Source organism: Lepisma saccharinum, unplaced genomic scaffold (genome assembly GCF_977018435.1).
Source record: "Lepisma saccharinum unplaced genomic scaffold, izLepSacc3.1 HAP1_SCAFFOLD_435, whole genome shotgun sequence".
Classification (NCBI taxonomy): Eukaryota; Metazoa; Arthropoda; class Insecta; order Zygentoma; family Lepismatidae; genus Lepisma; species Lepisma saccharinum.
Genome location: NW_028143134.1, coordinates 60,816 through 204,994, shown reverse-complemented (window position 1 = coordinate 204,994; position 144,179 = coordinate 60,816). Strand labels below are relative to the sequence as shown.

At 38.0% G+C, this 144,179-nt stretch overlaps 4 protein-coding genes and 1 long non-coding RNA gene across 9 annotated transcripts in view; 3 read left to right on the top strand and 2 right to left on the bottom strand.

Annotated features, from left to right (window-relative positions):
• The window catches only part of LOC145982811 (uncharacterized), a 4,881-nt gene extending 4,180 nt beyond the window's left edge, over positions 1 to 701 (top strand). Inside the window, exon 1 of the mRNA XM_083116180.1 lies at positions 1 to 701. This exon is cut by the window's left edge and continues 4,180 nt beyond it. Coding sequence (XP_082972306.1) covers positions 1 to 701 — 701 coding nt within the window.
• Positions 702 to 833: 132 nt separating this feature from the next.
• Positions 834 to 1,337, top strand: LOC145982810 (uncharacterized). The gene has a single exon (XM_083116179.1). The coding sequence runs from the start codon at positions 834 to 836 to the stop codon at positions 1,335 to 1,337; it is 504 nt and encodes a 167-aa protein (XP_082972305.1).
• Positions 1,338 to 57,962: 56,625 nt separating this feature from the next.
• On the top strand, positions 57,963 to 58,796 carry LOC145982809 (uncharacterized). Its single transcript, XM_083116178.1, has one exon. The coding sequence runs from the start codon at positions 57,963 to 57,965 to the stop codon at positions 58,794 to 58,796; it is 834 nt and encodes a 277-aa protein (XP_082972304.1).
• A 9,912-nt stretch (positions 58,797 to 68,708) lies between these two features.
• On the bottom strand, positions 68,709 to 89,174 carry LOC145982812 (uncharacterized). Its single transcript, XR_014441150.1, has 3 exons — positions 89,114 to 89,174; positions 71,417 to 71,545; positions 68,709 to 69,795 (listed from the first exon to the last, which is right to left on the bottom strand). It is a non-coding gene; the product is annotated as an uncharacterized LOC145982812 (long non-coding RNA).
• A 7,247-nt stretch (positions 89,175 to 96,421) lies between these two features.
• Positions 96,422 to 124,164, bottom strand: LOC145982807 (uncharacterized). 5 transcript variants are annotated; one of them, XR_014441149.1, is made up of 6 exons: positions 124,075 to 124,164; positions 122,625 to 122,795; positions 117,230 to 117,286; positions 114,107 to 114,237; positions 105,709 to 105,838; positions 96,422 to 100,489 (listed from the first exon to the last, which is right to left on the bottom strand). XR_014441149.1 is itself a non-coding variant. In XM_083116174.1 (5 exons), exon 5 carries the CDS (start codon positions 105,379 to 105,381, stop codon positions 100,840 to 100,842), a length of 4,542 nt encoding a protein of 1,513 aa, XP_082972300.1. In that variant the 5' UTR covers positions 105,382 to 105,838; positions 114,107 to 114,237; positions 117,230 to 117,286; positions 122,625 to 122,859; positions 124,075 to 124,164; the 3' UTR covers positions 96,422 to 100,839. The 5 variants fall into 5 exon arrangements, 4 of the variants coding, with proteins under 4 accessions (XP_082972300.1, XP_082972299.1, XP_082972301.1 ...); XM_083116174.1 differs by having other exon boundaries at positions 96,422 to 105,838; positions 122,625 to 122,859; XM_083116173.1 differs by having other exon boundaries at positions 96,422 to 105,838.
• Between the last annotated feature and the right edge of the window lie 20,015 nt (positions 124,165 to 144,179).

Below are 144,179 nucleotides of genomic sequence, written 5' to 3'. Positions count from 1 at the left end.
TAACGCAAGCCTTATTCTACGCGAAGGAAATAGAAGACTTGACTCACGAGAGAGAAGTTTCTCCGAACAGTGGAATAAAAGATCTGTATCCATTTCTCGACGCCGATTCCATTATTCGCGTGGGCGGACGTTTACAAAACAGCGATCTAGCTTTTGAGGCTAAACATCAGATAATCTTGCCTCCTAAGGCCCATCTTACACGGCTGTTAATTGAATACGAACATCGCAGATTACTTCATGCTGGAACACAGTCACTACTTTCCTCTATCAGACAAAAATATTGGATCGTCCGGGGAAGACAAATAGTTAAGCACATCCTACACTATTGTATTAAATGCCATAGACTTAAATCAGAAGCTAGTAAACAACTGATGGGACATCTACCGGAGCACAGAATCCGAGCAGCTTATCCATTCATGTACAGTGGCGTAGACTATGCGGGACCGATAAGGATAAAGACTGGAGCGCCAAGGAGCAAAGCGACGAGAAAATGTTTCATTGCACTTTTTGTGTGTTTCTCAACGAAGGCTGTACACGTTGAAATTGTTACCGATTTAACAACCGAAGCATTTTTAGCTGCATTGAAAAGATTTATATCCCGAAGAGGAAAATGCGCAGCCATTTACAGTGACAACGCCAGTACCTTTCGAGGTGCACACAGAGAACTTCAGGAACTACGCAATATGTTTGAATCTACATAGTTTCAAGATGTAATTCAAGACTACGCTGCAAATGAGCACTTTGAATGGAAATTCATACCGCCAAGAGCGCCAAATTTCGGTGGACTCTGGGAAGCGGCGATTAAATCGCTAAAACATCATCTACGAAGAGTGATGGGAAGCACCATACTAACCTACGAAGAGTTAAGTACCTTACTTTGCCAGATTGAAGCAATATTAAATTCAAGACCACTTTGCATTTTACCCGACGAATCAGATTACCAGATATTAACTCCAGGGCATTTTCTCATTGGCAGACCCATAACAACCTTCCCAGAACCTGACCTTACCCTCATACCTGACAATAGACTCAGCAGATACCAGCTGATACAGAAGATGAGAAGATCCATTTGGAAGCAGTGGAATAAAGAATACCTACATTCTCTTCAACAACGTCAGAAGTGGACATCCTCCACGAAGAACTTATCTCCAGGGACAGTTGTACTACTGAAGGAGGACGACGTACCCCCACTACAGTGGAAACTAGCTAAGGTGGAAGCGGTGCATCCTGGGAACGATGGACTAGTGCGTGTAGTGACAGTGAAAACGAAACACGGAGTGTTTAGAAGAAGCGTTGGTAAAATTGTGCTCCTCCCCATAGGTAAAGACGGAGATTAGTTGAATTATGTTAATTCAATCGGGGGGAGTATGTTCGGGAATGAAAGCATTCTGCTGCGAGCAGTGTGCGGCGCATGCGCGCGCAGCGAGGAGACTAGGGACTTGCTCATGTGAGCTCGGCCGTGCAACATACTACGCGTGCGTCGCCTATTATCTACGATATTAGACAGTTGTAATTACGGTTCTACATACCAATATGTATTCTTTAGTATTATAAATATTCTAAAATCTAAATCGATGTACCGTTTTATTCATCTGGTAGAACTACGCCTAAGGTAAAACAGTTAACTTAAATTACCAGAGTCTCAACGTATCAGAAGTCGGTCATCTCCGCAACACTATGCCTGAAAGTATTTTTGTATATGACGACACAGAACTATCTTATGTTGTGACTTCTTTGGGTCTGACTGTAATATATATATATATATATATATATATATATATATATATATATATATATATATATACATGTAATTGGTGATAAAATAAAGCAGTAAAGTATTAAGTAAATATATTTTATCCCCCTACTTACAAATCATGAAAGGAGCCAAATTCGAAATTAAGTTGAACGGACGTTCAAAATGTTTAAAAATAGCACTATTTCCATCAAGTATTTTTTACCATTGACCCTCAGAAATATCTCAAACTGACAATGAACGTTCATTGAACTTATTTATGATCGACAGCTAAAAAGTCATTCATTTGCGTGACTGGTTGATAATCCACCACTAGATAGAATTTACACAATATTTACCTAAAAACTTTGAGTAAAGTCACCTTCCCCCTAAAAAAATCCCTTGGTAATGGACTTTCGTGTTCTCACAAAAAAAAAGTTATAATTTGGCACAATTTTTCTTTTGCAGGCAAACCTTTTGTAAAGGTGTACTTGAGTCTGTGCAACCAGCCCTTCCCATTTGTGAACAATATACTGGAGAAATCCCCCGTTCTTCACTGTTGTCATTGCACTACAACCCCATCGTGATTTAGTATTAGGATATAGCGTAGTGAAGAACTATTTACAAGCATCGCCCATACCATTGATTCTCCCCCAAAACCTTTCCCTGAATTCTTTTTTTCTTTTCCTAGCTCTCAGCATGCGGTTTTCTTGGAAGACCGGCCGATTGTGAAAGAAAAAAGGGCCGTGGAGGGGGGGCGGGGTTGAGCGCGAGCGGTACAGAGGGGGAAACGGCTAGCGCGACCAGCTTAGAAACGTCAAAGTTAAAATTTACATACATTGCTCTGTACGTCGACGAACTACAGACATTCTAAAGAAAATTATGTAAGATCAGTTTCATTTCTTTGCTGTAGAAGAACAGTTGAAGCTTTCTTGCGCTTTAAAATGTTGATTTAAGTTATTACATACAATTGGCGAGCAAGTGAATTTTACGAAATTGAGATAAGGAAAACTACGTAATAAATAATATATTTAAAAAAAGGCTGCGCGACATAACTAACTTCATATTTGATCTTTAACTCAGTAAAATTTAAATGCCACACACTTGACTGTTCGAGCACAGAACGTCGACGAAAGAACCTATTTTTTAGATATCGTCACCAGCGGTGATACGGGCTCTTAACACCCCTGGTACAAGGCCACTGCAGCTCGCAACATAGAAATGGTGATAACCAATCGTCATCAGGCCAAGGGGGAACCACATCGACCCCACCCGCGCGGTTGGCGGCCATCTTGATGCCCGCCATCTTGAATTCTATTTCAGAATTTTAAATGGGAAGGGGGTGATATGATATATCAGATGAGGCTAGAATTCCACGAGAAATTTAATGGTGAAGTTATTTTCGACGTATCTTTAATCAGTAAAAAGGTATGATTGAATTCTTGTAGCAATTCGCTCTTTTTCGAGGTGTTAGAAAAATGCCTTAAAATTTGTTTAGCCCATCGGTAATGCATCGAGATCAAAGTGATGTCTAGGGAAAGAAGTTCGCATGCCATTGCACACGATTTTAATCGGATACATCCACGAGGAGCTGCTCACTATAGATGGTTGTCGCGAACAATTTACAGTGTGACGCTTGCATTGAATTAAAAGTCGTTCACAGTGGCAAGGCTAATATTTATGTTCATATGGAAGTTCATAAACAGAATATGCGACCCTTGTCATCTGAAACTAACTTTGGACTGAAACTGCTTCACAAAAATCCCATAGTGTTCTGTTGTTCCTCCTTATTGAAAAAAAATCTGTAAAAAGTACCTTCTTACATAAGCAAGGATGAAGAAAACCTGTTTATTTAACAAATCCAAGTAGCCCTAAGCATTTAAAGTTCCGTTGATGGAAAATTGACTAACTAATCGTGTTCCACACAGCACGCCACACCATTAACTTACCAGCACTAACCATTCAGCTTTGATCTGTCGAAAATGAGTTATCAGATAAAAAGCATCGAATATTCTGTTTATGAATTTCGTTATGAACATAAACATTAGCCTTGTCACTGTGAACGAGTTTTCATTTAATGGAAGCGTCACACTGTAATTGTTCACGACAACCAGTCATAATTGTAACGCCCCCTTGTCGTGTCGTGTTCGATTACCTGCACACACACACACAACGTCGCAGTTGCAGTTATTTCAGAATAGTACTTGACTGCAACGTACCGGGTTCGACGTTGTGACGGGGAACATTATTCAGTTTTGCCCATGATGTTAGCTCTTTTCTAGCCGGAGATATGATGTTCTTATACACTCAGGGTTCGGGTATATATATATAATGAAAGTTAGCGTCGACGTAAACAATTTATTGAACTGGGGTGAAATTAGATATCCGCACAAAACAGTCACAATATCTCCTGATAAGATTTCACTGCACTTTTGTCGTTCTTGAAGTCCAGGTTCGAACCTCCTCTGCAGATGTCTTGGAGAGGGAGGACAGGGACCATTCAATTTTTCTCCAGTGGGGAATAAAGACCTTATTTTTCTTTTATGGCATTGGGTCGCCTCTGTGCTGACTTAGGGACAATAGGGCATTAATTAAACGACTCAAGGAACATTTAAATCTGCTATCCTAGTAAAGAGTAATATCAACAAAACAACGGAAATTTACTATAAGCTTACAAAGGATAATGCTTAGTTAATCTTTATTTACTTTAATTAATTACTTGAATAATGCTAAGCTGTAGGCAGTAATAAAACACTGCTCGTTTTTCCCTTAATGAAAAATTAACTAACGATGAACATCACCCTTCGTATTTTCTACCTGGTAGGCCAAGAAATATTGCTATTGCTCGTATAATCTACCACAGTAGGCCAAAAGATGACGTCATTTCTGCATCGGCTGTTGTGAAATGTATAATCTACTAGTAGGCCAAAGAATACGGATACCCTTCGTATAATCTACTAGTGGGCCGTCTCCCAACAGTAAATATGTCCACGAGCTAAACCGTAACCCAATACAATGCGTATAATCTACCTGTAGGCCGCACAAGGAGTACGTTTCTGTTCTGCAGGCAGGCCACACTGTAGGAGGTTGAGCTTGAAACAATGCGTATATTCTACTCGGTAGGCCGAGAAATATTGCTACCTCTCGTATAATCTACCAGAGTAGGCCACACTGTGAGAAGCCCTCTTGTATCCCTAAGCACCCGTGTGCTTGCAATGCTGGGCTATTTGCGGGAGCAGAGCTCGACCATGAGTCGTTGAAGAGTCCACACAGAACTGAACTGACGGGGCAGGGTCGCTGCTTATATACAATTCCGAGCGCAGCGCCAGCGCCTCTAGTGGATTCTCGTGAACTACGAGAGCGCTGCTTAACATGAGGTGCCATCTATACAGATTAATAATGAACTATTATAAACAATAACGCTCCCTAGTGAGGTATGGTAGAACTACGTTCTCTACCAAGCATAGCAGTGAAACCCTATGCAGAAGTGATAACACAATAGATAAGATTATACAATGCTATTCAACAATGACAATAAAAAGAACAAATGCGTAACTTGTGGCGATCTCGCAGGATCGTTGCAATTGCCCCTCTCTTGGGGAAAAATTTTGAGAGTTCGACTAAATTTTAAATTTACAAGAGAATCTTGAAAAATTTTTCATACTAAAAAAATTTGACAACCGTCTAACTAAATAACACATTGATAATATTGCTTTACTATAACACTAATTCTGGCACTATGGTTCCATATTAATCACAACAGCATACTGAGTTTTTCATAACTCTTAACAGTCGTTTATAGTTAATCAACCAATATTCTTTAAATATTCACTGTCCACTAAGTAATTTTGGCAGATACTAATCACAAGTTCCACTATATATAACAAGTTATGACAAGATCCATTATATATTATAAGTTCACTAAATATGAAATGTTCCGCTAAATAGGATACGTTAAGAGAAATACCACTATAAGAAAAGTTCTAAATATGAAAAAAAATTCCACTAAATGCGAAAAGTTCTACTCTTTCTTCATTTTCTTTTTAAAACTCCCAGTTTCCTCATCCGTGATAGTAGGGGAAATTTTGATGGAATTCGGACACCTTCCTTCCTCAGGATGTCCCGGAGCTCGAACAGCGTCACCTGCCTTCTACCAACCAGGTTCACCACGCATTCCTCGAAAGATTCCTGCTTCGCTTTTGAAGTGGAGTGAGCCGCCGATTCCAGCTGAACAGGGGCTGGACCGCTAAGATCTGCAACAGGCACATTGGAAGCAGAGGATGCAGGCGGTTGGGTGGACTCTTCCATTGGACTCCAGGCCATTATTGAATCGTCCAGGGCCTTAACCTCCGCAGTCAGATGTCTCTTCTCTCTCTCCAAAAGGCGCACCTTCTCTCGCCAGAATTTGACCTCTTCAGACTCGAAGGAGGTCCCACGAAGGCTGACACTGTGGTCCTTCAGGGCTGGAGAGTCGACACTGGATCGTCTAGAGCGCACACGCCGTTTCTGAGTAAATATTACTCTAGAAGTCTTCATTTCGCTATTCTGAAAGGAGTTCTTCAACTCTGGGTTGTGGTTAGGAGGGGGAATCAGCTGTAGTTTCCTCCTCGGAGGCGCCGGTCCTAAAGGCACAGGATAAGCCCTTGCTTGCATCTCCTTTCTTGCTAACTGGCGACGTAGCATTTCAACATCAGCGTGCTGTGCTGTCATGCTGCAGAATGATATTAAAGTCTTAAATCCCAACAATAAGAATATCGGTTATCAGCAACTCTGATAATTTACTTCATGGCTTATCTCTTTTCTCCATTGTTACATCAGTACTATTAGGAAAGTTGCGCTTATTCTGTTTCATTCTTTCTTTCTTTTAAACAAACATCCGAGAATCCCAGTGTAGCTTTAGTTTCCATTCTTATTTCTGAAAAGCTCTAGAAGCCTTATCAAGAAGCAGCAAAAATGTCTAGATATATGCACTGCTTAGTTAAAATAGGCACTCCTATAAATGCGTTCAGCTATTATTAAGACAATATTATTCCAGCTCTCTGAGACATGTTTCTCATTACAGTTGGACTTGGGTTGAGGGCATGGGCGCAATAACTAAAAATAAGCACAATAAAGTTCCCTGCGAGTCTTCTCTCTTCCGTGGGAGTCTTTCTTCTCGACCACTATTTAGCTATGACTCTGGAAACTACCTTTAATCTGGGCCTCTTTCTAGCTCCATTCCTTCCATTAATTAATAACTTCAAGTAGGCACCCTTAACACATGCTTCAATTCAACCTTTCATATATCATTTATCTTCTTCTTCTTCAACTGTATATGTCTACATTTCTTCATTTTACTGGAGTCATACCTCCTTTCATTATGCTGAACAGCTGGTGTTCTTCCCACTTTTTAGTATATAAGAAGTGCTTCATTTACTTAAATATTTAGCTCCACAATTGTATGAGTCCTCCAGACACAATCAGGAGTACCACCACTAGACTGGAATGAGAAAATTTACTTTGTTTGTTTGTCTTTTAATAACTTTTTTTTTTCGGCCCTTGTAGACTTCAAAAGAAAGCATAGCATCTCTACATATCCTAATAACCGAAGAATGCCAGTCATGTCTCTTCCATCTGCTTCGGTGGAATAGATGCTTCATCCTTTTCCTCTGTAGCGCCTTCTTCTTCTTCTTCTTTTTCTCCTTCTTCAAGAGATGGCTAGAGTAGAAGAGCCTCTTTATCCTCCTTTTCTTCTTTCGTTTCCAATATTCTTCGTTACAAGGAAACATCTCGGGTAGGTGGAAAGTCACACTTGGTTGCAAGGGCATTACAGGGTGCATTTCTGGCTGCATCTCTGGTTGCATCTTCGTTACATGCTGCGTTTCTGGCTGCATTTTTGGTTGCATCTTCCATTCTTCATCGAGAGGCAACGGCTCGAGAGTATCATGGAGTGGTTCTGAAGCAACAACTATGCTGGAACTGGAAATTAATGTTTCCTGTTCTGGAGGAAACTGAAGAGAACATTCCTTATCATTTAACTCTTCTACTTCTTCAACTCTGGATTCCCCCATTAAAGCATTAGTCAACTTTGCTAATTCTTCCTTCTCCTGTTTTCTCTCTTCTTTATATTGCAGCAATAGATCATTGTATTCTTTGTTGTAGCTCTCCAGCTTCTGTAGACTTTCTTCATATTCCCTTGTTTTACTTTCTACACTTTCCCTTCTCCGAAGGATAAATTTATCGCTGTACTCTTTTTCTATTGCTTCTCTAACATCTGTTTCTGCACGGAGGATGGCTTCTTGTTTAATTTTTATTATATCTTCTCTACTCTTCATTCGTCTTTTAACAGATTCTAACATGTACTCACGATGGATTTCTCCGTATCGAATTCTTGTTTTCAGCCAGGATATTTCATCCTTCAGTTTTCTTTTCTTTCTCCTTTCTTCATCTTCAAGTCTCTCTTTCTCTCGGCGTATTTCTTCTTCAAGTCTCTCCTTCTTTCTGTCTGCCCTATCTTTCGTCAGCCATTCCAATAACCAATGGTCTGATGGAGGATTGGTCAGCGGACTTGGTTCTTGTATTGCGGTCTCCGATACCTGGGGCAGCGAAGCAGATTCACACGTCTCGCATTTAACTCCTACGGCAGGGAAGCTGGCCACATCCTTTCCATCACAGCTCCTGTGAATTTGGCGCTGGCACTGGCAACACTGGAAATATGCTGCCTCTTCTCCCAGTTCTTCACAGCAACCAAATCCAGACTCTGAACCCAAGGTCTTCCTCCCTCTACTTCTCAGGTTCATACCAGTAAATTCCTGATCCATGTTTAATACAGTCCACACTTTCACTTTCACTGGACAGTCCTTTTAATGCACGGTTCGGTTGGCTTCACTTAATTGCACAGTTCTGTCGGGCCATAAACAGTAAGTTTCACCAATAACTGATCGGGCACAGACTCACTCTTTTGGCCATCAAGCTTCTCGGGCAATGACACTAAGTTTCACCATTCTGTGAACATCAGGTACGGACACCAAGTTCCACATGTTCTAAGTCTTTCATACACAACGAGCGCCAACAATCTTCGAGCCCCACGTTATGGACGCCAAATAACTGTAAGGCCCCACGTTGTCGTGTCGTGTTCGATTACCTGCACACACACACACAACGTCGCAGTTGCAGTTATTTCAGAATAGTACTTGACTGCAACGTACCGGGTTCGACGTTGTGACGGGGAACATTATTCAGTTTTGCCCATGATGTTAGCTCTTTTCTAGCCGGAGATATGATGTTCTTATACACTCAGGGTTCGGGTATATATATATAATGAAAGTTAGCGTCGACGTAAACAGTTTATTGAACTGGGGTGAAATTAGATATCCGCACAAAACAGTCACAATATCTCCTGATAAGATTTCACTGCACTTTTGTCGTTCTTGAAGTCCAGGTTCGAACCTCCTCTGCAGATGTCTTGGAGAGGGAGGACAGGGACCATTCAATTTTTCTCCAGTGGGGAATAAAGACCTTATTTTTCTTTTATGGCATTGGGTCGCCTCTGTGCTGACTTAGGGACAATAGGGCATTAATTAAACGACTCAAGGAACATTTAAATCTGCTATCCTAGTAAAGAGTAATATCAACAAAACAACGGAAATTTACTATAAGCTTACAAAGGATAATGCTTAGTTAATCTTTATTTACTTTAATTAATTACTTGAATAATGCTAAGCTGTAGGCAGTAATAAAACACTGCTCGTTTTTCCCTTAATGAAAAATTAACTAACGATGAACATCACCCTTCGTATTTTCTACCTGGTAGGCCAAGAAATATTGCTATTGCTCGTATAATCTACCACAGTAGGCCAAAAGATGACGTCATTTCTGCATCGGCTGTTGTGAAATGTATAATCTACTAGTAGGCCAAAGAATACGGATACCCTTCGTATAATCTACTAGTGGGCCGTCTCCCAACAGTAAATATGTCCACGAGCTAAACCGTAACCCAATACAATGCGTATAATCTACCTGTAGGCCGCACAAGGAGTACGTTTCTGTTCTGCAGGCAGGCCACACTGTAGGAGGTTGAGCTTGAAACAATGCGTATATTCTACTCGGTAGGCCGAGAAATATTGCTACCTCTCGTATAATCTACCAGAGTAGGCCACACTGTGAGAAGCCCTCTTGTATCCCTAAGCACCCGTGTGCTTGCAATGCTGGGCTATTTGCGGGAGCAGAGCTCGACCATGAGTCGTTGAAGAGTCCACACAGAACTGAACTGACGGGGCAGGGTCGCTGCTTATATACAATTCCGAGCGCAGCGCCAGCGCCTCTAGTGGATTCTCGTGAACTACGAGAGCGCTGCTTAACATGAGGTGCCATCTATACAGATTAATAATGAACTATTATAAACAATAACGCTCCCTAGTGAGGTATGGTAGAACTACGTTCTCTACCAAGCATAGCAGTGAAACCCTATGCAGAAGCGATAACACAATAGATAAGATTATACAATGCTATTCAACAATGACAATAAAAAGAACAAATGCGTAACTTGTGGCGATCTCGCAGGATCGTTGCATAATGCACAGCTTTTCATGGATGCATCCGATTAGAATGGCATGCGAACTTCTCTCCCTGGATGTCACTTTGATCTTGATGCATTACCGATGCGCTAAACAATTTTTAGGGCATTTTTCTAACACCTCGAAAAGGAGCAAATTGGAACAATATTTCAGTCATAACTTTCTACTGGTTAAAGATACATAAAAAAAACCTTCACCATTGTATTTCTCGTGAAATTCTAGCCTCATTTGATATATCATATCTCCCCCTTCCCATTTAAAATTCTGAAGTTGAATTCAAGATGGAGGACATCAAGATGGCCGCCGACCATGCGTGTGGCGTCAGTGTGGTTCCACTTTGGCCTGACAACGATTGGTCATCACCATTTCCATGTTGCACGCGGCAGTGGCCTTGTACCGAGGGTGTTAAGTGACTTTTTGAGCCACCCTGTATATATATACGCAGTGTTCGGAAACTTACTTTTTAAAAGGTAATTGAGTTACAGATACAGTTACTGGATTAAAAAGTAACAGAGCTACAGTTAGAGTTACTCATTTTAGAAAGTAACTCAGTTACAGTTATATGTTACTTTCGCAGTTACTTTCTGCTGGAAATTTTCTTGAAAGCAAATTACACAAATCGACCATGAATTGTAATAAAATAATTTGTGAAGACTTACATGTGTTTTACGTACGTGACAATACTACAAGTATACATATATTTATATTGATTATCGTTGTATTTTAGGAATTTGCATTGCGGGCAATTCTAGAAACTGCATAGAAATAACATGATTTTATACCATTTAACATACTGGTTTATCTCACTCTACCTTGTGTGTGTGTGTGTGTGTGTGTGTGTCTTTGTGTCCGCATAAGGAATGCAGGGGTTACTTGTACAATATTACTGGGTCGAACCATATTTTCATTTTAAGAGTCACTTAACTTCAAGAGAAGCTTATTACCAAACATTTTTTTAACAGATGGGTCATCATTTTTTAAGTGGACTAAAATTGCTTCGAAAAATTGCTGACTTAAATTTGTGTCCTGACAAAAAAAAAGTTCAAGGCCACTTTGGAATCAAAACAGATGCAGTGACTAGGACTACAGGTTAAAGTGAGATCTGTTTGAGATTTATCTATAAAAGTAACCACGTTTATTCTTTCTTTATATATTTTATATTGCATATAGCTTCAATTGTTTATTTGTGTATTTCAAATACCTTAAGTAACCTGCACTCCCATTGGCTAATTTATTCTGAGCGCGGTGTCTAGTTGCCGCCATTTTAGCGCGGTAGTTACTTCCAACCAGTGTGCGTAGAGAAGCCACTCGGGACGCGAAATTTCTCTTTCCACATATCCCAGGACCCGCACCGGAAGTGATAATGAAATCCAGATTCCGGGGCCTCAAAAAATCAGAGTAGCCAACCCAGAAAAATAAATAGATTTAGAAAGAAGCTACGGACGTATGCGAATATGCCGTTTTCTTTAAACAAATATGAGAGTTGTTAGTTAGCAACATTGCGACTGAAAGGCACAAGCACAGATTAGGGCGGATTAGGGGCACAAGCAAACGTATATACAAACTTCGTGGCAGAGATGTCGCATTTGCTTCTGGAAATTTTTCTCTGCGACATTTGTGCAAAAACTTACAAATAAATATAAAGAGCCATTGAATGCACATGCCAAATGAGCTCATAAATGTACAACAAATTAAGGTAATATTAAATGTCAGTGGATTGCTGCAGCTTGAAATGACACCAGTATAAAGTGCTTGGAAATTTGGAGGAAGTTATTCACGTAAGAAAAATTTGGTGAATTCGATTCTTTGGAAGGGAAGTTATTTCATGAAACTCATGATCTTGTTGCCGAAAGTCTGGGCTTCGAACCCTAGCCAAGGCAAGGACAGTTCTATTTCATCTCTCGTTGCAATATCCTCTACAGCAAGGAAAAAATACGTATATAAAAAGGAAGAACATCAGTCAAAATTTAAATGTCCAGTTTGAGTTTTTGTGTAAAGTCCACATTTAGTATCTTTTCTTTTATTATAGATGCGGTGTGCCCATCGCGACAATAAAGTGGATAAGGTAATGAGTGAAAAATCTCTGTAACATTATAGTATAAGGGAAACTAATTTCTTCAAATTTACAGGAGAAAGTACTTGCGGAAATCGGTAACATTATAGTATAAGGGAAACGAATTTCTTCAAATTTACAGGAGAAAGTACTTAAATGTGTGTGTTGTTAGGGTAAGACTGCAGAATATGGGCTGCTTAGGAGGAATGCGGTTCATAATTTTTTGGTAATGTTTTGTAGTTAGTAATCGGGAAAAGTAAGTTTGAAGGTGCGGAATAAAAATTTTCGGTAAATGTCTGTTATATCGGAGACACAATAAAATCGGATATTTTGTGTTTCGGATGGTTCGTACTTACCAATTATGTATTGCGGAACATAGTTGAAGGTGCCATTAAGTTTTTTACACAAAAATAACATTGATTTTTCACATTACGAGTAATTTTTTTGGTTCCTTTCTTCCGGTGCGGAACATACAATATGCCACGCACAGCTGTGGATCATTGCGCGTCGTACTTGTGTTTTTTCGATTTGGAGTGGGTATGCGGTGTTTCAACCTTCTTAACCGAAAAATGCCTACTTTTGTGTTCATTATGTCATCCAAACCATTGACGGATAGCCCCACAAACCCACAAACCATTGCCGGATACCCCAAAAATCATTCATGATAGCCCCACGATCCATTGACGGATAGTCCCAAAAACCATTCACGATAGCCCCACGGACCATTTCCGGCAAGGTTAGGTTAGGTAAGCATAGTTAAAAAAATTATCATAAAAAAAAGGCAGCTTTGGAAACACTGGCGAGACCGCGTGACTTTCGACACTCGCCCCATCTGCAGGTACGTAATGGAAACAACAGCATAATGTTATCGCCTAGCACAAAATGCAAGTTTATTATATCAAAAGTGCTTGTTTCTTGTTGTGCAGCATTCTACGGTGAGAAAATACCTCCACGAACTTTCCAAATGGTACAGAAACTCATTTCCGTAAGTAGTTTCTTCTGTAAAAATGAAGAAATGTGTCTCCAATATAAGACATTTACCAAATTTTCTTTGAAAGAAACGAGAAATTCGTATCCAGGTTGGGCGCTCTTGGTAGGAAAAAGTGACATGGTGGCGCACATTTTTGCACAAATCTAGTGAAAGCAAAAAGTGCCTACATTGTTAGGTAGTTAGGTTTAGTTCTCTTAGCCCAAAGAATAATTTTTCATTGTATTTATGCTAATGGAACCTAACCTAACCTTGCAGGCATTTCTCTTCTGACGTTGGAACACAAGGTAGCAAAACTCTTGTGCGGAGAGGAAGACCCCGAAACAAATGACAGCAACTGTGTGTAAACAATATGGACGCGAACAAATGGAGAAATGCATTGCTTTTAGTAGCAGGAAAAACTTTTTTTATGCGCAATAAAATAATAGTAATCGGAAAAGTACCACCGAAAAATGGATGTAGAAGGTACATACTTTCAAGGGATATAAATTTTGTTAGTCTATTTAGAGGTAAAAAGCAGCCCATGTACTGCAGTGAGACCGTTCTATTTCATCTCATCGTTGCAATATCCTCTACAGCAAGGAAAAAAAATATAAAAAATATGAAAATCAGTCAAAATTTAGATGTATTTAAAATTAACAAAATTTAACAGTATTAAATGTGTGTGTTGTAAAACTAGTTTTTCTATGTATCTTCTAAAACATTTCTTGAGGTGTTAATTGACTGCTACTGACATCATCCTCTACTACACACTTGACTACTAAAATAATTTTGATGATACAGATATATACATCATACAAAATGAATGTACAATATTCAATCATAGTGCCTACCATGTATTCCAGCCCTTCCTTCCCAAAACCTGTGAGCTGTTGACCTTTGACGCAGATGTGGAAGGCATGTGGATTATGACATCAAGGTCAAATTCACAGATTTCTGTCTAAATGGGAGGCTGCAACAGAGGCAGTGAAGGCACAGATAAAGTAGCTCCCCCATGAAACTAAAATCTTGACATGGAGAAAGTGATGCCCATAACTAGATACAGAGTGGCCAAAAGTGGGGAAACATGTCATCAAAAATTTTGTAATGTTTTCATCTTTTGGGAATTATGTATAGAATAAATTTCACCATATGACAAGATTCACAAAACTTCAAACTATACATTTCAAATCTTCCAAAATCAATATCAATTTTTTTATGATATAAAATTACATCTACAGTACAAAAATGTCTTAAGGTGACCATAACTGTTGCCGGAACGAGTTTACAATACCGGACCACTCTCGAATTACTATGAAATGTCGCCTACTCACTAATTGTGAACTCCTAAACACGAATCTGCATGTAATAATTGGCGGTCAAGCATGGAAATCGAGGAAAAAACTAAATAAACTATGTTTTCTTAACGTAACGTAACCCTACCATAAGAACAATACCTCCACGGAAGATGCCATTTTCCCAACATGAAGAAATCAACAGGCAAGACAAGGTATAGTTCTCGTAGCTAACCTAACCTCATAGGCATTCCTCGTCTTACGTCAGCAAGATTGTTGTGCATAAAGGAACACCATTAATGAATTGCGAAAGAAAGATGGTTCCGAATTGCTGTGTTGGGACAATTACCGTGGTAAATCGCAAGGTTATTTTACAATTTCTAGACGTAAATGTACAAAATTAACAAGTGACTGCCAAATATGAACTACAGTTACGTCATGAGGACACCGAAATTAGTAAGTAGGCGAAATTTTATAGAAATTGGAGAGTGGTCCTGTATTGTAAACTCATGCCCCGGTGCCTCCACCCTAATCACTTTCTTATAAATGAACACACAACATTTCAAATGACCATGCTTATTATTAATTAATATTGTTTCATGCATACATGTGTGTATGTGATCAGGGGTGTATCCAGGGGGCTGGAACTCCATCCCCCTTCAAATTTGGAAAATACTATGGTTGATTCATAATACTTCCCGATGAGACACGATGTAGCAGTTATAGAAGAATTCTTTCTGTGTGCATGGTTTGTGGATTCTGAGAATATCATCCACTAAAAGTTTACAAGTTCCACACTGGGTGGTGATATGTCAGCTGAAAATCTGACATCAGTTCTTTTTGAACAATGTCACAAACTTGGTCTTGACATGAAAAAAATCACAGGTCAAGGTTGTGATGTGAGTGGCAGATGTGTTCAATCGTGAATAAATCAACAATACCCAAAAGGCATGTGTGCACACCGTGCCAGTCATACTGTAAATGTAGCCCTATCTTCAGCCATGTCGAACTCCACCATGAGAAACTGTTTTGGTACAGTAAGTAAAGTTGTTTTTTTCCGTCAGAATAATACATGCAGTGGTGAATTCCTAAAAACAATATATTGCATTACTACCAGGCAGTAAGAAACACTATTTAAATACGGAGAAACTAATACTCATTTTATCTGCGAAACTGTTTTTTCTTCTTCGTTCTATTAAACACTATTTGTTAGTGTGTGAAACATGATTTTAAGCAAAACATGATTCACTTTGTATGTAGTAAATTTTATTATTATTAATAATAGATACGCTGTCGTCATTAAATACTTGATGTGGGGGGCATGCCATTGGGAATGGACACCCCTGGCTGGACCCCCCCTAAGATTCTATTTCTGGATATGCCCCTGTATCTGATTATAGACATTCGCGTACACTTGAAAAATTACAAAGCCTTCAATAACAGAAGGCAAATATCCACAAGTAGAGATGAAGCAAACACTGTCTGGTACTGTGGGGAATAGTTGTTGTACAATGATAAATTAATCAGATTGGGTGTACTGTGATTAAGTCCATTAAGATGGGACCATAGCACCATTGCAGGCCACATTTGATTGGTGAAATCATCAAGCTACAAGTGTCTCCCATCACTTGTTAGTTTCGTGTCACTTCAAAATGACGAAATGGTGTGAATTCTCCCTAAGATCTCTCAAAAATGTGGATTATTCTTCAGAACAAACTCAAGGGAACCTATGTTATCATTTTAACACAATAACTTTATGTGGATACACTGTCTGAGAAACGAATAAGTCTTGAAGGATGCAAATCTCTTTCACAATGTATTAGTTTTATTGCGACATGAATTTAAACCATGTGTATGGACCCAGTAAGTTAAAATGCATATTAGTAAAAACAATTAAAACAAATATTCGTGATGAAGCCATGTTCGAACTTCGATTTGATGGTAAACAGTATTACAGAATAATACAAGGTTTCCAAATTTTTGTTTTCAGGCCTCTTTGGATCTGAACCACTGCGTAATGTATCTGCATTGCAAATTGAATGTGGGATCCTTTAACATGTTGACTGTCAAGCACCTGAGCTAATGATATTGCTTGGGGCCAAACTACTTCCAGATATTTGCTTATATGATCAAAAGGCTTGTATCTAACATCGACAATACCCACTAAGAGTTTGAGTTTAAGCCCACTTTATTCACAGTAAGGCTAATCGCGACTGAATCTACTGTTTAATGTGAAATTTGAACCAGTATGTACCTCCACTGTGTATCAAACCTGGGACCCCTTGATTACAAGATGGTTACCACTACACCATCAGGGAGGCCCTGCTAATATGATAAATATGCATGTAGTGAAGGCCAGAAAAAAATGTTGGCAACGAAGCCTGCAGGCGTAACTAGCAGTTTGATGTAATATTTGCATTAAAATAGCACCTGAGGTTGAAAATTTTATCTGGGGCAGGGTGTCTAGAGAAACAGGCCAACAGGGAAAGCGGGACATCAAGGAAAATACCTTCCTTCCTTTTCCTCCTCCTTTCTTTCAGGGATATTTTTTTTTGTTAGTATCAGTTAGGAATGTCAAGCAAGTCAAGCAATTAACAGGTAGGGGAAGAAAGTCAAGAAAAAGTCACAAAATTATGCTTGTTGCTATTTTTTTTACAGTATAGTGAATGTACATTGTACTGGGATTTGATAAATTGTATTGAGTTGTGGTAAAGATTTGTTCACTCTGTTTCTCAGGAATTACATTCTTGTATGCGTGAAGTTTGGTAAAACTATTAAAGTAATGTTGCCATTCCCCATCCAGGATGAAGTCTGAAGCATTACGTTTTACATGTATTAATAATTAAAGCAAGTCTAAATCTCTTTTTAAAGTAGAGCTTCAATTTTCATCTTAACTGGCTTTGCGGTAGGGGTTTTTCATTGAATAAAAATATATATTTTCTTTACTACACCTAATTAGAGGACAATTAAATAAATGTTAAGAAAAAAAGGGGGGTAAAGAAAATGTAAAGTCATGAAAAAGTCAAGAATTTTGGATGTTATTGTGGTAAACATCCTGTGGGTCATGCTCTTATGGTTTGACATGGTGACAATGGGACTGTTGAAGGATGCTTTGGGAAAATTTTGCTAGCTGGGGGATACCATGTTTACTACTGAAGTTAATAATGATTGGCACTGTGCCTAACAAGAAAATATATACATTGTTTTCCAAACCTAGTGGATTCACAAACAATGGAGGAAGCTCAAAACAAAGAAATCAAGGACACAAACTGAATAATCAATCACATCATTTGTTCATTCCACAAAACTTCTGGTCAAGCAATAGAGGCTCGGTCGAGAATGATGGTGTCGATACTAGTAATAAAATAAATTCTTCCAATCAGCTAGTTTACTTCTGCATAGCAAATAGAAACCTGTCTAAATAAAAACTAGACATCACCCATCAGTACTCATCCCATTCCTGCTGCAGCCTCCGACGAGGTATGGTTCAGTTTGTTTTGGATTAGTGTTCTGTTTTTACTGTCAGATTATGAACTCACTACACTCATCCTTTTGCCAAATACAGCATTTAAAGAAATCAATATATATTTTATTTGCTTTTACTAATGAAAAGTTTGAGATAGACACTGTCTCCCATCTCTATTGACACTCCACTACTGCAAGTATTTATTATCTGATGTGATGGTTCTTCTATTACCATGAGATTTTAAGGCACTGATTACATTTCTTACAACTACAAGCATGTACAATTCTTGTAGAATTTTTGAAATGGAAACAGGAACTGAATAGAACCAACCATTTCAACAGATCAGGACAAAAAACATTTCAGAATGGATGCATAAAACAGTGGTATGTTCGTCAACTAGCAATCGAACGTGTAAACTGTCCAGCAAGAATTGAAGCCACAGTAAATGAAGAAACTGGGCACATAACTGTATTTTATTATCATACTCATGTTGTTCATGCACAGCAACCACAAACCCTTCGTAAGCATGGATATTTCTACAAAATTTTAGTGTTCCCCCTTCCTTATATGAGAAATAGGAATGATGGTTGTGCATAAATAAGTCTAAGGATTGGGTTTAGAAAGTTGAGAAGATATTGTGACAGAAGTCTACTTACAGTGCATGAGTCATCTAAAGAAAGATGGTAGTTGTCGTCCTCAGAAGAATGTCTTGACACAAAATTTTAGATTGAGTATACCAACAAAATACTCATACCAGGTGTTGTTAAACAGCTTCTTTGCACAGAATTTTAGTATAATACCTTTGAAACATTAAAATAGAAACAAATATTTTGCCTCCTGTAACGTTCTTTAATGAGATTGGACTATTTTTTTTTGCAGGGTCAATCTGAAGAGTGAGAGTGTGTGTGTGTGTGTCACACACACACACACATATGTGTATATATATTGTAGTGTGACATCGGGTTAATTATGGGATCGAGTCACGCCGGGACGTAGCTCAATTAAATAAACATAAGATTTCAATTTGGGTCACGCTTGACCACCTCTACCCTGAATGGTGTGGACTAAGGATGTTGGGAGCCTTAGTCGGTTGAATGATCCTCACCACTTGCGTGATGATTTGGCCCTCTGCTATTGGCGTCAGCGACAGTTGGGCAGAGATGGGTGCACTGGAGACTGCTGGCCTAGATGTTGACAGCGATAGGAGGCGGCAGGAGTTTTGGTGGCTTATCGCTGGACCGCTACTTCTCCGGACTTGGGCTGGCTCTCTGTAGTCCAGACTGCTGCAATCGTACCGCACGCTTGTTGCGACCTCGTGATGATGTGATCTTGTCAATCAGCGTCGATGGTGTCTATTTACCATCTCCAGGTTTATTTTTATACTTCAGAATTCCTTTGAGATGGGGTGGACTTTGCACCTCAAGATATTCACCTGGGGTATCCCTTGATGCTGGTGGAAAGTTATAGTGAAGGTGCAATCACTGTTGGTAAGGGCCGTTGTCTTGCTGACTGTGCAGAGCCGAGTGGAAATTTCTTATTACTAGACTCTGCATCCGGTAGAAATTGGGGTGAATGAGCATTCAACCAATGAGCTTCAGAGCTATGCTTTAACAAATGGAGATTTCAATTTTTATGCTCCCAATTCCTTCATATCTCTCTCTCTCTCTCTCACACACACACACAGAGAGAGAGAGATATGTATACACGTATGTATAAATGAAACAAGATGAACTCCAAATAAAAAAGATGTGATATTATACCCAATTCATAACATGAAGAACTATTCCAAAGAGAAAACATTATTGGCATGTGTTACTTTCTTCTCATTACACATTGAGTGTTTGGGAAGGTGTTGAAAACAGAATGTTATAAGTAGTGGGGTTTGTGGTATAACAAGGACCACTTACAAGTGTAGAAAAGGAGAGGCTATTTGATTGAACAATCCGATTTGCCCATACTTAAAACAATGGCAAAAGAGGCTTATACCCCAATTCTTCAGGTGTGATATGCTCTGATTTTTTAAGAATTCTGGATTCTAGTGTAGAAAAGGTGAAGCCTCTCAGACAGATTTGCCTATACTTATAAAAGGCACTTCTGTGAGATTTTTGTCCATAAATTTGTTAAAAATATGCTCCTCTTTTTATTGTTTTGCCCACACCTAAAACTAAGCCACCCACACCCACACCCACCCACATACACCCACACATATTTACTTCCGGTCCACTTCCGGTCCACTTCCGGACTACTTCCGGTCTACTTCCGGTCCACTTCCGGTCCACTTCCGGTCTACTTCCGGTCCACTTCCGGTCCACTTCCGGTTTGCCTACTTCCGGTCCACTTGTGGCCAAGTTGTGGCCTATTTCTGGTCTTATTGTTTCAGATATTTTCAATGCGGTCCGTGCTTAGGCTATATAAAGAGATTTTGTATTGCATATCAGCCAGTATTGTGAGAGCTGTTGAAGAGAAAGGGTGTGTTGTTGCAGTGCTGCTCATATTTTTTAAACACAAAAATATTGCAGATTTGTATAAATTGAATTACAAATTTATTTGATTTAATATACAGAATTTTTGACAACCTGTCATAGGTTTATTAAGCATAGAATTTTGATTTGAACCCCAAGAAATTTTATATAAATACCAAAGCCAAAAATATTAATACACATACACACATACACACACTAAATATACAAAACACACTGCTGAACCCAACTGATATTTATTATTAAGTATAGAATTTTGATTTGAACCCCAGGAAATATATATAATAAACCAACAACAAAAATACCGAATCAAAAATATTGCAATCAGTGCAATAAGAATATAACCAGCCCCAATTGGGTTAAGCACCAAAAGAATTGTAATCCAGATAAAAGCAGAATTCTCACAAAAATTTGCCCCAAATGCCATAGAGAATATAGCATGCAATACTTCACATATAAACATACAGATACTTCTTCTGCACAGTCATCAACATTTCCAAACAAAATTGAATGGAAATATTTGTGTGATTGCCCTGTATAGTTTGGATTGCAAGGCTAAGTTTTGCAATTTTCTAGACCAGGAACTTGACCCTGTGCACCAGAAACAGGCCATAAGATGTTTATCTACAAATTATGCATATAATACATTTTACAATTTGAATAACAGAAGATGATGAAAAATATAATATTGTTCCCCTATTACCCAGGCTGTGCTCAAATATTCAATATGAATATCTGATGATGTGCATGCATTTCCAGGATGACAACAAAACAATTACAGATGTGAGCAGGTGCGGGCAGCCCACTGTGCCAAATATTGAATCTGCAAAAATTTGTTGCACTGATGTGAAGAGCCTATTGAAAATTAAACTTGTTAGAATTGACAATGTTCGTATCACCGATAAGAATAATTATTATAAGATTACAGATATGTTTTCAGGTTTATTTTTTTGTTTAGATTATGAAGTTGTTAGAGCATATAATCACAGAATATGTGGCAGATATTATTACAGTGATGGCCCATATGTTGCTGAGTACATATACAGGGACAAGACTGAAGTGTTTGTAACAGCAGAGCTTGAAAAATACAGAAACATAAAATCAATAAAACATCTCATACATCCAAATTGTTGCAGGTTGTCATATTCTTATAGAGGTTTGTTCTGAGTACAATTATATCTTATCAATTATGAACAGCTCTGCTGCATGTTGTGATGGTGAATATCTAGTCCCTAAACCTAACAGAGCTGTGCAGTGATGTTGTTATTGGGAACAGGATTCAAATCCTACACAGATTTATGGATAGGAGTGAAGAATTAATTTTTGCCATGAAATTATATCTAGATACTCAATATCCCTGTGCAATAATGCTGTTATTGGGAACAGGATTCAAATCCTACACAGATACAGATTCTTGCTGAGCTTAATAGGTGATTGTCATGGAAGATACTCAATATTTCTGCTGTTATTAGGTACAAAATTCAATTATACAGACACAGATATAATATCTAGATAAATAATAATGCATACAGAACTGTGGTTTTTATAAATCTATACTTAATATCCCTATACCTGACAGCTGTGCGGTGATGCTGTTATTGGGAACAAGATTCAAATCCCACACAGAAACAGATTTTTGCTGGGCTTAGAACTATTATGGATAGGTGATTGCCATGAAATAATATCCCTATACCTGACAGAGCTGTGCAGTGATGCTGTTATTGGGAACAATTTTAACAGAGCTGTGGTTTCCATAAATCTATACTCAATATCCCTATACCTGACAGAGCTGTGCAGTGATGCTGTTATTGGAACAGGATTCAAATATACAGATTCTTGCTAAACTTAGAACTATGCCATGAACAAAACTGTGCGGTGATATAATTATTGGGAACAAGCTTCAAATCCCCGCACAAATACAGATTCTTGCTGAGCTTAGAGTGAAGATACCAGTGATATAATTATTGGGAACAGGATTCAAATTTTGGAACTATTATGGATAGGTGATTACCATGAAGATACTCAATATTTTTGTTATTAGGTACAAGATTCAATTATACAATTACAAAAATATTCATTAACAGAGCTGTGCGGTGATGTTGTTATTGGGAACAGGATTCAAATCCTACACAGATACAGAGCCTTGGAATTATTATGGATAGGTGATTGCCATGAAGATAGATACTCAATATCTCTTTACATGACAGAGCTGTGCAATAATGTTATTATTGGGAATTGGAACTTAGGTACAAGATTCAATTACACAGATACAGACACGGAAATAATATCTAGATAATAATTTTTAACAGAGCTGTAGTTTCCATAAATTTATACTCAATATCCTATACCGTGCAGTGATGCTGTTATTGGGAACAAGCTTCAAATCTCACACAGATATAGAGCTTTGGAATTATTATAGATAAGTGATTGCCATGAAGATAGATATTCAATATCCTATTAGCCACAAACACAGTATCAATAAATTTATAATATTTTTATATTTAACAGAACTGTGCTGTGATGCTGTTATTGGGAACAGGATTCAAATCATAGATAGGTGATTGCCATGAGGATAGATATTAGACACAGACACAGAAATAATATTTATCAATAAATTTATAATATCCCTATACCTGACAAAACTATGCAGTGATGCTATTATTGGGAACAAGCTTCAAATCATGGATAGGTGATTGTTATGAGGATAGATATTAGACACAGACACAGAAATAATATTTTCCATAAATCTATACTCAATATTCTTATACCTGACAGAGCTGTGCGGTGATGTTGTTATTGGGAACAGGATTCAAATCATGGATAGGTGATTGTCATGAAGATAGATATTAGATACAGATACAGAAATAATATTTTCCATAAATCTATACTCAATATCCCTATACCTGACAGAGCTGTGCGGTGATGTTGTTATTGGGAACAGGATTCAAATCATGGATAGGTGATTGTCATGAGGATAGATATTAGATACAGACACAGAAATAATATTTTCCATCAATCTATACTCAATATTCTTATACCTGACAGAACTGTGTGGTTAATATTATTAGGAACAAGTTTTAAATCTTACACAGATATAGAGCGGAATTATTATGGATAGGTGATTGCCATGAGGATAGATACTCAATATCTCTGCTGTTATTGGACACAAACACAGAGAATGAAATAATATTTAATAACATAAATCTATACTCAATATCCCTATACCTAACAGAGCTGTGTAGTGATGCTGTTATTGGGAACAGGATTCAAATCATGGATAGGTGATTGCCATGAGGATAGATATTAGATATAGATATAGAAATAATATTTATCCATAAATCTATACTCGATATCCCTATATTTAATAGAGCTGTGAAGTGATGCTGTTATTGGGAATATTATTCAAATCATGGATAGGTGATTGCCCTATACTAACAAAACTGTGCGGTGATATAATTATTGGGAACAGGATTCAAATCTTACACAGATACAGAGCGGAATTATTATGGATAGGTGATTGTCATGAAGATAGATATTAGACACAAACACAAACAGATACAGAGCCTTGCTGAGCTTGGAATTATTATAGATAGGTAATTGTCATTAAAGAACACAGAGAATGAAATAATATCTAGTAAATAAATTTTTGTAAATCTATACTCAATATCCTTTTGACAGAGCTGTGCGGTCATAATGTTATTGGGAAACAGGATTCAAATCATGGATAAGTGATTGCCATGAAGAGGTAAATAATATTTATCCATAAATCTATACTCAATATCCCTATACCTGACAGAGCTGTGCGGTGAAGCTGTTATTGAGAGGATTCAAATCCTACACAGATACAAATCCTTGCTGAGCTTAGAATTATTATAGATAGGTGTGTTATTGAGAACAGCATTCAAATCCTACACGGATACAAATCCTTGCTGTGCTTAGAATTATTATGGATAAGTGATTTGTCATGAAGATAGATATCAGATACAAATTTTATAAATCTATACTTAATATCCCTATACCTGACAGAGCTGTGTGGTGATGCTGTTATTGGGAAGAAGCTTTAATACTGAGCTTAGAATTATTATAGATAGGTGATTGCCATGAAGATAGATATTAGACACAAATTTTATAAATCTATACTCAATATCCCTATACCTGACAGAGCTGTGCGGTGATGCTGATATTGGGAACAAGTTTTAATACTGAGCTTGGAATTATTATAGATAGGCATGAAGATAGATATTAGATACAGATACAGAAAATAAAATAATATTTAGTATTAATGCTATACTTAATATCCCTATCTCTAACAATTACAAATCCCACACAGATACAGAGTCTTGCTGAGCTTGGAATTATTATGGACAGGTGATTACTATGGAAATAACATCTAATAGAGTTTTTGCTGATATTTCTACAGCATGGAAACTGTTATGAATCCCTAACAGAGCTGTGTTGTGTAGGTACAAATCTCACACATAGATATAGAGCCTTGTTGATATTGTTATTGTCATAATCCCTATCTCTAACAGAGCTGTGTTGTGTAGGCTGCCTTGAAAATATTATTTACCCTTGCTGATATGTTATTGATAAGATGTGAATAATACATACCCTAATAGGTACAGTTTTGCTGGAACGTATGTTGAAACGTTTATAAAGGAACAATGCTCTGTCAAAAGGATATTGAGTATAAATTTTTGTAAATTTATTTACAAAAAGGATATTGAGTATAAATTTTTGTAAATAAATTTACAAATAAATTTACAAAAATTTATACTCAATATCCTTTTTGTAAATAAATTTACAAAAATTTATACTCAATATCCTTTTGACAGAGCATTGTTCCTTTATAAACGTTTCAACATACGTTCCAGCAAAACTGTACCTATTAGGGTATGTATTATTCACATCTTATCCATAACATATCAGCAAGGGTAAATAATATTTTCAAGGCAGCCTACACAACACAGCTCTGTTAGAGATAGGGATTATGACAATAACAATATCAACAAGGCTCTATATCTATGTGTGAGATTTGTACCTACACAACACAGCTCTGTTAGGGATTCATAACAGTTCCATGCTGTAGAAATATCAGCAAAACTCTATTAGATGTTATTTCCATAGTAATCACCTGTCCATAATAATTCCAAGCTCAGCAAGACTCTGTATCTGTGTGGGATTTGTAATTGTTAGAGATAGGGATATTAAGTATAGCATTAATACTAAATATTATTTTATTTTCTGTATCTGTATCTAATATCTATCTTCATGCCTATCTATAATAATTCCAAGCTCAGTATTAAAACTTGTTCCCAATATCAGCATCACCGCACAGCTCTGTCAGGTATAGGGATATTGAGTATAGATTTATAAAATTTGTGTCTAATATCTATCTTCATGGCAATCACCTATCTATAATAATTCTAAGCTCAGTATTAAAGCTTCTTCCCAATAACAGCATCACCACACAGCTCTGTCAGGTATAGGGATATTAAGTATAGATTTATAAAATTTGTATCTGATATCTATCTTCATGACAATCACTTATCCATAATAATTCTAAGCACAGCAAGGATTTGTATCCGTGTAGGATTTGAATGCTGTTCTCAATAACACACCTATCTATAATAATTCTAAGCTCAGCAAGGATTTGTATCTGTGTAGGATTTGAATCCTCTCAATAACAGCTTCACCGCACAGCTCTGTCAGGTATAGGGATATTGAGTATAGATTTATGGATAAATATTATTTACCTCTTCATGGCAATCACTTATCCATGATTTGAATCCTGTTCCCAATAACATTATGACCGCACAGCTCTGTCAAAAGGATATTGAGTATAGATTTACAAAAATTTATTTACTAGATATTATTTCATTCTCTGTGTTCTTTATGACAATTACCTATCTATAATAATTCCAAGCTCAGCAAGGCTCTGTATCTGTTTGTGTTTGTGTCTAATATCTATCTTCATGACAATCACCTATCCATAATAATTCCGCTCTGTATCTGTGTAAGATTTGAATCCTGTTCCCAATAATTATATCACCGCACAGTTTTGTTAGGTATAGGGCAATCACCTATCCATGATTTGAATAATATTCCCAATAACAGCATCACTTCACAGCTCTATTAAATATAGGGATATCGAGTATAGATTTATGGATAAATATTATTTCTATATCTATATCTAATATCTATCCTCATGGCAATCACCTATCCATGATTTGAATCCTGTTCCCAATAACAGCATCACTACACAGCTCTGTTAGGTATAGGGATATTGAGTATAGATTTATGTTATTAAATATTATTTCATTCTCTGTGTTTGTGTCCAATAACAGCAGAGATATTGAGTATCTATCCTCATGGCAATCACCTATCCATAATAATTCCGCTCTATATCTGTGTAAGATTTAAAACTTGTTCCTAATAATATTAACCACACAGTTCTGTCAGGTATAAGAATATTGAGTATAGATTGATGGAAAATATTATTTCTGTGTCTGTATCTAATATCTATCCTCATGACAATCACCTATCCATGATTTGAATCCTGTTCCCAATAACAACATCACCGCACAGCTCTGTCAGGTATAGGGATATTGAGTATAGATTTATGGAAAATATTATTTCTGTATCTGTATCTAATATCTATCTTCATGACAATCACCTATCCATGATTTGAATCCTGTTCCCAATAACAACATCACCGCACAGCTCTGTCAGGTATAAGAATATTGAGTATAGATTTATGGAAAATATTATTTCTGTGTCTGTGTCTAATATCTATCCTCATAACAATCACCTATCCATGATTTGAAGCTTGTTCCCAATAATAGCATCACTGCATAGTTTTGTCAGGTATAGGGATATTATAAATTTATTGATAAATATTATTTCTGTGTCTGTGTCTAATATCTATCCTCATGGCAATCACCTATCTATGATTTGAATCCTGTTCCCAATAACAGCATCACAGCACAGTTCTGTTAAATATAAAAATATTATAAATTTATTGATACTGTGTTTGTGGCTAATAGGATATTGAATATCTATCTTCATGGCAATCACTTATCTATAATAATTCCAAAGCTCTATATCTGTGTGAGATTTGAAGCTTGTTCCCAATAACAGCATCACTGCACGGTATAGGATATTGAGTATAAATTTATGGAAACTACAGCTCTGTTAAAAATTATTATCTAGATATTATTTCCGTGTCTGTATCTGTGTAATTGAATCTTGTACCTAAGTTCCAATTCCCAATAATAACATTATTGCACAGCTCTGTCATGTAAAGAGATATTGAGTATCTATCTTCATGGCAATCACCTATCCATAATAATTCCAAGGCTCTGTATCTGTGTAGGATTTGAATCCTGTTCCCAATAACAACATCACCGCACAGCTCTGTTAATGAATATTTTTGTAATTGTATAATTGAATCTTGTACCTAATAACAAAAATATTGAGTATCTTCATGGTAATCACCTATCCATAATAGTTCCAAAATTTGAATCCTGTTCCCAATAATTATATCACTGGTATCTTCACTCTAAGCTCAGCAAGAATCTGTATTTGTGCGGGGATTTGAAGCTTGTTCCCAATAATTATATCACCGCACAGTTTTGTTCATGGCATAGTTCTAAGTTTAGCAAGAATCTGTATATTTGAATCCTGTTCCAATAACAGCATCACTGCACAGCTCTGTCAGGTATAGGGATATTGAGTATAGATTTATGGAAACCACAGCTCTGTTAAAATTGTTCCCAATAACAGCATCACTGCACAGCTCTGTCAGGTATAGGGATATTATTTCATGGCAATCACCTATCCATAATAGTTCTAAGCCCAGCAAAAATCTGTTTCTGTGTGGGATTTGAATCTTGTTCCCAATAACAGCATCACCGCACAGCTGTCAGGTATAGGGATATTAAGTATAGATTTATAAAAACCACAGTTCTGTATGCATTATTATTTATCTAGATATTATATCTGTGTCTGTATAATTGAATTTTGTACCTAATAACAGCAGAAATATTGAGTATCTTCCATGACAATCACCTATTAAGCTCAGCAAGAATCTGTATCTGTGTAGGATTTGAATCCTGTTCCCAATAACAGCATTATTGCACAGGGATATTGAGTATCTAGATATAATTTCATGGCAAAAATTAATTCTTCACTCCTATCCATAAATCTGTGTAGGATTTGAATCCTGTTCCCAATAACAACATCACTGCACAGCTCTGTTAGGTTTAGGGACTAGATATTCACCATCACAACATGCAGCAGAGCTGTTCATAATTGATAAGATATAATTGTACTCAGAACAAACCTCTATAAGAATATGACAACCTGCAACAATTTGGATGTATGAGATGTTTTATTGATTTTATGTTTCTGTATTTTTCAAGCTCTGCTGTTACAAACACTTCAGTCTTGTCCCTGTATATGTACTCAGCAACATATGGGCCATCACTGTAATAATATCTGCCACATATTCTGTGATTATATGCTCTAACAACTTCATAATCTAAACAAAAAAATAAACCTGAAAACATATCTGTAATCTTATAATAATTATTCTTATCGGTGATACGAACATTGTCAATTCTAACAAGTTTAATTTTCAATAGGCTCTTCACATCAGTGCAACAAATTTTTGCAGATTCAATATTTGGCACAGTGGGCTGCCCGCACCTGCTCACATCTGTAATTGTTTTGTTGTCATCCTGGAAATGCATGCACATCATCAGATATTCATATTGAATATTTGAGCACAGCCTGGGTAATAGGGGAACAATATTATATTTTTCATCATCTTCTGTTATTCAAATTGTAAAATGTATTATATGCATAATTTGTAGATAAACATCTTATGGCCTGTTTCTGGTGCACAGGGTCAAGTTCCTGGTCTAGAAAATTGCAAAACTTAGCCTTGCAATCCAAACTATACAGGGCAATCACACAAATATTTCCATTCAATTTTGTTTGGAAATGTTGATGACTGTGCAGAAGAAGTATCTGTATGTTTATATGTGAAGTATTGCATGCTATATTCTCTATGGCATTTGGGGCAAATTTTTGTGAGAATTCTGCTTTTATCTGGATTACAATTCTTTTGGTGCTTAACCCAATTGGGGCTGGTTATATTCTTATTGCACTGATTGCAATATTTTTGATTCGGTATTTTTGTTGTTGGTTTATTATATATATTTCCTGGGGTTCAAATCAAAATTCTATACTTAATAATAAATATCAGTTGGGTTCAGCAGTGTGTTTTGTATATTTAGTGTGTGTATGTGTGTATGTGTATTAATATTTTTGGCTTTGGTATTTATATAAAATTTCTTGGGGTTCAAATCAAAATTCTATGCTTAATAAACCTATGACAGGTTGTCAAAAATTCTGTATATTAAATCAAATAAATTTGTAATTCAATTTATACAAATCTGCAATATTTTTGTGTTTAAAAAATATGAGCAGCACTGCAACAACACACCCTTTCTCTTCAACAGCTCTCACAATACTGGCTGATATGCAATACAAAATCTCTTTATATAGCCTAAGCACGGACCGCATTGAAAATATCTGAAACAATAAGACCAGAAATAGGCCACAACTTGGCCACAAGTGGACCGGAAGTAGGCAAACCGGAAGTGGACCCGAAGTGGACCGGAAGTGGACCGGAAGTAGACCGGAAGTGGACCTGAAGTGGACCGGAAGTAAATATGTGTGGGTGTATGTGGGTGGGTGTGGGTGTGGGTGGCTTAGTTTTAGGTGTGGGCAAAACAATAAAAAGAGGAGCATATTTTTAACAAATTTATGGACAAAAATCTCACAGAAGTGCCTTTTATAAGTATAGGCAAATCTGTCTGAGAGGCTTCACCTTTTCTACACTAGAATCCAGAATTCTTAAAAAATCAGAGCATATCACACCTGAAGAATTGGGGTATAAGCCTCTTTTGCCATTGTTTTAAGTATGGGCAAATCGGATTGTTCAATCAAATAGCCTCTCCTTTTCTACACTTGTAAGTGGTCCTTGTTATACCACAAACCCCACTACGGTGGCGCTTAATTGAACCTAATGACATGGAGAAAAATCTGACATGATAGGAAGAAATTTGTCATATCCTCCATCAGCTTTCAAAATACTTCCAGAATTGCCTATTGGTTTGTAAACAACCGGAATTTCCCATGTTTAAATTTAGTTTATTGCATTCTGTAATAAGTGTAATGGAATGGTGAATGTGAGAATTTTAATTGTGAAATTTTGAAAAATCCTGACATGATGGGGAAAAAATGGATGTCATTTCTGTGATCTGCACTCAAAATACTATTATTCTTTCAGAATCGCCTACTGATTTGAAATCATCCAAATTTTTCCCCCAAAATGGAGGGCTGTGATATTATATCATTGCAACAGTTTAAAATAAGAAAGTCTAGTTACTGAGTTATGACAACTCATCACATCACATTAAATAACTCCTAAATTGTTCACATGTAGCATTATAGCACTTTAAAATGTCTTGTGACATTTTATGTGAACTTCTTTCTAGACCCACAGGATGCAAAAAAGAAGTGTTTGAAAGTTTGCAAGCCTTTTTAAAGTGTTGCAGTTACACAGAAAAATTGGTGGATTATTATGAGCGTCCCTACTTCAATTTGATGTAATCAAGATTCTTGTTGTTTGGGTTAACCCAGAGAGGGCGGAAAATGGCATAGAAATATATACAAACACGGAAAAATAATAATGCTAATTTGACCAGCTCTGTTTATGCCCCTGCTGCCCATTCTTTTCTGTCATGTGCAACAAAAACAAGCCGCTGCAGTGTAGGTATCAGTCAGCAGTCCCACAAAAGACTTAGACAGAAAGGTAGGAATCCACAACCCTCCCTCCACACAGTGACATTCATTCCTTTCCCAAGAACTCTGGAATCGGCCCAGCATGATGATAATGGTGGTTTTGAAAATGTCCACGTTCTTACCCAAGAGTTTGCAAGCAAGAATTTGCAATGGATGATTTGTTTAATTTTTCCACATAGCATTGACCACTAGGCAGTTACATGCCTTCGATGTCACATTTGGGTGCAGCACATCAGTTCTGCCTTGGTTCTTGTCATCTGCTTTCCAGAAGGGTACACCATTTCTCGAAAATCTACGTGCAACTTCCTGTGTTGGACCCCCAAGTCACAAAGGTGAATGAACCTTTGAAAAGGACATATTTTGACTGAAGAGTTGTTTCTCTTGGCTGCTCGTCTAGTCACTCAAGATCATTGGCAACCGTGGAGAAAATTCAAAAGATACTTATCGATACCAACATGGCTCCCTCCTACTGTTTTTATGAATTCTTGTTCAGATTTCTGGCCTCCCCGATGACATTGTCACCTTGTAATCAAGGGGTTCCAGGTTCGATACCCAGTGGAGGCACATAGTGGTTCGGATCCCACTTTAAACTGCAGGTCCAGTCCCAATTAGCCTTAATATGCATAAAGTGGACATAAAACACCAACTCAATCAAATTGTTCAGATTTCTGAACAGCAATCGCAACAATTTTTTTCACAAGAATAGAGTGGTTTAAGGAGTAAAAAAACTCTGGAGATACATTTATTTGAATTTGAACTTAAAATTTTGGGTGCGTTAGCACCTAGGCTATTTTGCACCTGTCACGTTATACGGGGTCCAGCCCTTACCATAACTAAAATAGCATAATTGCAATGTTGTTTTACTAAACTATTAAAATATTCTGACTTGTTAGAAGCTAAGATATGAGAAAATACCATGTAATTCAAGTGGTGACATTTTATGATAAATACTACTCCCTCTGTCCCATAATTATAGTCCGGTATGCCAAAATGGTAGTACAGGAATGACAGCCGAATAGGCAGATGGAAAGCACAATTTGTACTGATCCTTGAGTAGTAAAGTTGTATGACTCATTCCATTGTTTCATGTTCTTCTTCTGCCTACACCAATGTCACAGTTTGAATATCGGGCAATTATTATGAGACAACAAACAAAGTTGTACCGGACAATAATTATGGGACAGAGGGAGTAATATTTTTTTTGTGACTTGCAAACTGTAAGTTATAGCAAATACTGCCATGTCGAACAAAGTAAGTAAAGAACATTTGACTGCCATAACTAGGATTGTCCAAGGATAAACATTTGTGATGAGAACATGTGTAAAATTCAAGATTTTCACCATGTTCCCAAATTTTGCAAGTTTCCCATCCCGAAACTGGTCCAGAAATGGCAAATTTTATCAGTTCCGTATGATAGGATTTCCCTCCCCAATCATGTTTTGGGAAACTTACAAAATTTGTGAACTGCAGGAGCTGGAGTCATTGGCTGTGAGTATGCGACTATTTTCGCAACAATTCACACACATGTCTATTTGATTAACGATAAAGAGAAAATTCTCCCCCATCTTGACAAAGAGATCTCACGGTGAAAATCTTGAATTCTACACACTATCCCCTCCCTCTTAAGTGATTGTTTTTGCACTTCTGGAATAAAAAAAAACATTAATTTCAAAAAATTTAGACACTTTTAGCAGAAAAAATACCAAGAAATAACCATTTCCCAACACAATCCTTTGGAATTTCTCGTGATCTCGAAAAGTCGAAAACATTTCCCCAAGTTGGCAATTCACATGCTGTCATTTTGAATTACTTTTCTTTTATACAGTAACCTTTGATGCACAAAAACATTGATCATTGGTGCCACGATGGAGAACAGATTTAGTGCTCTCTGCTTGATATCAATGCATCATGAAAAATTTCAAAATGATAAAGAATTGTTCATCATCAAAGTGATAGATATTTATGGAAAGGAAGCAAGGCGAATCCAAATTCTATTTAAATAGTGGACTCAAGTCAGAAATTGTCAACAGCGCCAAGGTATTTTCACTCAATTTCAATTTTATAATTTGTAAAATAATAATAACAAGAAAAGGTAACAACTTCTGTAACTGAGGGTCAAGATATGAATCTTACATTGAGTCTCCCTGAGAAAAAATCCTGCGGGCACCTTTGTACCACATTACAATTGTTAAGTTTGGATTTAACTCCATCCCTTATCACAAACCTCTATTTTACTTCTTTTGTATTGACCTGTGTTATCTCCCATGGCTCAATACTGTTGTCTTCATTACATTTAGCCATCATCATTCACCATAACATGTTTTTCCTTGTTCTTTGTTGTCTGACAAAAAATGTTTGCAAAGAACCACTATTGAATTTTCTGGGTGCCTTTGGATAATTCTATTGCTGTGTTGTTCCTAAATAGTATTCATTATTTTTTTAGTTGACCTCTGTGGTAGCGGGTGACCACAGTGTGCTAAGATGGTGGGTGTCCCATGTTTCGAATCCCAGGCTGGACATGGGTGTTCTTTATGACTGTCTCTTCACCATATCATCACTCATTCTCATCATCATAAATAGACAAAAGTGACAGAAAAGAGATACTAAACAAAAATACATTTGTTTTTTTGTTTAAACATTTATTTTTTTGTTTAAGTGATCTTGCAGGATGGCAACTATAGGGCCATGGTAATATTCAAGTACACTGGTGTGCAAAACCTAAGGACGAAAGTAAGTTTCGCATGTTGTGTCAGTTACAAGTGGCATAGATCTGTGAAACTTGAACCATACATACAAAGTAATGTTACAGTATGATACAGGAAAGAACAGAGAAAAACATGTGATGAACAGAACAGAAAATGACATTTTTACGCATAGACCGGAAATTACACGGAAGGCACTGCGACTCATGATGGCCCCGTGACATTACAGAAGTAATGAAATGGTCCTTAGAAGGGTGTGTGATCACCACGGACAGCGATGCATGCTCTGCAACGTGATCCCATGGTGCTCACAAGTTTGGTAATGAGTTCTTGTGGTATAGTAGTCCATGCCTCCACCAGCGCTGTTGTCAACTGTTGGATGGTTGTTGGTGCATATGTACGTGCTGCAAGACGTCTCCCCATTGCATCCCACACGTGTTTGATGGGATTCAAGTCGGGGGAACGGGCAGGCCAGTCCATACGCTGAATATCCTCTCGTTCCAAGAGCTCCGCCACTTGCGCTGTTCTATGCGGTCGCTCATTATCATCCATAAAGATGAATTCGGGGCCGACTGCACCTCTCAAAAGACGCATGTGGGGAAGGAGAACAGTGTCACAATAACGTTGACCGGTGACTGTACCGCGTTCAAAAATTTGGAGGTCGGTACGCGCATGCAACATTATGCCTCCCCACACAAGAACACCTGCACCACCAAAACGATCATGCTCGACAATGTTCTTAGGTTCATTGCGTATTCCCACCTCTCGCCAGACAAGTGTACGTCCAGAATCACTACTCAAACTGAATCTGCTCTCGTCTGAGAAGAGAACGCGACCCCACTCCTCCTCAGTCCAGTCCTGATGTTCTTGGCACCACCGCAAATGGTGCCGCCGATGCGCGGGTGTCAACGGAACACAACGTAATGGCCGTCGGGCAAAGAGACCACAACCGTGCAGTCGACGTGTCACTGTGGATCGTGAGATTGGACGAATCGCGGTCCTGTTAAATGTGTTTGCAATTCCACCCGCTGTTTGACGTTGGTCCCTGCGTGCCTGTTGCACAATGTAGCGGTCGTCCGCTGCTGTAGTTGACCGTGGTCGACCACCACCTCTTCTTTGCACAGCAGTGCCTGTGGTTCGGAACGCTCTCCATGCACGTGAAACAATGCTGTGGGCAATCCCAAACTCCTGGGCCACACTCGTCACACTTCGTCCTTCTTCCAGTTTCCCGATGATTCTTCCCCGTGTGAACGCATCCAAATGTTGTCTCCGGGCTATGTTGTTGTGAGTAACACCACCACAATGCACCTTAACAGCCCTCTGACTGACACACACTGTCTCGTCCCATTCATTCAACTGTTTCGTGTTGTTGGAGCTGACCCATTCGGCGCAATGGTCACGCTGGCGTCATGCCATGCAACTTCTTGGTCCCTGTGCATGTGTAGTCAACCTCTGGCAACATGCTGCCGGGCTTTCATTCATTTGCACCGACTACGAAATATTTGATGTTATTTTATCTATCTCGTCCTTAGGTTTTGCACACCAGTGTATAATTCCCAGTTTTAAAGGTGAATTTTCCAAAAATTCAAGGGTACATGCAGATAGATGTTCTCTCTCTTTCAATCCTAGATATTAGTACCGTCTCTCTCCACCCACACACAGATATAGTAACAATATAAAGGGTCTGAGTCATTCCAATGGATCCAAAAATTCTAATTCAATTAAATGGTGTACATACTTAAAAAAATATTTAATTTATGGTGCAGAGTTTACATTTGCCATTTAACATACTAAGACTCGAAATGCATCTACAAACATAAATCACAAATGTTACGGCATATACTAATCTATGAAAAATTGTTAATTGTATAAAAATTTCAAACTCAATTTAACATCAACTTCGAGATATTTTATCTTGCAATAATCTTCCATCTGTCGGATAGATTGTTCTGCAAAGGATACTAACAAAGTAAACGGATTGAGAGAATTCTGTTCTATTTTCCACGCAGCTTTCTTTTCCTTCTTTGATAAAAATAAAGCTGATCTGTGAAAAACGTGTCTCAGTGAATTTATAGACATGTATAAATTCAATGGAATTTTGATTCACAAAAGTTGCTATTTTCACGTGCACAGAGAAAAATCCATGCAGAATTAGAATTGGAAATGGTCGGGAAAAAATGGCTTTCTGTGGCTTTTTTCACAAAAGTGTGTCAAATCAATGAAAATACAGGAGTTTGCAGTATTTTTCCTGTTTCATTGTTTTCGTTTAGCTCCCTACTGTAAAGTGGACACTCATTTCAAAATATAAAATACAATTTACAATATGAAATTCGTAGCTAGACATAAACATTGTTGAAACGGTTCCTACCGAGTGTTATCTTCATATTTTGGTTGGCTTATTAAATAAATCTATGTAGTATAAACATATTCACATAATTAGAGTAGTTTTGTATGTTTTTTTTAATATAACCTAATAGTATGATCAGTAAGATACTATTTACGATGTTTGAATTTGTTATACGAACACGTACATGAAGCAAAAAAGAAAATACTGCTCTACCTTTAGAAAGTCTAGTATCAATTCTCTTTACATTAAATTTTGTGTTCAGTAAAATATGTATATTTGTATTCTGGCTTTCCAGTACATCATGCATAATTTGGATAAATGGCTGCTAACCCTGGTCACAGAGAAACTAGTGGTGTATTTTCGCTGCTTGTTGCAAAATTCTCAACATTTGTGAGACCTCAGCCCAGTAAATTTATTTCTTACAAGTCGATGCCCTGATCCCAATAATTTCACTGATAAATACATTTCTGATCTTTAAAGTTTATATGGAAATTAATATGCACCCTTAATTAATATTTATATATCAACTCTGGCATAATCATGGTTCAATTATGTATAGACTTGCTGTCAAATATAAAATTAGATTTAAATTTGTTGTCAATCCCTGGGTGCAATGGATTTTTGCGGCCCAGCAGTTGAAAAACACTGGCACTGAAAACTGAAGCAGAAGCAAATAAGACTGGTCACAAATGTCAAGCAAAAAAATCCTATTTTAGAACTCTGGACTGGACCTACAGATTGAAATGAGATCCGAAGCACTCTGACCACTGAGATTCAATCTTCTTGTTACAAGGCAACATTAATAATTTATTCCACTCCAGAGGCCCATTCGCGATTATAAAAGGAAACTTCTATCAAAAAGCCTGCCTTTTTACAACAATAGTACTAGCAATTTGTTCTCTCTGATTTACAGGCTAAATTAAATCTTAATGTCTGATGAAGAAGCTAACAATCTTGTTAAGTTTAGAGAATATTCAGACCAAAGCAACACATGACAGTGGGGGGCCATGAAAACTGACATGGGCCTCTTCAGTCTGTAAGCAAGCATCCACCATGCATGCACAAGCAAGACCGAGGTGAAATGATGTGCGCCATTGAAGGAGCTTTCAGACTGAAGTCACAGGTGACGAGCGACACAGTCTCATTCAGTATAAAGCAAAACATTTACCATGCATACCATTGAGAAAACAGTGTAGTCCGAGCAACATGCAAGTGACATGTTTAGGTCGTTGTCACACTTTGTTTTAAAAGGTTGAATGGTTTACTGAGAGTCTGCTTTCAAGTGACTGACACATGTCACTTGTTGCTTCAGTCTGAAAGTTCCCTGAGAAAATAGTACAGGCCAAGTAACAAGTGACACTTGCTTCGGGGTCATTGGATGTCAATTCATCCAGGTCATGTCACCCACCATCCCCGATTTTGACTAAATTCAGTATACTTATACAATTTTTAATGCTGATTACAAAAACGACAATATTTTTTAGATTGGTCTAGGGGTTCAGAAGTTAACGCACTTTCTAAAATCTCCGTGTACGCCACTTTCAGATCCACTTTGAATGACACGCATTAGGTTATACATGATAGTATCTTTCCTCAGGTTTGCCGTAGAAACTTCAAGTTTCTTTTCTTTTGTTAAAAATGGTGTAAGCTTTCATTAAAATAAGGTTTCAGATGAATGTATTAATAACCATGTATTTTTATGTATAGTTCCATGTAATTTTCAGAAGAATAAATTACTTACTTCAATAGCGAATTTCGTGCAATACCCCCCCCCCCCTTTCAATTTCCCACCAATTTTATATGTGGGTAGCTGGGAGTGTGTGCTAATGCCTGATGGAAAAATTGGGATGAGTGGTTCAGAGACAGGGTGATAAAAAAACCTGAGGGAAAATACCATCATTTATAACCTATTTTGTGTTATTCAAGGTGGAGCCGCAAGTGGCGTACACAGAGATTTTAAAGAGCATGCCAAGTTACAGGCTTGGTCACATGACAAGTGGAGTTGTTGTTCATTTGTTTGAAATTGCAGAGGTAGAGAGCCAGCAAGTTGTTTGTTGCAGTTCTTCAAATGTGTGGAAATGTATGTATACGAACATTTGCTATGTGATTTCTGTGGTGAAACACAAGTGTTTATTTGGCACTGCAGTCGAAGTGCAGTTTGCAAGATTTACACTTCCAGTCAACACATTCAAGACCACACTGCAAGATCATTCTCGAAGTATACTCGCTTCAAGTATGGTCTTGCATCTTTTGGACACGGCCTGATACTCTCTTTGAATATTCCATAATTCATGTATTAATGTTAAATTTCAAGGGTACATATTAATTAATGTATAAAGTTGAAAAAAATAGGATGATATTTGCGAGAAAAATTGTTGGGATCGGAGCATCAACTTTGAAAATACAAATTTACTGGGCTGTGGGCTTACAAATGTAGAGAACCACTGTTGTTCAGAGCATCCATTTTCTTGTTCACCTTCGATGCTTCTTCATTTACAAATGATTTTCATATGAGACCATGGCACATGGCAATGAAGGAGATTTCGAATCAACATTTTTAAAACTTTGTTTACATCACCTATCCCAATACATGTTTATAAACCTTTACTGTACACTAATGCCATGCAATATCAAGTTAGTATTATGTCACTCATTAAGGAGAAGTCTGATTAGATAGTGTGTCTAACTTGGCTTGGATATCACCCTTTTTGTGCTACATTTTCCAGTGATTCTTCCATTTCTAGTAGATTCAGCCACATGTGATAGATATTGAAATAATCTAATGTGTGCCTATTCAATCGACATCAGTGTTACTATTAATACCATGATCCTGGGTGGATTACAGTTGTAACTTTATGCACACAAAATATGCCTGTTATGGCATGCAAGACCTTTTAACACATATTTTGATTTTGTATTTGCTAAACAAGCTGTGATTGATCAATAGTTCCAAAGTTATTGAACCTTGCAGTTAGCTACAATACTTATTGGTCAAATATGGGTCACAATTTTTGTTGTGCACCACCTTCTTCCACAGGCTATAGCTTTAGAACTATTTCTCAGAGAAACCTAATATTTGTACAGAACCTTTCCATACATAACTGGACCATCATCCAAATCCAAGACTTTCTAAAATTGGTCTGACAAGGAATGACCCATATAATTTCTTTACTGATATTTAAAAGTAGTTGCGGTAGCTCAGTCATTAAGGCGTCTGATTATCATGTGAGAGACCCGGGTTTGATCACCGGCGGGGGAGAACCAGGAATTTTTCCACCTGTTCAAGCAGATCCGATGCCCACCCAGCGTCGTATAAAGTGGGTACCTAGAGAAAACTCGGGGGAGGGGGGGGGGTAAAGGCAGCCATGGGCATGGTGCTGATCACATCACCCCCACCTTCGGCTGTGATCAAGATATTGTGGGGACCTAACCTCACACCCCCTATACGCCATCATGGCTTGGTGCATAACACAGGGGAGCACTTTACTTTACTGATATTTAAAAACTGTTTAAGCTATGTATATGATGCATCATATCTGGTTGAAAATATATGTAACTTTTTGAATTTGGTATTGCCTAGCCTTTTTATATAAAGTTTACTATAAGTTGTCTTACTTCTGTGTACATGGACATCTCCAGGATCTTTTCAAGGGGGGTGGGCAGGAATATTTTTACCCCTCAAAAAACACTATTTCAGTCTGAAATTATCATGTTTCTTCAATGAATTTATAATAAATAACATGAATTACGGTGACTGAAATGAAATTATGTGTGAAATATGTAGTTTTTAGGTGGACAGTCATTTTCCTTGGCTCCTTTCAGATGTTCGTATCTGTGTATGTAAATTACAGTGGCACATTCTCCAATTACCACGTTTACAGCTAGTAAACCAACTTTTTTCATATTGTATTTCATTTAAAGTATGGTTTATTGTTCATTATATATTCTGCAAGCTACGAAAACAAGCTTCTAAACCAGAATTTAAGTAAATTATTTAAAAAAAACTTAAAAACTGGTCTCCATCACACCCTTCTGATGACCAGGTTTCCTCCCAGATTGTAGGTAAGGGAGACGAAAAGAAAGTAGGATGAGCGGTTATTTAAAAACATGAGGCTTCAGGGTGCTTGGCAGAGGCAGTGTTGTTATGTGAAGGGAAATTTATCTTGGTACAGGGAAACCTATGTCCAATTGTAGGTAAAGAGGGAATTTTATGAAAAATTAAAAAAAGCAGAAAATTTAAAGTTGTTGGATTTCCATTTTCTTTTATTTACTAGCATGCCTTCATTAGTGTTTTTCTTCTATTACATAGAAGAAAGGAGCCAAATATGGCATACCATTTACATTTTGGTTCATACGTCAGTCACATTTATTTTCAAGTGTGTGCAATGTACATAAATAGTTATAGTATTGAATGTTGTGTAATTATTGATAATAGTAGTCACATCGGACAACACAATTAGTCATGATATACGAAAAATACAAACACTGCACAATTTCAGACATTGCAAGTAGGGTTACTAATATGGCATACCTGTAACTTCTGTGAACAAAAGTTTTAGAACCTGATAAACATAAGCACACTGCGTTACATAATATTAGAAAACAGTACGGTCTATGTCATTGTTTTGAAGTTGTGATAGTCTCTGCCATAGACCTAATAGAACTCATTCCTGATCTATTGACCAAAGTCACACACATAGCAATCTTTCTCTGATCCAGCACACTCCACGTGGGCACACAAACGACACAACATACACTGTTCACCATGAACATCGTTTGAAAATTTCCCATCACAGAACATACAAATGGCATGAGAGTCATGTGGTCCGTAATCGCCATTACTGCTTAAATTAGAGCTAGATGAATCATCCCTAATGCTCATAACGTCATCTTCTTCCTCGGAATCTGTTGATTGCTGATCGACGTACTTCATTTTCTTTTTCTTGTTTTTTGATACCGCAAGAAGAGTCTGCACAGATTTCTCTACTTCCGTAGGACTAATCATTTGCGCCAATTGAAGTTTCTTGTTTGTTGACTTAGCAGGTACCTTATTTAGTGAAATTTCCAATGTGTTTTTGTATGGGAAAGATGCAAGAACAGCTGAGGAACCAGCCTTCCTTCCACGACTTCCAGCACTTTTCACAATTTTGAGAATTGGAGAGATGTTCCATGGTGTTACCCTCGAAGTTGAAGGTCCTGCCTCAGCCGTTGCTTTCTGGGATGAAGCGTTGATGTCTGTAGTCAAATCGTCAGTAGAAGCCTCCATCTCGGCATTTATGAATTCTTCATCGGCAAAAATGTTGGGGTTGAGAGGATAAATCCCCGTCACCTTAAATCCATTCACAGCAATTGCCCCTGTTTGAACTTTTAAGTACGCATTCCCAAATAGTTCTGCAATATCAAAGTTCTTTAGGGGGCGTGAATTGATTCTCATCCAGAGGCGGATTTCTTCACTGTATCTTGCTTTCAGTGGATTCGTAAAACTCCTATCTAAAGGTTGAAGTTTATGCGACGCATGTGGAGGAAGGCATAGAATGGAAACATGATTCTCTTTCGCCAATAGAAACACCTCAAGATTTCTAGAATGGCTGTAATGGCCATCTAATATTAACAGTACAGGAGATTGCGCAGAGGGCTTCGTGTATTGGAGGAAATGCCTGAACCAATCCGTGAAAATATGAGCCTGAATCCACCCAGATGGGTGACATACAGCAATGGTTCCTGAGGGTGCACCTCTCAATAGTTGAGAATTCACGTTTTTCCTAGGGAAGATCATCATGGGTGGTACATAAATGCCACTGGCACTGATACATGTGACTACCGTCACAAGTGCTCCCCTTTCAGCTGAACTAAGCGATGCCACTTGCCGTTTACCTTTACGGGCCAACACCTGGGAAACTCTCGACTGCACTATGCTTAACCCAGTTTCATCAACGTTAAATGTTCTGTTTGGTCCATAGTTTTTCTTTTCCATCTCTTCTTCTAACATGTTGAAAAATTTGTTCACATTTTCTCTATTGAATCCCAGGTTTCGGTGATATGATGTTGCTGTAAGTTTTCGGAAAGACAATATTGCTTTGTGCCTCTTTAGAAATAGTCTCAACCAACCTTTCCCTGCAGAGTGCTTCAAAAATGGGTGTTTCAGTTCATTTTGTACAACCAGCTAGTATGCCATCTGCCGCACATCTCTTCTCGTGAGACCGAAAAATTGTTTCTCCATGTTCAACAGGTAGCTAACTAACTCTTCTTCAAGTCTTGCGCCTAGCACTACTTTTCTACCAAGCTTCTGCGTAACAGCATCTGTAATCGGTAAATCAGAGTGTGGGTAATGTTGTGTGTGGTACACTGTACAGCTAGGACGCTTTCAGGAAGCCCATTACTTTATTCCTGCAATCAGCAATTGCTCGACTCATGTTGCCATGGTCCCACTGCTTCCTTTTTGGCGACATGTCTGAAAGAAGAATACAGACCCTATAGAACCTCCACTAGCATGTTTAGGTAGCTGTTATCGTTCCATTATAGAGGTTAACGTTGGTTTTCTTTCATATTCCTTCGTAGGCAGTGTGTGGCGGTTCCCTATTAATGTGGCTGCCTGCATCAATTAGGTCCATGGGTCGTTTTCTAGTTTCACTGAAGCATTTTTCTACCTAAGACTGCGCAATACTCTCTCTCCTTCTCTTGCGATTGAACAACGGGCAACAACGGTTCTTTCATATGCCGACGTTAACCTTTACAGTGGGACGAGTACAACTTGCTTTGTATCTGGTATGGTCTGTTACAGGAAATTATTTACTTATTTCATTTTTAAAAAAAACACGTAGTTGATATTTATTACCTAGACTAATTGATACATTTATTTATTATTATTTTATACTTATTGCCACTTTTCTTAGTGTTTGTAATGAAAATAATTAATGTATTCCTACAAATGAACATTGAATAGTAGAATACAAATATGGCATGGTGTGGGTACAAATATGGCATACTACTATGCCATATTTGTAGCCTCGCCAACTTTGATTTCCTGATCGAAATTTTACCGAACCCTGGCAGCACACATACGTAAAAAACAACTATGCTCATTTGTGCTTCAAATAATAGCCTTTTAAGTGCACACACGGTTATTGCCACTTTGTTGCAACCAAATAAACTGCCGATGGAAATACAACTTACTACCTTAAAACTTCTGAAATCTTTGAAAAACAAACAAGGTTCTCCTGTCTCACAATGGAAAGACCTTCCAAGGTTTTGTTCCAGAAAACACCAACAGAGGGTAGTAGTTACCAGCAGAGATAATGCACCATGCCAAATTAGTACCCCTATGCCATATATCTCTCCTTTCCTCCATATTACATCTATTACATAGGCCTATATCTGGTACACCAGATCAAATTTTCAGAAACCTGTGCGTTACTGTATAAAAAGCAGCGTACCAGTTAGATACAGTGAAAACACATTTAACTCATTTATTTCTGAATTATTTACATTTGTACTTACCTTATATGCATAGCAGAACATTTTTCAACTTGGGATTATGTGTTTTTCACTGAAAAAAGTGTAATTTTTCACATTACAAGTATTTATTGGTCGTTGCTAATTCGCTTTCGTGACACATAATATGGCGGGCAAATCTTGACTCACATTGTCTATCGTCAGCTGATATTCAGTGTTTCCAAACTTATGAACCGAAAAATGCCGCACAAACTATTCACAAAAGGTTTTTAAGCGAAAATTGATCCACAAACCATTCATGGAAGGTTAGGTTAGGTTCAGTTAGGTTAGGCAAACATAGAAAATTAAATTGGGGGAAAAAACCACTCACACGTCATCTTGTAAAACTACCGTGTGGTTGCTACACTAACACTTATTAACCGAAAAATGATGGTTTTTAGGCTAACATTGATCCACAAACCATTCACAGAAGGTTAGGTTAGGTTCAGTTAGGTTAGGCAAAAATAGAAAATTAAATTGGAAAAAAAAAAACTCGTTCATATGTCATCTTGTAAAACGACTGCGTGGTTGCTACACTGACAGGGAGTTACATATTCGAATGCACGGAACAATTGATTCACGTAGTCGACGGTAATGGTGGCACGAGCTATCGTGCAACGGAGATACATTAATGTCGAAAATGACATTATTTACCGGCCGAATAAGTTGCACGAATCGAAAGAACACTATTCCCAGCTTCCAAAAGTACACAGAAACTCAATTCCGTAAGTACTTTCCCATCATTTCTCCTGTAAATTTGAAGAATTCTGTTTTCACTATATCTAACTGTTACCAAAAGCAGAATTGGTAAATATGTGATATCGCCCGGACGGATTTCTTCAAATTTACAGGAGAAAGTACTTACTGAAATGAATTTCTTTAGCATTCTGGACGTTCTTGGAGGTATTTTTTTTTACGGAAAGTAAAAACTTCGTAGTTTAATGCTGCCGAACAAGAATTAATCACTTTTTACGTAAGAAATTGGCATTGCCTGCCACATTATGCCGTTGTTTCCATTGTGTGCGTGCAGATGGCGAGAGCGTTGAAAGTCACGCGATCTCTGCAGTGTTTCCAAACGTGCCTTCTTTTTACGAAAATTTCTATTTTTATCTATGTTCGACGCACGTTCTTTTTTCGATGAATTTAGGGGTGAAATGAGTGCTAATGGAACCTAACCTAACAGGCCTAACCTAACCTTGTGTGAATGGTTTGTGGGGCTATCCGTGGATGGTTTTTGGGGCTAATGTCAATGGTTTGTGGGGCTACCCATGGATGGATTTTGGGGCTACCCGTGGATGGTTTTTGGGGCTAACGTGCATGGTTTGTGGAGGTAAACATGAAAAAAAATTGAAATAGTACGTAATTTTCCATCATGAAGGTTTGAAACACTGCTTGCGCACTGAAAATCGACAAAACACAAGCTGGTGCGTCATGACCCGTGATGATCCATTACAAGTGCACGCCATATTGTCTATTACAGAAGCGGAAAAAGTAAGACAAATAATCAATCGTAATATGAAAAGTTGACAGTATTTTATGGAAAAAGGCATAACTTCACTTTAAAGAATGTTCCGCAAGGCAAAATAGGTAAGTACCAGTGGTAAAATTAAGGAAAAAAATGAGTGAAAGGTGTCCGGGCGTTATCTCATATTTACCGCAGAATTTATACTAGCATTAACAAGAACTCATTTCCTGAAGTATATATTTTGGTCCTTTTCATCATGGACATAATGGCATTTTAACTTTGTGTTCTGTAATTTATCATCAAATTCTAAACAGGGTCATTCCATGTGAAAATGCTAAAAGAACTAAACCTGACCCACCTAACTACGAAAGTATGAGTGCAAAATGTGCAATTTTTTCAACACCTTTAAATTGCAGTATTTTGGCAATCATGGCACCTGCAGAAGGGTATTGAACAAAATCTTCAAACATTTTGAAACACGAATGACTGGTGTCAAGCACATGGGGCCGTTTACCCATCATACCCCTCCAGAATTACATTGAAATTTATATTAATCGACAGATTTTGATGTTTTGCATAATATAAAATTAGTTGCAGCGTGTGGAAAACACAAATAACTGAGATATTCGATCATAAAGCATGACCAGCAAAAGCACAAACCTGCCATTTTGGAGTGCTTCCACCGCTTATTATTAAAACCCTTTGCATGCACACTCAAATAGCAAAAGAACAAGTCGATAATAAGTATTGGTACCAAATCTAACCTAACTATGTAAAATTATATTTGCTGTTGTAGAATGTCGTTTTGGGTGCTAGATTCAATTGCACGAAGCTTTGAGGCTCTTATTGGTACATTATAGCACATTTTCGCGAGCTAAAATCAACTGAAAACGTTCACAAACAACAAAATATTCATATACCATGCAAAACCTTTCACATTCTATAGAGGGTGTACACAGGGTCAAGGGTGCCAAACTCCACAGTATGTGTTAACAGACGTAAATCGAAATCGAACCATGTAAAAATTACGTACGTAGCATGATGAAATCGCAATAAAACAATAGGAACTTGGGGCCGAAAATCACTATAAATTGGGTATTTCTGAAAAAATGTGGGGGTTGTACGGATATATCACTGCCTCACATAACACACTCATATCAACATATTTCAAGAAGCTTGCACTAAAATATCATTAACTATTTAATGTAAAAAAAAACAAAAAACAATGCATTACAACCCCTCACAGAAGAGGTTTATTCGGAAATATTAATCTGGCTAGGTCTAACATTGCATTTAGAGAGGTGTAGGGGTAAATTTAGAGCCAAAATAACTGTAAATTGGGCATTTGTGAAAAAAATGTGGGGTTTGTACTGGTAAATCACTGCCTCACAGTACATACCCATATCAACATGTTGCATATTGCTGCAATCTTGCACTAAACGATCATTACGCCAATGCTAAGGTTTCTCTTACAGACATTTATTTCGTCACAGCTCCTCTTGCACTTTTCAATATCATAATTTTATACTCCAGTTACTGCATTATCGATTCAACTGTCTACTCACTTTCGGTAGTTTGTAAAAGATTTTCACCTGAAAATGATATCAATCCGACAAATTATTCACACTCTTCTTTATAATTAACATATATTCAATTAATATACAGAATAGGACAACAAACAACACGGCTTCGGTAACGGATCTTCATTTGTTTACATGACGATTGCGCGAGGCCCCTTAATCAGGATTTCATCACCACTTCCGGTGCTAGTCCTGTCCTATGTGGAAAAAGAAATTTCGCACTCGGGACACAGCCAGAAACCGTCGCGGACAGTTATGGATACCGTAAGCCCAACGTGGCTACGTTTCATTAGTGGCGCGTTGTTGTAACACCAGCTGCAACTTCGTGTAAACAGTTTTCCCTAGACAGGAGTGCATGGGAAGTGTAATCAAGTGTTATGTGTATATACCTTATAATACATAGTTCTAGTTATCAGTGTGTGTGCCTGTGTTTTCTTTACAACTTCCAAGGGGATCGCGGTGAACTTCGCCCTGTAGCGACACAATCCATACCAGAGAGATGTAAGTGGTAGCCACAATTTCACTTACATTTAGATCCTACCGGTTCGGATCATCATTCATTTTTGGTCCTTCACAGCCGGACAGGTTCTACATTCAGTTTTCGTCCTGTACGGTCCGGAACGCAACCATTCATGGTCCTCCGCAGGCCGCGATCTCCTTTGTATTGAACATGAGGTACGTTACCATCAGTGATTTTTAGTGACATTGTGTTGTGCAAACATTATTTTCAAGTACAGTAACTACAAGTTACTGAAAGCATTACGTCATTCGTTGTAGCGCGAGATATTTTCCACGTGGCTGAAGGACGATCGGGACTTCCCCGAGCCGACAGCGCTCTCGCTGTTCGCTTGTCAGTGACGTGACACACTCCGCTCCCTTCGCCCCTCGCGCTGTACGAGGACTTTCGGTCCGCGACCAGTGACATGACGTCATTCACCCGTGGTGTGTCCCTGAGTTATTTTTAGACTGCAGTGTTCTGTTCCTTCACGGGACTGGCTTTTCCGTTCGTTTTCGTGCGGGAAACTTTTAGCGAGGAGAAACGTATCGCGGAGAGGTGCATAGCAGCCCACGCTTGCAGACGTGACATCACCATAGCGGCCGTGCATCAGCTGTTCCAGTACACGTCAGTGTCAACGACTACCCGCAGTGTTGCAGCCTAACCAGGACTTCAGATGCCCAGATGGTCCAGTGAATGCCAGATCGGTGAGTACAACAGTGTTTGGTTCAATATTTCCTCATTTTTTCCTTTCATTTCAATACGCATTGCTTAGCCCCTCCCACCTTGAGGCATGGCAGACTTAGCACATCTTCTAAAGCAACGTGCCGCCTACAGGGGGCAAATAACGAGATTGCACTCGTATATTAGCAGTGTTGATCCAGAGGCGCCGAACGATCAACAGATCAAGGTTCGGCTGGAGCAACTGAACACATTATGGCCCAAGCTAGAAGAAATTCAGGATTGCATTGAATTTGAAGCCACAGATGATGAACACACGGCAGTTCGAGAGACAATCGAACTTTCATATTTCGATCTCAAGTCGCAGATGCTAACATTAATTGAGGGAAATCATTCAAATGCAGACGGCGCGGAAAATGAACACAGGGCTTCGTGCAAGTCTCAAGTCAAGTTGCCATTAATAGAGCTTCCACATTTCAGTGGAAATTACACCCATTGGGTATCATTCAAAGACACATTTTCTTCGCTCATACATGATAATTCGGATATTTCAGATATTCAGAAATTCCAGTATTTACGTGTCGCACTGAAGGGTGAGGCATTGCAAATCATTGAAAGCATACCAATTACAGCATCCAACTACGGTGTAGCGTGGAAACAACTCCAAGAGCGTTTTGACAACAAGCGTCTCATAGCTGCTTCACACGTCAATGATATTTTACATATAAAACCAGTGTCGAAAGAAAACGCAGAGGAATTGCGATCGTTCACAAACACAGCTATCAGTTCCATCTCAGCGTTAAAATTATTAGCTGGAGATAGTTCACTATCAGATATAGTGTTAGTTCAACATCTTACTTCTCAGCTTGATGCCACCACACGAAAAGCTTTTGAATTAGAAGTGAATGATTCTGAATTCACCAGTCTTGACAGTTTGTTTCAATTTCTAGAGCACAGAACCAAGGCTTTAGAGAAATTCAAACCAATTTCCAATGAAAGATCAACATTCAAACCACAGTTTAGTGACAACACCAAACAACAAAGTCACAAATCTGCGCATCCTTCTCCTTCAAGATCGTATGTTTCCACTGTATCTCATTCATGCCTGTATTGCAAGGATACTATGAAGAATAATAAGCATCCGCTGTTTGCGTGCAGATCTTTCAAAGCAGCTACTATAGCTCAGAAGTACAAATTTCTTCGAGAAAAGCAGATCTGTTTCAATTGTCTTGGACAGTCAGATCACCAGGGATTTAGGTCAGGATGCAAGGCAGGATCTTGCAAGTATTGCGGCGAGAAACATAATTCCCTTCTTCATGAAGATAAGAACAGCAGAGAACGTCAAACACAGAAGCAGCCCAGTAAATCCAGAAGTAAATCGGCAGTAGGCGATGATACTCGTTTTCAGGATAATGATGCCCAGACTAAAGCAACATATTGTTCTGTCAAGAACAGAGAAACTTCGCAAGTTCTCCTAGCCACAGCGGTCATAAAAATCAAGAACGCATACGGCGAGTGGCTCCCATGTCGTGCACTTTTGGATGGAGCGTCGCAGAGTAATATTATGACAGAGCATCTTGCTCAGCAGCTACGCATCAAGAAACAAAAACGCCGAATTCCAATCCAAGGGATAAATGAAGCTACAGTGCAAGCCTTTCACACCATGGAGACGCAGATTAAATCCAGCATAAGTGGATTCACCATGGATATATCTTGTTCCATCTTGCCAAACATCACAGGTTCGATGCCAGCGCAGAGGCTCGAAACTTCCACATGGGGAATTCCGAGTGACATACATTTAGCAGATCCTAACTTCCATACACCTGACAACATTGACCTACTTCTGTCTGCAGATGTGTTCTACACGATTCTCAAGCCAGTAAACTTTCAAGACCAGGAAATTTTCCAGCGTTGCAAAACACTGAATTTGGATGGATTGTAGCAGGAAGGATTCCTAATGCACCATCTACGAACAGACCTTCGAAGTCATTCTTTGTTCGCACAGAAGATACAGTCAATTTTCATTTACAGAGATTTTGGGATTTGGAGGAATTCCATGATAAGTTGCCTTCGCCAGAAGAAATCGCCTGTGAAAAACATTTCCAGGAAACTACATCTCGTGATCGAGAAGGTCGATACACAGTCAAGCTACCCTTGAAGAAGGACAGAACTGTTCTTGGTGACTCTCTGCAAACAGCGATTTCACGATTTAACCCATTAGAAAGAAGACTGGATCGGAACATGGAATTGAAAAGAGAGTACACAGAATTCATGGTTGAGTACCAACAACTCAAACACATGCAACCAATTGGCACATTGGAAGATGTATCCAGAGACAAGGAGACAAGGTACTACATTCCACATCACTGTGTGATTAAGGAATCAAGCAAAACTACACGTTTAAGAGTGGTTTTTGATGGAAGCTCGCCCACAACTACGAGGGAATCGTTGAACAGTATACAGATGATTGGTCCCACGATACAAGAAGAATTGTTTTCAATCCTGCCCAGGTTTCGTAGTCACAAAATCGCACTGACTGCAGACACGGCTAAAATGTATAGGCAAATTAACATGCATTTAGAAGACAGACCACTTCAATGCATCTTATGGAGAGCATCACGTGACGAACCGATCCATGTTTACAGTTTGAACACAGTCACTTATGGATTAACTTCAAGTTCATTCTTGGCCACAAGATGCCTCAAACAGTTGGCAGAAGATGAATCATCAAATTTCACAGTAGCCACTCATGTCTTAACACATGACTTCTACGTTGACGATTTTCTGGGAGGAAATCATTGCATTGAAGGTGCAATAAAGCTGCGTGAAAGTCTCACAGAATTACTCCAGAAGGGAGGATTCAATTTACGTAAATGGTGCTCCAATAGCAAGGCAGTGTTACAATCTATTCCAGAAGAATTGAAGGCAGTACAGGACCTAGTGCAATTCGACACAGAAGGCACAAAAACATTAGGAATTTCATGGCGCCTATCCACGGACGAATTTCTTATGGACAGCAAGGTCGCCACAACAGTGGATGTAGGCTCGTTGAAGATTTTCTCAAAGCGCCAAGCTGCCAGCATAATTGCACAAGTGTTCGATCCAATCGGACTAATATCGCCATCGCCAGTGGTGATCACATACAAGTCATTCCTGCAGCAGTTATGGCTTCACAATGTAGGATGGGATGATCCGCTTCCTATAGATTTGCAGAAAACATGGCGTCGTCTTCATTCGCAGCTCACATGTATTAACGAAGTAAAAGTACCACGGTTCGTTTTGGCTCCAGGAGACATACATAAAGTTCAAATTCACTGTTTCTCTGATGCATCAGAGAGAAACTATGGCAGTGTTCTCTTCGTAAGATCAATTGATTCAGAGGGTCACATAAGTGTGAACTTATTGTGTTCAAAGTCCAAGGTGGCTCCGGTGAAGAGAACCACTCTTCCGCGTTTGGAATTATGTGCGACAGTTCTACTAGCCAAACTGGTACACAAAGCATTGCCCATACTGCGTCTATGTATAGACACCATTCACCTATGGACCGACTCAAAAATCGTCCTAGCTTGGCTGGCGTCACCAGCCAGTAAATGGAAACCTTTTGTTGCCAACCGAGTTGCTATGGTACAGGAACTCACACAAGTCAGTGATTGGAAACACATTCCGTCAAAAGACAATCCTGCAGATCTGATCTCACGAGGAGTAGATGCAAAAACAATCAGATCACTTCAGCTTTGGTGGCACGGACCCACCTGGCTCCAAGAAGACGAGACACAGTGGCCATCATCCAGTTTAGCATTCCGTCCTGACGACAACAATATTCCAGAGCAGCGTAAGGTAGCAACTACCACATTGGTCACTCATGTAACAACTGAAGAAGAAATCATATCTAGATATTCAAGTTTATCCAAGCTACTGAGACTAGTGTCACTCTGCAAAAGGAGTGAAGACCTTACCACCTTTGAAATTCAAGGCGCCACACTTGCTTCCATCAAGATAACACAACGTGCATTCTTCTATCAGGAAATCAAAGATTTGTCTGACAAGCAGCAAGTACACAACAAGAGCATTTTGAGGAACCTTCATCCATTTCTCGACAACGAAAAAGTAATTCGTGTCGGAGGAAGATTGGAAAACAGTGAATTGGAATTTCAAAGCAAACATCAAATTATTCTTCATCCGAAGAGTCATTTCGCGAAAATTCTGATATCATCAGAACACAAGAATCTTATGCATGCTGGTCCACAGCTTCTCATGTCATCACTTCGTGAGAAATACTGGATACATCGCATACGACAGGTGGTCAAACAGATCATTCACCAGTGCAACATATGCTATCGTTTGAAGGCTTCAGCCGCCCAGCAGCTGATGGGGCAGTTACCCTACAGTAGAGTGAGACCCAGCAAGGCATTCCATCACGTAGGCGTTGATTACGCAGGGCCATGCCACATCAAGACCGGAGCCGCAAGAAGCAGATCCACAAGAAAATGCTACATTGCAGTTTTCACTTGTCTTGCCACAAGGGCAATTCATCTAGAGATTGTCTCAGACTTGACATCACAAGCCTTCATCGCAGCTCTACTACGCTTCATCGCGAGAAGAGGAAAGTGTGCAAGTATTTTTAGCGACAATGCTACGACGTTCCATGGTGCTAAAAATGAATTGCAGGAATTACGTAAACTCTTTCAATCACAAGACTTCAACAAGGACATCAACAGATTTGCAGCAGAAGAGAATTTCCAATGGAAGTATTCTCCACCACGCAGTCCATCATTCGGCGGGATTTTTGAAAGTGCAGTGAAGTCTATGAAATACCATCTTCGCAGAGTAGCAGGAAACGCCGTGCTAACATACGAAGAACTAGTAACTCTGCTATGCCAAATAGAGGCCTGCCTCAACTCCCGTCCTCTTTCCACACTCCCTGATTCTCATGATGAATTCAGCTACATTACCCCTGGTCATTTTCTTATTGGAGCTCCTCTAACCTCATTTCCTGAACCAAACATTACAGATCTGGCTGCCAACAGATTATCCAGATGGCAGCGCATACAGCAGTTCCAGCAGCGAGTGTGGAAGAAGTGGTCTCAGAACTACCTGCATAGTCTGCAGCAGCGACAGAAATGGACAGCCGTTCAGTCGAATTTGAAGCCTAGCACGCCAGTGCTATTGAAGGAGGACAATCTTCCACCACTCTCGTGGAGAGTCGGCGTCATCCAAGAAGTGTTTCCGGGAAGGGATAACCTAGTGCGCGTAGTCACCGTTCGTACTAGAGACGGAGTCTACAAGAGAGCATTAAGCAAAATTGTGCCTTTACCACATTGGGAAGAAGACGCTCCATGAGCTAAAGCATTGACAATATATCCCCTAGTTTTAGGTTGGATGTGAACATTCCAAAGGGGGGGAGTATGTTTGAGATTTATCTATAAAAGTAACCACGTTTATTCTTTCTTTATATATTTTATATTGCATATAGCTTCAATTGTTTATTTGTGTATTTCAAATACCTTAAGTAACCTGCACTCCCATTGGCTAATTTATTCTGAGCGCGGTGTCTAGTTGCCGCCATTTTAGCGCGGTAGTTACTTCCAACCAGTGTGCGTAGAGAAGCCACTCGGGACACAGCCAGAAACCGTCGCGGACAGTTATGGATACCGTAAGCCCAACTTGGCTACGTTTCATTAGTGGCGCGTTGTTGTAACACCAGCTGCAACTTCGTGTAAACAGTTTTCCCTAGACAGGAGTGCATGGGAAGTGTAATCAAGTGTTATGTGTATATACCTTATAATACATAGTTCTAGTTATCAGTGTGTGTGCCTTTGTTTTCTTTACAACTTCCAAGGGGATCGCGGTGAACTTCGCCCTGTAGCGACACAATCCATACCAGAGAGATGTAAGTGGTAGCCACAATTTCACTTACATTTAGATCCTACCGGTTCGGATCATCATTCATTTCTGGTCCTTCACAGCCGGACAGGTTCTACATTCAGTTTTGGTCCTGTACGGTCCGGAACGCAACCAAGATCTATTCCGGGATAGAATGCGATAGCGGTAGACGCTGCAATATTTCTGAGGCCCATTACTGTGTACATAATTTCATAATTCAATTTTGTTTGGAACTGGTCAAGAGAATGTATTCAATATCAATTCTTCTGTATTTTAATAATGATTTGTGTTTGCTAATGCTAACAACTTGTCAACGACTGCTGAAACGAAAAAATATTTCTAACAAAAAATGCAACCTTCCAACCTTCCCATGTGTTTAAATTCAGTGGTTTTGAAAAATTATGTATGTGCTTAGAAACATTATCCACTTACTAAGTTATAGAGTCCCACTGTATATGTATTACGAGTATAGTGTGCATTTGTGTGCTTAAGAGTGTGTGCGTGAGAGAGAGATACATTGGAATTATGAAGTCCACTCCTCTCCATGCCCCCACAAGAAAACTCGGACAGTTACAATTTAAGTACGAATTTACCACTTCTCTATGTCCTATATGTATCATGAGAAAAACAATCTGGTTTAATATATCCTTTCAGCTCGTTCATTTCTTTTATACCTTTGTCAGCTCAGAAACAAAAAAATGAACACATGCCAGATTTCTGCAACAAAGAAGCTACATATTTACTATTTTTTTAAAAAAATATATTGAAGTTTTCAATATATTTCTGACAAGGGAGATGTGTTGCGCATGAAGAGCGTGATGAAGAGAAATAAGTTTTTGAACAATTTCATTATGAAGGAAAGTCCATATGAACCACAAAATGATAAAAATGATAATGTAGTAGTCCAGGGGTCCTCCTCCGTGACTGTGTGGTCTAAGGCGTTGTGCTTTGGACCCCGACTGCGGGACGACATGGGTTCGGGTCCACCTGGGTTTAGTCTCTGGGTTCTCGGCCTGTGTATAGGACCGGTGACAACCCACCATCGTGAGGAAATTGAGGACTACGAGTGGATAGCGTAACCCGATCACGGAAATCCCCTATAACGGATGGAGGTTCGACGTGCTAACCCCACGTCACTCCATTACCGGTTGAAGATCTCCAACACTCCTAGGTAGGATTGTGGGAGGGAAACTGGCAGTCGGGGGATCGGCCTAGGCCCAGGCGCGTCGCGTGATAATGTTCGCATGAGCACGTGAACACTCATGTATATGTTTTAAATTACGTACATATTAAATGCACACACACATATATTTAATTTTAAAAAAAATACTTTTTTGATGTTCGAATATATACACACAATTTACTCGGAGTTGACGTCTTTCACGTCTGATAACTTTTTTAGATAGTTGGTAACACTGACTTCTGTGTTCCACGGATTGGGTTGAACACAATTGCTGAGCGTTTCGGATCAAACTCACAGCTAAGGGGCTGTTGGCCACTATACCGCGAAAAATGTTCACCCGGCTCTGCGAACATATGGCGCTGGGAGCCCTGATTCAAGCGGCAATACTTCTTGCATTCGGCATCAGAGTGCAGCATATACAAGGCATGTCTAGGGGGACTCGAGACGGTCTGCACTACATAGTTGCAAACTTTAGTGAGAAGTCGCTAAACCTGGCGGATTTTAAATTCCAGTGGGCGCTAAAGTTCACGGAATAGTGACGAGCGACTTTTCTTTAGAAACTAGTCTGCAGGAGTTACATATCTTTCAAGGTTTATATGATTTGCGCATGTGCGGCTAAGGGCCATTCAGACTGTGCAACGTTTTTTTAGTAATCGACGTTTTTAATGCAAAAAAAGAACTCTCACCAACTTAAATTGCAAAGGAAAGTGACAACATTTACATCAATTGAACGCGCATTTTTCTGGTAACTATACTCAGAATAGTATGGAGTCCTAGGCCTAAATAGCTGTTACCGAAAAAAAGTTATTAATTGATGTTAGTAAATTATTTTTACTATTCTCTACGTTATTGGAATATGCTTATTGTGAAGAACAAAATATAACTTTCTGAATACTAGAGATGCATTTTTGCTACACATAATATTTTCCTCTTTGAAGTTAGAAAGTTAAAATGAAATATGCATAAAATTATCTCATTTGAAATTAAGTATTTTTTTAATGTACATGTAAACGCACAAACATTGAAATTTAATTTATTGGTTGGAATAAACCTGATGTAAGTTGTTCTTTACAGCACTTTTTAAAAATATATTTTGCATTTTTCACCAGTAAATTTGATTCAGCAACTTTTAGCACATGTTGAAGAGTTAACAACTTCTGCGTTTCAGTTGTTGGCAACACTGTTGCTGTGGGAGAATTGCAAGGGACACGATATTTTTGGAAAGGTCAAGTTCCCTTCCTTTTGCGGGGCAATAAAAAAGCCTACGCTCTTTGGCGGCAACCGGCAAAACGCGGTTAGAATGGTGTCGACTGTTGGAGAGCGCGATATCTATTGGCAAGCGGTTGGGTGACCTTATGTGCATTGGCTTTCAGACGTGCGTGCGCGCGCGCGCGCGCGCGCGTGTGTGTGTGTGTAGTGTAGTGTTGTGTTTTGTACACTATGAATACTGTTAGGAGTTTGAAAGAAACTCCATTTTCGCGAATGAGCGAAGCAGAACGAACTGAAGTAAAAAGGATGGGCCCTCACCAGCCGGACCTCTACATTGTATAAGAGGTAAGTACTCCCAAACGCGTGTTTAAAAGAACATTCAAAAATGACTGGTACACGAAGTACAATTTGTTATGTGGATGCAACGTTATGAACGCGCTCTTTTGTTTTCCTTGTTTATTGTTTGGAGGCGACAATTCATGGAGAAGAACAGGGGTGAAAGACCTTAGTCACTTAAGCCAGTACATTACAAAACATGAATTGTCAAAAAAAAAAACATTTAAGCAACGTTCTGAATTTATCGATGGTAGGGAAAGACAACATTATGAGACAACTTGACAGAAGTTATACTTTAGGAATTCTCCGTCACATCGAAAAAGTCGACAAAAATCGACACATACTTTCTCGCCTGACTGATTGCATAAAATTTTGTGGTGCTTTCGAACTCGCTTTGCGTGATCACGACGAGTCAGAAGCTTCGGATAATCCAGGAGTCTTCCGTGGATTAGTGGACTTTGTGAAGAGCCTTGACAGTGCAATGCAAGAGCATCTGGAAAGAGCAACCACATTCAAAGGAACATCTGCAACGATTCAAAATGAGCTGTTGGATTGCATGCTAGAAGTGTGCAGGGACCAGATTTCTAAAGAAATAAAAGACTCTGAATTTGTAGCAATCCAGGCAGATGATACAACTGATGTAACAACTCACACCCAGCTTGTGTTAATTTACCGTTATGAAATGGAAGGAAATCCCATTGAAAGATTTTGTGTTTTTTTAAAACCTCAGAGCAATGATGCAACATCCATTTCGTCTACACTCCTACCTGAGCTAATGAAACACCTGGAAAATTCTCCACAAAAGTTGATTGGTACGAGTTTCGATGGGGTGTCGGTAATGATCGGACGTGTGAATGGTGTTCAAGCCAAGATCAGAGAACAATATCCAACAGCTTACTTTGTTCATTGCTATGCTCACCAACTAAATTTACTGATGGAGCGTGCCGTGACAGACATTACACAAGCCAAGTTGTTTTTTTGCAAATTTGTCTGGTTTCCCTGCTTTTTTTTCTCGGTCAGCAAAGAGAACAAAGGTACTTGAAGCAGAAGTTCAGAAGCGTCTGCCTAGAGGAGTTCCAACACGGTGGACATACAATAGCAGAACCGTTTCAGTTATTTACGAACATAAAAACGAGTTAATCGATTGCTTGGAGACAATAAGTAACATGTCATCTGTCGATGGAGTTACACTTCGGGAGTGTGATGGTTTGTTGCGCATACTGCACAATCCAATCTTTGTGTTTTGGCTGACTGCATTCCATTACATAATGCCGCATGTGGAAATTCTGTTCCGTCAACTTCAGAAAACAAATACGGATCCAATTCAGGTTGAGAATCAGGTGAAAAATTTTAAGCTGGAAATACAAAAAGTAAGGGAGCAGATTGATTCTATTCAGCGTAGTATCGGGCCTACAAATTCTGAACATCTGGTTAAGAGAAAGAAGCCTGACACACATAACGCAGCGAAAGAAGTATGTGATGTCATTACTGTACAGACTGAAGAAAGACTTTCTTTCAAAAATCACCTTGTTGCAGCCCAACTTCTCAATCCGGAAATGTTTCCTACATACCAGAGAACGTTCCCTGCTGATCTCCTAAACGCTGCAGTTAAAACGTACCCAACACTTGAAGAGAAACGTTTATCAACCGAGTTGTCTGTTCTGTACACTAGGGAAGAATTCAGATGTGCTCAAGGCGCAGTACCTCTTCTTCATCTATTCATAAAAAATGGATTGAAAGAATCGTTTCCTGAAGTTGTGAAGCTTCTGAGAATAATCGTAGTGACTCCGATGACAACTGCAGAGGCAGAGAGATGCTTCTCAACTTTGAAACGGGTTAAAAAGTTTCTACTAATCACCATGTCTCAGGATAGGCTGTCGGCTTTAGCTATGTTATCCATCGAGAAAAGGCTGGTGAGGGGCATTAAAGACTTTAACCACCAAGTAATTGAGAAGTTCTCCAGAAGAAAAGAAAGACGGATGGACTTCCTTTACAAGTAAAATTCACTACAGTGGTTGCAACAGAAATTACTAAAGGAACTGTATCCTCTATAAAGGTAAGTGCCAGCATAATGTAGAATTTAGTTTCTCTTGATATCATTATTAAGTGCATTGTGCGTGGTGTTTGGCGTTCAATTACTCGACCCACAGTGAGAACTTTATTTTTTTCTGCGTAATATCTAGAGCTCAATTATAGACTTCGGCCGGTTATCCTTCAGGAGGGAGTTCATGTGCAAATGTATAATTGAAAGTGCATATTTAAAGTGTGTTCTTTAGCCACTTATTCGGACAAATCAGTAAGTAGTCTTGTTTGTAATAGATGCATTAAAAATATTTCAATATATCTAAAAGAGAATTGTTATTATTTTTTCATCGGACAGTTCTTGTAATTGAACAATTCACTCGAAGCATGGATGGGCAAAGGACACATTCTGGGCGTTTGTTACCATTTGCACATAGCTATACAAAAAGACTGCCTCTGAAACTATTATTTTCGTGCAATGCATAAGATCAAGGATGGTAAATATGTTTGATTGATTTTTTTGGTGTTTTAAGTCCAATTTATGCACAGTAAGACTAATCGGGACTGGACCTACAGTTTTAAGTGGGATTCGAATAACTAAGTTCCTCCACTGGTATCGAACCCAGGACCCCTCGATTAGAAGGCAACGACGGGTAAATATGTTAATAACAACGATGAACAGATGTTACTATACGCTTTAAATCAGTGGTTCCCAATGAGTGTGCCGCGGCATCCTGAGGGGGGCAGGGGCGCTGCGAAATGTTCCAATATTTTCACTGAATTGTTAGTCAATGCTATGAATGTTTCAAATATGTGCTTATTTAGAACATTTTTACATATGAAATGTTTCTGAATTTGAAATACGTGTTTAATTTTTAACTTAAGGCATGCAATCTTACAAGTAACTGACTGATGCAAGTGTTAGAGAGGGCTACATTCTGGACGCCGCGGAAAAATCTTGAAACACTAAGGGCGCCGTGAAGCAAAGAAATTTGGGAACCCTTGCGTTAAATGATCAAAAATCAATCTCTCTGAACCATGGCAAAATGATGCTAGGAGATGTAATACACTGCCCTCCAGAAATTAAGCAACAACAAGAAAATGTGAGGTACAAGAGAAAACAGTTGGAGAAAAGAGAAGAAGAGTGGTGGGCACGCTGAAAGAAAGCAACGAATGCGTTAGGGATCATATCCCTTATTAGTGTCAGACAACGGTCACTTTCGTTACAAATAAAATATGTACACCCTCCGGCCTTGTGTTTGATTATATTGGATGATCACCATTTGTTGCTTAATTTATGGAGAGCAGTGTAGAAAGTATATTGCGAAGTATGGTAGTCTTGCGTTGTACATATTTGAGATTGCATGTTATACTAATTAGTTTGCACTAGCCATTACTAATTGTAAATTGCGTAATTAAAAGGGTGTTAATTGAATAAAAAAATGTATTACTTCAAATATAGCGTGATTTTTGTGGGAAATAGTTGAAAATAAGTTGAACTGTTATTCTTACTTTTTCAATTGAAGATGAAGTTACAAGGGAGAGGAGTAAATTTCCAGTCAGTATAAAAAAAATTTATTGTGAACACTCGTATGTGAACCGCACGCGACGCCACTGCCTAGGCCCTTCAAGGGCTGTAGAGTCACGGGTTATTTTAGTAGCCCAGGGGTTCCAAAACATTTCGTTTCACGGCGCCCTTAATGCTTCAAGAATTTTCACCGGCACCCTACTCAGAATGTAGGCCTATCTAACACTTGCAACGCTCAGTGTAGTTAAGTTGCTTGCCTTAAGTAAAAAAAGAAAAATATTTGAAATTCAGAAACATTTTATATGTAAAAAGTAGTAAAGAAGCATATTTTTGGAACAATCATATCATTTCAGTGAAAATATTGGAACATTTCGCAGCTCCCCTGTAAGCCACCGACCGCACAGGTTTGGCATATATGTATTTTAATTCACTAGTGTGTCAATTAATATTGGTGATATTATTATTATTACTATTGCATCCAAAGTAAATGTCATGTATGTCATTACAGGAAATTAGGTTCTCATTTATAATTTAAACGATCATCGCTCACCAAAATATATATATATTTTTTTTCAAAATTTCCAGAAATGGTGAATAATCGTAAATTAGCGAATTCTAACTGGAAATATTTTTACTTCCGTTTATAAATTATCAGGAATTGAGATTAATGAAATTACGTAGAAACAATTACATTGTTTTCCATTCATATGTGTACTTGCTAGCTCTCGTTTTCTTCAGCTTCGTCCATTCTTTCGAAGAAAGACTGGAATATTGTATTGTCTCTCTTTTCATTTTAATCCAGTATTCTAACAAATAAAAAATATCGGATGCTGCTTACACATTATTATTATTATTATTATTATTATTATTATTATTATTATAAATCATAAGGCCAAAGAGGAACACACTGCAGAAACAAGAGACACTTCACAACGCACCAGTGGCGTCTCGTCCCTTGGGGCTTCCGGGGCTTAGCCCCTAAAGAAAAACGAACGTATTGATGTAATTATCAATCACCATAACGCATAACTATCACACAGTCTTTTAAAAGGCGATTTTTATCCACATAAATTCATCGTCTGTTGCAATGGATACGACAGCGCTCCTAGCGGCATTGATGTCAATTATCGTTTTCCGGGGCACGTCGCAAAGGAAGGCGTGGCCTACACCCACCTACGCTACAGTGAAGTTCACGTGCTAGCAGAGAGAGAAGGGGAGAGTCCAATGGACTTGAGTGCTGATTCGGGGCTACTTCCTTCGCGTCGCGTTCGATCTCGCGTGTTGTTCTGTAGTATTTTGGTGGCTTTCATTCGCTATGTTTGAGTGAGTTTGGCAGGGTTGATGTTCGAACACAAATTGATGAAGGACATAGGCTGTCAATTACAAGACACAATGAATTTGTCCGGAAAAATAGGTGTATATTAAATAGAATTATCGATTGCTTAAAATTCTGTGGTCGACATGAACTTGCTCTACGAGGACATAATGAAAGAGAACAATCTTTAAACAGAGGCATCTTCCCAGATTTATTATCCCTTCATAGAATAGGGAAAACTAAAGAGGGAACTTCGTGTTCTTTATTGTAGTGAAGAGTTGAAAAACATAAACTCTATCAGTAGATTGCATTCATTTTTTATTTAAAATTATTTAGAGGGTACTTTTCAGAAACAGTAAAAATGACAAACATAGTTTTAATAACTCCAGTGGCAACAGCTGAATCTGAACGATGTTTCAGCACATTGAAGCGTATTAAAACCTGCTTAAGAAATGCAATGGGACAAGACAGACCAAATGCCTTGGCACTTGCTTACAATAGAGAAAGAATACATTTCAAACATAGAGGGCTTCAACGAAAAAGTAATAACAAAATTTGCTGAGCAGAAGAACAGGAGTCAACGTTCGTAGAAAGGTATGTTTCACAACAATACCTGTTTCTTTTGTAATCGTGTGAATTGTCATTATATTTTGTATTCTTTAAAAAAATAAGTCCAGTTTTGTAGTTTAGAAGAAGATAAATACCCGTTTTTTTTGTAATTCATGTAATTTGTCATTACATTTGAAATTCTTTCAAAAAAGTAAGTCCAGTTTTGTAGTCTAGAAGAAAAAAATACCTATTTTTTGTAATTCATGTGAATTGTCATTATATTTTAAATTCTTTAAGAAATAAGCCCCGGCCAAATTTGAGGCCACGAGACGCCACTGCAACACACAACTGGCAATGGCAAACTAAGACAATAGGAAAGAATTCTCCTCCTAGAACCTTATCTTCTCTCTTCTGGGAATTCCACCCCTCTCTCAAGGTACGCCCATACTTTAGAATTAAGGACCCCCGAAGGAGAGATGAAACAGGATAAACCTGTCACCCTGAAATACCTAGCACTTGGAGCCTGCCGACTGGCCACCGACAGGAGACAAACTTGGTACAACTTTCTCTTTTCGTCTTCATCTACTGTTTGCATGAATTAGTGTATCAAAGAATGGACTTTTGTATCGCAGGAGAATCTGAGTTCCGCCGGCCTTCGTGGCTTAGTGGTTAGCACATCACGCTACAACCCCAGGGGATTTAAGTTCGATGGGCATGGATGTTTGTGAATGTCCATTCAACAATTTCATCATATCATCACCCATCCCCATCTTCGCAAATTATCCAAAAGTAGCACAAGAAGCGAAGTAATATGTACCAATCAATCAATCAGAAACTAAGTTCCAGTTCCACTATAATTCCTAAATCTAATTTACTACACTTATATAGCAATTTAAGTGTCGTAAAGTAACTGTGAAAGTAAATGCAACTGCACCATACAGAGATGCAAATGTATCATGATCTATGTGATGCGTAACTGATGTACTCATTTTCAAACATACAAACACTCATCAAGCTGAACTGAAATGAAAACGGGACTGAAATGATGTATACAAAATCATTCAAAAAAAATTACCAAGAAATATTCCTCTTCACATGACTGACTCGTTCCGTTTTTAATATTCCGAAACATTTGTCGTTAAGAAAAATTGGAATACTGATAACAACTCTAAATACAAATTTTCAAACAAAATTGATCGAAATATACATTGGAATTGTTTCATGGAAATGTCATTTGTCTATTATTTTTTAAAGAAGATAGTGCTTAATCTGTTCGGTACCTCAATTAGAGGTCTTCTCCAAACCAATTGGTAACAAAAATTATTTTATCAATGTACGTAAATTTGATCTTGCATACCATCGGAAACGAAATGTAGGTAAATCAAGCGTAATATACAGAAGCTATTTTCAAAAATAGCGATTCAAATTTAGACAATTTTTTTACGTTTTTGGAATCCAAAAAAGAACATGTTGACCAAATATTTGACGATCAGGCCACACCTATTAAAATATCGCTCAGACCAATTGTGCCAATCCACCGTTTTGGGAAATACTCTATGCTACTTGAAAACGATCTTTATCTTAATGTTTCTCTTCTGCTCTCTCGAGTCTTCCAAGTAATTTCCTTTGTTTCTCAGTTTCGCCTAAAGCTCCGTAAGCGACAATTAAGTTCTCAAGACACTTTGCAACGTAAGGATGATTCTGGCCGAAATGTTTCTCGAGTATTTTCAACGCCCACTCGAGTAATTTCCTTTGTGTGCCAGGTTTACTTAAAGCTCCATAACCGTTACCTAAATTAAAAAGAGTAAAAGCAACTTCAAAATGATCAGCACCGTAATGTTTCTCGAGTATAGGCAAGGCCCTTACAAGTAATTTCTTTTGTTCCAGAGGTTCGCCTGAAACTCCACAAGCGTTACCTAAGATTGTAAGACACTTTGCAACTTCACAATGATCAGCACCGTAATGTTTCTCGAGTATTTCCAAGGCCCTTACAAGTAGTTTCTTTTGTTCCAGAGGTTCACCCAAATCTCCATAAATGTTACCTATGTTTACAAGACATTTTGCAACTTCAAAATGATCAGCACCGTAATGTTTCTCTTTTATTTGCAGGGCCCTTACAAGTAATTACTTTTGTTCCAGAGGTTCACCCAAATCTCCATAAGCTTTACCTACGTTTGTAAGACACTTTGCAACTTCAAAATGATCAGGGCCGTAACGTTTCTCGAGTATTTCCAAGGCCCTTACAATTAATTTCTTTTGTTCCAGAGGTTCGCCTAAAGCTCCATAAACGTTACCTAGGTTTACAAGACACCTTGCTACTTCCAAATGATCAGCACCGTAATGTTTCTCTTTTATTTGCAAGGCCCTTACAAGTAATTTCTTTTGTTCCAGAGGTTCAGCCAAATCTCCATAAGCGTTACCTAAGTTTGTAAGACACTTTGCAACTTCAAAATGATTAGGGCCGTAATGTTTCTCGAGTATTTCCAAGGCCCTTACAAGTAACTTCTTTTGTTCCAGAGGTTCACCCAAATCTCCATAAGCGTTACCTAAGTTTGAAAGACATTTTGCACCTTCAAAATGATCAGCACCGTAATGTTTCTCGAGTATTTGCAAGGCCCTTATAAGTAATTTCTTTTGTTCCAGAGGTTCACCCAAATCTCCGTAAGCGTTACCTAGGTTTGTAAGACACTTTGCAACTTCAAAATGATCAGGGCCGTAATGTTTCTCGAGTATTTCCAAGGCCCTTACAAGTAATTTCTTTTGTTCGAGAGGTTCACCCAAATCTCCATAAGCGTTACCTAAGTTTGTAAGACACTTTGCAACTACAAAATGATCAGGGCCGTAATGTTTCTCGAGTATAGGCAAGGTCCTTACAAGTAATTTCTTTTGTTCCAGAGGTTCGCCTAAAGCTCCATAAGCGTTACCTAAATTTGTAAGACACTTTGCAACTTCAAAATGATCAGAGCCGTAATGTTTCTCGAGTATTTTCAAGGCCCTTACAAGTAATTTCTTTTGTTCCAGAGGTTCGCCTAAAGCTCCATAAGCGGTACCTAAGTTTGCAAGACACTTTGCAACTTCAAAATGATCAGCACCGTAATGTTTCTCTTTTATTTGCATAGCCCTTACAAGTAATTTCTTTTGTTCTAGAGGTTCACCCAAATCTCCATAAGCGTTACTTAAGTTTGTGAGACACTTTGCAACTTCAAAATGATCAGGGCCGTAATGTTTCTCGAGTATTTCCAAGGCCCTTACAAGTAATTTATTTTGTTCCAGATGTTCACCCAAATCTCCATAAGCGTTACCTAAGTTTGTAAGACACTTTGCAATTTCAAAATGATCAGAGTCGTAATGTTTCTTCAGTATTTCCAAGGTCCTTACAAGTAATTTCTTTTGTTCCAGAGGTTCGCCCAAAGCTCCATAAACGCTACCTAGGTTTACAAGACATATTGCAACTTCAAAATGATCAGCACCGTAATGTTTCTCGAGCATAGGCAAGGCCCTTACAAGTAATTTCTTTTGTTCCAGAGGTTCGCCTAAAGCTCCATAGGCGTTACCTAAGTTTGTAATACACTTTGCAACTTCAAAATGATCAGCACCGTAATGTTTCTCTTTTATTTGCAAGGCCCTTACAAGTAGTTTCTTTTGTTCCAGAGGTTCGCCCAAAGCTCTATAAGCGTTACCTAAGTTTTCAATACATTTTGCAACCTCAAAATGATCAGCACCGTAATGTTTCTCGAGTATTTCCAAGGCCCTTACAAGTAATTTCTTTTGTTCCAGAGGTTCACCCAAATCTCCATAAGCGTTACCTAAGTTTGTAAGACACTTTGCAACTTCAAAATGATCAGGGCCGTAATGTTTCTCGAGTATTTCCAAGGCCCTTACAAGTAATTTCTTTTGTTCCAGAGGTTCACCCAAATCTCCATAAGCGTTACCTAAGTTTGTAAGACATATTGCAACTTCAAAGTGATCAGAACCGTAATGTTTCTCCAGTATTTCCAAGACCCTTACAAGTAACTTCTTTTGTTCCAGACGTTCGCCTAAAGCTCCAAGAGCGGTACCTAAGTCTGCAAGAAACTTTGCAACTTCAAAATGATCAGCACCGTAATGTTTCTCGTATATTGGCAAGGCCCTTTCCAGTATTTTCTTTTGTTTCAGACTTTCGCCTAATGCACCATAGGCACTACTTACATTTACAAGAGTACTAGCAACTTGTAAATGATAAGGACCTAAATGTTTCTCCTGAATTTGCAAGGCTCTTTCGAGTAATATCTTTTGTTTACGAGGTTCTCCTAAACAGTGGTAAGCGCTACTTAAGTTTACAAGACAAATTGAAACTTTCAAATGACCATCACCGTAATGTTCACGGAATATATCCAAGGCTCTTTCAATTGATTCCTTTTGTTTCAGAGGTTCGCCTAAATTTCCATAACTCTTTGACAAACATTCGAGTGTGTGAGCAATTTTCAAATCTCCAGGTTCAAGATTTTTCTCCTGAATTTCTAGGACTCGACAAAGTAATTCTTTGTTTCTTCTAGGATTGCCTATGGTATCATACATCAGTGCCATTATACTTAAAAGATCCTCCAGGTACAGTCTTGAGTTTCGATCATCGCTAAGTGCCCTACAATCAGCGTGGGTAAGGAGTGTCTCAAAGTGTGGTAATAAGAGTCTCATCCTCAGAACACCATCGACTGTGTAATTACAAGATGGTAGACTGCATTTTAGTAATTCAAAGGTTTTACTCATAATCTTTCGTTCCTTTTCTTCTTTTCTTGTTTTAATCTGCGTCACTTTCTGCAATAGTTTGTGTACGTTCACCAGATCTTTTGTTACATCAATCATTGAATACTTTTTAAGTATGTGTAATATACTTCTCACCAGTTCATATTCAACCTCTGATTGTCCAAGCCCTTTGAAAATTTCTACTGGAATACTGTTTTCAGATAAATATGCAATAATACGTAGAACCATCATTGCTTGCTCTCCATATTCAACATTTTCTTGTATCTTGTCAGTGGTAATCTTCCACGTTGTAAAAGTTGTTTTGGTGTAAAGATCCAAACTATCATCTGGAAACTTATAGTTGAGTAATTTTTCAGTTTCCTTCTTATATCGTTCTATGTAATCTCTAATAGAGAATCTTGAACCCATCATATGTAATTTATTGTTCGTTTCTCTTATGTATGCAACTGCCTGCTGCAGAGCTAAGGGGAAACGTTGCAAAATTTCAGCTAATGTCTTGACATCATTTTCTTGAGACTTCTCTACTAATGTCAGAGCTTTTCTAATGAACTCCTCTGCTTCTTCCTCGGTGAAAACGTTTAACAAAATAACTTGTATGTTACCCCAATTCTGATTGCGGGAAGTTATAAGAATGTATGGTCTGTTAGCACTTGAAGGTAATGAAGGCATAAAGTGCCCTATGCCGTTATCTCCTTCTCTTTCACTTCTACATTGTTCAGTATTGTCGAATACAAAGAGACTTTTCCTCTTTGAGAAAACTTGATAGACCTCATTCACAATGGATTTGATATCTCTAGGTTTTCCATCCACGTTTTCTGTGCGAATTCGTAACTTGTTTTCCGCTAGTCTACGAAATGATTCACAAAGTGTGTCATAATTTTCAGCGTTCATCCACATGATGTTATCGTCACATTCCTTGGTATACCTTTGAATATATTTCCTTGCTAACTCGCTCTTTCCTATTCCACCTAGACCACTAATTGAAGTTGATTGAGATATAACAGTGGCTTTGTCATCTACTTGGTTTCTTTGCACAGCTTGATGCAATTTGTGTAACTCATCTTGCCTTCCTGTAAATAGTTCAACTGGGTCCCTAACGTCAAACCAAACCGAAACTCTAGCTGATTCCTCATAAAAGTTATTGTCTTGTGTGAGGAAATAATTATCGTCTTTCCACCAGTTTTTAATTTTAGTCCTTGTTTCGGAAAACACACTCTCTATGTCACTGTCGTCTACATTGAACTTACACTGTATTTCCTTCTTTATGAGATCCCTTAATTCTCTCTCATTCGGTTCATTTACAAAAATCTTAAACCTATTTAAGAAATCTTCTATTTCCTCTTCAGGAACAACATCATGTGGTAATGCTGGCTTTTCATCTATATCCTTCATTCTGCCAAAATTCTTTGGAAGTTTGATATTTTGTAATATTACAACTCCATCAGAACGTTCAGTGATCCCTTTTCTAGATTGAATTTCATGTAAGAACATTTGTTTGAAAAGACTGTCGTCTTCAGTTGAGAGAAATTTTTCTTTGAATTTTCCTTTATTCTCACCTGTCCTTTCAATTACATCTTTAGCTAGAGCATGGTGGTAAAATTTCATAACATCTTTATCCACGCTTACACACATCTTAGCGACAACACATTCTGCTAACTGTTTGGCTAGTTTATGACAATGAGATGAATTTTTCAGAGTTTCTAGGATTTTCTCTCCTTTAATTCCACGTAAATTGAGCTTATAATAATTCTTTTTATTGCATATACATAGTATGTTATCTTCCTGAAGTTCAACTTCTTCAACACTTGGATCATTTAGCATGAAATCATGTGCGTTGTTAGTGAATAAAACAAACTCACAATCTTCAAAATTGCTTCTAAATATTGGATGAGTTTTCATCGTCATAAAGCACTGCTTAATCTTACGGTAGGCTGTGAAATATCTGGTCAGCTTAAAATCTTTATCTTTCTTCGAAAGCATTTCCTTTAGAGTAAGTTTATTCTTCAGCGGGTCATCTCGGTGCTTTGCTTGTAGGAATATGATCTTTGTCTTCTCTGCTCCATTCTGGTCTACATAGCGATAGCTGAAAACTACATCATCAAAAGCGACTGCTTGTTTCAAATTTGTGGCTAACAAGAAGTTCTTCATCATCTTTTCCTCGCAGAGCATCTTTCCTTTCAGAAGGATATACATTGATAGATATATTTCATAAAGCTGAACACTCATTCCTGATGTCCCCGGCTTTTTTTCATAAGTCATGCGTTGTTGTCCATCCGCAGAATCTGTTCCGTTGTCCTCAGGTGAATCATTCGCTGTTGCTCCATCACATTTTTTCTCGTTACAACCACTAACATCCTTGAGCTTTGAAACTACAGGCGCCATCTCTGCAATTAAAAGTGTTAATTATGTGTGAATACACTTTTCAAGTCTAACTTTGCTCTTGTGTTTGAGATAAATAGGACATTACACTACACATGCACACAATTATACTTTTAAATTTCCTCGCATTTAGTCATTAAATCCAATCCTTCCACATAGTTAAGATCACCTAACCATATTTAATGTCCCTGCCTTCGCTGTACCAGTTACATTTGCGTTCATTAAAAATTATCATCCTCTTTAAATGTATCCTCTTCTTTAAATTCCACCAATGATGTAAATGTACCAATGAATTTCTGGATTCTTGTGATGCGCTCTGGGATTGGAAATAAGTGATCACACTTACATTCGTTTTTCACTTGAAGTTTCTTGGCTCACTTGTATGTTGTGGAGATTCTGGTGCTTCATCCATCTTAGACCCATCTTGTCTTATCCTGAAGACAATCGTCCACTGAAGTGTAACCTAGAATCAAAATATGAAACATGAGTTTTAATTATCTTTTCGAAAATGTGGTTCAACACATAAAGCGAAGGGTTTTGAACTGGCGCATTACCAGTTGTAGTAAGTAAAGCGTTTCTTCTAACCTGCGTTGCGGTTAAAATCGAATAATGCAATGTATAAGTAATCATTTCAAATTATAATTTTCCAATTCTTATTAGGATTAAGGGGGTGTGTATTCCAATGATGTGAGTAATGATTTATTGTTCATTAAGTTTTTCTTTACTCGTCTTTAAATTCCTATTTATTTCATCTACTTCATAAATATACCTAGGTAGAATAATTAACTGGAATGTGCCTAGAGCTGTAACATGAATGACTTGCATATGCTACTTTAAGAATTTGAAAATAAGGCTACACACCGTACGTTGCGAAATGCGGGAAGTCATGAGGAAGTAAGGGGCCGCACACTTTTCAATCCCGACATTTGTGGACGTAATGTGATTAACACGGCTTCGGCAGCCTTTATCCACAATTACCCACAAATTAGATGCTAGGGGATCCATTACAAGGACACGCTGCAAAATTTCTACCTCAAATCACAAACCCTAAATCTAATCAGAAAACGACTCCCACGAGTGGTTGTGAAATGCTCTAACGACTGAACCACCGTGGCTCTGTATGTTACTCTAAAAACAACTAAGAACCTGCCTTGTTCTTCCATGGAGAAAGAAATGTGGTAAATATACGACATCATCACATTGCTAGCTTTATTTTTAATCAATACAACAATACAGAAAATACTTTCCGTATACTCATTGCTTAATGATTTGAGGTATGTTCTCAATCAACATGAACATTAGCAGTTTTCGAGTGCATATCTCTTCAGTAGTATGGGATGCAATTTCTTCGCATTGAAAACCAAATTAAATTAGACACACTTTAAAGGTTCCCACCAACATGACTTGTTGTACGTAGCATGCCATGTGAAAAGTATCCTTCAAAAACCTACGTCACAGAATAATATTTCGTATATTGTGCAAATGAAAGACTGAATATGTTCATATACAATGCTCGCATGACGACCTGTAAATTATTATGCGTCTGAAACCGTTTCTTATGTTTTTGTGTATTGAAAAATATATTTTAGTGGAAACAGTAGGATGAATTCAGATACATACACAGAAAACACCAAATCTATTGATGCAACTGAAACGCACCGATTTATGCTTTAAAGTCTGTTCTTCTGGCATTTGTCAAGAAACAAGTTTAGAGTTCGATGAATTTTTGGACATTCTATATTTAAAGGTAACATCGAAGAGCATCATATGATGCAAGAGAGTATTTCTTGTCACATTAGGCTGTACTTTAACTCGTCAATTGAAGCGTGTTTTGATGCAGCTCCCTGCATCTTCTCAACGATTTACTTGTAAATGTATCTGAGCTACAGACTTTATGAAGTTTAAACTCTTCTCTGTGCATAATTCAATAGCACACCGGGAAACGTGAATTAACGATTTCAAAATTGACGATAGGAATATGATTCTTTTAAAATGTTTTAACCATCTGAATTAACCATTTCAGATCCCACAACCTGTTCTCTTAATGTTATAGATAAGTTATCATAGATGCAAATTGAACTCACCTCGTAACAGAATACTAGAAAAGGCAGAGGAATAATCCCTACGGTGGCACAGTCTCCCGAACAGCACGTGCTTTCAATGATCCTCTTTCGGCTTAATTCTCGAAGAACATGAACTGTGGAGGTTGAGTTCTGTAGAGAAAAACAAAACAGCACTTATAGTACATTCCGATTCACAAACACATACAGTCACATGCAGTTCAGGGACTAAAGGGAGAATTCGCTTTACCAAGGGTCTTAGGGTTGGACAACTTCAGACACCGGTCAGATATAAATTAATTGTTTGTTGCGAGTTTGTACGACATCAGTCCTACAGATTGAGAAACTATCACCTCAGATTCTTCCTTATTCCTACAGGCTAACAATGGCCCCCAGAGCAACCTTGTCGTCACATTGCATCCAATGGTGTCCGCAATTTTTTTTTTTTTGGGGGGGGGGCGTGGAGGGCAGAGTAAGATTTCGTATCTTGCCCTTGAGTCACAGAAACTTTTATCATTGTCATTGCAGTTATTATTATTATTATTATACTTTACAAATCATAAAATTCAAATTTCATTTATTACTATTGTTCATCAAAAAAGTGATAAATGTTTATGGAGAGGAAGGAAGGCGAATGCAGTTTCTATGTGAATAGCAGGCTGGAATCTGAACTTGTACACAACGCCAAAGTATTTTAAATGAAATTTGAATTTTATGATTTGTAAAGTATAATTATAACAATAATAGCAATGACAATAATAAAAGTTTCTATGAATGAAGGGTATGATATGAAATCCTACTCTGACCTCATGCCCGAGAAAAAAAAATGCGGACCCCCTTGGGTGCAATGTGACCACAAGGTGAGCAGAATCGGCCTAAGGTTCTTTGAGGGCCTTTGGGGTTGTTTGGGGTTGCTCCTAAATTACAAGTAAGGTACAATAATGTCACAAACCAGGCACGTATCAAAGGGGGGCTTAGAGTGCTCGAGCCCCCCCCCCGAATATTTTCGGTTTATACTAGATACAATGAGGTTTTTTGTTCTTGTGGTGAGAAATAATATAATATGACGATAATTTAAGGACAGAAATGATTATCGAGGAAAGACGGAAAATGTTATGCAGCCCTGTTATTGTTAATAGCATATATCCAAGGTGAGAATCAGGGGGCTCGGCCCCCCTGTAGGAAATTTTTCAGTTTACGCTAGATAAAATTAGGTTTTCGGCTTCTTGAATAATGTGACGATCATTTGAGACAAATAGTTATCGAGATAAGACGGAGAATGTTCTGTAACCCTGTTATTCTTAATAGCATGTATCCAAGGTAGGTATCAAGGAGCTTGAGCTCCCTCCCCCAACCCCTTCAGGAAATTTTTCAGTTTACGCTAATTAAAATTAGATTTTTGGCTTCTTCAGTAATGAGAAAAAAGATTAATTTAAGGAGTTAAATATTTATGGAGGCGAGACTGAGAATGTCTCTATAGCCCTGTTGTTGATAATATTGCACGAAAACTTTTCATGCGCTTTCGGCGTTGTCGCAGCACTATGTAAGAACTTGTCAGCATTTGGAAGCTGCAAAAGTAGCGTCACACGTAGGGCGATTCATTGTAATTCTTTAATCTCTGGAATGCGCGAGAGGGAACGTTCTTGAATAACGGAAGAAGTCGCACAACTGGCAATATTAAGGAATCGTTTTATCTGCGGAACGTTTTAGACTATAATGAGGATAGAAATATGCGGCTTCAATTTCCTGGTTGATCTGTACAACAGAATCTGTTAATGAGACTTCAGAGGTAAGTGTGACAGTTCATACAGTTGATTAGTGATCGGCCAATGTCAGTGGCAACGATTGAGTTCCAAAACTTAGCGGGGTGGGTGGGCAAGATGCCAAAACTGGGGGGCAAGGACAGTTCACTTTCCCTTGGTAGGTAAAGTTTAGCATAGTGCGGGGACAAAAGTGGCAAGAAAGTGGAGGCAACTGCCCCCTCGCCCCGCTAATCGCCGTCACTGGTCAATGTCCGAAGATAGCTTTATAATAGCTAGAGACTCGAAAATGAAGAGGACTATATATCGTAAAGTAACGAAGTCTACTACTAATCAAAGTTCGGGTCCTAAGCTGAAGACATTGACGACAGCGGAACTTCCGGAGCCTCAGTGTAGTGTTAGTTCGGGTCCAGGGCCGAAGAGATCAAAGGTCTCTTCCTAAAGTGAATATTTCAGCAGTACCAGGTATTGGAGCGGTTTATTATAAAAAGAAATAAGTTGTACAGATCAACTGAAAATCAAAGTTTTGAGTAATAATCAACACAGGTATGTGCAATTTCCAACCTGACCATCTCCCATTTTCATGAAATTTGGGGAGTTCAAAGTATGCATGGAACTTAGCAACTATTAAAATTTTTAGTTTCGTTTATCTTGTAATTGTTAAATTATTCAAGATCAAAGTTAGCATAAATTGCCCTATTTGAGCTCTATTAGCTATACTGAATGTGCTGTAACTCCGCCTGTATTTTGCGTAGGAAGCTCAAATAAAGCTTATTGTACAGGTAATTGAACAAGCTTTCCAGTGATATATAACAAGGCTACCTTTGGATAAAAATATAATTTTGTTACGTGACCTTGATTTTGACCTTGAATATATCAAAACATGTCATCACCGAAAATCGTAAAAAAATATATATTTGGTCTCTCATGCCCTACTCTAAAACATATCAAAAAATCATTCTGGAACTGCAATGGGATCAGAAGATACAAAATAATATGTGTAACTATGTGACTGATAAATGCCTCATTACATGAACTATGACGAGTCACAAATCCCTTAACACCCCCTACAAAATGTAAAGATGTGAAATATGTTAGGCACAGGGATATCCCTAGCTGTGTGTGTCAAGTGCAGGTCCGGCATATTGTTGACCGCCATATTGAATTCAACGCAAGAATTTCAAATCAGGCTAGAATTTTACGAGAAATGAAGCGGCGAAGGCTTTTCCGACGCATCTTTAGCTAGCAAAATGTTATACGCATATCTTTCACTTACAATATATGCACATTTTAATGTTGTCAATGTTCCTGTCAGCACACTCCTTTGATTTCTCTCACACTCACATAGAACATTTGGCAACGTAGCAGGTGCAACATCATCGCAAGCAGCAACTGTGCCTTCTCTCAGATGGTCAATATCACGGACTTTTAGTGCATGCACCATTTTCTTCTAATGTTTCTGAAGGTAAAAGTCCTCCTAAGATGTTAGATCTGGGGAATGTGCATGCCTTTTAATAGATCCCTGTCTGCCATCAATCTACCTAGAAATTTACCGTGAAGAAATCACCACAATGTCCACATAATGTGGTCACACTCTGTCCTGTTTCAAAACTCTGGAAAAGTGCCCTATCCCATAAGCGAGGATGAAAAACCTGTTCTTTTAACAAATCCAAGAAGCCCTAAACATTTAAGCTACAGTTGTTGAAAATGGATAAACCATTCTCGTTTTCCATACACTATACCAAATCATTAGATTACCAGCAACAACCTTTCGTCTGGGATCTGCGTACTGTAGATTATCAAATCACAGGTATTGCATATTCTTTCTATTAACTTCACCGTGAACATAAAAAGTAGCCTCCTCACTGAAGATTTTTTTATTACAAAGAAAGTGTCACATAATTGTTTGAGATATTTTTCCCAATATTCTTCACTATTCAACTATTTGTTGAATGTCCTGATTAAAATCATCTGCAATGGTGCGTGGACTTCTTTCTCTCCCGAGATGTCAGCATGATCTCGATGAGTTCCTAATACGTTAGGAGCATTCTGATGCTTTGTTTTTAACACCTCGAGAAGGAGAAAATGGTTACAAGCATGCAGTAATACCTTTTTGCTGGTTAAATAAATATGTTGGAAAAACCTTCGCCGCTTTATTTCTCGTAAAATTCTAGCCTGATTTGATATATCACATCACACTCTTTCCTCTGAAATTTTTGCGTTGAATTCAATATGGCGGTCAACAATATGCCGGACCTGCACTTGGCACACACAGCTAGGGATATCCCTGTGCCTAACCTATTTCGCTTCTTGACATTTTGTAGGGGGTGTTAAGGGACTTTTGACTAGTCATAGTTCATGTAATGAGGCTTTTATCAGTCACATAGTTACACATATTATTTTGTATCTTCTGATCCCATTGCAGTTCCAGAATATTTTTTGATATGTTTTAGAGTAGGGCATGAGGGATCAAATATTTTTTTCACGATTTTCGGTGATGACATGTTTTGAGATATTATTCAAGGTCAAAATCAAGGTCACGTAACAAAATTATATTTTTATCCAAAGGTAGGCTTTTTATATATCACTGGAAAGCTTGTTCAATTCCTTGTACAATAAGCTTTATTTGAGCTTCCTAGACGAAATAGAGGCGGAGTTGCAGCACATTCAGTATAGCTAAGCTAGCTCAAAAAGGGCAATTTATGCGAACTTTGACCTTGAATAATACAATAATTACAAGACAAACGAAACTAAAAATATTCATAGTTGCTAAGTTCCATGCATACTTTGAACTCCCCAAATTTCATGAAAATCGGAGATGGTCAGGTTGTGGGCTGTGTTGATTTCATATGGAATGACTCATAAATTGACAGCCGAAAATGTCGATAAGAGAAAGCACGAAGATGTTGCATATGTATACATTTTAGCGGAAATTGCAGACTGTACCAGGACCCGAATCAGGGCTATGGCAAAGCGTGCCATTACTCTACCAACTGAGCCACCGAGCCACCCTTGACTTCAACTGATTTTTCGCTAAAATGTGTACATAGTGCATATCCGGTGTATGTCAAATCGTAAGATGTTGCCTGTAAACTTTCCTTGCACCCCCTCCTCTCAGTTTGGAACCAAATTGCCATCACTGGTCTAAAACATTCAATTATGAGGTTCTATCTATACCCCTTAAAGAGATAGTGTTCAACCCCCCCCCCCCCCACACGCAAAAGGAATTCCTGGATACGTGCCTGTCAAAAACTACATTCATGGGACAACAAAGTTACAATTATCTTCTGTTTAGGTATTCATTATGCCTCTTGCCAGGTTGCCTTGCTGATCTTGTTCTTCCCGTCTCAGTAATATCTTGTCTGCTTTGACTTATGGCGTATAATCTACTTCTTCACTCACCTGCAGGAGACACTGTCTCCAGTCGTTACTCATTGTATGCCTGATGTTCTAGGACGTCTGGTTTCGTTCCACTAGTCTCCGTGATCTTCTGTTTTGTTGTTGCTGTTGTTCACTCGGTCCCCGAGGTGCTGGTGGCGGTTGCCTGTTTTCTTGATATTCTAGGAGTTCCTTTCTGGAAACTTTATCCGCTAAGCCATTAAGTGTTTTCCAATGATCTGAGCGGATCAGGTTGTAAATTCTGTTTTAAGGGAGCCTAGCTCTTAAATTTGTTATTTGTGTATCTGTCGTTGGGCACCAGAATAGCTTGTGTTGAAATCTATTTTTATAGGCAAGAATAGCAAACATTTTGTGTAGAATAATATACAAAATTCTAATCATGTTTAACCGTAAATAGTGTCATTATCATTATACTGTTTCCCCCTTCCCTTCTCTTAATTATTTTATTACCGGGATGTAAGTAAGAAAAGGTACTAGCGAGAGGTTTTGTAACAAGGCTCAGACCATTCTAAATTTCGGAGTGACGCCTCCGTCCTCCAGGTACATACTAGGGATGGCCAAACGGATCCGGATCCGAAAAATCCGGATCCATTCGGATCCGGATCCGGATCCAAAAGTTACGGATCCGGATCCGGATCCGAAAATTCCGGATCCGGATCCGAAAGTTTCGGATCTGGATCCGGATCCGAAAGTTCCGGATCCGAAAGTTCCGGATCTGGATCCGGATCCGAGAGTTCCGGATCCGCGGATCCGGATCTGAAAGTTTCGGATCTGGATCCGGATCCGAGAGTTCCGGATCCGCGGATCCGGATCCGGGTCTGAAAGTTTCGGATCCGTATCCAAAAATTTCGGATCCGGGTCCGAAAGTTTCGGATCTGGATCCGGATCCGAAAATCCGGATCCGGATCCGAGAGTTTCGTATCTCAATCCCATTATAATATTACCACACCTTAGTCCTACAAGAATTTTTTTCAAGTGTTGTTCCTAAAATACTTTGCTACGCATCGGCTAACACACTCGTGCACAAATGTCCGAAGTGATTTTGTAAATGCCATTGAAACGAATATGTATTCATTCGAATGTATTGGAAATGAAAACACACATAAATGTGAGACATTCCATTCCAGGATGAAACCTTTAACACATATAACAAGATAGAAATGTTATACAAAAATTAAACAATTGTTCTACAGTTACAGTTTTACAAATTAAAATAAAACATTATAATATATGCAGTGTTATATAATTACAAAGTGTAAGACTAACAAGGGAGGTTATCTAAGTGTCCCCCTCCGATTTCCATGAAACTTGGCAGTATAGTGGGGCCCAAAGGAAGAATTAGGTGTTTTTTGTTTCAGCTAAAAAACGGTTTTAGGGGGCAAAACCCCCTCAAATGTCAAGATGAGGACAAATTGAAGTGAGGATCTGACCCCTGTGTCTTTCCGATTTCCATGAAACTTGGCAGGTGTATAGTGGAGCCCAATGGAAGAAATACGTGTTTTTTTGTTTCAGATAAAAAACGGTTTTAGGGGGCAAAACCCCCTCAAATGTCAAGATGAGGACAAATTGAAGTGAGGATCTGACCCTGTGTCCCCCTCCGATTTCCATGATACTTGGCAGGTGTGTGTATAAACTGGCCCAAAGGAAGAAATACGTGTTTTTTTTGTTTCAGCTAAAAAACGGTTTTAGGGGGCAAAACCCTCTCAAATGTCAAGATGAGGACAAATTGAAGTGAGGATCTGACCCCTGTGTCCCTCCCATTTCCATAAAACTTGGCAGGTGTATAGTGGGGCCCAATGGAAGAAATAAGTGTTTTTTTTTGTTTCAGCTAAAAAAACGGTTTTAGGGGGCAAAACCCCCTCAAATGTCAAGATGAGGACAAATTGAAGTGAGGATCGGACCCCTGTGTCCCCCTCCGATTTCCATGATACTTGGTAGGTGTGTGTATAAACGGGCCCAAATGAAGAAATACGTGTTTTTTTTTCGGCTAAAAAACGATTTTAGGGGGCAACCCCCCCTCAAATGTCAATATGAGGACAAATTTAAGTGGGCATTTGATTTATATGTCCCCCTCCGATTTCCATGAAACTTGGCAGGTGTATAGTGGGGCCCAAAGGAAGAAATACATGTTTTTTTTTTGTTTCAGCTAAAAAACGGTTTTACAGGGCGAAACCCACTGAATTGTCAAGATGAGGACAAATTGAAGTGGGGATCTGACCCCTGTGTCCCCCTCAGATTTCCATGAAACTTGGCAGGTGTGTGTATAAACGGGCCCAAATGAAGAAATACGTGTTTTTTTGTTTCGGCAAAAAATTTGTTCTAGGGGGCAACCTCCTCTCAAATGTCAAGATGAGGACAAATTGAAGTGGGGATCTGACCCCTGAGTTCCCCTCCGATTTCCATGAAACGTGGCAGGTGTATAGAGGTGCCCGAAGGAAGAATTACGTGTTTTTTTGTTTGAGCTAAAAACTGTTTCAGGGGGCAAAATCCCCTCAAATGTCAAGATGAGGACAAATTGAAGTAAGGATCTGACCCCTGTGTTCCCCTCCGATTTTCATGAAACTTCGCAGGTGTATAGAGGGGCCCAAAGGAAGAAATACGTGTTTTTTTGTTTCGGCTAAAATACTGTTTTAGGGGGCAAAACCCGCCTCAAATGTCAAGATTAGGACAAATTGCCGTGGGAATCATCTGACCCCTGTGTCCCCCTCCGATTCCCATGAAATTTGACAGGTGTATATAGAGGCCGTATGCCCCCTGTTTCTTCCTATGCCATATTTACGTGGTTTCGGGGTCAGATCCCCACTTCAATTTCTCCTCATCTTGACATTTGAGGGGGGGGGCTCTATACACCTGCCAAGTTTCATGGAAATCGGAGGGGGAGACTTAGACCTCCCTAGTAAGTAAGTGTATTAATTAATTACAAATCGCGCACGCGAGCACACACACACACACACACACACACACACACACACACATATATATATATATATATATATATATATATATATATATGTGTGTGTGTGTGTGTGTATGTATATTATATATATATGTATATTAGCAGGTAACAATATGTTATAAGCACATTCTTACTTTCCAAAGAAGCGCATGTGGGATGGCAAAACGGATCCGGATCCGAAAATTCCGGATCCGGATCCAAAAGTACCGGATCCGAAAGTACCTGATCCGGATCTGAAAGTACCGGATCCGAAAGTTTTGGATCCGGATCCGAAAGTTTTGGATCCGGATCCGAAAGTTCTGGATCCGGATCCGAAAGTTCTGGATCCGGATCCGGATCCGAATCTGAAAATTCCGGATCCGGATCCGAAAATTCTGGATCCGGATCCGAAAGTTCTGGATCCGGATCCGCAGATCCGGATCCGAAAAATTTTAGGATCCGGATCCTAAGGATCCGGAACCAACCGGATCCGGATTTCGGATCCGCCAGGATCCGGATCTGGCCACCCCTAGTACATACCTGCGCTGTCTTCCTCGAAGTGGACTCACTAAAACCAAATCCAAAACTGATCCTGAAATTCCCTTCCGATCTTCTCAGATCGGTTCGGTTGCTTCGCTATACAAATTCCAATACCTGTCGATTCATATCCGTCTGTCAGGCTGGTACCTTTCCACGGACGAGGCAAGTAATGGAATTTGTAAGGTCTGCCTGCATTCCAAACCGACGAGAACATCCTGTCTCCGTAATGTTTCGTTTCAAGTACACCTTCTAATTTTTACCTACAAGTCAACAATACTATAAATAATCATGGCAGCTGATATTTTGCAAACTATCATAAAAAAAATGCCAAAATTCTGCTACAAAGACTTTAAAAATATTTTAAGTTACAATTATACATATAGTACATCCTGTTTTATTTTCACTGGAAGAAAAGTTACTGTAATTATTATAGTTTCACTCACACATTCAACAAACATTTCCATAGTAGATTCATATGTATAGTATCAGAGACAGAAAAATGTATATTTACATGTAATTTTTATTTCCTTTAATCAAACTGTTCCAATATTTTACAGAGCCGTTTAGCAGAAAAAGCAATCCTATAAAAAACAACATGCATCTATATGCATGGTGCCAGAAATCATACAAACAATCTTAAGCGTGTTTTTAAACAATAAAAAATCGATTTTAATAAAAATCCCATTTATATAAAGAACATCAAAAATGTTTTGTTTTTTTAAAATTATGATTGTTATCTACCCTGCTCTCTACTAAAGTGTAATATTCATCACTGCTGGAATTCGTGACATGGTGTTCATAACTGTAACACAGAAATTTTTGGGAAACTTTAGTTTCCCTTTACTGACAATATGCAGCGTTTCATAATCATGACCCTAGATCGGAAAAGTTCATATTCCAGGAGCTCAAAGTTAGGAACATCTCAATAAATGTTGCTGTTATTTTTGGTAAAAATCGTGCCATTAACGCGAAGTTACAGTTAAATTGTAATATGTTTGTAAATAATGTGAATCTAAATATTTGATTGGCATAAATATACGTGTAATTATATTGTTCATAAGAAAATTATTTATATTAAATATTTATTAATTCCGCTATCACGACAGGCATCATGGATTAATGGATACACGGGGAAGACACGTCCCTTCAAAGATTCTGAGTGGGGGATAAAGGAGACAAATATATTTCCCTGGGATTTAATGAGTGAAAACGATTTACTCTATCTCAACTTCAAAAATCGGCTAAGCATACTTGATGGAGGCAACAGTCCTTACATGTAAGTACGTGTGTTTGTCATTGGTGCATGTAGGGGGTTACTTGACCCCTAACTGGAAAGTTGAGAAATTTCTTTCTTCGTCCTCTTTAGGCATGTAATTGTAAATATTTGTTAGTCTGTCCGGATTTCTTAAAAATGCGCTAATCTTAAGAGGAGAGGTGGTTGTCACTCCAGGTGCCGGACGAACCAAAGATAAAAATGGAAAAGAGTAAACGTTGCGGCGCCCCATGACTTTATTAGCCTACTATTAATTTAATTTTAATATCAGTTTATTTTTAAAAAATAGATAGAAAAATTGTCTTCGCTCACATTACCTTTTGGTATGAATGCCTTACGAGTCTGGGAGTTGCCGAGAAAGGAGGGTAAAAAATGAGAATAACAACATATTTAAAATCAGAGTCAAGTAGATGGTGCGAATATGTCAAATTTTATTCTGTCTACTTTATTCCTCAAGCTTCGGTCTCTTCAAGTATCAATCTTTCTTCATGACGCTGCCCATTGCCTGTAACCAACGAAGTGACTCAACCAATAAACATATTTTTGGTCTGTAACATTTTATTCTTTTTAATTTGCATTCAAGTCTAAAATGGATAACACAACTTCTAGTAAACTTTAGGCAGCAAAGTGGAAATTAAAACATGGGAATGTTTGTTCCAAATTCTGTTTATTACGTGATCCCAACTATACATATAATCGAAGGCAAGAGTTATTGATCTGTAAATATGATGTCACATGGCATAACGGTATATAACGTATCAGGATTCAGAACATATAATTGATTCTGACTCCTCTCACGTGGAAACATTTTCTACGAGCGTCCATCGTAGTTCGCCATCGCGTGTACATTATTATCGATGTGTAAATAAAATATTTTAGTTTATTGATTTCAAATGTCTACAAAAATATAAGAATGTATGCTTAATATCAACTTGACTATTTTCGATTGTTGTTCCTGGTTTCAGTCAGGTAGTTATATTAATTCTATTGTTTGAAGGCAACAACAAAAGAGAGAAAAAAAATTACTGGGAAGAGTTTTTCCAAGACAAACGAACGTCCTCCTAATAAAGAGTGTTTCCGGATCTTCTGGAATAAATTATTAAGGTATAAGTTCTGGGCAGGTATGGAAGTGCAATTTAAGCTGTAGGTTCAAACATGGACTATTCATATTCATCTCAGGTATATATCAAGTGGCAAAGGAAGTGAGAAAGGTTCCGTTTGTCACTTGATATACCTGAGAAGAATTTGAATTGTCCTTGTTTGAACAAACACCTCGTAGATACGTCTAAAGCAAGGAAAGCGACATTAAAAAACCAAAAATTATAATTCAATAATTGTTGTAATGGTCGGTAGACCATTACTGGTTTTGGTACATTGTATTAATTGATTGCTGGCCAGCTACAAGGTGTAGGGTTAATTAATATGTTCCATGTGTGTACGTTTATATGTTATGGCTTGTAAGAACATGTGCTTGTGTTTTACTGGATATTAGATTTCCCTGTTTTTTAGCTTCCCAGTTGAGGTGTCTGTCTTTCAAAAGACCGTTACTGTGGAAAATTCCAGTGCTACGGGGTAAACGTCCACGGACGTCCACCCCAACTATAAAAAAGGCCAGTTGGGTTTAACACAAAAACAGTTTTTTCCCAACTTCTCGACGAAGACGAACCTTTCCTCGAGTTTAGTCCACTTTTGGTGGCTAGACTGATAATAATAATGTAGTATTTGGTGGAAGCCAACCCCTGTTGCTGTCCCAAAGTCCCTTTCAGAAAGCTTTTATTATGTAGATATTTCCGTAAAGAAAATTGATGCCCAAAAAGAAAAGATGTAGAGGCGTAAGGAAACGCAAGGAAAGGAACGGAATATCGTTAGGTCGAGGGTAGGCCCGCAGAGATAGTTTTACGTACTAACTGTGCGGTAAAGGAAGTGTCAATGGTGTAAGCCATAGGTACGCATCTTATTGATTTAGAGTTATGATGGATGATTTGGTCAATGCACACATGGAACGCTATGTAAATATGTATACGATAAACAACGTGTAATAAACCCATGTAATCCTACAAGAAATGTTCTGATTTAAGAGTTAACTCCAAGAACTACAGTACCGCCTATTCTAAACCAGATATATATTCACTTTCTGTACTTGTTAAAGAACCTAGGGACGAGAAATATACCTAGGTAAATGTTATGTGAAACCCCGCTTTCATAATTTTGGCGTTATTATAATCTGCTCGTTAGGCAAGCAGGGAGAGGTGTGGAAGAGAGAGACTGAAAGCGTTCAAGAAGGGAATTAATCCAGAGTGCCGGATAGAAACCAGGAAAGTGGGGGCCGTTTTCACATTCTAGATATGTTATTAGTTTAATAAGGTAGTTGACCCAAAGGTGGCCATAGTTAAGCTTCTAGGACAAAATGAGAGACAAATTTCTGAAATTAATAGAAATTATCTCATGTAACAAATTAACAACGTGTTTCTCATTTCAATATTTGTACGATGTAAATATCACAAACCATGGTACAAGAAGAAAATATCGAAGGACGCACATAAAATGTCGGCGCTTGGTAGTGCGGTTGATAGCAGAAGGGGCGCCAAACACGCTCCTTCCTAGGGCACCAAAATATATAGCTGTGGGGCTTCTCTCTCCCTCTACCACACACACACACGCACACATACATTTAAGCAATTGCCACCAAACCTACCTTGCTAATTGTTTAATGTTCGAACACCACTCTTCAGAATTGTTGCTGCCAACACCGTGAGGTGAAATTGACATGTCTGCTGCAAAGAAATCGTCGCTGTGGAATGTGGAAAGCAAGGTCACTCAGTTGGCGCATGCCCCCTCTTTCTATTGTACGCGCAATCCACTAGGTGGTTGCACCACAGGAGGAAATAGACGGTGGAAAATTCCGATCAATCTTTTCAGAATCGACAATACCCTACTACAAGACAAGTAAACCTTGATATTGAATATCGAATAGCAAATACCTAACTAGATATTGAAAATTCCTAACATCAGACAAGTATGCTGCTTTCCTGATTAAGGGGATTTCCCCCACTCGACTCCACGTGTCTCTGGTAGCACTGCCGTACGCTGAGGGGAGATGATGGGGCTACAGGCCCTCCCCAAATTTCCAGAAAACCAATAATTTCAAATCAAAGCAGTAAAGAACTCGGTGGTAAATACAAACCTGATTTACATTTTGTCTTTGAACAACTTTTAAAACGAAGTTTACACTGCTAATTACTAAGGCCCGGATAAATATGTAGCAAGACTGTTCTGTTCTGTTCTGAGACTGTTCAAAAGGTAAGAAATACGTCACTTCAAAAACATCGTTTTACCAACAGCTTCGTTCTATTTTTCGAAACAAATTGCCCCAAGTCAGCCAACTTAACAGAAATGTATTATTTAACATGATATTTTACATATTCCTGTTACGTTTCCAATACACGATCCCCGTAACAGTAAGAAATAACAAATGTGTTTTAAACTTTCAAATATGAAATTTCTACTGTTATTGCGGAACAGGATTTTGTGTTTACTAAATGATATTTCCTCTTTTTGGGCGTCTCCGATTACTTAGTAGTAAAGTCGTCGCCTTGTAATCAAGGGGTCCCGGGTTCGATTCGCGGTGGAGGAACATAGTGGTTCGGATTCCACTTTAACTCTAGATACAGTTACGATTAGCCTTACTGTGCATAAAGCGGACTTAAACACCAACTCAATCAATAAATATTTCTACTTTGCACGAAGCAGTGGTGCGCAGAGTTGCACAACTTTTCTGGTGTGAACTCAGTTTCCAAGGCGTTTTTCTCTATTGCCTACTCTCATCATTCTGTTATATCTTACCCTGGGTTTATCTGCAAACCAGAAGACTTTTTCTTCACCGCGTCCTCAACTGATGATGCTTCCACAGTTTCCAGAGAAGCGACTGAACAACTTCAAGGTTGTCTCTTCTGAACAATATTTTCCGCCGTGAATACATGTGTATTAAAGTGCACATTTTTGACTCAATTTGTTATAAAACGACAACATTTCGTTGATTTTATCCAAAAATTTTAAGATATTTCATTGTATATCTGCCACCCTATACTACGCAGCTATGTAATAAATCCACCTTTAAAATTCCACCCCTCTCCCCGAAAAAAAAATATATCCCGCGTGAGCTAGTTTTTGGCATCAGAGGTGAATTGTCATTCCTCTCTCGCAACACAACATAATACACATATTTAATGCTGTGACCCAAAAAGTTTCGTTAAATTTTTAAATGTATAATAGATAAGTGTCATCTAACATTGTTCTTCACTCATTTTCTGTAATTTTCTTTTCAAGATAGCTTTCTCTCCCTTACTTTTAACACATTACTCCTTGTATATATTATTCACTATAATGTTATATGCAGACGTAGGCCTACTAATGAAAAGTCGCATCTACATATTCATTTCTCTTTCCCTCGTATTCTAACTAAGTTGTAATGAGAACCTTTATGCGAATCCATCTTCATCCTAAATACTTCAACGTGGTTGTCGTTCTTACCTGAAACTTGATTTCGCCCAGTAAACATGCATTTACTTTCCTCTTTGCTAAATTCCAACCGTATGTATGTTTTTTTTTTTTTTTTTTGCTAGTTTCTTTGCAACACGTAAGTTGCGTCCGTACGGAGGGAATGAAGACAAATAAGCTTTCTCAATAACAGTTTTTTAAAAAAAAAACAAAAAAAAAACGCATAAGCAAGAAAGCTGAATATTTGCTATTATTGCATTAGCTTTGCAATTATGAAAAAGGAAAATATAGAAAATGTCTATTTAAGGAACGAGTCAGATATCCGCTTGATATTTCTGCATAGATCGCACAGTAAAGTAATTTCTGTTTTTATTCTTCCTTAAGTGTTCATTGGCACAGTCATGTTCTTGGCCCAGACAGGAATTTCCCTGTCTTATTTCACATTCTTTTCCTTTCCTGTAACAGTTTGCCTCCAATTTTCTCCGTTTCTGAGAAAATTCCATGCTGGGAACAATAGGTTCACAACACTGATCCGAATTTTTTAGAGAAGCATGGCTTAGCTCAACGCACGAACACCCTCCCGTGCGTATTTCGCCTCGTGAATTCGTCAAAGAAATTTGCAAAGTTGCCAACTCATAAGAAATAAGGTTACCTTCTCCTAAGAACTAAGGGTCAAACTCCTAAAATCTCAAACTGCAAACTCCTACAGCCAACACCCCTTCTGGTTGAAATAAACAATTTTATGCACATTTTTCGTTCAATTCTTGTTCTGTATTTTGGTCTCTGAGCCTGAGCTTTGTAGCTTAGAATGTCCCTGTCGCAGAGTTTAGTGAATGGAATTTTCATTCGAAATTAAATTCATGAATAACAGTGGTACAGTCCTTACGATGTACCTAGGTGAGTTGATGCAGTAGTGAACGAACAAACAATATGCATTAAACAGATTTCCAACCTACGAGCGCACTGCATTTGTTGATGCTTTATTAGCCATTTTGACAATGAGCCGTTATCTATGGGAGAGTGGTTAGCCCAGAACACTACGGAGCCAGGGGTCCTGATTTTGAATTCCAGCCACTTCATGGCTGTTTTTTGTGAAGGTCTCTTAATCAATTTCACCATTACATCGCTCATCTTCATAGTCGCGATTAGCCCAAAGTGGCAGTAAAGCGATGCTAAATAACAACCATCAAATTACGCCAATAAAGCTCACTATGAAGTAAAATCACAACCTCAGCGTCATCCTCCTCACACCACAAGCATTCGTTCCATTCACAAATAGTATCTTGCTCCAACAGCTGACGTAAATCCATGTATTGATTGGACTCATGTTAGTGTCCCATGTGAAAGTCTGGTAAAAATCAATTGACCTCCAGCACTGCAGTTCTACGTTAATTGTAATCAATGTTGCTAAGGTAAACAGTTCAGCTTTTTTTGTTTCCGAGTTAAGAAGTCTTACGAAATGAATGTTCATACATGTTTTGTTGTGTATGACATAATTGTTCACTATTAGTTCAGTTCAGATTAATTTAATTTACTTCCAGATTTGTCATTTTCAACATGTTTTCGAGTATGATTAAGAGACAAAATGTAGTCTTCCTATGATGAAGCAGAGGTAGTTTCAATTTCAACTACATCTTCAGTCACTCCATAATGTGGTGATCTTTAAGGTATCGCAAGATAATTCAGTTCCTTCTTGTTTGTTTCAAATTGGAATTATATGAAAAGAAAGGAAGACATAGTTAAGCGATATTAGTGTCTCAGAATTACGTTGGTTATGAATGAACCTGAATTAACCATAACTATGGTTAATCATAGCTGTACCGGTGGGAGGTGCAGAATTTCACTGCTGAACCATCACCATGAGAGTTGAAAGGGACATAAAACAGCGTCGATGGGACTCCATGCGCTAATAATGCGCCTGAAAGCTATTTGGAGGGCCTCGACCTTTAAAGCCCTCTTACTTCTCCAAGTTGTGCGTTTAGTTTAATTAAAGTGAAACAGCTGACTTTACACAAAGCACACCAAGAACGTACTTGTAGTAAGTGTATTCGGAATTGACATCTAAAATACTATTCCACGTGTTCTAACGCAAGATGCCTATTTCGGGTCTAGGACATTTTGGTGCCGGATATTTTTGTTTGGTGCTAGGTAATTTTGGTGCTTACCTCTGACCTCTGGACCACAATGTAAGTTATAACTTTGCGAAAGTTGTGAAGGAACATACACGTGCACCGGGCATTTATGGATTAAACGCCGGATTACTATACAGTGAAATGAAGAACCTTGCCAGCAAAACGCAACACAGAAGACATTACGATTTTGGAGTCTGCTGAAGCTGAGGTGACATCTAATCTTCCACCTATTGAAAGTGCAACGTTGTGTTGTATTAAACAAGAAGAACAACACTATGCATTCTTGGGTCTCTGTTAATATTTTCTTTCTGTGATTCTAAAAACTTACAGCTTTACTAATATATTAATGATTTATTGTATTCTTTATGAGGGCTTAGCGTATTTAGTACTTAACTTATGTATTACATTGTCTCTAAATAAATTGGAGTGCAATGCAGGTAAATGGGTTAAGGCTTGGTCCACGTCTGGCGCACGAGAATGTTCATTCACAAGTTTCAGAACTTCAGAGGTGAAAGTGTGTGCAAAGAAGAAAAGTGCTAGAAAATATGTAGCACCAAAATGCTCAGGCAACAAAATGTATGGCACCAAAATTACCTAGCACTAAAATGTATGGCACCAAAATTACCTAGCACTAAAATGAATGGCACCATAATTACCAGCACTAAAATGTATGGCACCAAAACTACCTACCACGAAAATAATCAACCAGCGAAATGTCTGATTTCCATTACCACTACACACTAAACTCCCACAACAAAACATTTGTAGGATTTCTAGGGGGGCTTCAGCCGCCGAGTCCTTTCCCTGGGTACGTGTCTGTTTGTAAGTATGTGATATGTTGTGTTAGACCATGTCTTGGTCTTGTTATTACTGTAGGTTTACAACCATGATTACAATACTTTGTTCATGCTTAAGTTGAGCATCGTGTATATTGGAAAGTACCTTAATTAGTTTATTTCTTAATTCCTAATTAAAGTAGGTACAATGATGTTTAGAGCGTAACAGTTTTTACATGTTACTTTCATGCTGGCAAAATACAACAGGGGCGAATTTAGCTAATTTACGCCCCGAGGCAGAAGAAAATTTGCTACCCTTCATTTTGAAATGAATATGCTGTACTACCAACTAACTACATTAATAGTAATAATCATAATAACAATAATAATACATGCATTTTAAACTCACTAAGTACTATCCAGGCAAGTAGTGTTTTCCGACGAGCTTTCAAATCGTCGATTACATCTTCGCAGTCTAGTGGCTGGGTAATGTCAGAATTCATGAATAGTACAGTAATACCAGGTGTTTCAGAAATAGTTGAGGGGCTACAAAAATGTATTGAATTATTGATGTTACGATAATGAAACCATTCCAGAACGAACGAGGGACGCAAACAGTTATGTGCGTGTATGTTTTGTTAAGCTGAGATTTCGCATTCCTGCAGTTAGGCGACACTGAAATCATCCACATCACTCACAGTTTTCTCTTCAATGGTTTGGTCCCCAAAATCTCCGGACCTGACACTGTGTGAGTTCTTTTTGTGGGGTTTCATCAAGGACAGGTTATTAGTCTCACCGATGACGCGTGATATCGCAGCCCTAAGGGAGTGTATCATCGCAGCGAAAGACACTGGCCACGTCGGAATCGGAGCAGATGTCACCTAGAGCACCGTTCCATCCGGGGACTCAGCCAACCTCCGTTGTCCGAATTGGCGGCAGACGTGGAGTCGGAGGGGAGAGCTGAGAGGAGCGACAGGTGTACGCTTTAACTCGCTGTGACCCTGCGCTTGGCAGCCATATCGCAACTTCCGCTTTACGGAGACAACTTTTACTGAACAGACAATGTAAAACGCAGTGATTCTTGGATATTTTATCGATAACACTGAATGTAGAAAAATTGTAAAAGAAGAAATCATATGCCACACTTTTTATATGAGCTGGCGTCTGCCTTCTGCTTCTGCACTGTGCGTCTGCGCCCCAGAGCGCGGTGAGTGACGTTCGGGCTGACACCTGGTGAGAAAAGTGACAACCGTACTGCAAGGGGACATGTAGATTCGGACGACTTCGACGTGACTTCGACTGCACACGATAGCAACGGGAGAGGACGGGACGGAGCGCTTGCCAATCCGGACACGGCCACTATCGACAGGCCCGTGTTGATGCGAGTGTGGCAAGAACTAAACTGTCGTGTCGATGTATGCCATGTCACCCGTGGTGCACACATTTGTGGGTGTCAAAATAAATTTTGCTTTCCTCGTTATGGACTGGTTTCATTAACGTAAGTCTAATTAATGATTTACTTGCAATACATTTTTTTAACACCTCAATTATTTCTGTAACTCCCGGTACTTGTTATCTTGCGACAGAGATAATCGTAATAATGATCATTATGACTAGACCCCCGGACGGGGGGGGGGAGAGAATCTCCAGCATCTTTGATAAATAACAGTTCCCGTAGATCTGTCAAATATGTAAAAATATGTAACGTAAAATGTATGCAATATCAGGGGGTGTAAGAGGTGCTCCTTCCACGTAGTACACCCAATAGTCAACCTCACTTCCACGTAGTACACCCTGGACTGCAGACTAACGAGGCTCTGGCGACTAGCCCCATGGCCAGTATAATTCTGTGTCGTCCTGTGTTTTGTCCTTATTTGTGCTAAGCGCCCTTTTTAGCCTCAGCTTTTAACCAAGGTAAGGAAATTTTAGTTTTCATTTCAGATGCTTTTATTTTTGTTATGATAAGGGGCTAGACCCCGTATAGTGTGACGGGTGCAAAATAGCCTCAGTGCTGACGCACCCCCCCAAAAAATAATTCAAATTCAAAACGTATGCAATATCATGTCAGTTATACATATAATTCGTTGACATTTTCCTGTTCAAGGCGTGTATCCAGAAAGGAACATACAAATCCGAGCTCTAATTATGACCTTCTTATATATATATATACACACATTCGAACCAGAACAAGTTGGCTTTGTTAGTTTCTTAAACAGAACATCAATATTTGCGCTCCTTCTCAGTTTTCTGTATTCCCTTGTCTCGGCAGTTTCCGGTATTGCGAAGTTTTCCCGAATGTCAAACAATTGTCTCGAATCAAAACTGAAACATTTACACCCAGGGCGCCAACTTACATGGGCCTGTGGGGCTCGTGCCGGCCCAATAATTTGCTTGTTATTATATTTTATTTTAGGAATAAAGTTCTCACTCTTAAGAAAACAAAATGTTGCACCTAGACAATTCTCACAACTTCATTATTGACTGAGTGTTATCAAAATATGACATAAAAGTTTGTTACATTCCCAATATGATACTTGTGAGTATTTATATTATTTACACTATCCATGCTCACATCGTTATTAGCATAACCATGATGAGGGATTGTTAGCCACTAAAAACTCTCAAGATATGCAGCAAAAAGTACCGAAAAACAAAATAGGCACAAATTAACAAACATCGATATATTTTTCGTTTTCCCGTATTAGGCACTCAAAGAGGATTTATATTCGAAATAGGCACTTTTGACTAAAATAGACAAGAACAGCCATTATAAAATTCATGTATTTCTCTCATAAATGATATGAAACTGTTTTTAAGCGCAAAACCCTACATGTTCTGCTTAAGGGACAAAGAAAGGCATTTTAGAGCAACTCCTCATTGTACTTACGACATATATTTCTTTATACAGGTATATAAAAATTGATGTATATATGTATGTATGGCCTAACTCTCGAACGCCTGGAGCAATTTCAACTAAACTTGGTACACGTATCACTTACAATCCGGAAGGAAATACTGTGGGGGTAAGACACCCCTGGCACCTCTAAAGGTGGGGTGGGAAGGGGTGACATGTAAAAATAACCAAAAACAACCGATATTACTGACACCCTCAGACACCATAGCTCTTTTCCGTTACAAATGGAAAGGGATGCTCGATCGATAAAGATGGTATTGTCTCTTGCATATTTGAAATTTATCATGTCTTCATTGTGGGCAGTAAGTGAGATCATTTTCCTGTTTCTTCTGTGGCACGTCCTCGTATACATTTCAGACACCAGGACAGAAACGTATACTTCCGCATGCAGGTGAAGGAATGTCATCTTCGTGACATACACATCTTAAGTAACTTTATGAATTTACTAACATCTAAAGTACACATTCAATAGGAGCTTACATTCCAATACCTAACAATATATGTGTCTGGAAGTATTAGGTCTTCTATATACATTATTTCAGCAACTTTCTTGCATTAAAATTTACAAAATGTTTTCATGTCAAACATGTTTTCAACAATATGTTACATTACTTAATCCATGAATTGGAAATAGATTATTTCTTCAAATAACAGATAAAAAATCGAAACATGAATATGACAAACATCTGTCAGAAAATGTTAGCTATATTCTTACAATACATTGGCAAGGTTACAAAATTATTCTGCAATTGTATCACAACACACGGTGTACCTATATTCTAAGCGCACGGCCATGAAAATATGGCAGAATTGCCCGGTGGGAAAAGCAAAGCGAGAGCGGGACGAAAGTTGTTGGTTCCGGCGCACTGTGTGACAACGTTAACCAGACTGCGTTGCCTAGTTCGAGCGTCAGACCGACCTCTCTCCGGGGCACTTTGTGGTGTCATCAATGACCCTTACAGCAAATACTGCCAGTTTGTATCACATGGATTACAAAGACCCACTCTACAACGAGATCCTTCATTCTCTTAAACCTACGAACACAAGGAGTTGTGCTCGGACGCGGCAACAGCGCGAACTTGTGCCACCCGCCTAATTTAATGGTCGTGCGTTTAGTTAGATGTAAATAGTAAGAATTTGCCTGAAAAAAATGAATGAATAAGATAGATTGAAAATGTTTCAGCATAAAATGAATAAATATGTGAAGATATTTGATGAATATTCATGCTTTTTGGACTATTTTTACATACATAAAGTCATGTGAATTTATCTATACAATTATAGTTAATTTTCAGAAAATATAAATATCGGAATGATATTATACGAATACACAATATTACAGACCTCATGCTTGTTGGAACTAAAGTGTCTTTGCAATGTATTTCATGGAGTTTTAGTGATCGGCAAACATGAAATGTCTAAAGGAGAAGTTCATGTGTCAAATAAGTTTTAACTACATACTCAATGTTCTCACTGTATATGTAATACGAGCATAGTGTTCGTCTGTGTGCTCAGGAGTGAGTGAGAGAGAGAGAATCGCTCATATGGAATACATTGGAATTAAGAAACCCACTCCTCAACAGTTCGCTATGTCCTATATGTATCATGATAAAAACTATCTGGTTTAATACTCGTATATCCTTTCAGCTCGTTCATTTCTTTTTTATCCTTGTCATTTCAGAAAGAAAAAATGAGCACATGCCATACTTCTGCAACAAAGAAGCTTATTTACTATTTCTTAAAATATATTGAAGTTTTCAATATAAGGTAAGTTACCGCAATAAGGCCCGGATCATAATAAAGCCCACTGACTGTTTCTCTGAAACTATGAAGAGCGACTGCCAGATGGCAACATTGTATGAGAGCTGAAAGTACTCAAGGAAGAACATTACCCGTAATTCCCGCGTAGTATGAGTCGTCGCGGAACTGGAGCAGTCCGAAGTTTTGTTGCTGTTGCAAAAAGTGAGATATAACTTTCAAACTACATATTTCGTCTTATATATGTTCATGTATTGTAGACAGTAGATAATACTTGGTCTGAATGTAACATTAACCGTGTCCATTACAACAACAAAGTGTTTCCCGTTGTACTTTTATTGTACTGAGCTGTAATATTACGAAACGGCTTGTCGTGCCATGTTACACAAGAAGTCCCAAGAGCTTGTGTTGTATGCAGGACATGGTGTCATGAGGAGTGTGCTGGGATACTACTTCAGGACGAGAACGTTTTCACTTGCCCTCGCTGCTAGATGGACTGAAACTGAATTGTAAGCTTAAACTTTTATTTCGTAAGTGGTTAATAATCTGATGAATCTGATCTTATTGCTTTTTTGTGTTTCTGAAGCATAGTTTTGTAACAATTTACCATCGAAATTTGAATGTTGCTACGCGGGCCTTATTGTGAAATAGGGTACAAAATAAGGCCCATTGCAAACATTTTTTCATCACATTTTATTTTGTATTTTGAGGAATTGTACGACTGCTATATATTAATAGTCTGTAACCAACATAATAAAGTTTCATGTCCTGTAACAATAATTGTCGATTTTTCTAAATTGACAGTTTCAAAGGCAAAAATTTTTAGGTGGGCCTTATTGCGGTACCTTACCTTACTTCTGACAAGGGAGATGTGTTGCGCATAAAGAGTGTGATAGAGAGAAATAAGTTTGTTGTACAATTTCAAGTGCTTATGAACTAGAAAATGATAAATATGATAATGTAGTAGCCCAGTTGTCCTCCTCCGTGACCGTACGGTCTAAGGCGTTGTGCCTTTGACTCCGACTGCGGGACGGTATGGGTTCGAGTCCGCCTGGGTTCAGTCTCTGGGTTCTCGGCCTGTGTATAGGACCGGTGGAAACCCACCATCGTGAGGAAATTGTAGAGCTACGAGTGATTAGCGTAATCCTGTCTCCGAAACCGAGTCCGTGTCGCTTGCGCCGAGGGTTCTTATCGGTTCATTTCCGTCGCGACATATGTCAAGACCTTCCTTGGTGGGTTTTCCCACAATCCGGAGTGTCATTCCCGCCGCGCATACGTGAGTTTATGACGTTGCCCAGCTGCAGCTGTGTTTATCTTTGATTGAAAAGGAAGGTGATTGGTAAATGAATGTAATATGAAAGTATATATGAGGGATCTACCTAGGTACATTGGGAAATTAGTATTTATGTAAAACTGAGACTTGTAAGAGACAACAAGATGGCTGAGAATATGAAAATATCAATACATCGAAATGGACAAATGTGTTGAGTGTGTTCTTTCGAAGTACAGAAGCTCAGGCGATCTTCGAGGATGCCTTCGAGCATTTGCATACCTACAAGAATTCAAATAACGTTTGTACTGTTCTTGTGCAAGTGTATCGAAATATTGTGTTTATATATACGTAGCTATTACTTATATAATGTTTGCAAAAAATAACACTGTATTTACAATGTTTTTTTTGACGATTAACGATAAATGATTAATAGTTAATAGGTTGATGGTGATTTATGTATTTTGTGTTGTGGTATAAAATTGATACAAGTAATCCTGTGTAACGTATTTTAAAATAAGTAAAGAAAAGTCATATTTGACTCTGTGGATAGGTTTAACATTTCACTGTAACACAACTGTGCAACGTCATAAACATACGTTTGATTTTATGTTTTAAGTCCACTTTATGCACTATGCACCATGTGCCCATAAACACACGTGCGCGCGGCGGTGATGACACTCTGGATTGTGGGAAAACCAGCCAAGGAAGGTCTTGACATATGTCACGGCGTAAATGAACCGATAAGCCGCCTCGGCCCAAATGACTCGGTTCAAACGACACGACACCTCCGAAACCTCCTATAACGGCTGGGGGTTCGACGTGCTGACCCCACGTCACCCCATTACCGGTTGAAGATCTCCATACCTCTAGGTAGGATTGTGGGTGGTGGACTGGTAGTTGGGAGATCGGCCTAGGCCCTTCAAGGGCTGTCGAGCCACTGGTTATTTTAGTATCCCAGGGGTTCCAAAACATTTCGTTTCACGGTGCTCGTAGTGTTTAAAGATTTTTCCCCGTCACCCTACTCAGAATGTAGTCCTATCTAACACTTGCAACGATCAGTGTGGTTAGGTTGCTTGCATTAAGTTAAAAAATAAATACATATTTCAAATTCAGAAACATTTTATGTAAAATAAGTACCTACTAAATAAGCATATATTTGGAACAATCATATCATTTCAGTGAAAATATTGGAACATTTTGCAGCGCCCCTGTAAGCCAGCGACCACGCCTTGGGAACCACTGTAGTAGCCTAGAATATTGTGCGCCATCAATGAAGGTGAGGATGACATTTCAAACTTACCCCTTCAGTTCTCTCTCTGGGAAGATTACATAAGCAATTATGGTTAGGCTTGTCCTGATTCGCAGGTTTGGCACATATGTATTTTAATTCATTGTTGTGTCATTAGCAATGGTGATATTATTATTATTACTATCGCATCCAAAGTAAATGTCATGTCTGTCATTTCAGGAAATTACGTTCTCATTTACAATGTAAACTATCATCGCTCACCAAAATATATAATTTTTTCATAATTTCCAGAAATGCTGAATAATCGTAAATTAGCGAATTCTAACTGGAAATATTTTTACTTCAGTTTATAAATTATCAGGAATTGAGATTAATGAAATCACGTAGAAGCAATTACTTTGTTTTCCATTGATATGTGTACTTGCTAGCTTTCGTTTTCTTCAGTTTCGTCCATTCTTTCGTAGAAAGACTGAAATATTGCAGTATAATAATTCCCTTTATTACATTACATTACATATTGAATTTGCATTATCATATAATTATAGACAATTATTAACCATAAGCAACCAATATACACGTATTACAACTATTCAATACATGTAATGAGGGGGGGATCCCCCGAAATAAGCCCGCCTCCTCCCGCATGCATTCAAGGGTATGCTCTTATTGTCCTGGTTCCTAAAAATACCAGGACGTCAGTTGCTCCCAATTTGACGGTTTCCCCGACTTCATTTTCTCTATTTATTACTATTTGATTGCATTTTAAATTGGTATAATAATAAATTGTAATGCTGTACAAAGGAATATATACATGATATAATTGATGTATACAATACTTTATGTGATATTATTTCTGTTCTGGGATCCAGAACAGAGGACATGAACTTCGTGAGTGACATTACATTAGGCTTCATGTACACATTTTTTTTAAAACCGATTATGAATAGTGTGAATATAACATTTTCCATTATTGTACTGTTCTGATTTCGACTCTTATGTTTACATGGTAGGACAGTATTAACAATATTAATAATAATATTTTTAATAACATTATGAAGAACATCTTCAATAATATTCTCAATAACGTTTCCCGGGCCGTGAGACAGGCATGCATAATCTCGGAGTCGCAATGGATTCCGTTCCGGCATTCCAGAGCGGTTTGATATACAAGATTATTTTCTTCATCAAACTCACAGAACCCAACTCACAAGTCCTGAACCCCAGTCTGGCATACCAAAGAAGGCCGCATCCTGCGCCCACACTGATTGCCATTCATTCAGTAAGGAAGGACAGATAAAATAAAATTGGGAGTGTGAGATTTGTATTTGAATATTGGTTTCCTTCTCGCTTGTTCTTGAGGGTCGTTGCCGCCGCGTGCACAACTGCTTGTCTGGTACACGTCGGTGCAAGAGTGCAGCGTCTGCATTCCACGGAGGGGTCAAGGGATCACGACCGACAAGGAGCAATGTCCGTGTGAAGAACGATGCTTTATTGTCTTCGCGTCTCCACATTATAACGTGTAATTAAAATAAAATGGCATCCTATCACGCCCGTCTCACTACCAGGGGTCATATCAACGAAAATCAAGTCTAATATCATATTGTAATTTAACTATTTAGACTGGTAGAGTCGGTGTTGCAGTATGTCTCTTTTCATTTTAATCCAGTATTCTAACAATTAAAAAAATATCGGATGCTGCTTACACATTATTATTTTTATTATAAATTATAAGGCCAAAGATGAACAAACTACAGCAACATGAGACACTTCACAACACACAACTGTCAATGGCAAACTGTCAATATAGGAAAGAATTATCCTCCAGAAGCTTATCTTCTCTCTTCTGGGAAATCCACCCCTCTTCCGAGGTATGCATATCGCTTTGGATTTGAGGACTCCCAAAGGAGAGATGAAACAAGATAAACCTGTAACCCTGAAATACCTGGCACTTTGAGCCTACGACTGGCCACCGAGGAGACAAACTTAGTACAACTTTCTCTTTTCGTCTTCATCTATTGTTTGCATCAATTAGTGTATCACATAATAGAGTTTTGTACCGCGGTAGAAACTGAGTTCCGCCGACCCCCGTGGCGGAGTGGTTAGCACAACGCGCTACGACGCCAGGGGTCCCGGTTCGAATCCTGGCCTGGGCACGGATGTTTGTGAGTTTGCATTCATCAATTTCATCATATCGTCACCTATCCCGATCTTCGCAAATTAGCCAAAAGTGACACAAGAAGCGATGTCATATAAAGCAAATCAATCAATCAGAAACTGAGTTCCGGCTCCACTATAATTTCTAATCTTCAATAATATACGACACTTATATAGCAATTTAAGTGTCGTAAAGTAACTGTTGAAAAGTGTACTTTAGCTGGAAAGAAGTAACTCTGTTACAGTTACAGCTATTTATGTTGAAATTAACTAGGTACAGTTACATTTCCTCAAGAAAGGTAACTGTTACTTATAACTGAGTTTTGCTAGTTTCTTCCAAACACTGCACATACAGTGCATCTATGTGATGCGTGTAACTGATGTACTCATTTACAAACATACACCACTAATCAGGCTGAACTGAAAAGAAAACAAGACTGAAATGATGTATGGAAAATCATTAAGAAATATAAATTGACCAACAAATATTTCTTTTCATAGGACTGTTTCATTTAGTTTTTAATATTTCGAAACATTTGTGGTTAAGGACAATTGGAATACTGATTACAGGGGCGTAACTAGGCTGGGACAGCCGGGGCTCCCGAGATAAAGGGACCCCGAAAATTCCCAAGATTGTAATTTTCCTGACTTATGGTTTTGATAGACTTTTCCACTGCAGGCAGATGATGGTGACGTGTGAGGCCCAAAGCTGGTGGCTTCGTATCATTGCACGCCTGCAGTAATTATGTCACGATTTCCCTTTATGCCAAGCATTAAAGAATGCCAGCGGGGTAAAATTATTGAGGTTTTAACACAATTAGATAAGCATTGCAACGCTGGCCTGGAAATCGGATTAAGTACTAAAAAGAACCCAGCAACTTGCACCTCAAAATTGTGTTAGACATAATTTAAATTTGGTTCTTAATGCAGTAGAAGGTAACCGGGAAAGTGTCCCGTTTTTTTTGTAACAGTTCAGAATGTCAACATATTCAACATCTTCTTTTTTTTAATACCAGTTTCCTGGCAAGAGTTCAAATCTTGAAAATGAAATAAACCGAACCCAATTCCCAAAATGCTTAATCCAACACGATAGGCAGGAAGGTAAGAAGTTGTGTCTGTTCTTGAAGGGAGGTCTTTGGTGTTTTCAAAGTTTATTTCTTACATAATATTAACAAACAGTAAGCCAAATGAAAGAAGTAGGGCCTATTGGCCTTCCGGGCAAAATTTAATGTTCCGGATTCATATTATTATTGAATGTTCAATGTAAAATCTTTTCTAAGTCATTACAAGCACACTCTCTTGATATGCCCGCATATGATCTCTTACGGAACGCTCTCTAAATGACAGACTGAACTTCGGGAATCATTTGAATCACTTGATGTCAACTAGAAGGATTTCAAGTGAATTCTCTGGAAAAAGAACAAAAAAAAGATAAAGAAGCAGATTGACGAACTCTGACCAAATACTTGGCAAACGAAAGAAGTGGTAAAAGGTTTTTACCCGATGAAAGACACAATTTGCTCACAACTGGACAATTGTTTTAAACGCATGAAAGCAGTTGTTGACACACAGAAAGTGATGGAACCTTCCAGTAGCGTAGCACGTATACTTTTTTTCAGTATTCAGCCCTAATTTTGACATCTTTTCCTGTGTATGACGTTTTTTTTAAAGGAATATGGGGTCAGAAGGTGTTTATGACCCCAACCAAACCCCCATCGTCACGCCACTGCAACCTTATTTTTGTCAAAATCTGTGGACACTGAGCTACGCAAGGAACCTCAAAAAATTGAAAAAACAAAAAGCAAAAAACAAACAAACATTTCCAAACCTTTATTTCAGTTACAAACATTATGAGAAGTGCTTTGAAACACAAGATAACATTGTTTTATAGATTTGCTTTATTATTTTACTTCGCCTTTTGTGCCACATTTGGCTAATTTCCGAAGATGGGGATGAGTGTTGACATGATGAAATTGATGACACTCATAATCAAAACATCCATGACCGGCACCCCTTGCGTCGATGTGATAACCACTCCACCACGGGGGCCGGCACAAGATAAAACATGAATGATGTGAAAGAGCTTGCTCATGCTCTTGTGATACAGCATAATTCATTGACTTCCAGTTATCCTCAAGTGTGAACGGTTTGTTTCGTGTACGGTTAGCGGCAATAAAAGTGGAAGAGCAAGATCCTGAAATACTGGCTTCCCTGTGATGCGTTATGCGTGTTGCCCAATTATACGGCGATCAGCCGACTTCAACAGCAACTCTTTAATTTCATCTATCCCCGTAGAGATTAGCAACACACACACACCTTAGTGTTCCTCTCACAGTAGCAAAAGCAAAAAGATCGCTTTTTAATTTTAAAATTATAAAAACATATTTACGGAATACTATGAGTCAGCAACGTCTTAGTGGCCTGGCTTTACTTTCAACTGAAAATAATAAGAGCAAAATAAATCAAGTTTAACGAAGTATTCGATCCTTTTGCGTAAGCAATGATAAATTAATCTATAATGTAAGAATTGTAATTAATCATTAATATTAACTTATTAGTGTATAAAGTGCTTATACTCCGTATACTAAAATCAAATGTAATATACAGAAGTAATTATCAAAAATAGCGATTCAAAATTAGACAATTTCTTTACGTTTTTGGAATCCAAAAAATATTGACCAAATATTTGACGACTAGGCCACACCTATTTAAATATCGCTAAGACCAATGGTGCCAATCCACCGTTTTGGAAAATACTCTATACTACTTGAAAACCTTTAACGTATCTTAACGTTTCTCTTCTGCTCTCAAGATCTTTACAAATAATTTAACTTTTTCCTCAGTTTCCCCTAAAGCTTCAGAAGTGTGAAATAAGCTTACAAGACACTTTACAACGTAAGGATGATTCGGGCCGTAATGTTTCTCGAGTATTTGCAACGCCCGTTCGAGTAATTTCTTTTGTTTACGAGGTTCACTTAAAGCTCCATAAGCGATACCTAAGTTACAAAGAGTAAAAGCAACTTCAAAATGATCAGCACCGTAATGTTTCTCTTGTATTTTCAAGGCCCTTACAAGTAATTTCTTTTGATTACGAGGTTCACGCAAAGCTCCATAAGCGTTACCTAAGTTTACAAGACAGCTTGCAACTTCGAAATGATCAGCACCGTAATGTTTCTCTTTTATTTTCAAGGCCTTCACAAGTAATTTCCTTTGTTCCAGAGGTTCACCCAAAGCTCCATAAGCGTTACCTAAGTTTACAAGAGATCTTGCAACTTCAAAATGATCAGCACCATAATGTTTCTCTTGTATTTGCAAGGCCTTTACAAGTAATTTCTTTTGTTCCAGAGGTTCACCTAAATCTCCGTAGACGATACCTAAGTTTACAAGACACCTTGCAACTTCAAAATGATCAGCACCGTAATGTTTCTCTTGTATTTGCAAGGCCTTTACAAATAATTTCTCTTGATTCCGAGGTTCACCTAAATCTCCGTAGACGATACCTAAGTTTGTAAGGGTACAACCAACTGTAAAATGATCGGGACCGTAATGTTTCTCGACTATTGGTAAGGCCCTTTCAAGTAATTTCTTTTGTTCCAGAGGTTCACCCAAATCCCTATAAGCGTTACCTAAGTTTACCAGACAGATTGCAACTTCGAAATGATCAGCACCGTAATATTTCTCCAGTATTTGCAAGGCCTTCACAAGTAATTTCTTTTGTTCCAGAGGTTCACCGAAAGCTCCATAAGCGTTACCTAAGTTTACAAGACACCTTGCAACTTCGAAATGATCAGCACCATAATGTTTCTCTTTTATTTGCAAAGCCTTTACAAGTAATTTCTTTTGTTCCAGAGATTCACCCAAATCTCCATAAGCGTTACCTAAGTTTTCAATACATTTTGCAACTTCGAAATGTTCAGCACCATAATGTTTCTTCAGTATTTGCAAGGCCTTTGCAAGTAATTTCTTTTTTTCCAGAGGTTCACCCAAAGCTCCATAAGCGTTACCTAAGTTTACAAGACATCTTGCAACTTCGAAATGATCAGCACCGTAATGTTTCTTCAGTATTTGCAAGGCCTTTGCAAGTAATTTCTTTTGTTCCAGAGGTTCACCTAAAGCTCCATCAGTATTACCTAAATTTACAAGACACCTTGCAACTTCAAAATGATCAGCACCGTAATGTCTCTCTTTTATCTCCAATGCCCTTTCAAGTAACTTCCTTTGTTCCAGAGGTTCACCCAAATCTCCATAAACGTTACCTAAGTTTTCAATACATTTTGCAACTTCAAAATGATCAGCACCGTAATGTTTTTCTAGTATTTGCAAGGCCCTTTCAAGTACTTTTTTTTCTTCCAGAGGTTCACCCAAATCTCCATAGGAATTACCTAAATTTACAAGACACTTTGCAACTTCTAAATTATCTGGACCTAAATGTTTCTCCTGACTTTGCAAGGCTCTTTCGAGCAATTTCTTTTGTTCACGAGTTTCGCCTAAACCTTCGTAAGCGATACTTAAGTCTACAAGACACCTTGCAATTTCCAAATGATCAGCACCGTAATGTTCGTGGAATATATCCAAGGCTCTTTCAATTGATTCCTTTTGTTTCAGAGGTTCGCCTAAATTTGCATAACTATCTGACAAGCTTACGAGCGTGTGAGCAATTTTCAAATCACCAGGTTCAAGATACTTCTCCTGAATTTCGAGGGCTCGACAAAGTAAATCTTTTTGTCTTCTAGGATTGCCTATGGTATCATACATGAGTGCCATTATACTTAAAAGATCCTCCAGATACAGGCGTGAGTTTCGATCATCGCTAAGTGTCCTACAATCAGTGTGGGTAAGGAGTGTCTCAAAGTGTGGTAATAAGAGTCTCATCCTCAGAACACCATCAACTGTGTAATTACAAGATGGTAGACTGCATTTTAGTAATTCAAATGTTTTACTCATAATCTTTCGTTCCTTTCCTTCTTTTCTTGTTTTAATCTGCGTCACTTTCTGCACTAATTTGTGAACGTTCACCAGATCTTCTGTTACATCAATCATACAATATTGTTTAAGTATGTGTAATATACTGACCACCAGTTCATTTTCAACCTCTGATTGTCCAAGCCCTCTGAATATTTCTACTGGAATACTGTTTTCAGATAAATATGCAATAATACGTAGAACCATCATTGCTTGCTCTCCATATTCAACATTTTCTTGTATCTTGTCAGTGGTAATCTTCCACGTTGTAAAAGTTGTTTTGGTGTAAAGATCCAAACTATCATCTGGAAACTTATAGTTGAGTAATTTTTCAGTTTCCTTCTTATATCGTTCTATGTAATCTCTAATAGAGAATCTTGAACCCATCATATGTAATTTATTGTTCGTTTCTCTTATGTATGCAACTGCCTGCTGCAGAGCTAAGGGGAAACGTTGCAAAATTTCACCTAATGTCTTGACATCATTTTCTTGAGACTTCTCTACTAATTTCAGAGCTTTTCTAATGAACTCTTCTGCTTCTTCCAAGTTGAAAACGGTTAACAAAAGGACTTGTATGTTACCCCAATTCTGATTGCGGGAAGTTATAAGAATGTATGGTCTGTTAGCACTTGATGGTAATGAAGGCATAAACTGCCCTATGCCGTTATCTCCTTCTCTTTCACTTGTACATTGTTCAGCATTGTCGAATACAAAAAGACTCTTCCTCTTTGAGAAAACTTGATAGACCTCATTCACAATGGATTTGATATCTCTAGGTTTTCCATCCACGTTTTCTGTGCGAATTCGTAACTTGTTTTCCGCTAGTCTACGAAATGATTCAGAAAGTGTGTCATAACTTCCAGCGTTCATCCACATGATGTTATCGTTATATTCCTTGGAATACATTTGAATATATTTCCTTGCTAACTCGCTCTTTCCTATTCCACCTAGACCACTAATTGAAGTTGATTGAAGTATATCAGTGGTTTTATCTTCTCCTTGGTTTCTTTGCACAGCTTGATGTAATTTGAGTAACTCATCTTGTCTTCCTGTAAATACTTCAACTGGGTCTCTAACGTCAAACCAAACTGAAACTCTAGCTGATTCCTCATAAAAGTTATTGTCCTGTGTGAGAAAATAATTATCGTCTTTCCGTTTCCACCAGTTTTCAATTTTAGTCTTTGTTTCGGAAAACACGCCCTGTATGTCGCTGTCTTCTAGAGTGAACTTACACTGTATTTCCTTCTTTATGAGATCACTTAATTCAATCTCATTCGGCTCATTCACAAAAATCTTAAACCTACTTAAGAAATCTTCTATTTCCTCTTCAGGAACAACATAATGTGGTAATGCTGGCTTTTCATCTATGTCCTTCATACTGCCAAAATTCTTTGAAAGTTTGATATTTTGAAATATCACATCTCCATCAGAAAATTCAGTGATCCCTTTTCTAGATTGAATTTCATGTAGGAACATTTGTTTGAAAGCACTGTCGTTTTCAGTTGAGAGGAATTTTTCTTTGAATTTTCCTTCATTCTCATCTGTCCTTTCAATTACATCTTTAGCTAGAGCATGGTGGTACAATTTCATAACATCTTTATCCACGCTAACACACTTCTTAGAGACAACACATTCTGCTAACTGTTTGGCTAGTTTATGACAATCTGATGAATTTCTCAGAGTTTCTAGGATTTTTTCTCCTTTAATTCCGTGTAAATTGAGCTTGTAATAATTGTTTTTATTGCCTATAGATAGTATGTTATCTTCCAGAAGTTCAATTTCTTCATCACTTGGATCATTTGGCATGAAATCATGTTCGTTGTTAGTGAATAAAACAAACTCACAATCTTCAAAATTGCTTCTAAATATTGGATGAGTTTTCATCGTCAGAAAGCACTCCTTAATCTTACGGTAGGCTGTGAAATATGTCGTCAGCTCAAAATCTTTATCTTTTTTCGCAAGATTTTGCTTTAGAGTAAGTTTATTCTTCAGCGGGTCATCTCGGTGCTTTGCTTGTAGGAATATGATCTTTGTCTTCTCTGCTCCTTTCTGGTCTACATAGCGATAGCTGAAAACTACATCATCAAATGCGCCTGCTTGTTTTAAATTTGTGGCTAACAAGAAGTTCTTCATCTTCTTTTCATCGCAGAGCTTCTTTCCCTTCAGAAGGAAATACATTGATAGATATATTTCATAAAGCTGACCACTCATTCGTGATGTCCCCGAATTTTTTTCGTAAGTCATGCGTTGTTGTCCATCCGCAGAATCTGATCCGTTGTCCTCAGGTGAGTCATTCGCTGTTGCTTCATCACATTTTTTCTCGTTACAGACAGTAACATCCTTGAGCTTTGAAACTACAGGCGCCATCTCTGCAATTAAAAGTGTTAATTATGTGTGAATACACTTTTCAAGTCTAACTTTGCTCTTGTGTTTGAGATAAATAGGAAATTACACTACACATGCACACAATTATACAGTAAAATTTCCTTGCACTTAGTCATTAAATCCAGTCCTTCCACATAGTTAAGATCACCTAACCCTATTTAATGTACCAGTTACATTTGTGTTTATTAAAAATTATTATCCTCTTTAATGTATCCACTTCTTTAAATTCCACCAATGATGTAAATGTACCAATGAATTTCTGGATTCTTGTGATGCACTCGGGGATTGGAAATAAGTGAGCACACTTACATTCGTTTTTCACTTGAAGTTTCTTGGCTCACTTGTGTGTTGTGGAAAGTGCTGTGTTTTTTATTATGGTGCTTCATCCATCTTATACCCAAATGGCTATCCTGAAGACAATCGTCCACTGAAGTGTAACCTAGAATCAAAATATATAACATGAGTTTTAAATATCTATTCGAAAGTCTGATTCAACACATAAAGCGAAGGGTTTTGAACTGGCTCCTTACCAATTGTTGTAAGAAAAGCGTGCCTTCCAACCTGCTTCTCCGTTACAATCGAATAGTGCAATGTATAAATAATCATTTTAATTTAAAATTTTCCAATTCTTATTAGGATGAAAGGGGTATGTATTCCAATGATATGAGTAATGATTTATTGTTTATTAAGTTTTTCTTTACTCGTCTTTAAATTCCAATTTATTTCATCTACTTCATAAATATACCTAGGTAGAATAATAATCAACTGGAATGTGCATAGAGCTCTAACATGACTGACTGCCATATGACACTTTGAGAAGTTGAAAATAAGGAACGTTGCGAAATGCGGGAAGTCATGTGGAAGTAAGGCCGCACACTTTTTCAATCCCGACATTTGTGGACGTAATGTGATCAACACGGCTTCGGCAGCCTTTATCCACAATTACCCACAAATTAGATGCTAGGGGCTCCATTACAAGGGCACGCTCTAAAATTTCTACCTCAAATCACAAATCCTAAATCTAAACAAAAAGCGAGATGCTCTACCTACTGAACCAACGTGGCTCTACATGTTACTGTAATAGCAACTAAGAACCTGCCTTGTTCTTCTTTGGAGAAAGAAATGGGCTAAATATACGAGAATAATCACATTGCTAGCTTTCTTTTTAATCAAAACAACAATACAGAAATTACTTTCCGTACTCATTGCTTAATGATTTGATGTATATTCTCAATCATTAGCAGTTTTCGAGTGCATATCTCTTCAGTAGTATGGGGTGCAATTTCTTCGCAGTGATCCTTTACATTATTGCATTAAAGAAAGTTTCTTGCCAACATTACGTGTACAATGTCTCTCAAAAGTTTTAGGACAACGACATTTTAAACTAGGCAACCCAATTTACACAAGGCATTGGTGGGTTGCGTGTAGAGTTAGGCTCAATTTCAGGGTTGCCACATGCACAATAGATATTTATAAAATACGCGAAAGGAATAAAAACAAGTAATATTCTATAAAATTATTAAAAATATCACTATTATATCGCGAGTGACAAAATTATTTCTGAAAGAAAAAAAATAGGTTTTCTAGTATTTCATCGCTGATGAGTCTACAGAAAGGAAAAGAGATGAGAGAAAACGAAAGGTGACAAAGGAGAGGAGAAAGAGAAAGCGAAAGGAGAAGAGGAAAAGTAGAAGAGAGAAGAAAGAGAGGATAGACGAAGAGAGGAGATGTAGTGAGGAGAATGGAAAAATATTCTAGGAGAGATGAGGAAAATGGAGCAAAGAAGAGAGGAGGGGAGTGGAGAGTAAAGTAAAAGAGAGAAAAAGAGAAGAACGAAAAGAAGAGGAGTAGAGTGCAGTGGAGTCGGAAATCTGAGACAGGAGAGGAGATACGAGGAGTGGAGATGAGTGGGATGGAGATAAGATGCGAGAAAAGTAGGGAAGGCGATATGAGATAAAAGCAGACCAAGCAGAAGGAGGCGAGAGAAGAAGGAGAAGAGAAGAACAGAAGGGACTGAAGAGAAGAGGTAGTTCCAGAAAATATCGTCTGAGCGTCAAGAATTGATGCATTGGTCAAATTATCGACATGAAACATTCAATAACATTTTGAAATGTATTGGAGAATGTATTAGATCGGTTCGAAATAGCTTTTGGCTTAGTTCAGAGCAAAGGTAGAATATTCCATGTAAGCTCTTTCATTATGCCTGCAATTATATCACTAAAAACATGAATGTAATTTGAATATTTATAAGAATTATCCAATTTTAGTCCACTTCTCGGTTCGTTGAAATGGAGATTTTGTAATTTAATATTTCCCCTCCCCCCATCGTTAATTCCAAACTGAATCATGCCGTTTCACACGGCGTGGACAATGAACACAATGGGATAGGTCTAAAACTTACGAAAATTTTCTGCCACCGGAAGGGTTTGAACCCACGACCATCAGATTGACAGTCCTGAACGGTAAACACTACCCTACAAGCTTTCGCTCCTGAAAGTAAGTAGAAGGAGCTGACCAAAGTGAAATGTAGATGCAACTCTCCTCCTACATATAATGTGCATAGAATACTTGTTTGTACCAAAAAAAAAAAGAAAGAAAAGAAGGTAGCACGACTCGGCGAAAACATTTAATGGAGAATTGCACATGATGAAAACTTTTCATTCGATATTTGCGGAGGTATCCTTGCATTGAACTCGACTGGGAAAAGGGGTAAAATTAGTATGTCCTGAATTGCCACAAATATAAATAGTTATTTCATTAATATTTGTCAATGTCTTTGAAGCAGTACACAATTATCGTTAGAGTATCATAATTCACGATCTTACACATGAAAATATCCCTTTGAATGTGTGTCAATTCATTTATTTGTTTATTTTTATAAATTCCATATGCAGAACAATGTAGCCACCATACACTGCTATTACAAATAATGTTACCATGCTCTCCAAACTTAGTATAGAGGTTCAAACCTGGGACCGCTAGCAGCCCAATCGAGAACTCTAAACACTACACCACGCCCTTACCTTCGATTGAAACAACAATTTTCAAGTATTCTGTCCCTCCAATATTGTAAATGTCGTTGGGTACATGTAGTTGAACTTTTACTTTAATTTTGAATTGCTTTCTTGCAGTATAGCAGATATCTTCGAGAAATATTTTTCGAAGTGATGAAGAAAAATGAAAATATTGGTATTTCTCCTAACTTATTATTTTGATTAGACATTATTAATGGATAATATCTAGATTCTTGAACATTGCAGGACGATATTCTTTTCCTGTGATACTGCAACAGACGAAATGCTTGTTTAGTGACGCAAGTGTCGTGTTCAGAACAGTCTTATGAAATGTCTTTGCTGTTGCGTAAGGTAACACGAAATAATTACACCGTTTGCGAACTACCAAATCTGCGCAACGTTAGACGTAAACAGGCGGAAAATTGTATTCATAAAATCACTTCACATTTGACAGTATTAATCAAGAGAGACTCGTGGGACACTGTGTTAAGGTGCTGGGGTAAATCCTTCTTATTTTTCTTCCTCGAATAACAACAATTTTTAAAGTAGAGTAACAGTCGTTCTGCTCTTTCTTATTTCGTTTAAATTCTTCCACATTCCTTTAATTGGGTTAAATATAAATAATAATATTGCTTGCATTTCTGTCATTGACGTAGACCAGGCCCATACGCAGGATTTCTTTGAGGGAGGGGCCAGACCCACCCATATATATATATATAGGCAGGCTCAGTCGGTAACGCGTCTGACTACCATGCTAAAGATCCCGGGTTCGATCCCCGGCCGGTTTAAATCCGGGAACTTTTCTAACGTTGGAAGCGGCCCCGGCGCCCACCCAACGTCGAATAACATAGGTACCTGGGGGAAACCCTGGGGGGTAAAGGCGGTCGGGGGCGTAATGCTGATCACATCACCCCCACTCACGACCGGATCAAGAAAGTGTCGGGCGTTACCCCCACACCCCCTCTACGCCTTCATGGCGTGGTGCTAAGCACAGGGAACACTTTACCTACCTTCAAATGTATATATATATATAAAGAGAAAGGGGCTGTTGCCCAACGGATTACTATTATTATTAAAGAGAGATAGAGATATTACAAAATAGTTCAAATAGTGCGAGCGCCATTGAAAAGTCATGATAATTCTATGTTTAGAAAATAATATATTTATAAATTAAACGTTGCGTACTAGGAATTATTATTACAATATAGAACATCTCTCTTTGTGAGTTAAGAAAAAGCAATAATAAAGAGACATCTCGCATCACGATTGCAGTTCGAAAAAGTCAGGACTGGGATTGAAAGTAACGCACTGTCCTGACTAAATCGCTGAATCGGACGTCTGGTAGCCTTGCATCAATGATTATAAAACTAAAACTACCCAGTGTTGCAGCCTGAAGACTTTTGCGCAAGAAACAGATTCATTTATATAAGAACAAAATTGAAATTTTTACTCATTTCTAAAATCGACGATGTTATTTTCGTATTTATTGATAGGTTTACATTTAAATATATTTCAGGGTTCGAGAGGGGCATGGCAACCATCCCACCCCCTCCTGGGTACTGGCCTGACGTAGACAGTGGGAGAGAAATTTTGGAGAATCTTTCTATTAAATTTATTATTTACATCCATCTTATGCTCAGATAGGTTTATTGGCAATCGTGAACTTTTTGTTTAATAGATAATATTTGGTTTTAAACGACGGGAGAACATTGGTCGAATTTCCTTTCTTGCTCTTTTGAGAGAATATATACTTCTACAATAGCAATCGCGTTCGGAAACAGTGAAAAAAAAATGACATGGTTTTCAAAGCCAGACAAGCTTGGTAGCGTAGCTTGCTCGCGTTCAAAGTTACTCACTCACGCTATTCAAGCCCGCTTCTTATCGCAAAACACAGTGCGTCGATGCACAGTGACTGCACCCAACAAGTTACAAGTGACCAGAGTCGAATTTGAAGAGAATCTGAAGAATGAAGATTTCATCAGAGGCGGCTAGGTGGGCATTAGGTCAACATGCAATAGTTTAAGTCATAATTTCTGGCAAACAAGATATCTTATTGAATAAGTATTTGGATAGTAATACGTGTATCCGCTCCTTTTTAACAATGTAAGCTCGAAGACAATCTGTATTCCATTTGTTTATATTAACAAATTGGTCAACCGGAGTTTATTATAAGGAACTATTTCGTAGATGTTCATGTAACCGTTATAAAATTACAAATAAAGTATATTCACAAGCTTAGATATACTAACAACGAAGAAATAAATTCAGAGTAAAATTTCAAATGCATGTGTATAGAGTAATTCTAGAAGTACAGAGCTATATCAGAGTATTGAACTTCTTTTTGCAGGATAACGTTTACAATATTCACGCGACAGAATAATTAAGAACTGTTGCTCCAAGGGAGACAAAGGGCGTACTGTATTGGTTAAGTTCTTAAAAGCATTGATTACGGTCTCAGGTTCGATCCTCCATACTAGGTGTTCTTTTTTTAATTCTCCTTTTATAATAAACAAGAGCGTGGTAACATTATTTGTAATAGCAGTGTATGGTGGCTACATTGTTCTGCATATGGAATTTATAAAAATAAACAAATAAATGAATTGACACACATTCAAAGGGATATTTTCATGTGTAAGATCGTGAATTATGATACTCTAACGATAATTGTGTACTGCTTCAAAGACATTGACAAATATTAATGAAATAACTATTTATATTTGTGGCAATTCAGGACATACTAATTTTACCCCTTTTCCCAGTCGAGTTCAATGCAAGGATACCTCCGCAAATATCGAATGAAAAGTTTTCATCATGTGCAATTCTCCATTAAATGTTTTCGCCGAGTCGTGCTACCTTCTTTTCTTTCTTTTTTTTTTTTGTTACAAACAAGTATTCTATGCACATTATATGTAGGAGGAGAGTTGCATCTACATTTCACTTTGGTCAGCTCCTTCTACTTACTTTCAGGAGCGAAAGCTTGTAGGGTAGTGTTTACCGTTCAGGACTGTCAATCTGATGGTCGTGGGTTCAAACCCTTCCGGTGGCAGAAAATTTTCGTAAGTTTTAGACCTATCCCATTGTGTTCATTGTCCACGCCGTGTGAAACGGCATGATTCAGTTTGGAATTAACGATGGGGGGAGGGGAAATATTAAATTACAAAATCTCCATTTCAACGAACCGAGAAGTGGACAAAAATTGGATAATTCTTATAAATATTCAAATTACATTCATGTTTTTAGTGATATAATTGCAGGTAAAATGAAAGAGCTTACATGGAATATTCTACCTTTGCTCTGAACTAAGCCAAAAGCTATTTCGAACCGATCTAATACATTCTCCAATACATTTCAAAATGTTATTGAATGTTTCATGTCGATAATTTGACCAATGCATCAATTCTTGACGCTCAGACGATATTTTCTGGAACTACCTCTTCTCTTCAGTCCCTTCTGTTCTTCTCTTCTCCTTCTTCTCTCGCCTCCTCCTGCTTGGTCTGCTTTTATCTCATATCGCCTTCCCTACTTTTCTCGCATCTTATCTCCATCCCACTCATCTCCACTCCTCGTATCTCCTCTCCTGTCTCAGATTTCCGACTCCACTGCACTCTTCTCCTCTTCTTTTCGTTCTTCTCTTTTTCTCTCCTTTACTTTACTCTCCACTCCCCTCCTCTCTTCTTTGCTCCATTTTCCTCATCTCTCCTAGAATATTTTTCCATTCTCCTCACTACATCTCCTCTCTTCGTCTATCCTCTCTTTCTTCTCTCCTCTACTTTTCCTCTTCTCCTTTCGCTTTCTCTTTCTCCTCTCCTTTGTCACCTTTCGTTTTCTCTCATCTCTTTTCCTTTCTGTAGACTCATCAGCGATGAAATACTAGAAAACCTATTTTTTTTCTTTCAGAAATAATTTTGTCACTCGCGATATAATAGTGATATTTTTAATAATTTTATAGAATATTACTTGTTTTTATTCCTTTCGCGTATTTTATAAATATCTATTGTGCATGTGGCAACCCTGAAATTGAGCCTAACTCTACACGCAACCCACCAACGCCTTGTGTAAATTGGGTTGCCTAGTTTAAAATGTCGTTGTCCTAAAACTTTTGAGAGACACTGTACGTAGCATCCCATGTGAAAATTATCCTTCAAAAACCTACGTCACAGAATAATATTTCGTAGATTGTGCAAATGAAACACTGAATATATTCATATATATTGTTCGCATGACGACCTGTAAATTATTATGCGTAGGAAACAGTTTCTTGTGTTTTTATGTATTGAAAAATATATTTTAGTGAAAACAGTGGGATGAATTCAGGCACATAAACAGAAAACACTATTACCACCCCATTTCATAGGTGTACGATAGACTTGTCAACGCTACATCACATGATCTGACGTCACGCTACGTAATATCAAAAACTCGTGTCCGAGCCAGGAGAATCTCTCGCCCACTTGATCTCGGGCGTCTCGGCTAGCGAAGCTACACACATACACTGGGGAACTGCTCCACTGCAGTTAAGTATTTCAAATAAACCATGAATTAATTAATAACGTAAACCGCTTTAGTCAGCTTATCGATCGGCCATTAGGGCTAAAATTAACATAATTAATTTCGGGGTTTATTACTTTTATTTTCTTGAAAGCTAAACTTTCATTGATTTGTATGGCCGATAACAGTACGGGTATTAATGCAAGAATTAATATCGATCTAGTTTAACATACACAGGGGGAACACTAAATCTAGGTGCCAATTGTTCAAGGTTATTTACTGGATATGTATATATACGTGACTGTTGTTAGAATTGTTGTTATTAGTTATTCTATTTAATGTTAATACGTTGATTGTAATAAACCTAAAGAATGAAAAGATAGCTTTGGTTATAATTTATGTTTTATTGATAAGGTCTGTTGCTCTCACTATAAGTACGTATTTATATTGCTCAAGGAAAATGGGGGGCCAGTATAACTTTCCATTGCGTGGTGAGACGTTCGCTCGTAAGTTGCTTCATCTGTAGTGGTAATTTACGTGGGGAGGTCATAACATCAAATCTATTGATGCATCACAAACGCATCGATTTATGCTTTAGAGTCTGTTCTTTTGGCATTTGTCAAGAAACAAGTTTAGAGTTCGATGCATTTTTGTACATTCTTTTTTAGAGGTAACGCCGATGCCAGAGAGAATTTATTTTTATGTTGAGCTGTACTTTAACTCGTCAATTGAAGCGTGTTTTCATGCACCTCCCTGCATCTTTCCCGATGATTTACATGGGGCCTCCCCGATGGCGCAGTGGTAGCGTCGTCGCCTTGTAATCAAGGGGTCCCGGGTTCGATACCCGGTGGAGGCACAAGTGGTTCGGATCCCACTTTAAACTGTAGGTCCAGTCCTGATTAGCCTTACTGTGCATAAAGTGGACTTAAAACACCAACTAAACTAAACTAAACCGATGATTTACGTATAAATTTTTCTGACCTACAGACTTTATGTGCTTTTTAAATTAAACTTTTCCCTGTGCATAATGCAATAGCAAACCGTGAAATGTGATGTTGAATTAACAATTTCAAAATTGACGATAGGAATATGATTATTTTAAAATGTTTTAATCATCTGAATGAACCATTTCAGATCCCATATGATCCCACAACCTGTTCTCTTAATGTTATAGATGAGTTAGCATGGAAGCAATTTGCACTCACCTCGTAACGCAGCAGGAAGAAAGGCAAATGAGTAATCCCTACGGTGGGCAGTCTCCCGAACAGCACGAGCTTTTTTCAGTGATCCTCTTTCGGCTTAATTCTCGAAGAACATGAACTGTGGAGGTTGAGTTCTGTAGAGAAAAACAAGACAGCACTTATAGTACATCCGATCCACAAACACATACAGTCACATACAGTTCAGGGACTAAAGGGAGAATTCACTTCACCAAGGGCCTTAGGGTTGGATAACTTCGGACACCGGCCAGATATAAATTAATTGTTTGTTGCGAGTTTGTCGGACACCAGTCCTACAGATTGAGAAATGATCATCTCAGATTCTTCCTAATCCCTACAGGCTAACAAAGGCCCCCAGAGTCATCTTGTGGTCACATTGTATCCAATGGCGTCCGCAATTTTTTTCTCGGGCCTGGAGGGCAGAGTAAGATATCATACCTTGTCCTTCAGTCACAGAAACTTTTATTATTGTTATTGCTATTATTGTTATAATTATACTTTTCAAATCATAAAAATCAATTTTCATTTAAAATACTTTGGCGTTGTGTATAAGATCAGATTCCAGTCTGCTATTCAGATAGAATCTGCTTTCGGCTTGCTTCCTTTCCATAAACATTTATCACTTTTTTGATGAACAATATTATATATATATTTTTTAATATATTATTCCGTTCGTACGACAGCACAAGGATCTTAGTGTCATTTTTGATAGCAAACTGACTTTCAACCATCACATAGACTACATAACTACGAAAGCGATGAAAATACTTGGACTAATTTACAGATTTACAGACATAACACATGTTTCTGCCCTCGGAACCTACTTCACAATGTGGGTTGTTTCTATTCTTGAATATGGTTCCTGTATTTGGTCAATGGCATGTGAAAGCAATTTAAAGAAAACAGACAAAGTAGTAACTTTCTTCATCAGAATAGTCAAACACAGATGTCCAACCCTTGCAAACTTCTCCAAACAAGGAATTCTATCCACTCCACAAATTCATGACCTTTCTCTTTGCCGTCAACTCTCAGATTTAACAGTTCTTTTCAGAATCATGAATGGACAACTTTTCACCAGCGAACTCTTGCCACTCCTTAACATCAGAATTCCACGTCCCAACAGCAAATGCAACAACTTATTATACATTAAATCTTCAAGGCTATATTTAGAACAAAGATCACTTCTCTATAAACTATAAACCATTTACAACTCATTAAAAGACGCTCCGGGCTTCCATTTATCAAAACAGACTTACAGAACAGCGTGCACAAAGCAACTGAAGAGTAAATAATGTTAATTTTGCACTAGTTGTTATTATTCGTGTTATACATGTATATGTGTGTGTGTGTAGTGTATATGTCAATCTTATTATTTTGTTTATTTCTCTTCCGGTTGATATCTTGATGTAAAATTGATTTTTCTGTACTATTCAAGATTTTTCAAATAAATAAAATAAAAATTAAAAATCTATTTTTATAAAAATACCTTTTATATAAAAAAACCACCATTTTTTAAAAATACAAATAATGATTCTCATCCATCCTGCTCTCTACTAAAGTGTAATATTCATCACACTGCTGGAATTCTGCGTCTAACACTTTTCGTGATATGGTATTCATAAATGTAATTGGCAAATTCTTGGGAATCGGCAGTTTCTCTTTACTTTTAAATAAATTGATGCATTTGACAGAACTGACAACATGCAGTGTTTAATAATTCATGACCCTAGATCGGAGAAATTCGTCTTGCAGGAACTCAAAGATAGGAACATCTTAATAAATATGGCTGTTATTTTTGGTAGAAACCGTGCCATTAACGCGAAGTTCCAGTTAAATTGTAATATGTTTCTAAATAATGTGAATCTAAATATTGGATTGACATAAATATATGTGTAATTCTATTGGCCATTAAGAAAATCATCTTTATTTCATATTTATTCCTTCCGGTTTCACGACAGATATCGTGGGTGGGGGCACAGGGAAGACACGTCCCTTCAAAAATTCTGAGTGGGGGATAAAAGAGCCAAATATATTTCCCTCGGATTTAATGAGTGAAAACGATTTATTCTATCTTAACTTCAAAAACCAGTTAAGCTCATTTGCTGATAGACAACAGTCCTTACATCTGTTTGCCGTCGGTGCATGTAGGGCGCTGTTGTGGGGTCATTTGACCCTTAACTGGAAAGTTGAAAAATTCCTTTAGGCATGTTAGTCTGTCGAAGGTTCCTTAAAATTGTGTCAATCTTAAGAGTACAGCTGGTTGTCATCCCAGATGCCGGACGACTCCCCCCCCAAAAAAAAACCTGGAAAATGGTAAACCTTGCTGCCCTACACGAAATTATTGCCACACTATTAAATCAATATTAATATCAGTTGTAAAAAGAAATAGATATTAAAGTTTTCTTCGCTCACACTATCTTTTGGTACGAATTCCTTACGAGCTGTGGGAGTTACCGAAATAGAAGGGGAAAAAATGAGAACATATTTACAATCCGGGTCAAGGAGAGGGTGCGAAGATGTCAAATTATATTCTCCCTACTGTAATCCACAAGCTTCGGTCTCTTCAAGAATCAATCTTTCTTCCTGACGCTGCTCCCTGTTTGTACCCAACGAAGTGACAGAATCAAGAACCAGATTTTTCGTGTGTACCTATTTTATTCTCTTTAATTTGCATCCAAGTCTAAAATGGACAACTATACTTCAAGTAAACTTTAGGCAGTAAAGTGGAAAATAAAACATAATAAAACATGGTAATGTTTGTTCAAATAGAGTTGATTGCGTGATTTCAATCATAATCGAAGAAAATACTTATTGATCTGTAAATATGACGTCACATGGCATGTAGCATGTCAGGATTCAGAACATATTGATTCTGACGCCTCGTACGTGGAAACTTTTCTACGAGCGTCCATCGTAGTTAACTATCAGATGAACATTATTATCGGTTTGTAAATAATTTAATTTATCGATTTCAAATGCCTACAAAAAATAAGGATGTGCGGTGTATATCAAATTGACTAGTTATTTTCTGTTCTCGATTTCTGTGAGGGGAGGGGGTATATAAATCCTATGTTTGAAGGCAACAACAATAAATAGAAAACTTCTTACCAGAACGAGTTTCTCCAAGACAAAGGAACGTCCTCCTAATGAATGTTTCCGGATCTTCTGAAATAAAAATTAAGGTATTAGAAGGTACTGAAGTTCAACGAAGGTGTAGGTTCAAACAAGGACTATTCAAATTCTTCTCAGATATATCAAGTGGTAAAGTTTGCCTATTGACATACCTGAGAAAAATTTGAGTAGTTCTTGTTTGAACTTAGACCTCGTAGATACATCCAAAGCAAGGAAAGCGACTAGAGTACTGCAATGAGTGTTTTTCACTCGAGCGGCAAATCGTTCGCACGGGCAACGATAGGTGGCATGCAGACTTGATAGTTCTTACGCTCGAGCGAAAAACGACCGAACTCTCGAACCCTATTAGTACACGTATTTCCGTAATTTGTCTATGGTAGTGAGTCCTCAGATATCGATCGTGAAGTAAAAGACGAAGTGAAATTGAAAAATAAGGGAACATAGTCATCATCTCCATGTTAAAATGCAGTTTTGTTTATCTTACCGAGATACGTGAAAATGAAATAGATGATTATGGGCTGAAACTGCTTAGGCTGACATTGTATGTTTTTTTTATGTTATTTTATTGTCACATTGAAATGAAGTTCGATTGAATGTTATAACTGCATTTTATTATTTCGCAGAATATGATTATCCTTTTTCGGTAAGTGAACAATGATGCACACGTACTTCTTGCATTGTGATACGATATTTGTAATTGCTTAGGCAGGTCTGCCAGCATGTGTATCCATTTTACGTTTCGATCTGTAGGTATTGCATGCTTTCATATGTGCTGTATTTCAGTCCTACTTAATAATATACGGAATTATTATTTAGAATTGTAATTGCATAGAGCGGTTTCCTTCCATGTATGGGTTTTAGGTTCACAGTGCTGCTTATTAGGCTCTGAATACAGGACATTGCCAATCATTCCACTCCGAGTGCAGTACGACCGAGCGTAGCAAGCTCGAGCGTGGGAGACTCGAACGAGTTTGAGCGAGCGAAAGTGGTCCGATGCAGTACTCTAAAAGCGACATTAAACAACCAAAAATTGTAATTCAATAATTGTATATATACATAGTTATTATTTTAATAATAAAAATAATGTTAATGAATGTAATACGGATTAAAACAATAATAATAACAACTTAGGTTATTTGAAGGATTTCTTTAAAATTGCTTTAAATGATAGTTTCTTTGCCCAATAAATAAAGTACATCAACGCCACCCGCGCCGTTTCAATAATTGGAAGCTAACGGCGTGTATGGGTTACACATAAATTTAAAATATTTAGAATTATCCAAATATACACTATTCATGAAATTGCCGAGGAAATTACTGAAATTTCAAAATACCTTATCTTTTTTTTAATTTTCAATTTCGGATATGCAAATGAAAATTCGGCTTTCAATTATTTGCATTAACGCCAATTACAAGAAATTATGTCTATCCTGTAAACCATATACTAAACTGTATTTAAAAATGTTCACAACTGTTTTTGAAAATTCCAGTATTTGTCCACGTTTTATGCCCTTTGATTATTCTGTTGGATAATTAATACAAAATATTTACTAAACAATTATGCAAGGCTACGATCACAATATAAAGCTACCGAATTATAAAATATGTACACTTTATAATATTTTTCAATATTATATTAGACAAGCTTATATTATACAGTGGAACTTTCATAACTGGAACCTCAAAATCTCGAATTCCTTGATAAGTCGATTTTTTTGTAATCCCCTTGAATTGCCAATATTAATTTTACCTCAACAACTCGAATAAAACCTTTCTAAGACGAATTTTTGTACAGTTTATGGGATGCCGTTTGAGCTTAATAACTCGAAGGTAGACTATGAAAAGCTGATAAGCCTCTATGATTCGAAGTTAAATTCTAATCACGTCTATAACACGAAGTTTTAGTCTCACGGACCTCAATAAGTCGAAGTGTAGGGTGCGTACGTACAATGTCAGGTGATCAACAATCGTGTCGGGACTTGAACTCCCTCAGCCTGCCGTGTATGTAACCATCATTCTTAATGTGCTTAGTGTGCGTTGTAGAAGTGTTGATACATATGTAACGTACAAAAAAGTTGCAGGTTATGATGTCGATGAAACCAAGTTGTAAGACATTAAGTGTTGAAGAGAAGCGGAAGGTTTTAAAAGCGGTTGATGAAGGCATTAAGAAAAACAGTGAAATTGCGATAGATTTTAAAATTCCACCAAATACTTTATCGCCAATTCTTAAAAACAGAACTAAGTACGAAGAGGGGGAGCGGGCTATCCAAATTACGCAAGAGGGCAAAAGGTGGCAATTTTGAGGATGTTGACAATTCTGTGTTAAAATGGTTGAAGCCGGAAACTTCAGTAAACTTTAGACCTCTATAACTCGAAGTCGGTGATTTTGGCCCTCAATAACTCGAACCTTGGTAAGTCGAAATCCTTGATACCTCGATTTTTTCTTGTTCCCCTCAAGTTCGAGTTATTAAGGTTCCACTGTATTGTACAAGCTTATTTTTTTCTTTTAATGGCTACATATATCCATGGATTATCTGACCTCACCCAGCAGGTTAGTGAATATCCTTTCAACAATACCGCTTCTTTCACCCATTCGCTGCCATTCCAAAAATGGTTCACCACCAGAACGTGAAACATTCCCCGGGTTCGGTACCCGGTGGAGGCACATGGCACAGTGTTTCAGTTTCCACTTTGAACTGTAGGTCCAGTTCCGATTAACCTTTCCGTGCATGAAGTGGACTTACTAACATCACATCCAAACCAAGAAACATCCCAATCCCCCCCCCCTCTCTCTCTCTCAGGCCAGTAGCGAGGGGTAGGCTGCGGGGGGAGGGGGAGGCTGAAGCCTAAGGCACCATGCACAGAGGGGGCTATTCAAAGTTTTAAAAAAGACACGAAAGTCAGAATACGCGACAGAGAAATTTACATTTGGCAGAGGTAAGGGGACAAGGAAAACATTCAAGCTGTTACTTGAAGATTTTCCAGTGATGAAGTGACCCTAGATACTTCTTTTGGGGGTCCATTAATGGGCGAATTAACGAAGGGGGGTGCCTGGGACCCCCTACCCATAAACAACTTTATCCACAGCAAAAGAAAATTATGTTGTTGTCTTCCTGAAAGAAAATTTAATTTAAGCATATAGTACGCCCATGGACGTCTGCAAGATTTTTTCCAGGTATTTTTTTCCATGGGGGGCAAAGGACACATATTTTCCTCCTAAATAGTGATGCCCCCTCAAAAAACACTATTTCGGTCTGAAATTATCATGTTTCTTCAACGAATTTGTAATAATTAACATAAATTACTGTGACTCAAATGAAATTATGTGTAAAATATATAATTTTTAGGTACACATTAGGTGCCCTCCGTGCCCCCCCCCCACCCATTTCGGACGCCCAAGACTACGTCATTTCTTAACTATGTAACCATAGGCGCCGACTCCATCGGGCTTGGAGGGGCTCGAGCCCCCCCAATGTTATCGATGTGGGGGCAGAGCCCCACAAATAATTTTACTTAAGAGAATCTAATGTATTATTTTACTTCTCTTGTAAAGTTTACTCAGAATTGAGCCTCATAAACTTAACTTCAAATACACATTTGAAATGTTCTAGACCATCAACTTTGGTGGGCTGAGACCGCTCAACCATCAACTTTGGGGGGCTGAGACCGCTAAACCATCAACTTTGGGGGGCTATGACCAGAGACAGCAAAACACATGACTTATTACTATATACTAAGTATATAATTATGAGTATTGTTAACATTTTTACTAAAAAGAGTTTCAAAAGAAGATGTGCTTGAACTAGGAGAGTGGATGGGACGTTCGGGCTACAAATGGCTCTCACATGATATTCATAACGAGATCATTGATATATTAGGGAGATTTTTTTTGCGCTCCGTCGTAGCAGAAATTAAAAGTCGGGAATATTTTGCTATTATGGTTGACGAAACTTGTAACATATCCATCCGTGAACAATTTACATTTTGCATTCGAACTGTAAATGAAAATTTTAATATTTTTGAGGAATTCATGGGCTTTTACGAGATTCCGAACACTGAGGCCAAAACTTAAAAAAGGGAGGGAGTGAGTCATTCATTAATATATTTCAGTGATCAGAGCCCCCCCCCAATAATTTTGACAAGTCGGCGCCCCTGTATGTAACAAACACAAATGAAAAATCATTCCGTGTCCAATAATGAGCCTGTCATGAAAGGTTTCCCTACCGAACAGTATGCAGTGTTATGGGTTAAAGAAGGACACCATTCTGCAACTGACCAATCTTATCGAGTAAAGACGACAGCAGGCTATTTTCAGCTTAAGTTTCGTGCTGTTATTTTACACGTATTGATGTGTTCACAAGAAACTTGTAGGTAGATTAGATAGGTGTTAAGTTTGAACTTGACAATTTGGTCAAGTTTTCTGCATAATTAGTTTGATAGCTCTTTTAGTGTATGAGTTTGTTTATCTTATAATGTTAACAGACTCAGTGTTTCTAAATTTCGTGTAAATGTTGCCATAACATTTAATAATCTGCGTTAGACCCTATGTTCTACGGTACTTAGGAACGCAAGACAATAGTTTTGTTCACTGACTGGTAACATATATGCAGATTTGCGTACACCACAAAAAAAACTACCTCCCAAAAGGAAATCACAAATATGCCACTGAGTGAGCACCCCCCCCCCCCCAAACAAAAAGCTTAACTCCCACAGTGGGGGTTACCACCATTCAACTAGGTGCATGATTTCTCTGTTGGACCATGTCACGTCTATCATAAATCCATTTCGACTTATGAGGTTGATGTTTTACATTATGCTTGCTTACAGACATTCTCAACTTGCCCCAAAATGTTTTTCTCTGTGATCACTTTACGAGACATAAAATCCTGGCTACGCTGCGCCGTTGTTATTGTTGTTAGTTTCATGAAATTGTTGCCATTCGTCGATTTTTCTGCACGAGCTTGGTAGTAATAGTACGTATCTAAAGATGTTCTACAAGCACTAAGCCAAAAGTGCAATAGCTATTTTTAAATATGATAAACTTTTTTAAAATAAGAAAAATACGAATCTTTAAATATAACATACATTACTTTTAATGAGTTTATATTTGTTCCTGATTTCAGTAATTGTACACGATGAAAATATCCCAAACCATGCTACAAGAAGAAAATATCGAAGGACGCTCATAAAATGTCAGCGCTTGGTAGTTCTGCGCGAAAGGAGAGGGGCGAGGGGGCGCCAAACAACCTCCTGCCTAGGACATCAGAATATATTGCTATGGGGTTGCTCTCTCTTTCTCTCTCTCTCTCTCACACACACACAGACACAGACACACACGCACGCACATTTAATCAATTTCCACCAAACTTACCTTGCTGATTTCTTAATATTCCTAGTACACCACTCTTCTGTATTGTTACTACCAACACCATGAGCTCATACTGGCATGTCTGCTGCAAAGGAACTGTCGCTGTGGAATGTGCAAAGCAACGTCACTCGGTTGGCGCATGCTCCCTCTTCTTATTATACGCCAATCCACTAGCTAGTTGCACCACAGGAGGAAATAGTAGAAAAATCCGATCAATGTTTCCAGAAGCAATAATACCCTATGAGACAAGTAAACCTTGACGATGAATATCAAATAGCAAATATATAGCTAGATATTTAAAATTCCAGACATGATATTTCGAAAACATGCTGCTCTCCAGATTAAAGGGATTTCCCCCATTCGACTCCACGGTAGCATTGCCGTAAGCTGAGGGGAGCTGATGGGGCTACAGACCCTCCAGAAATTTCGAGAAAATATGATAAAAGCAGTAAAGAATTCGGTGGTAAATACAAACCTCTGTAAAATGACCCAGGAAATATTAATGAAAGTTGTATTATTATTAATATTGTAATTAGAGAGCCTATATGTCTTGAATAGAAGAATATGGATGGAATGGGATTTTGTCCTGGTTTCCATTTTTGTCTTTGAACAGGTATTAAAATGAAGGTTACAATTATTATTAACAGGACCCGGATAATAATGTACTGAAAACAGCAATATATGTACTAAAACCATTCCAAAAGTAAGAATTACGTAACATCAAAGACATCGTATTACCAACAACTCCGTTCTAATTTTCGAAACAAATTGCCCAATTCAGACAACCCAAGAAAAATACAATTAAATATAATATTTTACATATTGCTGTTGCTTTTCCAATACACGATCCCCGTAACAGTAAGAAATAACAAATGTGTTTTAAACTTTCAAATATGAAATATATTCTGTTATTGCGGAACAGGATTTTGTGTATACTAAATTATATTTCCGCTTTTTGGGCGTCTTCGATGACTTAGTAGTAACGTTGTCGCCTTGTAATCAAGGGGTCCTGGGTTCGATACCTGATGGAAGCACATAGAAGTTCGGCTCCCGCTTTAAAAACTGTAGATTCAGTCCCAATTAGCCTATCTGTGCATAAAAGTGGACTTAGAAGAACACAAACTCTTTTGAAAATTACAGAATTTCTTCTCTTTTCATATCCTCTGGTTATTCTATTAGATAATTAATGCAAATATTTACTAAACAAATGTGAGGGGTTCGGACCAGTTTAATTTCCGCCTTATACAAGGCCACGATCAAAATATTAAGCATCCAGATTATAAAGTACATTGATTGTGTATTGTTTTTCACAAGAAAACTGCTTCTTTCAATCATTCGCTGCGACTTCCAAAAGTGGTTCATAACAAGACCGACAAAAAGCATTCCAATCTCCCTCCCCCCCTCCTTTCTCTATCACACACGCACACCTTTAAGCAATTGCCATCAAACTTACCTGGCTGATTTTGAACGTTCGCACAACAATCTTCAGTATTGTTACTACCAACACTGTGAGGTGAAATTGACATGTCCTCTGCAAAGAAACCGTCGCTGTGGAATGTGGAAAGCAACGTCACTCGGTTGGCGCATGCCCCCTCTTCTTATTATAAACGCAATCCACTAACTAGTTGCACCACAGGAGGAAATAGTGGAAAATTCCGATCAATCTTCTCAGAATCAATAATACTCTATACCATTAAGACAAGTAAGCCTTGACGTTGAAAGCAAATATATAACTCGATATTTAAGATCTCTAACATGAGACTTCACGTATCTCTGGTAGCACTGTCGTACGCTGAGGGGAGCTGACGGGGCTACAGGCCCTCCAGAAATTTTGAGAGAATCAACATTTTCAATTCAAAGCAGTAAGGAACACGGTGGTAAATACAAACCCCTCTTAAAATGACCCCTGATTTCCATTTTTGTATTTCAACTACTATTAAAACGAAGATTACAATGGTAATTACTAGGGGCCGGATAATCATGTACTAAAAACAGCAAAATATGTTCTGAAACCTTTCCAATAGTACGAAACATGTAACATCAAAAAAATTGTATTGCCAACAGCTCCGTTCTATTTTTCGAAACAACTTGCCCGAGTCAGACAACCCAACAGAATTGCTGTTGGTATTACGATGTTGGAACGATTACAAATCTCTCCCCCCGATGACTTTCATATTTTAACCCAAAGATTTTCATTAAATTTTAAAATGTAAACTTGTTCATGATACAAGCGTCTTGCCGTGCTACCATGAATGCGATATGACAACACGTTCAATAAAATTCCCTCATGCTAAATGCCGCCTTGTACAATGCTCGTATCCTACTCTAAACTGTAGGTCCAATCCCGATTAACCTATCTGTGCATAAAGTAGACCTGAAACAACAATTCAAACAAACAACCATGCTAAATACAATTAAATTTTCGCCTTTCCCTTTCGAAATTAGCCATTTTTGGTAACTGATTACAGAAAAATAAGAATTACTCATTTTGAACTTCTTCAGTCTTATGAAAAAAAGATGCAAAGATAGAAAATGAAAAGAGAGAGGAAAAAATATAAATATTTCCCCGATTTCATTCTGTAGTTCTCTTAAAATGCTACCATTTCTCAGGAAGATATTTTTTTAATCCAACCCCCCCCCCCCCAATTAACCATGGTGGGATTTGATTAATTAGGAGTTTTAGCATGGGATGAAAGATTACTTTTGGGGAAGTCTGAATTGAACATCATGCAAGCAGTGGGGATGATGGGCTCCAAAACCGCGGGAACAAGGTCCCAAACCTAAGGGGGGGGGGGGAGGAGAGTTTTACTTCCCCTTGGTAGCTAAGGTTTAGCATAGTACGGGGGCAAAAGTGGCAGAAAGGGAGGGGGGCAAGTTCCGTTGGCGTAGTTTTATCTTAGGGGGGGCTAGCTGCGGCTAACTTTATTTATGCTTTTATCCAACCATCTTGTCCAAAAGAAATGGAATTGTTAAAAGGAATAAATACGCTATTATAGATGGTTGCAAATTTATTAAATAACATATTTCTTCTTTAGAATAAAGAAAGGTATAATTTTAATATGTGATAATATGAATGGGTAATCCTTTGTTCATGGTACTGAGCAAATTATAATGCTGGACGGCATTTAAAAGTACAATCTGCATAGGTAATGGAATAGTTAAAATTTAAATGTCCTTAATTTCTATACAACAAAGCTTCGCATTTTCCTAATTTTACTATAACTGAGAACCACTTGCGACTAGATTCGTGAAGAAAACTTTAAGATGATCTTAGAGAGGAGAGAGGGGATGAACTTAGTTGGTTTGCCATTTTAATAATCTTATAAATGTTTGCAAAGAGCTCCCCAGAATACTACTTAGTAGGCTGTAATTAGTTTCCGTTCATTTAAACCTCACATGCAGATCTATTTAACCAATATACTATGCATGCTTATAATTGGGCGTTATTTGATTAATCAAGGCAACCCGCAAGATATTTCTCAGAAAGGGGGCGGGGCAGCAGTACTTAAAGTGAAGGAAAGGTGGGGTTATCCCCAGTTTAGAGAATTCTCATATAGCATTCCCACCACTAGGATAATTTGCATAGGCACTTAATCTGCTTTTCTTCACCGCACCCCTCGACAATGTTTTCACGCTACGATTTCAAAATTTTAATTGTATTACGTCTTTCCAGATATCTGGACCCCTCAGCGGGCGCCCTTGTGCTTAATATCTAATCGAACAGAAACAATGCCATTCTAAGTTTCGCGATGCCAAGGGTCACGGGTTCGAATCCCGCTCGGGCTTGCTTGTTTGTGAATGTCCATTCATCAATTTCAGTAGTGGGAAAGTATATAGGGAGAGCACAACTTACAAGTGTAGAAAAGGCGAGGCTATTTGATTGAACAATCAGATTTGCTTACACTTAAAACAATGCCAAGAGGGGGCCTATACCCTAATTCTTCAGGTGTGATATGCTCTGATTTTTAAGAAATTCTGAATTTCTAGTGTAGAAAAGGCGAAGGCTCAACAGATAGATTTGCTTACACTTAAAACAATGCCAAGATGGGGCCTATACCCCAATTCTTCAGGTGTGGAGGTTCGGGTTTAAGTTCTCATAAAATGTGAAGCCTTCCCTGATGGCAAAATGATAATATTGTTGTCTTGTAAACAAGGGGTTTTGGGTTCGAGTCCTCATAAAATGTATAAGATTGAAATATATGTGGCAAAATAATATTTCCATACGTGAGATTTTGAGAATAATTACTGCTAGTTGATATACAACTCCCAGATCTGAAACCTGGTAAAAGTGTTATACAACAAAGCAAAATTATTTTATATTTGGGGATCACCCGAGCCTAGGTATTGCTGTTGTTTGGGTATAAAAGCACCAGCTCAGCTATTAACTGCTGTTATAATTGTTTTGACATATTATCCATAGTTCTGTTTTTTTGGACCAGGAAATTTTATATAAATAAACAACAAAAATGCCAAATCAAAAATATTGCAATCAGTGTAATAAAAATATATCTAGTTCTCATTGGGCTAGGCACCGGCATATTTGCAACCGTAGGAAAAGCAGAAAGGCCACAAAAATGTGCCCAAGATGCCATAAAATATTAAGCAAGGCATATTACAAATGGCATAGGTGTAATTCTTATGTACAGTCATCAATATTGCCCTCACAACCATCCACATCTGGTCTGAAAAGAAAGCACGAAGCACCTGTTAATGCTAGAACAGCAAAGCAGCCACGCCATGCACCCATCCATAGCAGTTTTAATGCCCAACTTAGGGATTATCGGTTTGTATCAGAGCCAAGATGTGGCATTAAGAATTTTTTGAACAGTGTAAATTCTGATCTGCAGGCAATTCTAAATGCACAAAATGGCTCTTATAAACTGTCCCTCAAATTATTTACACAATATAAGAAGCCAAACGGCACAAAATTTACACAGCCCCACATAACAGAAACTGTACCGGTATATTCAAATGCAAATTCAGATACAATAATAAGCAGTTTGATGGATCAATTGAATATTAAGCACTCTGAATTTGCAGCAAAAGAGTCTGGATGGAGCCTATGCGGTTCTCCACACAAGTTATATGTTAATATTTCCGAATTCAGCCCATTGCAAGGATCTACATATCTGCCATTACCTGCCAATATTAAAAACAGAAGAGCCGTGGTTAATATAGAAAATACCGACCAGAAATGCTTTTTGTGGTGTATATTAGCTGCTTTGTTTCCAGTTTCAAGGAATCCTCAGAGAATAACTTATTACAAACAGCATGAACATCTTTTTGACGATGCAATGGAGGGTTTGGAATATCCAATGTCTGTTCAGAATATTGATAAATTTGAAAAAAAGGCCCGGGATATTAATGGCAAACAATTATCTATTAATGTATTTATTTGTTCCACTGGCCGTGGCAATTGCTCGATAGAACCTCTCAGAATCAGTACATTTGATGATGAATCTGCTGTTCCGATTGATTTGCTCTTAATTGAAGGGGATGGCACATATCATTACACTCTGATACACAGTCTTGAAGCTTTAGTGAGAAAGCAAATAGACAAATCCAATACAATATTCAAGTTGTGCAGAAGATGTTTAAGTGTATTTGATGGTAAAAAATAATAAAAGGGGTTTGTAAAGTGAATGCAGAAATTGCAAAAAACAAGTTAATTGAGCATCTGAAATACTGTGGCAATCATAAACCTGTTCATATGCTTATGCCTAACCCAAGTGAAAATTGCAAATTCAAAAAGTTTGAAGCCTTGTTGGAACACCCAGCATATATTGTCTGTGATTTTGAATCGAACCTCAAACCTCTTGCATTCTGCAATCCAGATCCTGAAGAATCTTCAATTACACCATACCAGCTACATGAACCTTCCAGCTTTTGTTATATAGTTATACGGGATGGTGTAGCTAGTGAACCACACTCATACATGGGACCAGATGCCATCAAAATATTTGCACATAGAATAGAAAATGAGTGCCATGACATAGCATCTAACATCTTATTAAAATCAAAACCCATGTTGCCTTAAACAGAGAAACAGATTGAAGATTTCAACAATGCAGAAAAATGCCCGGTATGTGATTCCGAATTTTCAGATACAAATATCAAGGTGCATCACCATTCTCATACAGATGGCAAATTCTTAAAGGCCCTGTGTAATAGCTGTAATATTAAGATCAAGAGACCAAAATTTGTCCCCATATTTTGCCATGGAGCATCCAATTATGATTTCCATCATCTGATCAGGTACGAGGGGTTTGACAAGCAGAATTTAAATATTTTAGCTGAAAATGATGAGAAATATATATCTATTAGCAAGATAATTAAAGTTAATGGTGTTTCTATTCACATAAGATTTCTTGATTCTTACAGAATTTTATCGGCTAGCCTGGCTACACTGGCCACTCAATTATCTGATGATCAATTCAAAATCACATGTGCATTGTTTCCAAATCAGGACCTGAAATTAATTAGGCGAAAGGGTGTATATCCATATGACTATGTTACAGATTTTTCTAAATTTGATGAGTGTTCTCTGCCACCACAAGAAGAGTTTTACAGCAAAATCAGAGGATCTGGAATCACTGATGATGATTATCACCATGCCCAGTTGATGTGGAACAATTTAAAATGCCAGACATTTGGTGATTATCACATGGCTTATTTGAAACTTGATGTGACCCTCTTAGCTGATATAATGCAGGCATTCAGAAAATCTTCCATGAAAAATTATGGACTGGACCCAGTGTATTTTTTCAGTGCCCCGGAACTAGCATGGCCTGCAATGTTTTTAAACACTAACATACAATTGGATCTGATCCCAGATCAAAATATGTATCTGTTTATGGAGGAAAATATAAGAGGGGGGATGGTGCAATGTTCCCAGAGATATGCCAGAGCAAATAACAAATATATGCCTGATTATGATCCAGCACGGCCATCAAATTATATACAGTATGTGGATGCAAACAGCCTCTATGGTCACGCTATGATGCAAAAACTGCCATATTCAGGGCTTGAATGGGTTGAAGATTTTAATATTGAAGATCTTAAGGATTTTGATGACAGTGACTATGGCCTCTTCTTAGAGGTTGATCTGACAATTCCTGATGATTTGCACAACAAATTTTCTGATCTGCCCCCAATTCCTGAGGTTCAGTGCTCACCTGGCTCTAAACAGAAGAAGCTCATGATGACACTGGAGCCAAAACAAGGCTATGTCATATATTACAAAAACCTCCAGTTCCTGATGAAACATGGTGTTCAAGTAACCAAACTTGGCAAAGTCTTAAGGTTCAGGCACTCAAGATGGTTGAAATCATATATTGATACAAACACGGAGCTTCGAACATCTGCAAAGAGCCAATTTGATAAGGGCTTGTTTAAATTGATGGTCAATTCTGTGTATGGCAAAACTATTGAAAATGTCAGAAAACATACCGATGTTAAAATAATTACTGACCCCAGCCTGAGCAAAAAATTGGTTGCAAAGCCTAATTTCAATTACAGAAGAATTTATGATGAGCACATGTCACTCTTCAACATGAAAAAAACAAAGATTAAGTTTGATAAACCTATTTATGTAGGGGCTGCAATATTGGAAAATGCCAAATTACATATGTTAATATTGTATTATGATGTGTTGAAACCTTTTTATGGTGATAATGTAAAATTGATGTACATGGACACGGATAGTTTTATTCTTGATATTAAAACAGAAGATGTTTATCAAGATATAGCACAGCCTGAATTGTTTCAATATTTTGACACCAGTGAACATACAAAGATTCAACCCCACAACAAAAAAGTGCCTGGCAAGTTAAAAGATGAGACACTTGGTGATGTTATTGTGGAATTTGCTGGGTTAAGTGCCAAGATGTACAGTTTTAAAACATGTAGTGCTGTTGTCAAAAAGGCCAAGGGCATTGGCAGAGTGACTGTTGACAAAGAGCTCCAATTTGAAGATTATAAAAATTGCATCAAATCCCAGAATTTAATCAAAACATCAGAATCCAGAATTCAGAGTGTGGATCACTTATTGACTAGCAATATTGTAAGAAAAGTGGCTCTGGACCCACATGATGATAAGAGATGCATTTTATCATGTGGCATACATACTTTACCATGGGGGCATTGTGATTTGAAAAATGGGAATCAATGCCCAATTACAGAGCATGATTTGAAATAAATAAACATGCCTATGAACTTATTTGGGTTCAAAAAACAGGCTATTATGGACCTGCCAACACCACAAGCCTCTCCTGATATGCTGTCTAAACTGAGTGCTTTGTTAATTATTCATCTGAACAGCATACTTACAGATATTGATGATAAAACAGGCAAAATATTGTACATATTTAACAATAATTTAAATTATTACCAATTACCTGTAGGTGGGCAATTACAATTTATTACAACCCCTGAGGGTGATGTTAAAATTTCAGTAGGGAGAAATATTTACAGAATTAAGCACTCAAACATGGTTTCCGGCACTGTTTATACTGTTTCTGCTGGTGACTGCTTATATATTGAGGTCCCTGGATCATATGACAAGCTTATACCCTTTTTTATAGAATTAAGAATCAGATACTCTATAATAAATAACCAATAAATCAAAATGCCTAATGATATTTTTGGCCATACAAGACATGAAGATCACAGTGATGAGATTCTGATGCTTGATGTCAGAGTCAAGAAATTAAGAAGTGATTTACAAGCTTTACAAACAACACTCAATGCCAGTCTTCAATTAGAAATTACAAATTTGCAATCACAATGCATGGACCCTCTTCTTAAAATTGATTCTGAACTCAAATTATTGCTTCAGAAATATACTGACCTGGCCACATTGGATAATTTTCAAAGTTTAGAAGAAGCTGTAGCAGCTCTTCAAGCCAAATTTAAGACCCAGGCCACCAACTCTGAGCAATTAAAACAACAATTGGAAGAGCAGATAAATAATGTCCAGGCACAGCTCCAAACAATTGTCAAAAGCATAAAATCACAAGAAGATTTTGATCTAGTGATTTCCACTCTAAAAGAACAGATTCAGTCACTCCAAATACCTAATCTGGACCCTCTGAACAATGCCATAGCCGAGGTTAAAGAAAAAATTGAGACACTTGAAAATTTTATGAACAATTTGCCATCTTCTGATGCTTTGAATGCAATAACTCGGAGTGTTGCCAATATTAAGCTGCAACTTGAAACATATGAAGATTTTGGAAAAATTCAAAGTTCCATAACCCATCTTGAAGGTACAATAGCAGCAGTGCAAAGTGATTTGGCAAATGTACTAGAATCCCGATTGCCTGGGATTGTAGATACCCTTGTCAGTGTCCAGCAACAAATCACAAAGCTTGAAAACCTCAACACTGAATCTGAGCTATCTCATTTTCATCACTTGATAGATGATATCCAAACAAAACTTGAAATTTTACAACAATCCACACCCTCTCAGGCAGATATAGCCCTGCTCCAAAATGCTATGCAAAATGTGGCTGATGCTTCTGAATTAAACAATGTGAAATTGGCACTTGAATTTTTGCAAAATACAGTATCAAATTTGCCTACATCACAGGAACTTAAAAATATAAAGAGGGCAGTGAATCGCATATTGAAATCAGAAGATATCAAGAATATCCAAGCAGAGATCAAACATCTCACTCAGACAGTTGCCACTCTACCAACAAATCAACATATTAATGAACTGCATGCCCTGTTTGAGGATATCAGAAGACAGGTCCATGATCTTACTGCTCAAAATTCAAAATTGGCAATTGTTGAAAATTTGCAACAAATTGTAGCTAATATCAAGCAACAGCTAGGGACCATGGAATCCAATCAAGCAAGTGCTCTGTCTGTTTTTGCAACCCAGCTACAAGAGATTGTGCAACAATACAAGAAACTTGCTGTGGACATAAAAATCAAGCCAGGCCATGATGATGTTGTTAGGACCATCAATGAGCACCTTGAATCTGTAACAAGCAGATTGCTCACAGCAGAAAAGGAAATAACAGGCATAATCGAGAATCCAAAACATACAGTAATTCTTGAATTGTACAGCATCCCCAACAGAGAATATGATTCTCCATTTACACCAGGTGGCAAAATATATATGCTGTCCCCTGCACAATTTTATTACCAATTTTTTGTTGGAGGCACATTGAGACCAATCAAGATCAAATATTGGCATCAACCACAAGCACACCACTACCCTACATTATCAATAACAAATGCTGAGAACAAAGTGAAAATCACCAGTGTAGAATTGGAGGATTTTACAGATCCCAATACATTAGAAACAGCCTATACTGAAGATGATGGCACTTTGGAATTTAAAATACATATTGGAGACAAATTATATTTAGAAAATCCTGCAGTCTCAGCTGCTGAACACCCCATAGTTGCAATATTCTTGTTTACATATTATGTCTAGACAAGTTATTGTTGATGAATTACACAGACAGGCCAGACATAATTATAAGAGGCTCCCAGTAGTCACAAAGGGCATAGATGATTTATGGCAGAGCGACTTGATTGAAATGGCAAGTGGACAGTTGAAAAACTTAGACAAAATCAACAAGGGCTACAAGTATCTACTCACTGTGATAGACACATTTTCAAAATTTGCCTGGGCTGTGCCACTCAAATCCAAGACTGGAAAATGTGTTACAGAAGCCCTCAGGACAATCATCAATCAGAGTGGAAGATCCCCGCGCTATTTGCAAACAGATAATGGCAAAGAATTTTATAATTCAGTGTTTCAACAATTTATTAAAAGCCGGGCAATACAACATTATTCGAGTTACAGTGATCTCAAGGCCTCAATTGTAGAGAGATTCAACAGAACTCTAAAAAATCTTATGTATAAACAATTTACCCTCCAAGGTAATTATAAATGGCTTAATATTCTTCCAGAACTTCTACAAAAATATAACAACTCGGTCCATTCCACAATCAACATGAAACCCTCTGAAGTAACTTCATCTGATGAGCAAAAATTGATCAGCACTGTTTATTATCCTAAATATCAGCCAACAACAAGAAAGGCCAAATACAGGGTGGGTGATCAAGTAAGAATCAGCAAATATAAGCACTTATTCAAAAGAGGCTTTACAAGAAACTGGAGCACTGAATTATTTACAGTGGTTCAAGTTAAACCCGGGACCCTTAACACATATATAATAAAGGATCACCGAGGAGAAATTCTCAAAGGCAGGTTCTATGAACAAGAGCTCAGCAAAACTAAACAGACTGACACATATCTCATAGAAAAAATCATCCGCAGAAAAGGCAACAAGTTATTTGTCAAATGGCTGGGTCATCCGGAAAACAGCTGGATCGATGCAAACAATGTGATAATATGAACACCTGGGATGTTATAAAGAGGCTGCCAGAACCTGAACAACAGAATAAGAGAAATGGCAACTTGCTACCTGATAATATTAGGTGTCTTATTGTTGGGCCATCTGCTTGTGGTAAAACTACACTAATGGTTGATAATTTTTTATTGGCACCCAACTGGTTAGACTGGAAAAACAGGCACTTGTATATCTTCTCTAAGAGCTTGGAACAATTAAAATATCAGCAGTTAATAAAGCTATATGATGGATTGGATATTGCCACTTTTGAAACAGATGTTAAGCCACTTCATGACTGTCTCGATAATTCTGTTGTTGTGTTTGATGACATTATACTGGATAATCAAAACAAGGTTAGAAATTTTTTTACACAGGGCCGGCACAAAAACATTGATTGCTTCTACCTGGCACAGACTTTTTCAAAAATACCGAAGCAGCTGATCCAAGACAACAGCAATTTTATATGTGTGTTTCATCAAGACCATACCAACCTCAAACACATACATGATGAATATGTAGGTGGGGACCTGAGCTACAATGATTTTTCTAAGTTTTGCAGCAGGTGCTGGAACCAGGACAGCTATGGGTTTGTCACAATTGATATGACAAGAAAACCCAATAGTGGCAAATACAGAAATAAAATCAACAATTTTCTAGACGTAGAGACGTATATAAATAAACATGAAAAGGCCAATTATTGATGATCTTAAATTAAGAGATTATCTTGTAAAAAGATTTAAGGGATGGAAATCAGAGAACCGGGGAATTTATGAAAAACACAAACAAACAGAACAGCCTGTAATTGATGCTATTAATAATTTAGGTAAAAATATCAAAACTGTTACAGAGCAAAATCAAGATTTGATCACAGAGCTTGTACCTGTAGCTGCAAGGAACATATTAGATTATCCATTCACCCCACTTTCCAGTATTCATACACCTAGTCCTGTTGCTCCTAGAAGAATTGAAGCTACTCTGGATCCTATTGAATTGGGTCTTCTTGCTCAAAAATATTTAACCACACCTAAAGACAACAAAGATGAGGTTTTTGGCTTATATGCTGACACAGAGCTTGATGGCAGCATCATACATAGAATTGGCAACTTCAAAGTAACATTTATGGGGGATGATCTGATTGTTTATTCAGAATCTCGTCTCGGAGAAAAAGGTGCTTTTGTTAAGTACCCCGGAACACCTGGATTGTGGGAACTGATGACTAGGAAAAGGCCTGGCAGCTATACAGATCAAGATTATGAATATTACAAAGAAATATTAATAAAATCAGATGCTCTATACCAGAACAATGATCCCACACAAAAAAGAGTCAAGTCGAGCAGTGGAGCAAAATATAACAACTTAATCAAGCCCATATGGTCACAGATCAAGACTGGCAGTGGGATCAAACAATACAACACCCTGCCTAAAGAATTTGTGTGGGTTGATGATGTCAGGAAACTTGTAGATAGGTTGTTGGTGATAGCTGGGGAGGAAAATGCTGGGAACCAGAATTTTTACAATGAAAAGGTTGGAATTATGGACATGATAAGCACAAAATTGTCTAATTTTATAGTGAATGACACTAAGGGGATTGGGTATCTCATAAAAATTATTAATACTCTACCACCTAAATTTTGGAATATTTCTGAGGGTCGGGGCCTCGTTAATGATATCATAAACAAGCTGCCATTTGAACTACACATTCCAGGCTATCAGTATTGTGGTCCCGGTACCAAACTGGATCATAGACTAAACAGAGGGGATCCTGGTGTTAATCCTTTAGATGCTGCTTGTAGAGACCATGACATAGCATACAACACACATTCTGATCTTGACAAAAGACATGTGGCAGACAAGAAATTAGAAGAGGCTGCATTTGGTAGATTTGTAAGCAAAGATGCTTCTTTGGGTGAGAGAATAGCAGCATTGGGGACCACCATAGCTATGAGCACCAAACAAAAACTGGGGTGGGGGTTGTGAATATGTATATAATAAACCTACAATGAAGGCCAAGGGTGTTATGTATCAAATACCTTATGCAGGTCTCAAATCTCTTAAAACTATTGACAGTCTTTTAACCAAAAAGCAGCGCAAGAAAAAAAATTCTTGTATTGCAAAGGGGCATGGTATGAAATTGTTGCTTAGTACCCCCCAATTAAAAAAATTACAGCAATCAAGAAAAAAATCACATGTGGGGGGATTCATATTTACCATCCCTGCCATCTTAGCTGCTCTCGGGGCTGTGGGGAGCTTGGCCGGGGGATCAGCCGCCATAGCAAAAACAGTAATAGATGCCAAGAAAAATAGGGCAGAATTAGATGAATTGAAGCGCCATAACCTGGCCATTGAGAAACAAGGCAAAGGTGTTAAAAGAGCTATGAATAAGTTTAAAAAAAACAAGAACCGCTTACGAACCAAGATATTGAAGCTTTAATCAAGCCACTGGGCATCAAACATTTTAGAGGTGTGTACATGTCTGATTCTTTACCAGAACAACCACTCAACAAAGAGTGTGGCATTGTTAATTTGGATAAGTACAAAAATCAGGGCACTCACTGGATCTGTTATCTTAAATATTTAAAAGATGAGGCATTTGTGTTTGATTCATTTGGAGGTGTTCCACCTGAAAATTTAATAAAATATTTAAATTCAGCTAATCTTTATTACAATAATGCCCGTGTTCAAAACTTCAAAGATGTTAATTGCGGACATTTGTGTTTATCTGTTCTTAGATACATGTCTCAAATAAATAAACCATCAATTGAAGATTTTCAAAAAGCCTTGTGGTATCTGAAACATCATGGGGGTATTCCATCTCACCAGCCAAAATTCAATATTGAAACTCAAATTGCATGATGACATAGTGTATCCCAAAACAATAGCTCTCAGAGCATTTTACGGCATGTACCTGATCCCAAATATTACACACCACAACAACAAAATTGCAGTTGGGGATCAAAAAATTGTCATCACTCCAGGGCAGTATAATCTGTCCACTCTAAATGCTCAATTACCCAGAGGTGTAGTGTTAAGTCAAAATTCTGTCACTCACAGAGTAGAGATTGTATCTGCTACAGAGACAGTGGATCTGGGTACTATAGGAGAGCTGTTAGGATTTGAGAACAACACAAAACTTGAACCAGGCATCAAACACACTGCTATGAATATACCTAAATTCTTGGCCATAGAGACTCTAAATATTCACTGTAATGTGGCTGAGGGTATGATCACCAAATCAAATGGCATAGGCACTCACAAACAAACTGGGATCATTGCAACATTCAAACCTAATTCTGAATTCATGGAGCCAATCATCTACAATCCATCCCCAACATTATATTTTCCTGTGTGCCATAATAGAATAGATTACATTGAGTTGATGGTCACTAATGAAAAAGAAGAATTAGTTGATTTTGCTGGAGCCACAACAACTGCAATCATAGAAATTAATATTTAAATAAAAATACATACAAGAAAAAAATGGAAAATATTGAGAGTTATGAGCTTCAATCATTCCCTCGAAACAGGAGGACCTTTGCAAATTTAAATCAACCCAACACGGAGATTGAGGTTGATCTTGATGTAGGGGACGGCTTTATACACCCCCACAGAGCAGATCTATACATCAAATTTGATGTTGTAAAGCTCGATGGTACCGATTATCCGGCAAATTCAAATATAAGATTGGTGGACAATTTTGTGCCACATCTATTCTCTGAAATTGAGATCAGAAAGCATGGCGTTGTTATAAACAGAGTGGATTATCCCGGCATTACCTCCACAGCTCTGGCCACATTAAAATTATCCAAAACCGAGGCTTCTTACTACAAAATAGGTGGATTTGAGGCTGGTGATAAGATATTATCTAAGAACCACACTGTGCTGTTCCCCATGCGCCTGTTGCCAGGATTCTTCTCAGATTACAAAGATATTATGTGGAAGGGTGGTTTAAGAATCACATTTAGAAGAGCTGCAAATGATAACAATGCTCTGATGAGGTACAGTGCATTAAACCCTACAGGGGAAGCTCTGCCTAATACCCTACCTGATGAGGGCAAATGCATTATTCAGACTATGGAGTTAAGAATCCCTGTTGTTGAATATGAGGCCAGTTATGCTCTTAAATACAAAGCTGATATAATAAAAAATCCACAGATTCCTCTGCAATTTTATACATACCAATGTGTACAGAAGCCCGCAACTGGTTCTTATTATGAATTTGATGCCACAAATTCATTCTCCAGTATTCAATACGACATGCCTGATTTTGTAGTGGTACTGTTTCAGACTGGAAGACACAACAATCAGGAAAAAAATTCAAGTAAATTTGATAACTGCAACATCAAGAACATATATCTTAAAAATGGCAGAAATGAGGTCTTTCCTAGAGAAAATTATAATTTAGACATGTCCAAGGATGATTTCCTCAAATTATATGAGGCATTTTCTTCCTTCAAACGTGTCACTACAGGCAATACTGATATGTATTACAATCCAGATGAATTCAAAGCACAGAGACCCATGTTTGTAATTAACACTTCAAAAAGAAAACAAGTTGTGGTGAATGACAGGACAAATATTAAAATTATCTGTGAATTCCATGAGGCATTACCTGATGACACCATATGTAGTGTTATTCTCATAGGAGAAAAATCATATGTTTATGATGTAAGAAATGAGAGAGTCACGGAGCAATTCTAGAGGTCCGATTCAAACACAGATGCCCTTTGATTATAAACCAATAATACCAACATTTTGCTGTCAGGAAATATATTACTTACCCAAATTTTATAGCACCTCTGCTCGTGGCAGGAAAGCTCAAATATATCACATCTGCTATTTGCAGGAAAGCTCACACACAGCACTTCTGTTACAGGAAAGCTCAAATAACACAGCACTTCTGCTATTTGCAGGAAAGCTCAAAAACACAGCACTTCTGTTACAGAAAAGCTCATAAACAGCACTTCTGTTACAGGAAAGCTCAAATATATCACATCTACATTTTGCAGGAAAGTTTTTATTACTTACCCAAATTTTATAGCACCTCTGCTCGTGGCAGGAAAGCTCAAATAACACAGCACTTCTGCTATTTGCAGGAAAGCTCAAATAACACAGCACTTCTGCTATTTGCAGGAAAGCTCAAAAACACAGCACTTCTGTTACAGAAAAGCTCATAAACAGCACTTCTGTTACAGGAAAGCTCAAATAACACAGCACTTCTGCTATTTGCAGGAAAGCTCAAAAACACAGCACTTCTGTTACAGAAAAGCTCATAAACAGCACTTCTGTTACAGGAAAGCTCAAATAACACAGCACTTCTGCTATTTGCAGGAAAGCTCAAAAACACAGCACTTCTGTTACAGAAAAGCTCACACACAGCACTTCTGTTACAGGAAAGCTCAAATATATCACATCTGCATTTTGCAGGAAAGTTTTTATTACTTACCCAAATTTTATAGCACCTCTGCTCGTGGCAGGAAAGCTCAAATAACACAGCACTTCTGCTATTTGCAGGAAAGCTCAAATAACACAGCACTTCTGCTATTTGCAGGAAAGCTCAAAAACACAGCACTTCTGTTACAGAAAAGCTCATAAACAGCACTTCTGTTACAGGAAAGCTCAAATAACACAGCACTTCTGCTATTTGCAGGAAAGCTCAAAAACACAGCACATCTGTTACAGAAAAGCTCATAAACAGCACTTCTGTTACAGGAAAGCTCAAATAACACAGCACTTCTGCTATTTGCAGGAAAGCTCAAAAACACAGCACATCTGTTACAGAAAAGCTCACACACAGCACTTCTGTTACAGGAAAGCTCAAATATATCACATCTGCATTTTGCAGGAAAGTTTTTATTACTTACCCAAATTTTATAGCACCTCTGCTCGTGGCAGGAAAGCTCAAATAACACAGCACTTCTGCTATTTGCAGGAAAGCTCAAATAACACAGCACTTCTGCTATTTGCAGGAAAGCTCAAAAACACAGCACTTCTGTTACAGAAAAGCTCATAAACAGCACTTCTGTTACAGGAAAGCTCAAATAACACAGCACTTCTGCTATTTGCAGGAAAGCTCAAAAACACAGCACATCTGTTACAGAAAAGCTCATAAACAGCACTTCTGTTACAGGAAAGCTCAAATAACACATCTGCATTGCAGAAATATAGAAATATGCAATGATTATTCTGTAAGTTACAGACTCGAGGCTTATATTATTGCAACAAGACCAAACCTAAAATACAATTCAGTTTGCATGACTATATCCAAGAAGCCAATATAATTATTAGTAGGAATTTCCTCAATATGATGGATAGCAAGTATGAGGTCAAGTAATAGCAAGTAATTTTCCCTGAAAGGGTACACAGTGTAGATAAGAATTTTCTCTTTGAGTTCCATGATAAATGACATGTAATTTCCCTCTGAAGGCAATTACTCTTTGATGATGAATAATGTGTTATTTCTTTCTGAAAAGACGCAGTGTTATAGATTTTATCTGCTGGCATAAAAGAAATATAATCTCCCGGACTGATCAAACGATTGGAAAGAACATGCAAGCATTAATTATGTTTGTTCGCCCCCCTTCCATTGTATTGATCAGGCAATTTTGCCTGCATAGTTGAGCTGATATTTTACCCAGACAACAGCAATAATAAAATTCTGGTGATCCCCAAATATAAAATAATTTTGTTCTTTTATGCTGTTGTATAACATTTTTACCAGGTTTCAGATCTGGGAGTTGTATATCAACTAGCAGTAATTATTCTCAAAATCTCACGTATGGAAATATTATTTTGCCACATATATTTCAATCTTATACATTTTATGAGGACTCGAACCCAAAACCCCTTGTTTACAAGACAACAATATTATCATTTTGCCATCAGGGAAGGCTTCACATTTTATGAGAACTTAAACCCGAACCTCCACACCTGAAGAATTGGGGTATAGGCCCCATCTTGGCATTGTTTTAAGTGTAAGCAAATCTATCTGTTGAGCCTTCGCCTTTTCTACACTAGAAATTCAGAATTTCTTAAAAATCAGAGCATATCACACCTGAAGAATTAGGGTATAGGCCCCCTCTTGGCATTGTTTTAAGTGTAAGCAAATCTGATTGTTCAATCAAATAGCCTCGCCTTTTCTACACTTGTAAGTTGTGCTCTCCCTATATACTTTCCCACTACTAATTTCATCACTCATCCCCATCTTCGCAAATATCCAAGAGGCACAAAACGCGAAGTAAAATAAACTAAATCAATCAATCAACCATTCTAAGTTTCGTTCATTCAGATTATAGTCCAGTACCGCCTATTGGCAAATCAGAAACCAAATAAGAATGAACAGCAACGTATAAGTTTTGCCAACATTTAATGAGCAGCGACGTATAAAATAAAATGCTTAACGAAATCATGTGTATTTTTATATGTAGATATAAAATGAAATATGGGTCTCTGAAATTAAATGCACTATAAGTATTATGACGTTTACGGATCTTAAGAAATGTCTATTGAAGAACTCAATTAAGGAAACGAAAAATTACGGACTATTACAAAATTCAGAACCTCGCAATTTACTGAATTATCGCGCTATTCTTGGTCTCTATGTAGGCTTAAGGATAAATTATTTCTATTATTATTAAAGGAATTACCATTTGTGCCTGAAAACAAGGTCTGAATGAAACCAAATATAAGAAAAGAACATGCACTAATAAATGATGGCATGACGAATGTAGAAAGTTGCTACCTATAGGCAAAATATTATTTAATTATCCTGAAAACTAGGCTTTTAAATTAGGATCGTCGACCAAATAACTTTTATATAACCCTGGCCAGGTGACTTCAAAAGAAAACCGATTATGACATTCAAACAGGTTTTATATGATCACTTTGCCTATTCATTCCTTAAATTTATTTCTGAAAGTCAATAGTCGAAGCTTGTTTACTCGATGCCTGACTCCTTATGACGCCCAAGCCCTTTTTCAATAGTAAGCCTCGGGGTACCGAGCCGATTTTGAGCAAAATGCAGAGTTTCAATTAAATGAGTGTAGATCGGAAGCTAATTGCCCTAGAGAGATGAGTGATATACTGTTGTACGCGGAATGAACCAGAGATTCAGACTATATGAGTTTTTTGCAAATTCGGCGTATATGTGGTGGGGGGGGAGGGGGCTAACTCTCAAAATTCCAAAATTTCGGGGAAAAAACTGTTGTTCCCCCACCCCCCCCACCCCTCAAGCAAAAAGTACATGACAGTGTCGACATGCACATGGAAATTATCGCTGGCATGTAAGAAACAGAAAAATATTTGCATCATTGTCGTATGACCAATGTGACTTGAGTTGTACCCCCAAAAGGAATGGTCGGGACGCCACTGATTCAAGCTTCAAAATGCAGCAGTACCTTGAAATGACTATAGCTCAGAAACTAAATGTCCTAGAGATATGAAAGATATACCGTTGTACGCAGAATGAATCACAGATTAAGACGATATATAATTTATGCACATTTGGCGTATATATGGAGGGGGAAAGGGGGGAAATCCCCTGAAAATACTTTTTTTTAAAAAAAATGGGGTTTCGCCCCCCCGCCCCCCAAAAAAAGGATATGAAAAGTTTAAAATGCACATAGAAATTATCGCTGGCATGTAAGAAACAGAAAAGCATTGCTTTAGAACAACAAAGCCGGTCTTCCTTTGTCGGCAAAAAATTGACCTTGAAAAGAGACGCAAAAGAGAAGTCCCTTTTCCCGCCTTTCCCCCTCCATTTTCATGAAGACAAAAAAAATGCAAAAAAACATTTCTGTTAAATACATGTGTTAGGAACAATATAAAAAAATAAAATCGAAATTCTAGCCAAAAATAGAAAAATTATAACGTAAAAACTACGACCTTGAAATAGCGTCTCGATCGAGACGCTTGGTACCCCGAGGGTTACTTTTGGGTATCTCGTTCGAGACGCTTGGGCACCAAAAGGTTAAAAGGAATGATTCTGTCACCTGTGCTTTAATTTCACAAACAGTATGAGCACAACATCATGGAATGATTTCCCGATTAAGATTTCTTGCTGTTATTCAACCAGCATAAGCACGTGTCCTGGCACGATAATTTTCCTGTGGGTTATACTTGAAACAAATTAGGTTCTTCTTACCTCCAGAAGAATGAATCTATCTAGAAATTCCAAGGGATACCCGAGATTTCTAGAGCAGCATCCCAAGTGATCCTCCAGATTCACCCGTCACCAGGAAATTTGAACACAACTTTCAACTGCACCGCCTTCGTGCAATGAAAAATCCAAATAAATCTGGCACATCTGCATACATATCGATGACACGGTGTAACGCACACAAAAGACCTGGAAAAAAGTAATTTCGCCAATGAATTGTAGTGATCCCCAGGGGTGCCCACAGGGGCGATTCATGACGTGCATGCGTCATGGGAATTTTGGGGGAAGGTTTCGCTACCACTTCTATATATCTTCACAAAAATGGCAGGGGGGGGGGGGTCGTTTCGTTAGATTGACTTGTTATTGATTGTTAGTTATGGTTATTAGTTTTTCTTCCTATCTGTGGGTGATCGCGGCAATTGGGTTGAAATGAAACCCCACCTCTCTCCTCTTATGCCTTTAGAATTGCTTTGAAATGCTTTTCGCATTAATACAAGGTTAGTCAGGCAGACAAATTATTAAAAACGCATGTTTACCAAACGTCAGCATTGTTGATTACACAAGACTCTTCCAGCGTGTGGCTAATGAAAACAAAAGACTTTGTTTCTGCAGTCAAGCTTTGAGCTTGAATTTTGTTCAATTTAATTTTAAGGTGAAGGGTTTTCGACATTATTATTTTATGTTATGTAACCTTTTTTCTCTCCTAATGTAACTAATACCTTTTAAATTTTGGTGAATGGCAGAAAGTTCAATTTAAAATTTTTAATGATTACAATTTCAATTTGGGAAATTGTTTTGCAAGAGGGAGATCGTAGCATAACCGCTCGGTTTAAGAAATATTGACCCTGGCAGACCTTCCCAGCTCCTTCTCAGAAATGTGTAGGATAAGCCTTTTACAGGATATGGTAAGAACACTGGCCTTTGGCTAGAGGTGACGGGAGGCCAAGCAAAGGCTTAAATAGGTGCGCATGAGAGCGACACGAGGTCTTTTTACTTGAAATCATCGGAGAAGAAGGAGCTATTGGTATAAAG

Bases quoted from the DNA above. Each gene is read 5' to 3' on its own strand.
- LOC145982809 (XM_083116178.1), top strand. From the start codon at position 57,963: ATGTCATCTGTCGATGGAGTTACACTTCGGGAGTGTGATGGTTTGTTG.
- LOC145982810 (XM_083116179.1), top strand. From the start codon at position 834: ATGGGAAGCACCATACTAACCTACGAAGAGTTAAGTACCTTACTTTGC.
- LOC145982807 (XM_083116174.1), bottom strand. From the start codon at position 105,381: ATGGCGCCTGTAGTTTCAAAGCTCAAGGATGTTACTGTCTGTAACGAG.